We start from the raw sequence: 112,026 nt of genomic DNA, 5'->3' as shown, positions 1-112,026 counted from the left end.
AGAGGGGCAGAGGAAAGGAGAAGGAGCCTGTAAACATTACTAGTCACTGTTGTACTGTTATTCTGTATTTCAGTTCACTAATATCGTAGCAAGACATTCTGTCAACACAGTTGTAAATAACTGTTTTTCCCCCTTATTTTTTTGTCTTTATTTTTCAGGCTCACTGAGTTGCTCAGGCAGATGAAAACCACATACCCCTTCCAAGCAAAATAGTATTTTTTTCTTGTGTGTTGTTAACTTTTTATCATTGTTTTTAACATTGAGAAAGAATGTTCCTTATTTTTTATTTTAATTCACCTTTATTTAACCAGGTAGGCTAGTTGATAACAAGTTCTCATTCACAACTGCGACCTGGCCAAGATAAAGCAAAGCAGTGCAACACAAACAACAACACAGAGTTACACATGGAATAAACAAACATACAGTCAATAATACAATAGAAAAAGTCTGTATACAGTGTGTGCAAATGAGGTAGGATAACGGAGGTGAGGCAATAAATAGGCCATAGTGGCGAAATAATGACAATATAGCAATTAAACATGAGTGATAGATGTGCAGAAGATGAGTGTACAAGTAGAGATACTGGGGTGCAAAGGAGCAAAATAAATCAAATAGATAACAGTATGGGGATGAGGTAGTTGGATGGGCTATTTACAGATGAGCTATGCACAGGTGCAGTGATCTATGAGCTGCTCTGACAGCTGGTGCTTAAAGCTAGTGAGGGAGATAAGTGTTTCCAGTTTCAGTAATTTTTGCAATTCATTCCAGTCATTGGCAGCAGAGAACTGTTGGGAAAGGCGGCTAAACGAGGAATTGGCTTTGGGGGTGACCAGTGAAATATACCTGCTGGAGCGCATGCTACAGGTGGGTGCTGCTATGGTGACCAGTGAGCTGAGATAAGGCGGGGCTTTACCTAACAAAGACTTACAAATTACCTGGAGCCAGTGGGTTTGGCGACAAATATGAAGCGAGGGCCAGCCAACGAGAGCATACAGATCGCAATGGTGGGTGGTATATGGGACTTTGGTGACAAAATTGATGGCACTGTGATAGACTGCATCCAATTTGCTGAGTAGAGTGTTGGAGGCTATTTTGTAAATGACATCACAGAAGTCAAGGATCGGTAGGATAGTCAATTTTATGAGTGTATGTTTGGCAGCATGAGTGAAGGAGGCATTGTTGTGAAATAGGAAGCTAATTTTAATTCTATTTAAATTTGGATTGGAGATGCTTAATGTGAGTCTGTAAAGAGTGTTTACAGTCTAACCAGACACCTAGGTATTTGTAGTTGTATAATTACATTAAATGTGTAATTTCTTTGCAAATGTGTTCTCTTTTTCACTGAAACCACAAGTACTGACTAACTATTAAGTGTAAGCTCACTTACTACAATAAATACAATTGGCACGTAGAATAGCAATGCAGTTTTTCAGAAAGAAGTTACTCTCCCAAGGCATACATTTAACTAAAGAGACTCAGATCTATGAGAAGAAGCACCTGCCTGTCTGGTGCTGTAGACCAGGTCCATGATTAGGTTGTCCACACTAACCGCTTATTACTGAAGTTTTACACCTAATCAAATATTTGATTTTGTTAGTTTAACTTTTTTTCATTTAAAAAATAAATAAATCATAAATAAAACACATCTCCATATCTACCTAAAGAAAGGGAGTTAGAAGTGCCACGGAACTTATAATACCGGCAAAAAAAAATCACCCGGACCGTTTACATTGCAGTACTTTAGCGTTCTAAATGGGAGTGAGGAAATTTCACACGTTGTCAGCGTCACAGGGTATGTGTGGGATTTAAAGTGATTTACAAAATATAGACGAGGAAATATGTCGGAGTTGACGAAGAAAACAGACGAGGATGTAATTGAGAAACCACTTCCCCCTAACTGGATTTTACAGCATCCAACGGTAAGTGTCATCAACAAACATGTCCTAGCTGACGTTAGTCATGAACAACAACAATAACCGATGCACCAATGTTGCACCAACTGATGCAGTACTAGCTAACGTTTTAAACTTTTACCCTCATGCTCATAGTACCAACATCTGATGAACCTAGATGTTGGGGACAGTGCTCAAGTCCATGCAGCTTTCTTGGTGTACCTGGATCTATCTGAAGGTGAGTTAACCATGAATTGGATCGACAATCAACTCTGTTTTTGCATCATCACAAGCTAGCTACTTGACCTTTCAGGCGAGTGCTACCCAAGGGGGCTTTACATCCGGCCCACTTTTGGGTTTTCAGCTGAAGGTATGGAGGACAGCTCAATGTGAACTACAATCCCGACGCTCTGTTTTAACGTTTCAAAACGCATGCAATACGGGTTTGGAAACATTTGTAACTTTCATACTACCAAGATATTCACTTTCAAATACAAAAGATCCACTTAATGTATGGAGACTCACGTGCTGGAAATATGGAATGGTCCAATGGAAATGTGAGCGCAAGGAGAGAGGATGTGTCATACCTCGACTGGAGGCTGACTTTACAGCCGGCTGTAACTTTGCTAAAAAGGCTGACTTTACAGCCGGCTGTAAAGTCAACCTCCAGTCGAGGTATGACACATCCTCTCTCCTTGCGCTCACATTTCCATTGGACCATTCCATATTTCCAGCACGTGTTAAAGCCTCGATCACATCGACCGCGTTATTGCGCAAAATAGTATGCAGTATCATCTGAATGTTTGACTCATACCTTCGATAAATCCAACCTATGCACCACACAGAATGCCCTGCAACTGCCATGCAATTTTGTACGATTTGATTTCACAAGGCAAATCAGTTAAGAACAAATTCTTATTTACAATGACGGACTACCTAAAGACAAAAGGTCTCCTGTGGGGATGGGATAAAAAATAAATAAAGGTGTGTGTGTATATATTATAGTTGAAGTCGGAAGTTTACATACGCTTTAGCCAATTACATTTAAACCCAGTTTTTCACAATTTCTGACATTAATCCTAGTAAAAATTCCCTGTCTTAGGTCAGTTAGGATCACCACTTTATTTTAAGAATGTGAAATGTCAGAATAATAGTAGAGAATGATTGATTTATTTCAGCTTTTATTTCTTTCATCACATTCCCAGTGGGTCTGAAGTTTACATGCACTCAATTAGTATTTGGTAGCATTGCCTTTAAATTGTTTAACTTGGGTCAAATGTTTCAGGTAGCCTTCCACAAGCTTCCCACAATAAGTTGGGTGAATTATGGGCCGTTCCTCCTGACAGAGCTGGTGTAATTGAGTCCGGTTTGTTGGCCTCCTTGCTCATACACGCTTTTTCAGTTCTGCCCACAAATGTTCTATATAATTGAGGTCAGGGCTATGTGATGGTCACTCCAATACCTTGACTTTGTTGTCCTTAAGCCATTTTGCCACAACTTTGGAAGTAAGCTCAGGGTCATTGTCCAATTGGAAGACCCATTTGTGACCAAGCTTTAACTTCCTGACTGAAGTCTTGAGATGTTGCTTCAATATATCCACATAATTTTCCTTCCTCATGGTGCCGTCTATTTTGTGAAGTGCACCAGTCCCTCCTGCAGCAAAGCTCCCCACAACATGATGCTGCCACCCCTGTGCTTCACGGTTGGGATGGTGTTCTTCAGCTTGCAAGCCTCCCCGTTTCCTCCAAACATAACGATGGTCATTATTGCCAAAAGGTTTGTTTCTTCAGACTAGAGGACATTTCTCCAAAAAGTATGATCTGTGTCCCCATGTGCAGTTACAACCCGTAGTCTTTTTTTTATGGCAGTTTTGGAGCAGTGGCTTCTTAGTTGCTGAGCGGCCTTTGAAGTTATGCAGTTATAAGACTCGTGGATGTAGATACTTTTGTACCTGTTTCCTCCAGCATCTTCAAGATCCTTTGCTGTTCTTCTGGGATTGATTTGCAATTTTTGCACCAAAGTACGTTCATCTCCAGGAGACAGAACGCGTCTCCTTCCTGAGCGGTATGACGGCTGTGTGGTCCCGTGGTGTTTATACTCGCGTACTATTGTTTGTACAGATGAACGTGGTACCTTCAGGCATTTGGAAATTGCTCTTGATTTTTACTTTTGATTTTTCCATTTCAAGCAGAGGCACTGAGTTTGAAGGTAGGCCTTGAAATACATCCACAGGTACACCTCCAGTTGACTCAAATGATGTCTCAAATGATGTCAATTAGCCTATCAGAAGCTTCCATGACATTTTCTGGAATTTTCCAAGCTGTGTAAAGGCACAGTCAACCTAGTGTATGTAAATGTCTGACCCACTGGAATTGTGATACAGTGAGTTAAAAGTTAAATAATCTGTCTGTAAACAATTGTTGGAAAAATGACTTGTGTCATGCACAAAGTAGATGTCCTAACCGACTTGGCAAAACTATAGTTTAAAAAGAAATTTGTGGAGTAGTTGAAAAATGTTTACATTTTGCATTTAAAAAAAAAAAATCTTAGTTCCAAAACCATATTGCGGGTGAGGTATATTTGCGTTTTGACAGAGCATTTGGGCAACGTCGGGGCATTTCCCACAAGGCAAAAGGGGACATGCAAGGGCTAGTGCTACAGATGATATCAGTTGGATAAACCTACATAAAATGTAAACTAAGTACTTTGCAATGAAAACCTATTATTAGCCAGGTGTACCTAGTGTATAGCAAGTTACTTCTCATGCTCCTGACTGTGCCCACATTAGCTAGCTAGCCAGCGAGTCATCTCTGTCCTTTCCATTACAGTGCGTCAGTGGAAGGAGGTGAGTGGAGTGGGGTGCTCTGAGCTGCGACTGGTGTTGCTGGAGGGAAGGGAGAAGGAAGGAGAGCCCACTCAGACGGTGCTCCCACTACCTGTACACAGAGGCCTGAGCCACAGAAGGTGAGATAAGACTGGGCCTCTTTATCGAATACCCACTATAAGACCTCCAAATGCAGGGAACATAAAGGAATGAGTTAATGTACAGAAATAAGACTGATGCTATGCTACAGGGTTGCAGTCAATTCCATTTAAATTCTAGTCAGTTCAGGAAGTACCCAACTTTTCAATGAGGAACATTTGGAATAGGAATTTGTTGACTGTCATTGAAATGGAATTGACCCAATGTTAGATTACGCCACGAATCAACATTTTGCAACACTTGCGGAACACCAGCGGATAAAGAATGCAGCCGCCCCCAAAGAATGTAGGCGAACTGAAACTGGAGTGTGATTTGTGTATTTTCTTCAATGTAGGATTATTTCTTTATACATATCTATGATTTGGTCCATCTCTGACCTCTTCTCCCTTTCCTAGTGTGCGGTCAGTGCTGGCCAGAGGCTCGCCCATGCTCCTGTGTGTGGTGGCATCTGACTCCAGCCTTGTCTACCAGAGGATGTGTGATGGCCTGCTGACCCCTGACCCCCCCGTGGGCATCCAGGACCAGGGCCGCCGGCAACACCGCAAAAGACGCCAGCAACATTGACCCGCAGCAGAACCACAGTGACCGTTAGTAGACCGCTATGGTCTGGTAATGAACTCTGCAGTGACCAGGAGAGAACCACAGACTGAATGGCAGGCTGTTGTGGTCTCGTAATGATGAACCAAAGTGCAAGTGGTTTCCTTAAATTTGGCAGGGCGTGCCTAGCTTCATTGCTCCGTTTCTGAACTGTTTTTGGGAAGCTGGGCATAGCAACTTTCTTAAGGCTCAACAGCTAGCCTACATAAAGTATGACAGACCCTGAGAGACTGCGTCAAGAGAAATATGACAAATATTGCCATGGCCATAACTGCCTTTACAAGGTGCCACAGTCTCTGTGGGACAGTCTCTGTGGGCCAGAGGGTTTGTGTTATAGCTTCTCGGACAATTGACAGACAATCAATCAGACACTGGATTGCAGTTGGACATAAAATTGCCAGAGGATACATAAGTTGTATTGAATGAAATCTCCATACAGTACATCCATGAAGCAATACATGCTTATGTAGCAGACTGCCGTATCCACAGACACCACTTAGAACTCGTTCAGCTGGTTATAGTTACTGTAACACTGCTTTGTTTTGTGCTGACTCCATACCCATTTACTTTAAGTGCAGTTGTGATTTTTAAACTGTAGAGGGCATGACAACTACCATGGATGCCTCAATGATATTGCTAGACCGTCATTTGACATTGACAGATAGAGACAACAGTAAACACAATGATGGATGTGCCTGTGCATTACGAGGTATTAGTAACACCACAAGGACCAAATGAGAAACCATTTTGTTTGACAAATTATATTACAGTGACCTGAAAACACATTTTACTAGAAAAACTATTAATTGAACATGAAAAATGAGCATGACAACAAATGCAAAGAGCACTACATAATCTGACTATGCTCCTTATACAGTATACTGTCTTTAGACTGAACACTGATGTGGTCTTATTAACAGGTAAGAACTGATACTGACAGCAGAGTGCTGTGTGTGTGTGTACAATTGGTGCAACAAAGCCTAATGAAGAGGTAGGCTCGACTACAAAACAACAATGACTAGAACACTTCAACCCTGAGCATTGACATTAAACAAGAATACCCTACGTAGTAAAGTAAGAAGACATGGGCCGACTATGAATCACGGTGCATTCGGAAAGTATTCAGACCCCTTCACTTTTTCCACAATTTGTTATGTTCCAGCCTTATTCTAAAAGGGATTAAATCCCCCCCCATTATCAATCTACGCACAATACCCTACAATGACAAAGCAAAAACTGTGTGCTATGGGTTGTTGTCCTGTTGGAAAGTGAACCTTTCCCCATTCTGAGGTCTTGTGCGCTCTGGAACAGGTTTTCATCAAGGCTCTCTCTGTACTTTGCTCTGTTAATCCTTCCCTCAATCCTGCCTGGGAGGCTAGTCCCTGTGGCTGAAAAACCTCCCCACAGCATGATGCTTTCACCATAGGGATGGTATTGGCCAGGTGATGAGCGGTGCCTGGTTTCCTCCAGGCATGACACTTGGCATTCAGTCCAAAGAGTTCAATCTTGGTTTCATCAGACGAGAGAATCTTGTTTCATGGTCTGGGAGTCCTTTAGGGGCCTTTTGGTAAACTCCAAGCGGGCTGTCATGTGCCTTTTACTAAGGAGTAGCTTCTGTCTGGCCACGCTACCATAAAAGCCTGATTGGTGGAGTGCTGCAGAGATGATTGTCCTTCTGGAAGGTTCTCCCATCTCCACAGAGGAACTCTGGGGCTGTCAGAGTGACCATCAGGTTATTGGTCACCTCCCTGACCAAGGCCCTTCTCCCCCGATTGATCAGTTTTGCCGGGTGGCCAGCTCTAGGAAGAGTAGTGTTTCTAAACTTCTTCCATTTAAGAATGGAGGCCACTGTGTTCTTGGGGACCTTCAATGCTGCAGAAATGTTTTGGAATTTACCACAGGTGGACTCCAATCACGTTGCAGAAAAATCTCAAGGATGATAAATGGAAACAGAATGCACCTGAGCTCAATTTCGAGTCTCATAGCAAAGGGTCTGAATACTTATGTAAATAAGGTATTTCTGCATTTTATTTTGAATACATTTGCAAAAATGTCTAAATCAGTTTTTCGCTTTGTCATTATGGAGTATTGTGTATAGATTGATGAGGAAAGTATTCAGACCCCTTCACTTTGTCCACATTTTATGACGTTAGTCTTATTCTAAAATTGACATGTATCAATTTTAGAATAAGACTAACGTCATAAAATGTGGACAAAGTGAAGGGGTCAGAATACTTTCCGAATGCACTTTGAGCATACTGTAGAAAAGAAAATTCAAAAAGTATCCTGGAATGCAGGAAGTAAGTAACCCCGGTTTCCCCTCAAGGTGTGTGTTCATTGGGGTGACACGCTCAGAACATTGCGGATAGAAATACGCTACATAGAGAGACACTGATAAGAGAATCAATGATACAATACGATGATGGGAGAATCCCCAGCTCTATTACTTTAAGTTTCTATCTGCAATGCAGTGAAGGTTTCAGCCACCTGGATTGCATTCATTAAGGCACACCGTAGCCAAATGTTTTGCAACAGAAAATGTCAACTAGTGTTTCTTATTAGTAGTTCTTCCCTGTTTCAGTCTGTTTTCTTCCATTTAGTGCCTAATGAATACGACCCAGGAATAATTCCCAGATTCATTTTCCTCTGCCCTCCCAATTACCTCCATTGTTCATCATCCAATCAGATGAGGAATGACAAATGTTCCTTTAAGCCATTACAAATAACCATGATGGACTGGTCTCAGTCAATCCATGGGTTCAAAATGACTGGACCTCCGTTGTCTTTTAATGGACCACAGTCACAGAGCCGAGCGGCTGCTGTACTTATTGTCCATGGTTACCATGGCGACAGACTTTGAGAGCCGCTCAGTATAATAGGACTGGTGCTGAAAGTAGTCCTGGCCATGTCTTGTAACATTGCTCCTTTGGGGGTAAAACATTGTCGCATTGGACTCTGTAGATCTGTTACGGGGAGCCAGGGTTGTAGGTATAGACACAGGGCCGGGCAAAGGTGCTTGGTTTGGGTCAATGTGTCTCCCCCTCCATCCTCAAAATGGTCTAAAAGGAAGAGGGCTGTTGGGTAAGGGTTATGTGGTACAGGCCTGTCCGTGCCATTGGACAAATCCTTCCTCTCAGGGGAGCAGATGGTGGACCTCAGTGCTATGTCATATCCTCTTCCTCTGAGCAGTAGTCCTGCCCCTGAAAAAGCAAAGCAGAAGATAGAATAGAATGAAGTCCTCCCCAGACACTGATCTAACCACCCCCACACAGACACTGTTTGGTCGTCTTGCCGACCCCTATGAGGTCACTGCTAAAATCCCAGATCTGTTTGGTCGTCTTGCCGACCACTATGAGGTCACTGCTAAAATCCCAGATCTGTTTGGCCGTCTTGCCGACCCCTATGAGGTCATTGGTAAAAATCAATTTGGTCGTCTTGCCGACCCCTATGAGGTCATTGAACTCTCACCTTTTCTATCTTCTCATCCAGCATCCTGAAGAACTCCTGCTGGCTCTCTGAAGAATGAATCCTGTGGAGAAAGGAACAAGACAGTTCCAATTCAACACTGTTAGTTCAGGGATGGAGAGGGAAAACCCTGCATTGTGAGTGACCGAATGACAACAAAAATAGTTGGTTGAGCTTACTGTGTTTTCCCATTGCCATTTGATCCTGTGTCGTCTGTTTGTTGGACCGTGGTGAGCAGGGCAGTATTCTCCTGAAACACACACAGGGCTATCACTGATACTGCTGCTCAAATATTTGTTACTTTTATTTATTCATTTTTTCTTTAACTGCATTATTTGGTTTAGAGCTTGTAAGTAAGGACTTGACTGTAAGGTCAAATACCTGTTGTATTCGGACCATGTGAAAAATACAAATGTGATTTTAATAGATGTTCTGGCCAATATATTAAGTATCCACATTTTGTAATGGAACACATCTCCTTAGAACTTTATATTTTTATCAATGACCTCATAGGGGTCGGCAAAACAGATCTGGGATTTTATCAATGACCTCATAGGGGTCGGCAAAACAGATCTGGGATTTTATCAATGACCTCATAGGGGTCGGCAAAACAGATCTGGGATTTTATCAATGACCTCATAGGGGTTGGCAAAACAGATCTGGGATTTTATCAATGACCTCATAGGGGTCGGCAAAACAGATCTGGGATTTTATCAATGACCTCATAGGGGTTGGCAAAACAGATCTGGGATTTTATCAATGACCTCATAGGGGTTGGCAAAACAGATCTGGGATTTTATCAATGACCTCAGGGGTTGGCAAAACAGATCTGGGATTTTATCAATGACCTCATAGGGGTTGGCAAAACAGATCTGGGATTTTATCAATGACCTCATAGGGGTTGGCAAAACAGATCTGGGATTTTATCAATGACCTCATAGGGGTTGGCAAAACAGATCTGGGATTTTATCAATGACCTCATAGGGGTCGGCAAAACAGATCTGGGATTTTATCAATGACCTCATAGGGGTTGGCAAAACAGATCTGGGATTTTATCAATGACCTCATAGGGGTTGGCAAAACAGATCTGGGATTTTATCAATGACCTCAGGGGTTGGCAAAACAGATCTGGGATTTTATCAATGACCTCATAGGGGTTGGCAAAACAGATCTGGGATTTTATCAATGACCTCATAGGGGTTGGCAAAACAGATCTGGGATTTTATCAATGACCTCATAGGGGTCGGCAAAACAGATCTGGAATTTTATCAATGACCTCATAGGGGTTGGCAAAACAGATCTGGGATTTTATCAATGACCTCATAGGGGTCGGCAAGATGACCAGCATTTTTCTACAGCTGGCCATGCTTTCCACTTGGCTATCCCTACCCCGGCCAACAGCTCTGTACCCCCACTTCTCCTTCACCCAAATCCAGATAGCTAATGTTCTGAAAGAGCTGCAAAATCTGGACCCCTACAAATCAGCTGGGCTAGACAATCTTGACCCCCCCTTTCTTTCTAAAATGATCCACCGCAATTGTTGCAACCCTTATTACTAGTCTGTTAAACCTTTTTTCGTATCGTCTGAGATCCCTAAAGATTGGAAAGCTGCCGTGGTCATCCCCCTCTTCAAAGGGGGAGACACTCTAGACCTAAACTGTTACAGACCTATATCTATCCTACATTGCCTTTTTATAAAGTCTTCGAAAGCCAAGTTAACAAACAGATTACCGACCATTTCGAATCCCATCGTACCTTCTCTGCTATGCAATCTGGTTTCCGAGCTGGTCATGGGTGCACCTCAGCCACGTCCTAAACAATATAACCGCCATCGATAAAAGACAGTACTGTGCAGCCGTCTTCATTGACCTGGAGAAGTCTTTTCGACTCTGTCAATCACCACATTCTTATCCGCAGACTCAACAGCCTTGGTTTCTCAAAAGACTGCCTCACCTGGTTCACCAACTACTTCTCAGATAGAGTTCAGTGTGTCAAATCGGAGGGCCTGTTGTCCGGATCTCTGGCAGTCTCTATGGGGGTGCCACAGCGTTAAATTCTCGGGCCGACTCTTTTCTTTTGTATATATATATCAATGATGTCGCTCTTGCTGCTGGTGATTTTCTGATCCACCTCTACGTAGACGACACCATTCTGTATACTTCTGGCCCTTCTTTGGACACTGTGTTAACAACCCTCCAGATGAGCTTTAATGCCATACAACTCTCCTTCCGTGGCCTCCAACTGCTCTTAAATGCAAGAAACTAAATGCATGCTCTTCAACCTATCGCTGCCCGCACCTGCCCGCCCATCCAGCATCACTACTCTGGACGGTTCTGACTTAGAATATGTGGACAACTACAAATACCTAGGTGTCTGGTTAGACTGTAAACTCTCCTTCCAGACTCACATCAAACATCTCCAATCCAAAGTTAAATCTAGAGTCAGCTTCCTATTTCGCAACAAAGCATCCTTCACTTATGCTGCCAAACATACCCTCGTAAAACTGACTATCCTACCGATCCTCGACTTCGGCAATGTCATTTACAAAATAGCCTCCAACACTCTAGTCAGCAAATTGGATGTAGTCTATCACAGTGCCATCCATTTTGTCACCAAAGCCCCATATACTACCCAACACTGTGACATGTATGCTCTCGTTGGCTGGCCCTCGCTTCATATTTGTCGCCAAACCCACTGGCTCCAGGTCATCTATAAGTCTTTGCTAGGTAAAGCAGCAGCACCCACCCTTAGCACGCGCTCCAGCAGGTATATTTCACTGGTCACCCCCAAAGCCAATTCCTCCTTTCGGCCGCCTTTCCTTACAGTTCTCTGCTGCCAATGACTGGAACGAACTGCAAAAATCACTGAAGCTGGAGTCTTATATCTCCCTCTCTAACTTTAAGCATGAGCTGTCAGAGCAGCTCACAGATAACTGCACCTGTACACAGCCCATCTGTAAGTAGCTCATCCAACTAGCTCATCCCCATACTGTTATTTTATTTATTTTGCACCCCAGTATTTCTACTTGCACACTCATCTTCTGCACATCTATCACTCCAGTGTTTAATTGCAATATTGTAATTATTTCGCCACCGTGGCCTATTTATTGCCTTTCCTCCCTTGTCCTACCTCATGTGCACACACTGTATATAGACTTTTTCTATTATATTATTGACTGTTTGTTTATTCCGAGTAACTCCGTGTTGTTTGTGTCGCACTGCTTTGCTTAATCTTGGCCAGGTCGCAGGTGTAAATGAGAACTTGTTCTCAACTAGCCTACCTGTTTAAATAAAGGTGAAAAAAAATACACTAAGTTGCCTGTGCCTTTGAGCTACTTGGAAAATTCCAGAAAATTATGTCATGGCTTTAGAAGCTTCTGATAGGCTAATTGACATTGAGTCAATTGGAGGTGTACCTGTGGATGTATTTCAAGGCCTACCTTCAAACTCAATGCCTCTGCTTGATATCTTTGGAAAATCAAAAGAAATCAGCCAAGACATCAGAAAAAAATTGTAGACCTCCACAAGTCTGGTTCATCCTTGGGAGGAATATCCAAATGCCTGAAGGTACCACGTTCATCTGTACAAACAATAGTACACAAGTATAAACACCATGGGACCACGCAGCTGTCATACTGCTCAGGAAGGAGACGCGTTCTGTCTCCTAGAAATGAACGTACTTTGCTGCGAAAAGTGCAAATCAATCCCAGAACAACAGCAAAGAACCTTGTGAAGATGCTGGAGGAAACTGGTATCAAAAATATCACGGGGTGGCAGCATCATGTTGTGGGGGTGCTTTGCTGCAGGAGGGACTGGTGCACCTCACAAAATAGATAGCTTCATGAGGAAGGGAAATTCTGTGGATATATTGAAGCAACATTTCAAGACATCAGTCAGGAAGTTAAAGCTTGGTCGCAAATGGGTCTTCCAAATGGACATTGAGCCCAAGCATACTTCCAAAGTTGTGGCAAAATGGCTTAAGGACAAAGTCTAAGTGTTGTAGTGGCCATCACAAAGCCCTGACCTCAATCCTATAGAAAATTTGTGGGCAGAACTGAAAAAGTGCGTGTGAGCAAGGAGGCCTACAAACCTGACTCAGTTACACCAGCTCTGTCAGGAGGAATGGGACACAATTTACCAAACTTATTGTGGGAAGCTTGTGGAAGGCTACCCAAAATGTTTGACCCAAGTTTAACAATTCTGACCCACTGGGAATGTGATGAAATAAATCACTCTACTATTATTCTGACAATTCACATTCTTAAAATAAAGTGGTGATCCTAACTGACCTAAGACAGGGAATTTTTACTTTGATTAAATGTCAGGAATTGTGAAAAACTGAGGTTAAATGTATTTGGCTAAGATGTATGTAATCTTCTGACTCCAACTGTATATTTCACTGGTCATCCACAAATCAAACTCCTCCTTTGGCTGCCTTTCCTTCCAGTTCTTTGCTGCCAATGACTGAAATGACTTACAAAAAAATCCCTGAAGCTGGAGACTTATTTCCCTCACTAACTTTAAGCATAAGTTGTCAGAGCAGCTTACTGATCATTGCACCTGTACACAGCCCATCTGTAAATAGCCCACCCAACTACCTCGTCCCCATATTGTTTTTTTTTTTTTTTTGCTCCTTTGCACCCCAGTATCTCTACTGGCACATCATCTTCTGCAGATCTATCACTCCAGTGTTAATGCTAAATTGTAGTTATTTCACCACTATGGCCTATTTATTGCCTTAACGCCCTAATCTTACTACATTTGAACACACTGAATATATATTTTTCTATTGTGTTATTGACTGTACGTTTGTTTATCCCATGTGTAACTCTGTTGTTTGTGTCGCAGTGCTTTGCTTTATCTTGGCCAGAACTTGTTCTCAACTGGCCTACCTGGTTAAATAAATATAAAATAGGATATTCTTTGTTAAACGATTTGAAAAAGTGTGTGTCAAACTGTATGATGAATGAGTAACTAAACATCAGTCTTTCTCACCGTGCTGTCCTGGTCGCAGTTGTTTAGTCTGTCCTCTTCTCTATTTATAGACTTCACACTTGCCACACCTTTCTTGTACTCATCTGTAAGAAAGAGCGGGCGTATGAGGGGTTTGGGTTAAAAAAACATGCAAGAGTGCATTTATATTTTTTGCCATTAACACTACCAGCAACATCAACTTATTTTTGCTTGTGACAATACATTTTTATTTGATATCTGCATGCTTCAGATTAGAGGATGACTGATTAGAGCATATATCCATGACAGTCCCCATCAATTATATTGATCAGGAATCGAATGTTCATCCTGATAAGAGGAGAGGAGGAGGAGCTGCGGTAATCAGCAGAACAATCAGTGGCATCCAGGTCAATACTTGACAAAAATAATGACATGCTCAAAGTAACTGTTCAAAGAAGGTCCTCTTTTCACAATGGTTGGAAGGCAGGACAGCTCCTGCCCCCCCCCCCCTCTCTTCACACACACACACACACACACACACACACACTAAGCATAGAGATTAGAGGAAAGGGAAACAGATGCATGATGCACAGCCAATGACCTAATAAAGAGAGAATGACCTGACAACAGACATGCAGCCATAAACAAGCCTCATCAGAACATAATGTCATAACAGTAGTACAAGGTCTTCTTGTTCCTCATTTTACAGGTCAATAGGAACAAGATAAAATGATTGGTATTAATGGAAAATATGGGACCCATATTAGGAACCAAGGATTGGAACCAAAATTATTTTTCTGAACAGAACCACAAACAAATGTGGGCCTTTCCACTGTTCCAAACTGCAAAATAAAGTTCTGAACCGGTTCGAACCCCCAAAAAGTGCAGGTTTATATGGTTCCTTTCTGTTCCTTTTTTAACCTGTGAAATCAAGTTTAAAAAAAACATTTAGCTCATTAAACTGCTGCTACTCAGTTTATCTTATATCCTGAAGCCTAGTCACCTTACCCCTATACATATCTACCTCTCCAGTATCCCTGCACATTCTATATGTGCTATTGGAACCGACCCTGTATATAATATGCTTATTTACTTATTGTGTTCTTCATATTTCTTCTTATTTTTCGCCCCCCTAGCATTACATTCTTATTGATTATTGCAGTGTTGGGTTTTGAGTTTGAAATAAAGGCATTTCACTGTACTTGTGAATGTGACATTACAACTTTTAACTAAATTACTTCACTAATCAGTGCGAATTGAGCAGGCAAGCTAGTTGTTTACATGCGTGATGGACAGTGTAGCCTTATGGCGCAAGATGCGACTGAAATTTTGCGGGTGAGGAGAGAGCGAGAGAGGGTTGAGCATCTTGTTATGGCATGCATTATCTGAATTAGGTTCGTAGAATTATACCTAGGAGGACCGGCTTATATGGAGGAACTTTGAATGTCCTTTTGAGCTCGCTAGCTAAACACGTTTTACCTTTTTGTAGTTAATAAATCCAGCGTGAAACGTGATAACGAGGCCTATAGTATCCTTAAATAGCATTGAAAAGATTAATCCATTCTTCTCCAACTAATAAATAATCTCTTTACCGGTCTTCTGAATCACGTTTGTAACGTCAGTGCAGTAGCCTATGGTAACATCAGTACAGTAGCCTATGGTAACATCAGTATGGTAACGTCAGTGCAGTAGCCTATGGTAACATCAGTACAGTAGCCTATGGTAACGTCAGTATGGTAACGTCAGTACAGTAGCCTATGGTAACGTCAGTACAGTAGCCTATGGTAACATCAGTATGGTAACGTCAGTACAGTAGCCTATGGTAACATCAGTACAGTAGCCTATGGTAACGTCAGTACAGTAGCCTATGGTAACGTCAGTATGGTAACGTCAGTACAGTAGCCTATGGTAACATCAGTACGGTAACGCCAGTATGGTAACGTCAGTATGGTAACGCCAGTATGGTAACGTCAGTACAGTAGCCTATGGTAACGTCAGTATGGTAACGCCAGTATGGTAACGTCAGTGCAGTAGCCTATGGTAACATCAGTACAGTAGCCTATGGTAACATCAGTACAGTAGCCTATGGTAACGTCAGTATGGTAACGTCAGTACAGTAGCCTATGGTAACGTCAGTACAGTAGCCTATGGTAACATCAGTATGGTAACGTCAGTACAGTAGCCTATGGTAACTAAACATGCACACACACTGGCAAAGATTTGCCTCTGGCAGGCAGGGACGCAGGCACTGGAATACGTTTCCAAGTGACAGAGTAAGGGCTTTGTAACCGGTTCCCATGCTTTTAAAATAACCAGAACAGTAAGGATCACGTTCGTTCCCGGTTCCGTTCCTTGAAAATGTTACTTATTTTGCGGGTTTCTGTTCTGTTCCCAGAACCGGTTCCAACCCCTGTAAGGAACTCCTGGTTTGAATAATTTACTGAAACTGCTGTTTCATTGTAACGACCCAAGTTAACCCTATTGGCACTGTGTGGATGGCGTTTTTTCATTTGACCCACTAATGGTTAGGTTAGGTTATGATTGGGGGAGAGGAATCTGATCCTAGATCTGTACCAAGGGGAAACCACCTCGGAGTGGTAAAGCACGATGGCACAGTGTGCTGTCTGTAAATCAGGGTTGTATTCAGTGAGGTGAAATGTTCCTAACATTGCAGAGAGAATTGTAACATATGAAACTAACATACAATTCCATATTCTACTGAGACACACATTTTTATTTTACAGCATGTTCCGATATGAATGGATGGTCTGAGTCTCCTAAACACAACCCAGGTGAATGTGTTTCCAGCACTGACCAGAAAGAACATCCCCATTGCTGTAGGCTTTACTGCGGCCCTCCTCACCACTGGGCACGGCCAACACCTGCTTGGCCGAGGTGCAGCCCATCTCCTCACCCACACACATCACAGGCTGACCTAGAGGAAGGGAGGGAGGTAAAAGGAGACAAAGATATGAATAATTCATAAATAATTTATTGGACTTACATAGTGCTTTTCTAGACACCCAAAGTGCTTTACCTACTGTAGCAAGGAGGAAGCTCACCTCATCCACCACTAATGTATAGCACCAACTTGCGCCAGGACGCTCATCAAACATCAGCTATCAGTTGGAGAGGTGAGGAGTGATATATGCCCTTTAGAAACGAGGTGGATGATTATGTGGCCATGATCGAAATATGGACAGGTTGCGAATTTAGCCAGGACACCGGGTTTAACATCCCTACTCTTACAATAAGTACCATAGGATTCTTTGTGACCACAGAGAGACAGGACACCTGTTTAACGTCTCATCCGAAATGGAAGTCAATGAACTAAGTTGACCAGACCCAGCTGCTATCGCATTGGTGTCTATGGGAGAGCCACCCCCTTAAGTAGACAGGAACTTAATAAAAAATCTAAGTTCAACTCAGGTGTTTATCAATCTTAATTTATCCACCATCTTTGACAGCACCCTATGCAGGGCTATGTCCCCATCACTGCCCTGGGGCATTGGGATTTGATCTTAAGACCAGAGGGAAGACTTTCCCCCTACTGGCCCTCTAACACCACTTCAGCAACATCTGGTCTCCCATCCAGGGACTGACCAGGACCGACCCTGCTTAGCTTCAGAGGCAAACAATGAGGTGTAATGGGTTCGCACTAAAACAAATGTCTTCTTCAGTGTGTAGGACAGAGGCAAGCCAGAAGTGGGATGCAGACCAGGGTGGTATGCTGCTGGAAGAGGAGGAGTGGGGGTGAAGGATATACATTCCAGATAGAAGTGGCCCATAACCACAGATCTGAACTTAACCATCAGGAGGATGGGAAATATCTGACCTTGTGTCAGTGACTAGTCAATTAACTTGCCAATTAGGAGGCCACCCAAATGAACATTTCACCATGATTAAGTAATCAGAAATATCCAATAATATCCCACTGGCCAAGGCCTTCACTAAGTCTACATGAATATATGAAGAGGCCTTGTTTTATGAAGAGACCTTGATTTTTAATTGTCCAATCACAACACACGGTTTAGCGATGCGCAGTCGTGAGCTCCAATCACAACACATGGTGTGCCAGCTGCACCTCACACCATGGGCCATTCAAAGGCGTTCGCGATGCCAATGGTGCCAATGCGCGGGGTAATCTCCTGCGAGACGGATTGGGCCACCAGCAAATGGAGGGACGTGACAATTAGGAATATGCGTTCGTGACCCAATCAAGTTACCAGCGATGTCTTGTACGAATGGTAGACGAGAGTATATACATAATGGCTGGTTGTGTGTGCTATTGAGGCATGTTTGTTGATGGTCAAGAGCACGGATAAAAAAAATTATAACATGAGCCCTCAAATGGAGACGTATTGTTTGTAGTGCAAACATGCAATAGGCTATATTAGGAAAGCTATATGGTCATGTATGCCATCATCAGGCTATTTCAATGCATCGAGGATGCTATCAATTGAGCTTTATTACAGGCAGGATATAGCAACTATTATTATTTATTTCGTAAGCAAGAGCTGGAAAAACGGGACCAAAATTGAATTGAATTGAATTTAAATTAAAAACTGAATATCAGCTTTTGAGTATAATAACAAAAGAAAATCCAATAAGAACACGGTTCCATTGCACAACGATTCCCTATACAAAGAGCCAGCAAACCTTAACACAAACAAAACGACTGGACAAGACAAAATACAAATATCCAATGTTATCGCAAGGACAAACATTACAAAATTTACCATTTTTTACAGGATCTGTTCATGGTTCTGCCTGTATTGGTTCTTAGGCGTTCGACCAGCTTCAAAGGACAGGCGCCGGCATCAGGGACATCTGCATCTCTCAATACACCATCAGACATAAGCAATCGAGGTGCTATCCGTCTGGCTCACTGTCTGGTCCGGTCTGGATAATCGAACTTTATGAGACAAAAAATATAAACAAAATTACATTACAAAATATTATCGGTTTTTTTTTTTTGCAACAAATTCCGTTGCGTTTGTTTTTGTATAACTGACAAACGATACAGTTATGGCTATTTGTAAGAAAGTTGCAAAATAACGGATTTGCAGTCGGACCCAATTCCAGGGCGCAACAACATGGACTTCCGGCCAGCTCACACATCGAGCTCCCCTCCAGCGCGTCAGAATTGACAGCAGAAGCTACGTAGCCAAGTTTATAGGAAGTTTTGGCACAGCCAGTAAACACCTACAACTCAATCTGTAGTGTGAATTTCAGAGATTTCGGTCAATATGGTTTTGCTGACAATGATCGCTCGGGTAGCAGATGGACTGCCGCTTGCTGCATCGATGCAAGAAGACGAGCAGGTTTGAATGAATAAAATGTGTTTCCTAGCTAAGGTTAGTCCTCGATCACGACTCGGTGTCATTGCATTGCACATAAGTCATTTGACGAAGGCGTCTTCTGTATGTGGTTGCTCTGTCAATCTGAACATTTACACACATCGCTTGCGGTACAGTTTTTGGAAGCATAAGGACCTTGTCTTTCAAATCAGCTAGAAATAATATAACAAAAATGGTTAAATTGATACACACCTTGAAAGGGTTAGTGTTCCCACATGGCCATATCTCTATGGTACAGTGCACGTTTACAGAAAACATACTGAAGACAAGAGGCAACCACATGTGTTAAAGATAGCTATCTATCTAGAAAATCAAATCAAGTTTTATTCGTCACATGCGCCGAATACAATTAAATGCTTACTTACAAGCCCTTAACAAACAATGCAGTTTAAAGAAAAACGAGTCGTAAGTAAAAAATAGTTAAGATAAAAATAACAAATAATTAAAGAGCAGTAGTAAAATAACAGTAGCGAGGCTATATACACGGGGTACCGGTACAGAGTCGATGTGCAGGGGCACAGGCTAGTCGAGGTAATTGAGGTGATATGTACATGTAGGTAGAGTTAAAGTGACTATGCATAGATAATAGAGTAGCAGCAGCGTAAAAGAGGGGGACGAAAACAATACAAATAGTCTGGATAGACATTTGATTAGCTATTTAGGAGTCTTATGACCTGGGGGTAGAAGCTGTTAAGAAGCCTTTTGGACCTAGACTTGGTGCTTCGGTACCACTTGCCGTGAAGTAGCAGAGAGAACAGTCTATGATTAGGGTGGCTGGGGTCTTTTTAGGGCCTTCCTCTGACACTGCCTAGTAAAGAGCTCCTGGATGACAGGAAGCTTGGCCCAGTGATGTGCTGGGCCGTAAGCACTACCCTCTGTAGTGCCTTGCGGTCGGAGGCCAAGCAGTTGCCAGCCATACCAGGCAGTGATGCAACCAGTCAGAATGCTCTCGATAATGCAGCTGTAGAACTATTTGAGGATCTGAGGACATATACCAAATATTTTCGGTCTCCTGAGGGGCAATAGGCTTTGCGTGCCCTCTTCATGACTGTCTTGGTGTGTTTGGACCATGACAGTTTGTTGGTGATGTGACACCAAGGAACTTGAAGTTCTCAACCTGCTCCACTACAGCCCCGTTGATGAGAATGGGTGCGTGCTCAGTCCTCCTTTTGCTGTAGTACACAATCATCTCCTTTGTCTTGTTCACGTTGAGGGAGAGGTTGTTGTCCTGTCTCATCTTTGTCGGTGATCAGGCCTACCACTGTTGTGTCGTTGGCAAACTTAATGATGGTGTTGGAGTCATGCCTGGCCATGCAGTCATGCGTGTGCAGGAAGTGAGCACGCACCAATGAGGGGCCCCCGTGTTGAGGCTCAGCGTGGTGGATGTGTTGTTACCTATCCTTACCACCTGGGGGCGGCTCGTCGGGAAGTCCAGGATCCAGTTGCAGAGGGAGTCCCAGGGTCCTTAGCTTAGTGATGAGCTTTGAGGGCACTATGGTTTTGAACGCTGAGCTGTAGTCAATGAACAGCATTCTCACAAAGGTGTTATTTTTGTCCAGGTGGGAAAGGGCAGTGTGGCGTGCAATAGAGATTGCATCATCTGTGGATCTGTTGGGGCGGTATGCAAATTGGAGTGGGTCTAGGGTTTCTGGAATAATGGTGTTGATGTGAGCCATGTCCAGCCTTTCAAAACACTTCATGGCTACAGATGTTAGTGCTATGGGTCGGTAGTCATTTAGGCAGGTTACCTTAGTCCCTGTGCCCAGGAACACTATGGTGGTGTGTTTGAAACATGTTGGTATTACAGACTCGGTCACGGACAGGTTGAAAATATAAGTGAAGACACTTGCCAGTTGGTCAGTGCATGCTCGGAGTACAAGTCATGATAATCCTTCTGGCCCTGCGGCCTTGTGAATGTTGACCTGTTTAAAGGTCTTAAGCACGTTGGCTACTGAGAGCGCGATCACACTGTCGTCTGGAACAGCTGATGGTCTCATGCATGCTTCAGTGTTGCTTGCCTCGAAGCGAGCATTGAACTAATTTAGCTCGTCTGGTAGGCTCGTGTCACTGAGCAGCTCGCAGCTGTGCTTCCCTTAGTAGTCTGTAATAGTTTGCCAGCCCTGCCAAATCCGACGAGTGCTAGAGCCGGTGTAGTATGATTCAATCTTAGTCCTGTATTGATGCTTTGCCTTTTTTATCGTTGTTCGGAGGGCAGCTCCTTGAAAGCGACAGCTCTACCCTTTAGCTCAGTGCAGATGTTGTCTGTAATCCATGGCTTCTGGTTGGGGTACGTACAGTCACTGTGGGGACGACGTCATTGATGCACTTATTTATGAAGTCAGTGACTGATGTGGTGTACTCCTCAATGCCATCGGAAGAATCCAGGAAGATATTCCAGTCTGTGCTAGCAAAACAGTCCTGTAGCTTAGCATCTGCGTCATCTGACCACTTCTTTATTGACCGAGTCGCTGGTGCTTCCTGCTTTAGCTTTTGCTTGTAAGCAGGAATCCGTAGGATAGGATTATGGTCAGATTTTCTACATGGAGGGCGATGGAGTGCTTTGTACGTGTCTCTGTGTGTGGAGTAAAGGCGGTCTAGAGTTTTTTTTTTTTTCCTCTTGGAATAAAACGGATCCAAGTTTCCTGCAATAAAGTCCCCGGCCACTAGGAGCGCTGCCTCTGGATGAGCCTTTTCCTGTTTGCTTATGGCCATATGCAGCTCATTGGTTGCGGTCTTAGTGCCAGCATTGGTTTGTGGTGGTAAATAGACAAACTCTCTTGGTAAATAGTGTGGTCTACAGCTTGTCATGAGATACTCTACCTCAGCCAAGCAACACCTTGATACTTCCTTACTATTAGATTTTGTGCACCAGCTGTTGATTACAAATATACACAGACCGCCACACCTTGTATTACTGACGACGGCTGTTCTATCTTGCCGATGCAGCGTAAACCCCGCCAGCTGTATGTTATTAATGTCGTCGTTCAGACACGACTCGTAAAACGTAAGATATTACAGTTTTTAATGTCCCATTGGTAAGGTATTCGTGATTGTAGTTCATCTATTTTGTTATCCAATGATTATACGTTGGCTAATACGACTGATGGTAGAGGCAGATTACCCACTCGCTGTCGGATCCTTATAAGGCACCCTGACCTATGTCCCGATATCTCCGTCTCTTTCTAATGTCAATCACAGGGATTTGGTTCTTGTCGGGTGTCTGAAGTAAATCCTTTGCGTCTGATATCCTGATATCTTGAAGCTCTTTTCAGTCATAAGAGACATTGTCAGAAACGTTATGTACAAAATAAGTTACAAATAACGCAACAAAATACACACAATCGCACAATTGGTTAGGAGACCGTAAAACGGCTGCCATCTACGGCGCCATTATTTATTATGCTCAGAACACCTGTGTGTAAGTGTGACTCAGGAAGTGGAAGCTGTATGGATTAGAGGTTGACCGATTATGATTTTTCAACACCGATTTATTCGAGGAACCAAAAAAAGCAGATTAATCGGCCAATTTGTATATTTATTTGTAATAATTGCAATTACAACAATACTGAATGAACAATGAACCCTTTTATTTGAACTTAATATAATAAATAAATAAAATCTATTTAGTCTCAAATAAATAATGAAACATGTTCAATTTGGTTTAAATAATGCGAAAAGAAAGTAAAATTGCAATATATGCCTTGTAAAAAAGCTAATGTTTAAGTTCCTTGCCCAGAGCATGAGAACATGTGAAAGCTGGTGGTTCAATATTCCCAGTTAAGAAGTTTTAGGTTGTAGTTATAGGAATTATGACGCGTCAACTATTTCTCTCTGTACCATTTCTATTTCATAAACCTTTGACTATTGGATGTTCTTATAGGCACTTTATTGCCAGCCTAATCTCGAGAGTTGATAGGCTTGAAGTCATAAACAGCGCTGTGCTTCAAGCATTGCTAAGAGCTGCTCGCAAATGCAGTAAAGTGCTGTTTGAATGAATGCTTACGAGCCTGCTGCTGCCTACCACCGCTCAGTCAGACTGCTCTATCAAATATCAAATTAATTATAATAAACACACAGAAATACGAGCCTTTGCTCATTAATATGGTCAAATCCGGAAACTATAATTTCGAAAACAAAATGTTTATTCTTTCAGTGAAATACGGAACCATTCCGTATTTTGTTGAGCGGGTGGCAACCCTAAGTCTAAATATTGCTGTTAAATTGCACAACCTTCAATATTATGTACAATTTTGGCAAATTAATTACGGTCTTTGTTAGGAAGAAACAGTTCGCAACGATCCAAGTGACCCAAACTGTTGCATATACCCTGACTCTGCTTGCACTGAACGCAAGATAAGTGACAGAATTTCCCTAGTTAATATTGCCTGCTAACATGCATTTATTTTAACTAAATATGCAGGTTTAAAAATATATTTTAAGAGAGGCATTGATGTTTATGGTTAGGTAAATTTGTGCAATGAATGTGCTTTTTTCGCGAATGCGCTTTTGTTAAATCATCAACCTTTTGGAAAAGTTGAAGTAGGCTGTGATTCGATGATAAATTAACAGCGCATTGATTATATGCAACGCAGGACAAGCTAGTTAACCTAGTAACATCATCAACCATGTGTAGTTAACTAGTGATTATGTAAAGATTGATGGTTGTTTTATAAGAAAAGTTTAATGCTAGCTAGCAACTTACCTTGGCTCATTGCAGCCACAAGGTCCTTTTGTCGCTGCACTCGCGTAATAGGTGGTCAGCCTGCCACGCAGTTTTCTCATGGATTGTAATGTAATCGGCCATAATCGGCGTCCAAAAAGGCATATTACAGATTGTTATGAAAACTTTAAATCGGCCCTAATTAATCGGCCATGCCGATTAATTGGTCGACCTCTAGTATGGATCTGTGCTGAGACAGTAAGTGTGTTTTTTATTTTTTATTTGAAGGATTCTTTCTCGCTGTTGAAAGATGAGGGCCATATGTTTTGAAAGCCATATTGCAAGCAATGATTATTGACGTTTCTAAGTGTTAAATCACAGCGTTGGGATTGTAGTTAACCTGAACCAGACATCGGTGAAGCTTATGACTGAGAACTCCAGGGAGAAGGCAGAATGATACCTGGAGTTTGAGAGCTATGCTATACAGTGCAATCGGAAAGTATTCAGACCCTTCACTTTTTCCACATTTTGTTACGTTACAGCCTTATTCTGAAATGGATCAAGTCATTTTTCCCCTCATCAATCTACACACAATACCTCATAAAGACAAAGTTAAAACAGGTTATTAGACTTTTAAAAAAAATTATTAAAAAGAAAAAGCAGAAATATCTTATTTACATAAGTATACCCTCAGAGCAAAAACCAAGCCATGAGGTCGAATGAATTGTCTGTAGAGCTCTGAGACAGGACTGTGACAAGACACCGATCTGGGCACCGATCTGGGTACCAAAAAATGCAGCATTGAAGGTCCCCAAGAACACAGTGGCCTCCATCGTTCTTAAATGGGAGAATGTTTGGAATCACCAAGATTCTTCGTAGACCTGGCCACCCGGCCAAACTGAGCAATCGGGGGAGAAGAGCCTTGGTGAGGGAAGTGAACCCAATCTTTGGAGAGACCTGAAAATAGCTGCGCAGCGACGCTCCCCATCCAACCTGACGGAGCTTGAGACGATCTGCAGAGAAGAATGGGAGAAATTAATCAATCAAATGTATTTATAAAGCTCTTTTTACATCAGCAGATGTCACAAAGTGCTATACAGAAACCCACTCTAAAACCCCAAACGGCAAGCAATGCAGATGTAGAAGCACGGCAGCTAGGAAAAACTCCCGCGAAAGGCAGGAACCTACGAAGAAACTCCCCAAATACATGTGCCTAGTTTGTAGCGTCATACCCAAGACGACTCAAGGATGTAATTGCTGCCAAAGATGCTTCAACAAAGTACTGAGTAAAGGGTCTGAATACTTATGTAAATGTGATATGAGTTTTTTTTTTTTTAATATAAATTAGCAAAAAGTTCTAAAAGCTGTTTTTGCTTTGTTATTATGGGGTATTGTGTGTAGATTGATGGGGGGGACAATTTAATCAATTTTAGAATAAGGCTGTAAACGTAACAAAAAGTGAAGGGGTCTGAACTTTCCTGAATGCACTGTATATACATACAAAAGTATGTGGATACCCTTTTAAATGAGTAGATTTGGTTATTTCAGCCACACCCATTACTGATAGTTGTTTGAGCGCACAGCCATGCAATCTCCATAGTCAAACATTGACAGTAATATAACCTTACTGAAGAGCTCCATGACTTTCAACGTGGCACCGTCATAGGATGCCACCTTTCCAACAAGTCAGTTAGTCAAATTTCTCCCCTGCTAGAGCTGCCCTGGTCAACTGTAAGGGCTGTTATTGTGAAGTGGAAATGTCTAGGAGCAACAACGGTTCAGCCGCGATGTGTTCCAACATCTAGTGGAAAGCCTTCTCAGGAGGATGGTTATAGCAGCAAAGGGGGACCAACTCCATATTAATGCCCATGATTTTGGAACGAGGTGGTCAACAAGCAGGTGTCCACATTGGTCATGTTAGTGTGTTTTAGTAGGCTATAGGTAAAGACCAGATTAAATTGAGAATAGTCTGAGTATATTATCAAGTGGTTGTCAAATTGTGAATGAGAGACTGATGAAGTGTGTGCAGATGTTCGATGAGCAGGTGTACACATACTTTTGGTCATGTAGCATACTTCCTAACTAATTTAACTAGCTAGCTAGTTAGAAGGCTAAATCATGTTTGTAAAGTTAGCACGGCTAAGTTGTATCATATTCTGCTGAATACTACTAGCTAACATTTTATTTTCCCATTTGCTTTCTATCAGATATAGTGTAGAAGTTTGTTATAACTGCAAACATGTTATTTTATACCCCTTTATCTCGCCTATGTTTAGTCAGGAAGAGACTTGCAACACTACCAGAGCCAGGCTAAGCAGCTCTGCCGCAAACTCAATGCCCAGAGCCCCAACAGATGTACCCTGGAGGCTGGGGTCATGTCTTTCCAGTAAGTATTGTTAGAAGTGGATTTTCTTAATATTATATATTTTTATCTTTTACATTTGTCTTAAATAATATCATAGTCACTACTGCATCCAGAGTGATATTGTTGGGGAGGGTTACTACACTGAACAAAAATATCAACGCAACATGTAAAGTGTTGGTTTCGTGAGCTGAAATTTAAAAAAATCCCAGAATAGTTCCATATGCACAAAAAGCTTATTTCTGTCAAATTGTGTGCACAAATTTGTTTGCATCCCAGTTAGTGAGCATTTCTCCTTCGCCAAGATAATCCATCCACCTGACAGGTGGCATATCAAGAAGCTGATTAAACAGCATGATCATTACACAGGTGCACCTTTTGCTGGGGACAATAAAAGGCCACTTGAAATGTACAGTTTTGTCACACAACACAAGGCCACAGATGTTTTGAGGGCGTGTGCAATTAGCATGCTGACTGCATGAATATCTACCAGAGCTGTTACTACATAATTTAATGTTAATTTCTCTACCATAAACTGCTTCCAATGTCATTTTGAAGAATTTGGCAGTATATTAACCCAGCCTTAGAACCGCAAAAACACGTAACCACGCCAACCCAGGACCTCCACATCAGGCGTCTTCACGTGTGGGATCGTCTGAGGGGGGGTTGCTGAGGAGTATTTCTGTCTGTAATAAAGCCCTTTTGTGGGGAAAAACTCATTTTGATTGGCTGAGTCTGGCTCCCCAATGGGTGGGCCTGACTGCCAAGTTGGTGGGCCTATGCCCTCCAAGGCCCACCCATGGCTGCACCCCTGCCCAGTCATGTGAAATCCATAGATTAGGGCCTAAAGAATTTGTCAATTTAGTGAGTTCCTTTATATGAACTGTAACTCAGTAACATCTTTGAAATTGTTGTTTATATTTTTGTTGAATATAATAAGCTAATGAAGATGAATTTCTCTTTCACACACACAGCCAATAGGATTGGAGTTGGATGGACTCGACACACACACTCTACAGGTTCTCCTAGGCTGAACATGTAAAATTGTACCAAAAAGTTACTTATTAATTGAGTAACTATTGACTAACTGATAATAACCAAGCTGATGAGGCCTTAAGAACACATCCTTGTGTAAATTTGAATTACCAGCATACTGAAAACACTAACACTAAGTAACATGATTAATCTTCTATGCACAATTGTCATTTTATATTTTGCATACAGCCTATCCACCATTCTATATTTACCAGTCAAGTAGCAGTCTTGTGTGATAATCAAAGGTGGAACTCTCTAGGACCTCCTCCTAAATCTGTGTTTATAATACTGTCATTATTATCTTTGTGTATTTCGTGGTATTGAGGAAGTCAAAGCGATGTTCCGATTTGTGTCCTTGCCGTTCATTTAGTATGCACTGCGGTGTGTCTGCTGTGTCATTCAGGGCCCAGAGTTGTTTTGTGAGTAAACTAGGCAAGACTGGTAATGTGGTCAGGAGTAACTCTGGAGACAATTAACCTTTTTACGATAACTCTCTAGCCTGTCACTGGACGGATGCTGTGGGTCTATGTGGAAATCTCAATGAAGCTTCACTATAACTCTGTAACTTTCCATTAACATACTACTGTCTGTCTCCCCAGCTATGTATTAGAACATGGTGTGTGCTACTTGGCCTTGTGCGAAGCCGTGTTTCCCAAGAGGCTGGTCTTTGGGTACCTGGAAGACCTCCAGACAGAATTCCATGAGCAGCATGGAAAGAAAGTCTCCACAGTCTCCAGGCCGTACTCTTTCATTGAGTTTGGTGAGAGGTTGTCTTTTTTTCACTCATTATCGTCCCATTTTTAAGACATCCCAGGCAAACAAAAAGCATTTGGGAAATGTCCTTTCCTTCATAATGCCTTTCCTTAATCCACACTGACGTAAAAAAACAACAACTAAATAAGTCTGGCGAAAGCAAATTCCCTGCTATGTTGCTGTCCCCCATTCCATGTTTTTTGATTCAGTGCAGCAGAGACGAGTAGACAACTAGAGGATGCCACATTAGAGTAGGGTGTCAGGTAGCCTAGAGGTAAGAGCGTTGGGCCAGCAGCCTGAAGGTCTCTGGTTCAAATCCCCAAGCCAACAAGGTGAAAAATCTGTTGTGCCGTTGAGCAAGGCACTTAACCCTAATTGCTCCTGTAAGTCGTTCTGGAAAAGAGGGTCTGCTAAATGACTCAATGTAATGGAGATGCACCATAAACCAACACTTAGTGTGTAATTGCGTCTCATCCTTCCTCTGTCCTCAGACACATACATCCAGAAAACCAAAAAAACCTACATTGACAGCAGGGCACGGAGGAACCTGGGCAGCATCAACACAGAACTGCAGGATGTCCAGCGGATCATGGTGGCAAACATTGAAGAGGTCCTGCAACGAGGAGAGGCCCTATCAGGTCATTTATAATAATCATACCTCGTACAGTACACAGCCCTGGCATCAAACCCACCATACAGACATAAAATACACATCATTCATTTAAAAGGGATAGTTTAGCAGATGTTTTCATACATACAGTTGAAGTCAGAAGTTTACATACACAAAACTCGTTTTTCAACCACTCCACAAATGTCTTGTTAACAAACTATAGTTTTGGCAAACTTTGCATGACACAAATAATTTTTCCAACAATTGTTTACAGACAGATTATTTCACTCATAATTCACTCTATCACAATTCCAGTGGGTCAGAAGTTTACATACACTAAGTTGACTGAGCCTTTAAACAGCTTGGAAAATCCCAGAAAATTATGTCATGGCTTTAGAAGCTTCTGATAGGCTAATTGACATAATTTGAGTCAATTGGAGGTGTACCTATGGATGTATTTCAAGGCCTACCTTCAAATTCAGTGCCTCTTTGCTTGACATCATGGGAAAATCTAAAGAAATCAGCTAAGACTTCAGAAAGAAAGTGAGACCTCCACAAGTCTGGTTCATCCTTGGGAGCAATTTCCAAATGCCTGAAGGTACCATGTTCATCTGTACAAACAATAGTACACAAGTATAAACACCATGGGACCACGCAGCCGTCATACCGCTCAGGAAGGAGTCGCGTTGTGTTTCCTAGAGATGAACGTGCTTTGGTGCGAAAAGTGCAAATCAATCCCAGAACAACAGCAAAGGACCTTGTGAAGATGCTGGAGGAAACCGGTACAAAAGTATCTATAGCCACAGTAAAACGAGTCCTATATCGACATAACCTGAAAGGCCGCTCAGCAAGGAAGAATCCACGGCTCCAAAACCTCTCTAAAAAAGCCAGACTATGGTTTGCAACTGCACATGGGGACAAAGATCGTACTTTTTGGAGAAATGTCCTCTGGTCTGATGAAACAAAAATAGAACTGTTTGGCCATAATGACTATTGTTATGTTTGGAGGAAAAAGGGGGAGGCTTGCAAGTCCAAGAACACCATCCCAACCAGGAAGCACGGGGGTGGCAGCATCATGTTGTGGGGGTGCATTGCTGCAGGAGGGACTGATGTACTTCACAAAACAGATAACATCATGAGGAAGGGAAATTCTGTGGATATATTGAAGCAACATCTCAAGACATCAGTTAAAGCTTGGTCGCCAACTGGTCTTCCAAATGGACAATGACCCCAAGCATACTTCCAAAGTTGTGGCAAAATGGCTTAAGGACAACAAAGTCAAGGTATTGGAGTGACCATCACAAAGCCCTGACCTCAATCCCATAGAAAACTTGTGGGCAGAGCTGAAAAAGTGTGTGTGAGCAAGGAGGCCTACAAACCTGACTCAGTTACACCAGCTCTGTCAGGAGGAATGGGCCAAAATTCCCCCAACTTATTGTGGAAAGCGTGGGGAAGGCTACAGAAACGTTTGACCCAAGTTAAACAATTTAAAGGCAATGGTACCAAATACTAATTGAGTGTATGTAAACTTCTGACCCACTGGGAATTTGATGAAAGAAATAAAAGCTGAAATAAATCATTCTCTCTACTATTATTCTGACATTTCACGTTCTTCAAATAGTGGTGATCCTAACTGACCAAAGACAGGGAATTTTTACTAGGATTAAATGTCAGGAATTGTGGAAAAACTGAGTTTAAATGTATTTGGCTAAGGTGTATGTAAACTTCCGACTTCAACTGTATAATGGAGCTGGATCCATATTCAATGACATCAGTTGTTGAATCGCAATATCTGTTAAACGGCAACCATCACTTTCATACATCAGTTATCACCAGCACAATACCCGTTTCAACATGTGAAAAAGGCACATTTCTAAGTTTTGTAGAGTACTTTTTTATTTTTTTAATGTTCTATCTGTTGACATCAAAGTTAAAACAGTGATGTTCCAAACACTGAGATTCACAGTTACATATACTCTCCCTTGTATTAGAAACTTGTTGCACATTTTGAAAATCCTAGTTCTTTAAAAACTTTTAGTCATACTTTCATGTCAGGAATTGCCCACCTTTCTTATTCATTTATGATTTGAAGCCTGCATATACATTCACAGTAAGATATAATGCAGCTTTTGGTTACATTACGGTCCTAAATATTCATCAGAAATGTTTTTCCCTACAGCTCTCGACACCAAAGCCAGCAATCTGTCCAGCCTTTCAAAGAAGTACCGCAGCGATGCCAAGTACCTCAACACCCGATCCACCTATGCCAAGATAGCAGCCGGGGCAGTCTTCTTCATTACACTCATCGTCTATGTGCGTTTCTGGTGGATCTGATGCGTAAGGACTGTGAAAGAGGAGATAGTCTGGGTTCCCTTTGTAACCAAATATTAAAACTGTCAATTGTAATATATTAATGGTTTCTGTTAACAGCAAAGCTTAAGTTCCTACATGGGTGCCTTAGGGGGAGGGTGGGACCTTGTACACGGGTGCCTTAGGGGGAGGGTGGGACCTTGTACACCTTAGGGGAGGGTGGGACCTTGTACACGGGTGCCTTAGGGGGGGAGGGTGGGACCTTGTACACGGGTGCCTTAGGGGCCTTAGGGGGAGGGTGGGACCTTGTACACCTTAGGGGAGGGTGGGACCTGCCTTAGGGGAGGGTGGGACCTTGTACACGGGTGCCTTAGGGGGGGAGGGTGGGACCTTGTACACGGGTGCCTTAGGGGGGACCTTGTAGGGGGGGAGGGTGGGACCTTGTACACGGGTGCCTTAGGGGGAGGGTGGGACCTTGTACACGGGTGCCTTAGGGGGGGGAGGGTGGGTGGGACCTTGTACACGGGTGCCTTAGGGGAGGGTGGGACCTTGTACACCTTGGGTGCCTTAGGGGGAGGGTGGGACCTTGTACACGGGTGCCTTAGGGGAGGGGGGACCTTGGGGTGGGACCTTGTACACGGGTGCCTTAGGGGGAGGGTGGGACCTTGTACACGGGTGCCTTAGGGGGGTGGGTGGGACCTTGTACACGGGTGCCTTAGGGGGAGGGTGGGACCTGGTGGGACCTTGGGGAGGGTGGGACCTGGTACGGGTGCCTTAGGGGGGGGTGGGACCTGCCTTAGTACACCTGGTACACGGTGCCTTAGGGGGAGGGTGGGACCTTGTACACGGGTGCCTTAGGGGAGGGTGGGACCTGCCTTAGGGGAGGGTGGGACCTTGTACACGGGTGCCTTAGGGGGAGGGTGGGACCTTGTACACGGGTTAGGGTGCCTTAGGGGCCTTAGGGGAGGGTGGGACCTTGTACACGGGTGCCTTAGGGGGGGGGTGGGAGGGTGGGACCTTGTACACGGGTGCCTTAGGGGGAGGGTGGGACCTTGTACACGGGTGCCTTAGGGGGAGGGTGGGACCTGGTCTGTGTACTGGATGAGTGGATGGACTCATGTCTGTTTCAGCTGTGTGTCATGTTGAATATCTGAATGGACACATACTGACCTGTGGTTGCTAATGTGAGCGAGGTGTAGCTTTCTGTGCATTCATAGTGTTTGTATAATCCCATTCGCTGGAGTATAAAAGGGATTGAAAATGTGTTAGCAATGTTTACATTACGAGGTGGGGGTTCTTTACCATTTCTCTGAAGGAAAATTCTATATGCAAATGGTCTTAAGTGTGAAACAACTTGTTACCGTGAGTTTATTGTTTACAAAACATACATAATTGTAAGTAATTATTTGTTCAAAGGTATATTTACTATCTTCTCAATGTTTATCAGAATAAAAAAATTGGAACACTACATGTTGAAATTAGAATTAACACTCCCAAAAACATAGTCGCACGGTTAAACGCACACACATGCTCATACTTGACATGCACACATAAGCATATGCATGCCTCTTCAATGACCCAGTCGGTCACTAGGTCTGCGCCACAAGATTCTCCTTCTGGAAAACAAAAGGCACCAATGAGACGATCAGAATCCCCATTTGTACAACACTATTTACCATCATAGACTACTTCATCCAAACTTATGCCTGGAACTTTTGAGCTTTCAAACATATTGTCAAGATAAGTGTGACAAAGTGCAGTTTATGTTTGATAGTGGTCTCACATCATTGTAGGTCAAATATGCAGTTAATCTTTGAAGAGTCAATCCAGGTTACAAAGTCTATCATATTTCTGATTAAATAATGTAGGATTTAGGGACAGTGCAGCTGGTTTGAGCAATGACAAGATGCTAGAAAATAAAAAAGTAGACTAAATCAAAACCCAACACTCACCTATTGATGAGGAGATGGGTCTGTGACAATCCCTGGTCCCACATGCACATCTAAGGAACAGTCAATGCCACAAAGCACTGAATACTGTAGATAATCACAGATGCACAATCTTATTGACATTTCAGAGGGTTCAAAAACATTGCCACAGCACACACACACACACACACACACACAAAGCTCGACATCGTTCAGGTACATTAATCGTTCAGGATCTGAGACATTTGTAAGCTAACCATTATGGTGGGCAGCCACCTCCTGTAAATCAGAGATGGAGATATAGATAATTTTGGGTGTCAGGGAAAATGTATGGAGTAAAAATAACATTTTCTTTAGGAATGTAGTGAAGTAAAAGTAGTCAAAAATATGAATATTAAAGTAAAGTACAGAAAACGACTTAAGTAGTACTTTAAAGTATTTTTACTTAAGTACTTTACACCACTGCTTAACCCCCCCCCCCCACAACAACTGTCTCACGGGTGCCCAGTGTGGCAGCCACCTGCTCCAACCTGTGTAAGTACAGTATGTGTGTCTTCCAGAAGGATTGGAATAAAGCAGAAACATTTCAAATTTCCTTTGGATCTTGTGTACAATTGATGAATAAATTGATCTAAATCTACTATTGGTATTGAGAGATGGAATGGGTTCATTCACCAGCAGAATGAAGAGGCTTGTGACTTTCTCTGTGAGAGCCAAGTTCTATTTGGTAGGGATCAGTCCAGTGCCGTACCTTTAAGAAGAGATGCTAATGTTAGACATCATCATCACTCTGTAGTAAACCTGTGTTACCACATGTTCATTTTAGATGACAGAGAAGTTTCCTATGGGTGCAGGGGACCTGAGTTCGAATTCAGAAGGTCACAGTGATACAGTTTCTCAAGTAGTTGACCTGTGCTGTGGGCTCTGAAGCCATCCTTCTCATCCAGATCACAGATCTTTTGATCAAGCTCTCTGATGTTACGGCTCAGCTTATTGTACCTGTGGAGACTGCACGTAAACAACTAGTCCCGAATGTGATTATGCTTTCCATTGCCTGTATAGCATAGTCACACATTTTATATGGATAAATAACTAAACATCCCTTGTCTGCCATGAATGTTGAATACAATTGTATTTGAATTTACTGTCGATTATCCATGGGCTTGGTTCTTATTCAGGTCGAAATTGAAGTCAAAATATCCACAGGAAGTAGTATTAAAAACAAACGGATTTTAAAACGCAGGTCTCTGTCTCTGGAAATCAAGATTTGTTTGCTCATCACTTAAGGCAGTGTTTCCCAAATCCTTGAGTACCATCAACAGCACACGTTTGTTGTCGCAAAACGTACCTAATTCAACTCATTGAGGGCTTGATGATTAGTTTACAAGTTCCGTCTGTGTGCTTGTCCTGGGTGACAACAATATTGTGTGCTGTTGGTGCTACTCAAGGACTGGAGTTTGGAAAAACTGACCTAAGGCACATGCACAAGACAGAAATACATGCACACGATGCATGCATACTAATCTATGTCGTGCATGTGTTTACTAATCTATGTCGTGCATGTGTTTACTAATCTATGTCGTGCATGTGTTTACTAATCTATGTCGTGCATGTGTTTACTAATCTATGTCGTGCATGTGTTTACTAATCTATGTCGTGCATGTGTTTACTAATCTAAGTCCTGCATGTGTTTACTAATCTAAGTCGTGCATGTGTTTACTAATCTAAGTCCTGCATGTGTTTACTAATCTAAGTCGTGCATGTGTTTACTAATCTAAGTCCTGCATGTGTTTACTAATCTAAGTCCTGCATGTGTTTACTAATCTAAGTCGTGCATGTGTTTACTAATCTAAGTCGTGCATGTGTTTACTAATCTAAATCCTGCATGTGTTTACTAATCTATGTCGTAATCTATGTTTACTAATCTATGTCCTGCATGTGTTTACTAATCTAAGTCCTGCATGTGTTTACTAATCTAAGTCCTGCATGTGTTTACTAATCTATGTCGTGCGTTTACTAATCTAAGTCCTGCATGTGTTTACTAATCTAAGTCCTGCATGTGTTTACTAATCTAAGTCGTGCATGTGTTTACTAATCTATGTCGTGCGTTTACTAATCTAAGTCCTGCATGTGTTTACTAATCTAAGTCGTGCATGTGTTTACATGGTTTTGCGCATGTGCCAGCTGATAGAAATCTCAATGGTAGTACCGGCGCTCTAAAAAGTCAGGTAAAAAATACTTTCCTGTAGATATTATATCTCAAATTTCGACCAGCAGAAGGACCAACTGCACAGACAACGGGTAGAGTAAGTTCAAATGTAATTTTATTCAACATTCTGGCTTGTAAGGAAAGTTTTTGCAGTGCTTAGTTTCAGGCCTTGTAAACAGAAAGCTGGAATCACAGTCTGATTTATCAGCCTAGTAAACAAGCACCTAGGTTGCTTAAAAATCATACTGTGTTACCACGGTTACCCCATGGATATTCAGTCTGAAAGAAGTCGTGTTAAAAAACACGCACGAATCACTACAGGGAAGAATGTTAAATAAATATATATTTCCACTTTACCGGTTGGTCCTTTTGAAGACAGGAAGTGGAGAGAAAATATCTACAGGAATGTCTTGTTTACCCGACTTTTGCGGTGTAGTTAGGTTCTGGAATGAGAAATGCACTGTACTCCTAATTGTCTCATTATCCCAACTGTTACTCCGAGAAGATTGAACGCCCACTAAAAAGTAGCAGTATTTCAATCTTCTCGATGGAGCAATGTGGATAAAGGTCAAATTTAGTACAGTAACATATCCCATACCTACATTGAGGTTTGTTTTCTGACCCATATCTCGCTCTGGCTCCACAGTGTCTTAATGTAACTATGATTGCGTTCAGACCCCAGTGCAGCTCAGTGTAAACAAGCGTAATGGTACTTGGGTCGGTATCTTCTGGAAACTACAATGTGCAAAAATTAATACAACATGTAACAATTTTAAAGACTTTACTGAGTTACAGTTCATATATGGAAATCAGGCAATTGAAATAAATGAATCAGGCCCTAATCTATGGATTTCACATGACTGGGTATACAGATATGCATCCAATGGCTAGCTAGTTAGCGAGGTGCGCGCTAATAGCGTTGCAATTCGTGACTTCACTTGCTCTGAGACTTTGAAGTAGTTGTTTCCTTGCTCTACAAGGGCTGTGGCTTTTGTGGAGTGGTAGGTAACTATTCTTCATGAGAGGCAGTTGTTGATGTGTGCAGAGAGTTCCTGGTTCGAGCCCAGGGAGGTGCGTGGAGAGGGACGGAAGCAAAATTGGAACATTTCTGGGATATTTTATTTCAGCTCATGAAACACGGGACCAACACTTTACATGTTGTGTTTATATTTTTGTTCAGTATATATGTAAAATCCACTGGTGAATACATTTGTAGAGAGCAGAGATTAGACTTCATGATGACATAGACCTAATGTGAGAGACTGCTACACTGCAGACAGACAGTCAATGTTAACATGCCGATCCAGCAGGTGTAAATCAATTTAAAGTTTTAAGGCCCAAGTTCCAAAACAATATGAAGAAAAAGTTGACTGAAACCATAGACATCACATCATTGTATCTGTCCCATTACGGTGTCTGTGAGAGTATGGGCAGTGCCATTGGCAGAGGCCATCTCCATTTTGAAGTAGTCAATTTTCTTCTGACTACTTGAGGGGCAGGTAGTTTGAGCCAAGTGTACATAAAGAACCTCAGAAAGTGCGCCCAGGAATACATCTCTCTACATTTGCATCTCTGTTGACAGAGGAGACTGGTCTCAGACTAGACATAACATAGTAAATGTAAATCTGGGACACTTAAATTAGTATGATATGTTACGTTTGGTATGTTTACATAAGACAGAAGGTTACTTAAGGCAAAAACGCAAACGTCTAGCAACCCAAAGGTTGCATATTCGAATCTCATTGTCATTGACCTTTATTTCCTTTGTTTTGTATTTATTTAGTATGGTCAGGGCGTGAATTGGGGTGAGCAGTCTATGTTTGTTTTTCTATGATTTGGGGATTTGTATGTTTCGGCCTAGTATGGTTCTCAATCAGAGGCAGGTGTCATTAGTTGTCTCTGATTGAGAATCATACTTAGGTAGCCTGGGTTGCACTGTTTGTTTGTGGGTGATTGTCTATGTTGATTGCTTGTGTCAGCACAGTTCTCATTAGCGTCACGGTTGTTATTTCGTTTATTGTTTTTGTATAGTGTGTTTCAGTGTTCAGTGTTTTCTTTATTAAATGTCATCATGAACACATACCACACCGCATTTTGGTCCTCCGATCTTTCTCACCTCTCCTCTTCAGATGAAGAGGAGGACGCCCGTGACACTCATCACAGACAACTTTAGCATTTTATCTATTTAGCAACTATGCAACTACTTACTACTTTTTAGTTACTTCGCAACTACTTAGCATGGTAGAAAACTCTTGTCCTAACCCTAATCCTGTCTTCTAACCTTAACCCTAACCTAGCTAACATTAGCCAGCTAGATAACGTTAGCCAGCTAGATAACGTTAGCCAGCTAGATAACGTTAGCCAGCTAGATAACATTAGCCAGCTAGATAACATTAGCCAGCTAGATAACATTAGCGAGCTAGATAACGTTAGCCAGCTAGATAACGTTAGCCAGCTAGATAACATTAGCCAGCTAGATATCATTAGCCAGCTAGATAACGTTAGCCAGCTAGATAACGTTAGCCAGCTAGATAACGTTAGCCAGCTAGATAACGTTAGCCAGCTAGATAACATTAGCCAGCTAGATAACATTAGCCAGCTAGATAACATTAGCCCGGACAAATTGGAATCCAGAACATATCATACACTTGGCAAATTCGTAACATAGTGTACGAATTTCAATTTACAACATATATACGAATTGTAAGTCGTAACATATCATATAAAATGGATGATGTACATCTACAAATTAATACATACCATACAAAGGGTAATTTATCATACTAAATGGGAACGTCTCGAAATGTACATACAGAATAATACGAAATGCTCTGAGACCACATTGGAGCGAGAAATGGGGCAACTATCAAGTCTTTATGCCAGAAGTCTGCTAGAGTGAGACAAGGAGAGTGAGAGACACTTATTCGAATGAGTTGTCCTCATCATGTTCCCCTGCTCACCTCTCCAAATGAATCCTACCACAGGTAAAGTTGCGACTGCTTACCTTCATTCTGAACACTTTTGGGTCAAGATTGCGCGACAGCAAGTCAAATCAAATTTTATTTGTCACATACACATGGTTAGCAGATGTTAATGCGAGTGTAGCGAAATGCTTTTAACGTTACACTTCTAAAGAAGTGAATAAGGTAATGAAGCTTATCTGCAAGTCTTATAGCTTATAATGTTGTTACATTGTATTTACAATATTGTTACATGGTTGTTTGCTACATTATTATGTTGTGACATTGTGTTGTTTCGTGGTGTTTCCAGCTACATTGTAGGTTATTCAGAATGTTACACTGTAGACTACAGTCACAGATTGAGAAGAGCCGTTGCTACAGTAACATAACATGTAGCCTAGCCAGGACGTTTTGCAGATAAAAGTTTCAGCCTACAGCTACAATTCTACAGATTGTGGAATTAATATTTTGTTTTGGCCTTAATTCACGTGAAGAAAAAAATAACTTTAAATCAAACAAAGTGATAATTTGACAGCACCCCAGTTACTGCAACATATCTTTTAAAAAATAGAGAGAAGTAACGTTAGAGAGCTGTCAATTGGGGTCTAGTGGAAGTAGCTGCTATGCAACCAAGCAAGTTTGTTGGAACATTTGGTGTTAGTTATATAACAGTCGAATGTCCCAACAAGCTGGTTTGGTTGCATCACGGCTAAAGTGGAAGGAGCCCCCTGAGACCCTTTCAGCCATCCAAAAAGAGTAAAGATGAAGCTGCACTGAATGTCTCCCCTATTCTTTTTATGTTGGGCCTTCACCTCTTGGTTAACGTTACACCTATCAGACTCATTTCTAGGTCTATCCTCTTACTCAATCGGATTTGTTCTCTGATAACATTTTGTGGCAAGATAAATATTTATTTTTCAAACAAACTCCCATCAAAGTCAATAGGTGCGCTGTTGATATGTATAACCCCATTGCTCTTAGAAAAGTATCCACATCAGCATTTGGATTTAGGTTTCTCTTCTGCCCTGAATATACAGGTATGTGACAGGCCCATAATGTAGTCAGCAGTAGCTCTGTACTCGTGACATAGTTAAACAATCTTGTTTGACCGGTTTTTGTTCAGTCATAGTATAGATCCTGGCAAACACATACAAATGACTTCAAATCCAGAAAAATGTCTTCCACTTCCTCTGCTTGTAGAACCTGTGTGTCGGGTGTTCTTCCTTTCACGTGTGTGAGTGAGTGAGTGAGAGAGAGAGAGAGAGAGAGAGAGAGAGAGAGAGAGAGAGAGAGAGAGAGAGAGAGAGAGAGAGAGAGAGAGAGAGAGAGAGAGAGAGAGAGAGAGAGAGAGAGAGAGAGAGAGAGAGAGAGAGAGAGAGAGAGAGAGAGAGAGAGAGAGAGAGAGAGAGAGAGAGAGAGAGAGAGAGAGAGAGAGAGAGAGAGAGAGAGAGAGAGAGAGAGAGAGAGCTTGTTTGTATCAGGACACAAGGCGAGACCCAGATGCAGACACATTTATTATAATCCAAGGGATAGACAAAAGGCAGGTCGGGGACAGGCAAGAGGTCATAGTCAGGGCAGAGTCCAAAACGGTACAGGGCGGCAGGCAGGCTCGAGGTCAGGGGCAGGCAGGCGGGCTGAGTCAGGACAGGCAAGGGTCAAAACCAGGAGGACGAGGAAAAAGAGAGACTAGGAAAAACCAGGAGCTGAGAGAAAACCGCTGGTTGACTTGGCAAACAAGACGAACTGGCACATACAGACAGAAGACACAGGTATAAATACCCAGGGGATAAGTGGGGAAGATGGGCTACACCTAGAGGGGGGTGGAGACAAGCACAAGGACAGGTAAAACAGATCAGGGTGTGACAGTTCGAGCATCTTGAAGACTAAATTCAATGTGGAATCAGTTTAACTGGTGACAAACAGATCATTTTACTATGGTAACATGCAGTGGGGAGAATTCCAGTTGTCCCCGTCAGGAGCCAAGCTTTTGCCATAAAGTTCTCGTCTCTCGACCACACAAGCTTTAGATTGCATTTGGCTAAGGCACTCGTCTCTCTTGACATCAGTCATTTACATTGGTGACCAGGGTGGAATCCTTTTGATACACCTATGAGGCCTGGGCACACAAATGCTCCTAGAGAGGAGGAGGAATACTGAAGCATGCGTTGATGACAGTTCTACAGTCTCCATCAGAGGCCCAGGCTTTTGGTGAAGCTCTCATTTCTGGACCGCAACATTGTAAGATTGTGGTCTCCATGCCACTTGATATACATTGATTGGAATGTTACACTATATTTCGATTCTTCAAATATTGCCTGAGACACCTTTGTTATTTGTCTCCATACTCAATAAATGGTCAAATTTTATTTGTGATGGTGTTCTTTATTCAAATGTATCTGCATGAAACGTACATTATGGAAAACATATCTCACACTCCGTCATAGTAAAATAATTCATTCATTGGCAAGATTTTAGCACCATCAACTTTTACAAGGTTAGTAGGAAAGTTACTAATTCAAACCACCTAAATACTCACATTGACCTAAAATGTTGTATTTTTGAACTCAAACATTCATTTCCCAAATGCTTTTTCTATAATCCCACAGGATCTTCATCATTCTCCATACCTTATATTCCAATGCATCCAACAGTATGCATGCTGACCACTGATTATCTTATTTCAGAGCACATTGTACAACTGTTTTTAGAGAGCATTGTATCGCAAGGTATGCTATATGTGTAGGCTATGCCATATTGGCTAATTTGCAGATGCAGCTGTCATTTTTAAACCTCCATTCTAGGATACATGACACACATCATTCTATCTACATGCTTTTATTTGGGTTTCTATGCAAAGAATATGATTGAAAATGTCTTTAAGACTGTAGCAAGTTACTTGAAATGAGACCGGGTGCACAGACGCTAGGGGAAAAATTAATTTGAATCCAATTTGTAACAATGTGATGAAATCCGAGGGGGTGTGTAGACTTTCTATAGTGACCGTTAGTATTGGGATAATATTGTGAGGTCCCTGACAATTCCCAGCTTTACTTTTGATCTTTCTTGTTTTTAAGTTTGTTAAGTATTTTGTAAAGCTTCAAATGTCACAGCTAACAGGAGACGAAACATGATAGTGATATAAATGGTTTGTCTAGGTACAAACAGAGGCACACAGGAAATTAAAAGGAAAACAAACCCAAACTGAAATGCTCCAAACGTGACAGTGCTACACAATTAGCAAACGAGGGAAGTTCACTTACTGTATATGCACATCAATCTATCAGACCATATACATCTACAGTGCCTATAGAAAGTCTACATCCCCTTGAACTTATTTCACATTTTAGGTGGAGTTGAAATACATTTAATGGTACTTTTTAGCATTAATCCACACAAAATACTGCATAATGTCAAAGTGAAAAGAAAATTATACATATGTTTACAAATTAATAACAATTAAATAACTAAAATAGTAATTGTTTAAGTATTTGCCTTTGTTTAGGCAAGCCTAAATTAGTTCAGAAGTAAAATTTGGCATATCAAACCACACATCAGTGGTACGTGCATCAAGGAAAACGCTATGTCTGGCGCAAACCCAACATCTCTCATCATCCCGAGAACACATCCCCACAGTGAAGCATGGTGGTGGCAGCATCATGCTGTAGGGATGTTTGCAACAAAGTACTAATGTAATACTGTAAAAAAATCCTAGCGAGAAACCTGCTTCAGTCTGCTTTACAACAGATACTGGGGGCATAAAAGGGATAGTCCCACCTCTTTCATGTGATATGGTTGATTACATTGACTGAGGTGTGTAGCGGCCAATAAGGAGCAGGCTTCTGTCCAAGTAGCAGGGGAGTGGGAGGAGTTTTGTACACTAAGTCTGCGTTCAGTAAGTTTTTACGTTCTGGAACGTTCAATCGAACGGAAACGGTGACTGAACGACTAATTGAAAAATGGGAAGGAGTTGGGTTGTGGATTGGGGAATACTACAGCCCCACAGTGGAGGTGTTATAATACCCATAAAACCTAGTGGTCAAACAGAGAAATGGTTCATTTTTCCACCATTCATTTTTCCCATAGGGGATTTTAGAAACACTTCAAATAAGGGCTGTGTTTTGTGTAGGCTTACCCTGGCGTGACGTTTTGATAATCACGTAAATCTTTCTAGGACAAGGTGACTTTTATCAACTAACTCATTGTTGGAAAAGGACACGTATAGTTGAAGACACAAGTTTACATACACAGCCAAATACATTTAAACTCAGTTTTTCACAATTCCTGAAATTTAATCCAAGTACAAATTCCCTGTCTTAGGTCAGTTAGGGTCACCACTTTATGATAAGAATGTGAAATGTCAGAATAATAGTAGAGAGAATTGTTTATTGCAGCTTTTGTTTCTTTCATCACATTCCCAGTGGGTCAGAAGTTTAGATACACTCAATTAGTATTTGGTAGCATTGCCTTTAAACTGTTTAACTTGGGTCAAACGTTTCAGGTAGCCTTCCACAAGCTTCCCACAATAAATTGGGTGAATTTTTGCCCATTCCTCCTGACAGAGCTGGTGTAACTGAGTCAGGTTTGTAGGCCTCCTTGCTCACACACACTTTTTCAGTTCTGCCCACAAATCTTCTATAGGATTGAGGTTGAGGGCTTTGTGATGGCCACTCCAATACCTTTGTTGTCCTTAAGCCATTTTGCCACAACTTTGGAAGTATGCTTGGGGTCATTGTCCATTTGGAAGACCCATTTGCAACCAAGCTTTAACTTCCTGACTGATGTCTTGACACCATGCTCCCCCATGGTGCTATCTGTTTTGTGAAGTGCACCAGAACAGAACAGATAGCAGCAAAGCACCCCCACAACATTTTTTATGTTTTACCTTTATTTAACTAGGCAAGTCAGTTAAGAACAAATTCTTATTTTCAATGACGGCCTAGGAACAGTGGGTTAACTGCCTGTTCAGGGGCAGAACGACAGATTTGTACCTTGTCAGCTCGGGGATTCAAACTTGCAACCTTTCGGTTACTAGTCCAACGCTCTAACCACTAGGCTACCCTGCCACCCCACATGATGCTGCCACCCCCGTGATTCACTGTTGGCAGGGTGTTCTTCGGCTTGCAAGCCTCAAGGCTACCCACTAGGCTACCCTGCCGCCCCATACATCACCCACTGGGCACACACTGGTTAAATCAACTTTGTTTTCACATCATTTCAATTAAAACCAACGTGGAATAGACATTTGTCTGTGCCCAGAGGGCATTGTCATTCATTTAGACTCATGCTTAATAATTCACAAAAAGGATTCTGTGTTCACTTCCAAAGTATCTTAGTGAACACAGTGTGCAGTGTAATGCCTTTTGGGAATAGGTGTGTGAGTGTGTAACCGTTCAACTGTGTGTTCATTGGGTCCTCAGTGCTAAGCCACTGGAGTGAGGGAATGTGTGTTTACGTCCAGGGTTCCTATGAAGACAGAGTGGTTGTGTGTGTGTTTTTGCGTGTGCACATGCATGTGTGTGTGTGTGTGCGAGTGAGTGAACCCATGTGTGTGTGTGTAGGTGTGTATGTATGTATGAAGGGCGGCTTTCTGGCTACTCGGTGCTCTGACATCCCCACACCCTCCTCCCCTTCCCGGTATACACACACACACACACACACACACAGAGAGGGATTGTGTGGCCACTCCCCACTAGAAGCAGCTTGAGTGTGTCTACACAAGAAGGCTAGTGTGTTGTTGCGTTGTCACGTCTCTGCTCTTTCAGCTTTAGCCCTTCTCCCTGCACCCACGTTACCTACTCATTTACCTAAAGTAGCAGCCGTAAAATACATGCCTGAAAGTAGATCCCCTTCATATTGGTCTTCACGAATATATCAATGGTAAAAAAAAATACTTTAAAGGTGTAATAGAGAAGCAATAGAGCAATAGAGCAATAGAGTGTAGAACATCAATGTACTAAATCTAAACTAATATCTTAGTTTAGATTTATTGTATTTTCAGTTGTTTGAAGCTGGTGTACAAAGCCGAAACCAAAAGACACAAAAACTTAACTTAAGAACAGGAAGCATAGAAATAGCCCACATAGAACATATCTACAGCATCTTAGACTTGCTTTCAGTGCGAATGACAGATCTATAACACACATTTCTATGGTAATTTGGTTGAGTTGCCCAAAAAGTTACACATTGCAGTTAAGGTAATAAGTACAGTCAATCAATCCCAAAACAGGTTAGTGAAGGTGCCGATGGGAAAATGCTAAACTGGATGAACAGGAAAAAGTCGTTCCAATCAGATACACGTTTATTTGAAGCACTCAGCAGAAACCCGAAGACTACCCGAAGAATTATAAATTCCTTTGCATTGTGTTGATGTGGCAAGTCACAATTAGCTTTTTGAAAGTCCTATATCTTGAAAGCTTTATTTCTGAAATGCAAAACATTTTGGGACTGTATCAACAGTGGACTAATAGTTTTTGAGTGGATTTTTCCTTTCAGAGCTGTGCCTGCCTTTGAGTGAGCCTATGGCTGGCCCAGTCAGGATGCATAAACATCAACAACTTTTCAGCAATTTGACCTAGCTCTTGCAACATTACTGAATTTGCTTCTCCCATCTGGCTCTCCAGTCACTAAGCGCTAACACATAGGAAGGAGTGGCATCCTGCCTCTCCAAAGGGACCTGGCTGATTTTACCTCCAGGAGCCACGTTGCCTTCTCAGCCGTCCTGCTATGGTTTGTCTTGTTTTATTGGTTGGGGAGTGTTATGAGTTGCTCAGAAAAGGTAGGTTGGATAAATTGGACATGTTAGTGAAAGCACATTGTGGTCTTTTCTTGGTCTTGAGACTAAGTGGGCTTTGGCTCTTATGTGTGCATGAGGTTCAGTAAAGGCATGGCCAGTAATATTAAGCTTTATATTTCAGACAGGCTAGTCCATTCATCTTGGTTGTCTTATCTGTATTTGGGCATTGTCAGTGTATTTGTATTAGTAGCAGTAGCAGTAAAATCAGTGGTGAAGTCAAGCCAGAAAAAAAAGCCATATTACATAAGTATTAAGCCCCCTTGACTTTTTCCAGATTTTGTTACATTACAGCCTTACTCTAAAATGGATTAAATAAAAATAAATCCTCAGCAATCTACACTCAATACCCTATAATGACAAAGTGAAAACAAGTTGTTAGGAATGTTTGCATATTTATAAAAACATTTAAAAAACGATACCTTATTTACATAAGTATTCAGACCTTTTGCTATAAGACTCGAAATTGAGCTCAGGTGCATCCTGTTTCCATTGATCATCTTTGAGATGTTTCTACAACTTGGTTGGAGTCGACCTGTGGTAAATTCAATTGATTGGACATGTTTTGGAAAGGCAGACGCCTGTCTATATAAGATCCAACAGTTGACAGAGCATGTCAGAGCAAAAACCAAGCCATGAGCTCAAAGGAATTGTCCGTAGAGCTCCAAGACAGGATTGTGTTGAGGCACAGATCTGGGGAAGGGTACCAACACATTTCTGCAGCATTGAAGGTCCCCAAGAACAAAGTGGCCTCAATCATTCTTAAATGGAAGAAGTTTGGAACCATTGAGACTCTTCCTAGAGCTGGCCACCCGGCAAAACTGAGCAGTCGGGGGAGAAGAGCCTTGATCAGGGAGGTGACCAAGAACCCGGTGGTCACTCTGACTGAGCTCTAAAGTTCCTCTGTGGAGATGGGAGAACCTTCCAGAAGGACAACCATCTCTGCAGCACTCCACCAATCAGGCCTTTATGGTAGAGTGGCCAGACGGAAGCCACTCCTCAGTAAAAGGCACAGGACAGCCTGCATGGAGTTTACCAAAAGGCACCTAAAGATTCTCAGACAATGAGGAAACAAGATTCTCTGGTCTGATAAATCCACAATTTAACTCTTTGGCCTGAATGCCAAGCGTCACGTCTGGAGGAAACCTGGCATGTGTTTCAGTGGCAGGGATGTTTTTCAGTGGCAGGGACTTGGAGACTAGTCAGGGTCGAGGCAAAGATGAACGGGAGCAAAGTACAGAGAGATCCTTGATAAAAACCTGCTCCAGAGTGCTCAGGACCTCAGACTTGGGCGAAGGTTCACCTTCCAACAGAACAACAACCCTAAGCACACATCTAAGACAACGCAGGAGTGGCTTTGGGACATCTTTCTAAATGTCCTTGAGTGGCCCAGCCAGAGCCTGGACTTGAACCCGATCGAACATTTCTGGAGTGAAGCAACGCTCCCCATCTAACCTGACAGAGCTTGACAGGATCTGCAGAGAAGAATGGGAGAAACTCCCCAAATACAGGTTGTAGCTTGTAGCGTCATGCCCAAGAAGACTCAATGCTGTAATCGCTGCCAAAGGTGCTTCAACAAAGTACTGAGTTCAGGGCCTGAATACTTAAGTAAATGTGATATTCCATTTGTTTATATTTTTGTTTGCAAAAAAATACAAAAATAAAACTGTTTTTGCTTTGTCATTACGAGGTATTGTGTGTAGATTGAGGATGTTTTTTTGGAATCAATTTTAGAATAAGGCTGTAACGTAACAAAATGTGGAAAAGGGGAAGAGGTCTGTATACTTTCTGAAGGCACTGTATATACAGAAGTATGTGAACACCTTTTCCAATGAGTAGATTTGGCTACACCCATTGCTGACAGATGTATAAAAATCGAGCACACAGCCATGCAATCCCCATAGACAAACATTGGTAGTAGACTGGCCATACTGAAGAGCTCTGTGACTTCCAATGTGGCACCGTCATACGATGCCACCTTTCCAACAAGTCAGTTTGTCAACTGTAAGTGCAGTTATTGTGAAATGGAAACGTCTAGCAGCAACAACGGCTCAGTCGCGAAATGGTAGGCCACACAAGCTCACAGAACGGGACTGAAGCATGAAGCAAGTAAATGTCATCTGTCCTCGGTTGCAACACTCACTACTGCATTCCAAACTGCCAATGAAAGCAACCTCAGCACAATAACTGTTCTTCGGGAGCTTCACGAAATGGGTTTCCATGACCGTGCAGCCGCACACAAGCCTAAGATCAGCATATGGAATGCCAAACATTGGCTGGAGTGGTGTAACATTGGACTCTGGAGCAGTGGAAACGTGTTCTCTGGAGTGATGAATCACGCTTCACCATCTGGCAACCTGTCGGACGAATCTGGGTTTGGCGGATGCCAGGAGAACACAACCTGTCCTAAAGCATAGTGCTAACTGTAAAGTTTGGTGGCGGTGGAATAGTGGTCTATGCCTGTTTTTCATGGTTCAGGCGAAGCCCCCTAGTTCGAGTGAAGGAAGGGAAATCTTAACGCTACAGCATACAATGGCATTCTAGATGATTCTGTGCTTCCAAGTTTGTGGCAACAATTTGGGGAAGGCCCTTTCCTGTTTCTGCATGACAATGCCCCAAGCGAGGTCCATACAGAAATGGTTTGTTGAGATTGGTGTGGAAGAAACTTGACTGGCCTGCACAGAGCCCTGACCTCAACCCCATCGAACACCTTTTGGATGTATTGGAACACCGACTGCAAGCCAGGCCTAATCGCCCAACATCAGTGCCCAACCTCTCTGATGCTCTTGTGGCTGAATGGAAGCAAGTCCCCGCAGCAATGTTCCAACATAGTGGAAAGCCTTCCCAGAAGAATGGAGGCTGTTATAGCAGCAAAAGGGGGACCAACTCCATATTAATGCCCATGATTTTGGAATGAGATGTTCGACAAGCAGGTGTCCACATACTTTTGGTCAGGTATTGTATTTGATCTTATTAAAATGTGTGTGTATATGTGTTGTGATAATTGTGATGTTTGCTCTGTAAATCCTGTTATATCACGGTCGCAAGGCATATGAACTATATGCCTAATGCAGAGACAATAAGAAGACACAGGGGCAGGTGTGACAACCTTTGTCCAGTGCAGTTCACAAAGCATATTGCATGTACAGTAACAGACAGTTACATGACCTACAGCGTGGTCAAGAAAGTTTGTTTCTGACATTTTCAGACCACTGAACAACTATTGATTTAGAACCATGGAGAGTTACTGCAAGTCGCAAAGAAAACAGGAGATGCCTCCACTAATTCCAGCACCATTTCACCTTAAACATTTCAACATCATCAAATCACCTATGCTTAGTCTAATACAGTGGCAACTAAAAGATACCAAAACATGTTGAGTCCAATCATCGTACGCTGAATAGGATGTGGCTGTCCAATGTGTCTGATGTGTGTGTGAGCGTTCTTGCAAGTAGAAAAAAAACATGGAACCCTACTTGTAGAGAAACGCCAATACCATCCTCCTCTCTTTTATGTTGACAAATTGGTCTATGACTCTGTCAATCAATTCAAGTTGTTTCTGTCAATGACATATTTCTCTGTGGTAGGCGTGAAGCCAAATCCAAACTGTTTTCCCTTGACACTTTTTTTGGTGCGCCAGGACCATTCACAGTTGAGCTCACTCAGTTTAGCTCAACACTGATTGGCTATTATTTTAAAGAAAAAATTATCAAGGGAGTCCAAATGCTTGTTGGCTTCCCTTGCATTCAATGCTACAGGCGGCAACAATGTCATACTCTTCACGACCAGACAGCATCAGATAGATGCCCTACACATACAGAGACAGAGGGGGGCTGTTTCGCTCGCTCGGATGCTTTCTCCGGTGAGATACATTCAGCCTCATGCGAAGTTATGACAACACAGAGACACAAAATATAAATTATTATTATAATTGTTTTTTTCTTGGTCAATGTTTTGGCATCTATGAATACACTCCACTGATTAGTAGGGTGGTATACACACTTAGAAAGGATAATGTAGGATAATATAGAAGTCTATGATTAAGTTCTGCCTCTCACTAGTTACTAGTTGTGTGATGTCTATTGTTCTGAATTACTGTTCGTTCAGAAGAGATTGATTGTTATGATATGTACATTGCCATTTGTGCCGGTATTTCAAGTTAACATGTTGTCTGTCCTGGTCCGACATCTGATTGTACTTTTGCCAAATGTTTTGCATGACAATTCCATAAGGAGTTGGCAAGAGAGCAGAAACACCAGATTGCAACCAGGCTAGTCTTCGTTATATTTCTGATAACAAACTTTTTGGGCATTCATCATGTGGCGGCTCCCGAGTGGTGCAGCAGTCTAAGGTACTGCATCTCAGTGCTAGAGGTGTCACTACAGACCCTGGTTCGATTCCAGGCTGTATCACAACCGGTTGTGATTGGGAGTCCCATGGGGACAATTGTCCCAGCGTCGTCTGGGTTAGGGTTTGGTCGGGGTAGGCCGTCATTGTAAATAAGAATTTGTTCTTAACTGACTTGCCTGGTTAAATAAATACATGTGTATTGCTTTCTTGTGTTCCAGGGCTATGGGTTAGATCTCTGCATGCTGAAGGTATGTGTTAATAACTGTGTAAGGCCTGAATACAATTGATTGTTAGTCATTGCAGTGGGGCCATAATTGCGAACATTAGAAAAACGTGGAATTTATTTGGATAGTCCCAAGTAGAGGCTCTATAGAATGTCACGATATCAACAAACTATCTGTTAGAATACGGGTTAGGGTAAGAGTTACGGTTAGGGTAAGAGTCAGGGTAAGGGTTACGGTTAGGGTAAGAGTTACGGTTAGGGTAAGAGTTACGGTTAGGGTAAGAGTAAGGGTTACGGTTAGGGTAAGAGTTACGGTTAGGGTAAGAGTTACGGTTAGGGTAAGAGTTACGGTTAGGGTAAGAGTTACGGTTAGGGTAAGAGTTACGGTTAGGGTAAGAGTCAGGGTAAGGGTTACGGTTAGGGTAAGAGTTACGGTTAGGGTAAGAGTTACGGTTAGGGTAAGAGTCAGGGTAAGAGTTACGGTTAGGGTAAGAGTTACGGTTAGGGTAAGAGTTACGGTTAGAGTAAGGGTTACGGTTAGGGTAAGGGTTACGGTTAGGGTAAGAGTTACGGTTAGGGTAAGAGTTACGGTTAGGGTAGAGTTACGGTTAGGGTAAGAGTTACGGTTAGGGTAAGAGTTACGGTTAGGGTAAGTAAGAGTTACGGTTAGGGTAAGAGTTACGGTTAGGGTAAGAGTTACGGTTAGGGTAAGTAAGGTAAGAGTACGGTTAGGGTAAGAGTTACGGTTAGGGTAAGAGTTACGGTTAGGGTAAGAGTTACGGTTAGGGTAAGAGTCAGGGTAAGGGTTACGGTTAGGGTAAGAGTTACGGTTAGGGTAAGAGTTACGGTTAGGGTAAGAGTTACGGTTAGGGTAAGAGTTACGGTTAGGGTAAGAGTTACGGTTAGGGTAAGAGTCAGGGTAAGGGTTACGGTTAGGGTAAGAGTTACGGTTAGGGTAAGAGTTACGGTTAGGGTAAGAGTTACGATTAGGGTAAGAGTTACGGTTAGGGTAAGAGTTACGGTTAGGGTAAGAGTTACGGTTAGGGTAAGAGTCAGGGTAAGGGTTACGGTTAGGGTAAGAGTTACGGTTAGGGTAAGAGTTACGGTTAGGGTAAGAGTTACGGTTAGGGTAAGAGTTACGGTTAGGGTAAGAGTCAGGGTAAGGGTAAGAGTCAGGGTAAGGGTTACGGTTAGGGTAAGAGTTACGGTTAGGGTAAGAGTTACGGTTAGGGTAAGAGTTACGGTTAGGGTAAGAGTTACGGTTAGGGTAAGAGTTACGGTTAGAGTAAGGGTTACGGTTAGGGTAAGAGTTACGGTTAGGGTAAGAGTTACGGTTAGGGTAAGAGTTACGGTTAGGGTAAGAGTTACGGTTAGGGTAAGAGTTACGGTTAGGGTAAGAGTTACGGTTAGGGTAAGAGTTACGGTTAGGGTAAGAGTTACGGTTAGGGTAAGAGTTACGGTTAGGGTAAGAGTTACGGTTAGGGTAAGAGTTACGGTTAGGGTAAGGGTTACGGTTAGGGTAAGAGTTACGGTTAAAGTAAGAGTTAAGAGTTACGGTTAGGGTAAGGGTTACGGTTAGGGTAAGAGTTACGGTTAGGGTAAGAGTCAGGGTAAGAGTTACGGTTAGGGTAAGGGTTACGGTTAGGGTAAGAGTTACGGTTAGGATAAGAGTTACGGTTAGGGTAAGAGTCAGGGTAAGAGTTACGGTTAGGGTAAGAGTTACGGTTAGGGTAAGAGTCAGGGTAAGAGTTACGGTTAGGGTAAGGGTTACGGTTAGGGTAAGAGTTACGGTTAGGGTAAGAGTCAGGGTAAAGGGTTACGGTTAGGGTAAGAGTTACGGTTAGGGTAAGAGTTACGGTTAGGGTAAGAGTTACGGTTAGGGTAAGGGCACTCCAGTCTCATTTAACACCTGATTTACTTAAGGTAAATCTCAATAGGTGGTCCAGGTAAGTCATGTAATAACATGTGTGCTTTACTTCTTTCCTCTTTTGTTCTCTATTGTTCCTCAAGTAAGGGCGAGGCTGATGACATCACCAATTCCCATCAGACCAACTCCTTGAACGCCCTACTCCTTTAAGTTTGTAATTGTGTCTAAATGCTTGTGCTGAAAATATACAGTACCGGTCAAAAGTTTGGACACACCTACTCACTCCAGGGTTTTTCTTTTCTTTTGACTATTTTCTACATTGTAGAATAATAGTGAAGACATCAAAACTATGAAATAACACATGTGGAATCATGTAATAAAATATATTTTAGATTCTTCAAAGTAGCCACCCTTTGCCTTGATGACAGCTTTGCACACTCTTGGCATTCTCTCAACCAGCTTCATGAGGTATTCACCTACCTCAATTAACAGGGAGTCACCTCAATTAACAGGGAGTCGAGGGAGACTCTGCCGACAACACAGGTGTCACGAGTGTTTACTTGTGTCACATGATACTCTTTTATGCAGAGGTCTTGCCTGACAAGCTGTGAAAATAGCAAGTGAACAGTGAATTCAATTATTTTTGGAAATCACTAAACCATTGCAATCACATTGCTTGACATATTATGATACCACCATTCCTCCTTCTGGTAGGTTCTGGCATTTGTTCATGATCAGGGAATCAGCCTGGCACCCAACTGTGCACTTTGTCTAACCGAAAAACAGGGTCATCATCCCTTAATTACTAACATAATGTAGCTCAAGAAATATCAATCTTGTTTGGGAGATAATTCTATGCTTCAGAGATGTAGACTGACTGGGTGCAGATTGGAGTCAGGCCTGTGACGCCATTACACTATGTAACCAACTGTGACATGTTCGCTATGGCCCTGAGTTGGTTTGGGTTTGTTGCTGCCATGTAGTACACTGTTATAGTCAGACATAAGTTAGCTAGTACCACAATAGCTGTATCCAATATGTATTTGTGCCCTGGACATGGGTTGCACCTCAGGGGCTAATGTGACTGTTTCATCCCAAATAAATAAATAAATAATACTGTTTTATTGTCACATACACAAGATAGCTGCAGTGAAGTGTGTTGTTTTACAGGGTCGGCCATAGTAGTAGAGCGTCCCTGAAGTAAATGATGGTTAAGTGCCATGCTGAAGGGCACATTGACCTTTTTCACCTTGTCGGCTTGGGTATTCGAACCGGCGACCTTTGGCCCCACACTCTAACCCAGGGATGTCAAACATATGGGCAGGGCGTCCAATCCTGTAAAAAATAAACATTAAATCATAATAGTAATACAAAACATTGTGGAGGGAAATTAACTCAATATACTTTAAAATGACTAAAACCAAATCGTAACTGTGTAGAAATAATAATGGACATATAGTCATACAGTTTCTTGACTGTCCAGCTCGCAAACAATCCGTAGACAGTCAGAGAGCGTAGAAAATTTAAAAAAAAATAATGGACCATTTTTTGCACATTTTTATAGCAAGGGAAATATTACAAAAATTCAGTCCGGGCCCTCTGGACCTCGTTGAAGACCGAATGCGGCCCCTGGGGCAAATGGAGTCAACACCCCTGCTCTAATCACTATAACTTATAGTGTCATGGAAATACCATGGCATCGCTAAAGTAGGCAAATAATTAGTAGGGAACAACTTTGCCATATTCTGATGTTGTCAAATTGACTTTAGAGAGATGGCAATGTTGCCATTACTGTTACTAGTAAAGTTTGTCAAAAATAGCTAGCAATGGTAATGTTAGCTAGCTAAAATACGGTGGTCTCCTTAATCTTAGTTAGCTGGCTAAAGTTATACTGCCTCTACAGTCAATCTGGCAACATCACAATCATGACTAAATGTTGTCCTACTAATTATTTGCCTTCTTTTGAAAGGTCATTGTGTCATCCAAGACTAATCCGAGTTGTATTGTGGTAGGCTAATGTTAGCCAGCTATGCTAGCGATGATAATGATTATCAAAATATACATAGCCAGATACATAAACAGCAGTCTATGGTCTAGCTACCGATATACTCACCACCATTGGGAACAAGTAGACAATGGACCTGATCGGACAGCTCAGAGCCTCTGCTCTTTTCTGTCCATAAGAAACAATTGGATTAGTGGAAGAGGCAGGGCAGGCCAGGAACAAGGAAGAAGGGTGTGGTCAGCAGGGCATCCCCGAGGCTGAGTGCCCTAAGGTTTTTATCAGAACGGTTAGTTTCGCCTTTTTGCTTTTCCCAGCATGAGTTTGTTATTTTCAATGACAGCCTAGGAACAGTGGGTTAACTGCCTGTTCAGGGGCAGAACGACAGATTTGTACCTTGTCAGCTCGGGGATTTGAACTTGCAACCTTCCGGTTACTAGTCCAACGCTCTGACTCACATGACTCAACCTTCCCCTCCTGAGCCAATCGGGAAGTTGCAGCAGTGAGACAAGATCGAAATTAGGGAGAAAATAAACTTCCTCAGGAAGTGGTGGCACCATACGGAGACAAAATGATCATGACTATGTTGCTTGAGATTAATGTAACAGAAGAATAGAAACAAAGTAGATTCATCGTTGTAATGTGCCTTTGTGCGCGCCAGTCTATTGGTAGCTCTGCCAGCCTATGAAACCAGTAGGTTGATCAGTTCTAATTATTAGTTTTGGTCAAACAGGGTGAAAATGATCTTCTCCATGCTGCAAACCGTTCTGCAGCTTTGCGAAGCACATGTGCATCAAGTAGAGAAGATGCAAGTTAGACATCCGGCAAAAACAACATATAGCAAAACGCATGTGCATCTGCTGGACTTATGGCGTAACCCAGCCTATCTCACTGTCTATCTATCTCTCCCACAGCCTAAACCAGGCCTTTCACGCCTGGCCACATCCCCTGACTCTATGGAGGCATCCCACCTCGTTTCCATGTCATCGCCCCTTGTCTCCCCATCCCAGTCACGGCTCAAGTACATGTCCCTGGGTGTGCTGGTGCTGCAGACCACCTCACTGGTGCTTACCATGAGGTACTCGCGCACACTGCAAGGCGAGGGGCCCCGCTACCTAGCCTCCTCAGCCGTGGTGTTGGCCGAACTGCTTAAGATCCTCATCTGCCTGCTGCTCATCTTCTATGACCACGGTAAGTCTAGTGATCCATCTGGCTAGCTGGCTGGTTGGCTGTCTGTCTGTCCGTCTGGCTAGCTGTCCATCTGGCTGTCCGTCTGGCTGGTTGGCTGTCTGTAACACAGTCATTGGATAAACAATGACAGCAGAGATAATGCTCCTACAGTATCTTTGTCTTTCTATCTCTGTCTTAGGCTTCATTGTGTGGCCGTTCAATTTCTGTCTGTCTTTCTGTCAGACTTCAGTTTTCTTGTGTTGAATCGGGTACTGAAGGAAGAGATTCTCAACAAGCCCATGGAGACGTTGAAGCTGGCCATCCCATCAGGCATCTACACACTCCAGAATAACCTTCTCTATGTCGCCCTGTCCAATCTGGACGCTGCTACCTACCAGGTGAGAGATGTGACACCCGTGTGTGTGTGTGTTTGCATGTGCGTGTGTACTGCAACATGTATAAGGGGAACAAATGGAGGGACTCAGTATAAGGTGAACACTCAGGGCCTTCATACTCCATTTCATGTCCAATTTCGACTGGCATGAATTTAAATTGATATTGTCCCCAACCAGGTGACGTACCAGCTGAAGATCCTGACCACAGCCCTGTTCTCAGTATCCATGCTGGGGAAGAGACTGGGGCTCTACCAGTGGCTGTCCCTGCTCATCCTCATGACTGGTATCGCTCTCGTTCAGGTAACAAAGCTAAACACACCCGACAAGTCAATAACTCATCATTCCTGTTTGCATGGGGTTTTGTCCAATTAGTCATTGCTCTTCGATTATCCACATTAGGGAGGCAGAAGTCTAAATTGTTCTAAAGTTCACAGGTTTTTCAGGATAATTTGAATAAATCAGTGTTATCATGATGTCCAGGAAAAGTTTATTGAATTTTTGCACTGGTTCCTCTCTAGGTTTCTTCCTAGGTTTTGGCCTTTCTAGGGAGTTTTTCCTAGCCACCGTGCTTCTACACCTGCATTGCTTGCTGTTTGGGGTTTTAGGCTGGGTTTCTGTACAGCACTTTGAGATATCAGCTGATGTACGAAGGGCTATATAAATACATTTGATGTGATTTGGTTTCCCATACTGATGTAGTGTTTGTCTCCACAGTGGCCTTCAGAGTCTCTGGATGGGCCAGCTCCGACGCCTCTGTCTGCAGGCTCCCAGTTAGTTGGTGTGATAGCCGTACTGATAGCCTGCTTCTCCAGTGGCTTCGCTGGAGTCTACTTTGAGAAGATCCTCAAAGGGACCAAACAGAGTGTGTGGGTCCGCAACATCCAGCTAGGTCAGCATCACTGGAACCTGTTGGTTTGTTTCTGTATGCTTGTTTGGTTCATTGATTCATTTAATTCTACATAAACGATACTCTTGGTATGTGTGAATATCTTTCCACTTTCTCTATAGCGATTACACCATTTATGGTCTCTCCGTGTAACGTGTAAGCTCTCCCAGAGCTTCAAAAAAAAAAAAAGTTAAATCATCGACTTCAATAAATCGAATGTATTCTCACAACAGTATAGCAACTTTAGGTTGCTAGCCCTTGTAATTCCAATCCTTAGGCAATGTCCCGATGCCAAAATCGTGGTCTTAAAAACATAAACGATTGCCATGATCGTTGTATAAATAAGTGAACCAAGGCGCAGCGTGAGTAGAGTTCCACATTTTATAGTGAAACTTCACACATAGGCACTAATACGAAACAAAACAATATCCCACATCGCAGGTAGGAAAAAGGACAAACTAAGTATGATCCCCAATTAGAGGCAACGAATATCAGCTGCCTCCAATTGGGAACCCACACACCAACATAGAAACACAATACCTAGAATCCCCCTAGTCACGCCCTGACCTAAAACACTATAGAGAACCCCGAGGGCTCTCTATGGTCAGGGCTAGACAGTACCCCCGCCCAAAGGTGCGGACTCCGACCGCAAAAACCTGAAACTAGATGGGGAGCGTTAGGGTGGGCAACTAGCGTCGGTGGCAGCTCCGGTGCGGGACGTAGCACCCACTCAGACAGCGGATCCAGCCATGGAGCCGGGCTGGACGCCGTGCCTGGACTGAGCACCGGCGCAGAGGAAAGCTCTGGCCATGGCACCGGCTCAAGAAGCTCCGGGCTGTAGACCGTCACTGGAAGCTCTGGGCTGTGGACCGTCACTGGAAGCTCCGGGCTGTGAACCGTCACTGGAAGCTCCGGGCTGTGAACCGTCACTGGAAGCTCCGGGCTGTAGACCGTCGCTGGAGACTCCGGACTGTACACACGCACTGGTGGACAAGTGCGGGGAGCTGGCACAGGACGTACCCGGGCTGGGGAGGCGCACTGGAGGCCTGGTGCGTAGAGCCAGCACAGGTGGCACCGGACTGATGACACGCGCTTAAGGACGAGTGCAGGGAGCCAGCACAGGACGCTCCTCAAAACACCTGCGCTGCAGCATACTGTTAGCCAACATCTCTCTCCGATATCCTTCTCTCTCAAATTGCTCCGTCGTTTCCTAGACATTCTCTGGCTCTCTCCTCGGCTTGGCCAACAGCCCCTTGTGCCCCCACCAAAAAATCTTGGGGTTTCCCTTGGGCTGTTTGTGGCCGCGGACCCCGGTGTCGTCGCTGTCCTCCATTACTCCTCAGCGACTCCCGCCAAGGAAGGGTCTCGCATCCACCTAGTATTTCCTCCCATGTCCAACTCTCCTTTACCACCTGGGCACGCTGCTTGGTCCTGCTTTGGTGGGATATTCTGTCACGATCGTTGTATAAATAATTAGACCAAGGCGCAGCGTGAGTAGAGTTCCACATTTTATTAATAGTGAACTTCAAATAACAACAAAGATATAACGAACGTGCAATACATAGCCACTAACAAAAAACAAAACAATATCCCACATCGCAGGTGGGAAAAAGGACCAACTAAGTATGATCCCCAATTAGAGGCAACGAATATCAGCTGCCTCCAATTGGGAGCCCACACACCAACATAGAAACACAATACCTATAACCCCCCTAGTCACGCCCTGACCTAAAACACCATAGAGAACCCCGAGGGCTCTCTATGGTCAGGGCGTGACAACTATACAAGCATGTAATTATAAACCATGACAAGCAATGGAATGCTTGACAATTATTTTAGAGTCCTCCCTTAATTAAAACCCATTTCTCTCTTTCTCTCTTTCTTTCTCTCTCAATCTCTCTCTCTCTCTCACACACATATTGATGCACACACACATGCTCACAAACTCAAAATCACCATACAGTCACCATACTTTGCTTCTACCATTTTTAATGTGTATCCTGCTGCTCAGTCACTTTTACCCCTGATTACATAACTATCACCAATATCCCTGCACATTGATATTGGTACTGGTATTGACCTTGTAAATAAATAAAATGGTATTTGTCACATGTACCAAATACAACATGGTGTAGACTTTACTGTGCAAAGCTTACTTATGAGCCCTTTCCCAACAGTGCAAAAGTAAAAAAAAAACATTTTCTAAATATGAAAAGGATAAAGTAAGAAAAGAAGAAGAAGGAAATAGTAAGAGAATAATATACCAACAACGAGGCTGTATACAAGGAGTACCAGTACCGAGTCAATTTGGCAGGGTTACGAGGTAGTTGAGGTAATATGTTCATGTAGGTAGGGGTAAACGTGACTACGAAATCAGGATAGATAACAAACAGAGTAGCAGCAGCGTATGTGAATAATGTGAAAGTGTGTGTGTGCTGTGTCAATATGCATGTAGTGTGTGTGTGTGTTGGAGTGTGTGGGTAAAGTCTAGTGAGTGTGTGGGTAGAGTCTAGTGAGTGTGTGGGTAGAGTTTAGTGAGTGTGTGGGTAGAGTTTAGTGAGTGTGTGGGTAGAGTTTAGTGAGTGTGTGGGTAGAGTTTAGTGAGTGTGTGGGTAGAGTCTAGTGAGTGTGTGGGTAGAGTTTAGTGAGTGTGTGGGTAGAGTTTAGTGAGTGTGTGGGTAGAGTTTAGTGAGTGTGTGGGTAGAGTTTAGTGAGTGTGTGGGTAGAGTTTAGTGAGTGTGTGGGTAGAGTTTAGTGAGTGTGTGGGTAGAGTTTAGTGAGTGTGTGGGTAGAGTTTAGTGAGTGTGTGGGTAGAGTGTGTGTGGGTAGAGTTTAGTGGGTAGAGTTTAGTGAGTGTGTGGGTAGAGTTTAGTGAGTGTGTGGGTAGTGTGGGGGGTAGAGTTTAGTGAGTGTGTGGGTAGAGTTTAGTGAGTGTGTGGGTAGTTTAGTGAGTGTGTGGGTAGAGTTTAGTGAGTGTGTGGGTAGAGTCTAGTGAGTGTGTGGGTAGAGTTTAGTGAGTGTGTGGGTAGAGTTGAGTGAGTGCAAGAGACTCCAGGTAGCCATTTAATTAATTGATCAGCAGCCTTATGGCTTGGGGACACAAGCTGTTCATGAGCCTTTTGGTCCCAGACTTGGTCCTCCGGTAGAAGAGAGAACAGTCTATGACTTGGGTGGCTGGAATATATAGTGTGTTTTGTATTTTTCCTGTGTATTTTATCTAACTCAGCATTGATTCCGTCCTTTTTTTAGTACACTTTTCTATATATTTCCATTTTTGTTATATTGAATACTGCATTGTTGAGGAAGAGCTTGCAAGTAATCATTTCACTGTACTGTTTACAGCTGCTGTATCCTGTGCATGTGACAAATAAATGTTGATTTGACCTCTCTCTCTCCCTCTCCTAGGTTTGTTTGGCCTGGTGTTTGGTCTAATGGGAGTGTTTGTGTACGACGGAGAGCGAGTGAGGGAGTCCGGAGTGTTCCAAGGCTACAACCCACTCACCTGGACTGTTGTGGCCCTGCAGGTAATGTACATATGCTTAAGTTATAGTTATTACTCAGGCCATATGTAACAGTACTCTTCTTGCGTTGTGTAAAATCAGTCATCGACACGGAACTCCAATATGTAGCACCAGTCATGTAGCTTTATTCTGTTAGGAACGGCACAAAATTGCACGTCATGCAATGCACGTCTCACCATCCAACTCTGCACTCACGCACGCTGGTTTGGTGCTTGTTCACTGGGCTAGTTACCAAAATAATACAATTACAATATAATATCTTTAACAATGTACCTGTTAGGAACGGCACAAAATTGCACGTCATGCAATGCACGTCTCACCATCCAACTCTGTACTCACGCACTGTACAAAATATATGAACCCCCCCAGACACAGTATGTCGCTAGCTAGTACTGGCGGGAATTCTTTACAACAAAATGCACAACAAATATTCTCCAAAAACCGCTGCATCTTATGTGTGATGTTCGAATAACATTTACAAACAATTTGATATAAATTGTACATTTAAATCATCACTTGAGAGTATAAAAATCACTTTTGATGTACAGTGCTTGGCAACCAACAATTTACCGCTGGTTTGGTGCTTGTTCACTGGGACGATTCTAACTGGAACATCCCACCTCGTAAGCATGCTACGCAAACCAGCCAATAAGATGCCATGTTGAGTAGGTGAAGGCAAGACAAACTCAAACCAAAAACCCATTGGCTTAACAATAAAGTGGCAAGGGGAATCACCAATATAACCCTGTTACACATACAAATGGATGTGTTTAATGGATGTATCATTACGTTTTTGGAAAGTGAGGTTATATATAATTGAGGTTATATATAATGAGGTTATATATAATCCAAAGTTCTATATAGAGAGTTGGCCTAATGTGGTTTCTGTCTGCACGTTCCGAGAGCACCACATTCTCCTCCATTTATTTATTTATTTATTTATTTTATTTTTATTTCACCTTTATTTAACCAGGTAAGCTAGTTGAGAACAAGTTCTCCTTTACAACTGCGACCTGGCCAAGATAAAGCAAAGCAGTGCGACACAAACAACAACACAGAGTTATACATGGAATAAACAAGCATACAGTCAATAACACAAAAGAGAAAAAAGAAGTATATTATACAATGTGTGCAAATGGCGTGAGGAGGTAAGGCAATAAATAGCCCACAGTAGGGAAGTAATTACAATTTAGCAGATTAACACTTAAGTGATAGATGAGCAGATGATGATGTGCAAGTAGTGATACTGGTGTGCAAAAGAGCAGAAAAGTAAATACAAACAATATGGGGATGAGGTAGGTAGATTGGGTGGGCTATTTACAGATGGACTATGTACAGCTGCAGCGATCGGTTAGCTGCTCAGATAGCTGATGTTTAAAGTTAGTGATGGAAATGTAAGTCTCCAGCTTCAGCAATTTTTTTTTTTTTTTTTTTTTTTTTTTTCAATTCGTTCCAGTCACTGGCAGCAGAGAACTGGAAGGAAAGGCTGCCAAAGGAGCTGCTGGCTTTGGGGATGAACAGTGAGATATACAGTACCTGCTGGAGGGCGTGCTATTATTGTGTGTTGTTATCGTGACCAGTGAGCTGAGGCAAGGCGGAGCTTTACCTAGCATAGACTTATTGAAGACCTGGAGCCAGTGGGTCTGGCGACGAATATGTAGCGAGGGCCAGCCGACTAGCGCATACAGGTCGCAGTGGTGGGTGTTATAAGGGGCTTTGGTAACCAAACGGATGGCACTGTGATAGACTGCATCCAGTTTGCTGAGTAGAGTATTGGAAGCTATTTTGAAGATGGCATCGCCGAAGTCGAGGATTGGTTGGATAGTCAGTTTTACAAGGGTAAGTTTGGCGGCGTGAGTGAAGGAGGCTTTGTTGCGAAATAGAAAGCCGATTCTAGATTTGATTTTGGATTGAGATGTTTGATATGAGTCTAGATGTCACGGCCGTCAAAAGAAGTGGACCAAAGTGCAGCGTGGTGAGCGTACATTTCTCTTTTTATTTAAAGTGTTGCCAATAAAACAAGAAACGAAAAACAACCGTGAAGCTTACAGGGCTATAGTGCCATTAACAAAGATAACTACCCACACTGAAAGGAGGGGAAAAGGACTACCTAAGTATGATTCCCAATCAGAGACAACGATAGACAGCGGTCCCTGATTGAGAACCATACCCGGCCAAAACATAGAAATAAAGAAACATAGAAAACAACACATAGAATGCCCACCCCACATCACACCGTGACCTAACCAAATAGAGAAATAAAACGGCTCTCTAAGGTCAGTGGAAGGAAAGTTTACAGTCTAGCCAGACATCTTAGGTATTTGTAGTTGTCCACGTATTCTAGGTCAGAACCGTCCAGAGTAGTGATGCTGGTCGGGCGGGTGGGTGTGGGCAGCGAACGGTTGAAAAGCATGCATTTGGTTTTACTAGCGTTTAAGAGCAGTTGGAGGCCACGGAAGGAGTGTTGTATGGCATTGAAGCTCGTTTGGAGGTTAGTTAACACAGTGTCCAAAGAAGGGCCAGATGTAAACAGAATGGTGTCGTCTGCATAGGGGTGGATCAGGGAATCACCTGCAGCAAGAGCGACATAATTGATATATACAGAGAAAAGAGTCGGCCCGAGAATTGAACCCTGTGGTACCCCCATAGAGACTGCCAGAGGTCTGGACAACAGGCCCTCCGATTTGACACACTGTCTGCAAAGTAGTTGGTGAACCAGGTGAGGCAGTCATTTGAGAAACCAAGGCTATTGAGTCTGCCGATAAGAATACAGTGATTGAGTCGAAAGCCTTGGCCAGGTCTATGAAGATGGCTACACAGTACTGTCTTTTATCGAAGGCGGTTATGATATCGTTTAGGACCTTAAGCGTGGCTGAGGTGCAGCCATGACCAGCTTGGAAAACGGATTGCACAGCGGAGAAGGTACGGTGGGATTCGAAATTGTCAGTGATCTGTTTGTTAACTTGGCTTTCGAGGACTTTAAAAAGTTAAGGCAGGATGGATATAGGTCTATAACGGTTTGGGTCTAGAGTGTTACCCCCTTTGAAGAGGGGGATGACCGTGGCAGCTTTCCAATCTTTGGGGATCTCGGACAATACAAAAGAGAGGTTGAACAGACTGGTAATAGGGTTGCAGCAAATGCTGTCCAGGTGAGAAAGGGTGGTGTGGAGTGCGATTGAGTTTGCATCATCTGTGGATCTGTTGGAACGGTATGCGAATTGGAGTGGGTCTAGGGTGTCCGGGAGGATGCTGTTGATGTGAGCCATGACCAGCCTTTCAAAGCACTTCATGGCTACCAACGTGAGTGCCACGGGGTGGTAAACATTTAGTCAGGTTACCTTATTCTACCTGCTTCTTGGGTATAGGGACTATGGTAGTCTTCTTGAAACATGTAGAAATTACAGACTCGGTCAGAGAGAGGTTAAAAATATCAGTGAAGACACTTGACTGTTGGTCTGCGCATGCTTTGAGTACACGTCCTGGTAATCTGTCTGGCCCAGCAGCTTTGTGAATGTTGACCTGTTTAAAGGTTTTGTTCACATCGGCTACCGAGAGCGTTATCACACAGTCATCCAGAACAGCTGGTGCTCTCGTGCATGCTTCAGTGTTGCTTGTCTCGAAGCGAGCATTAAAGGCATTTAGCTCGTCTGGTAGGCTCGTGTCACTGGGCAGCTCGCGTCTGGGTTTCCCTTTGTAGTTCGTAATAGTTTTCAAGCCTAGCCACATCCGACGATCGTCAGAGCCGGTGTCGTAGAATTCAATCTTAATGCGGTATTTACGCTTTGCTTGTTTGATGGTTCATCGGAGGGCATAACGGGATTTCTTATAAGCGCCCGGATTAGTCTCCCACTTGAAAGCGGCAGCTCTAGCCTTTAGCTTAATGCGGTTGTTGCCTGTAATCCATGGCTTCTGGTTGGGATATGTACGTACAGTCACTGTGGGGACAACGTCATCGATGCACTTATTGATGAAGTCGAAGACTGAGGTGGTGTATACCTCAACGCCATTGGATGAATCCTGGAACATATTACATTCTGTGCTAGCAAACAGTCCTGTAGTGTAGCATCCGCGTCATCTGTAGTGTAGGCTACCTTTGATTTCTTTATATTATAAACTTTTTTCCTTTGACTGGATGTATTCAGTGCAGTATTTACCCTAACATTGAGCTTATGAATAATGGTATAATATACACTTTTAATTTAGGCTATAGGCTACATGTTGTCTTTATTGTTCTGTTGAGCAATTGTGCACCTGGCCTCTCCATTGCCATGGCTATTCCTCTTAAATCTGGTGGAGTCCCAGGAAAAGACAGACTACAAACTATTGTTGGACAATTATTTTGACTTATTTTCTTTAGTTTACTAATATCCTATTGGAGGGGAGATGCACGCTTGCTCTTGCTTGCTGAATCTAAAATAGGCTACAGCATTTACAGGCGGGAAGTTGGAAAGGAGAAGCCTATATTTTCCTATAGTAGGCCTAGGCCTAGATTAACACCGGGCTACATCATGACAAAATAGGCCTACACCAAATGAGTGGCCTGCTAAATGTACCTTTCTGAACGTTCTAAACTGTCGAGTATAGACCCACACTGATCCAAATGGCTGTATAAGCAGCCTTAAACTGTAGGCCTATGCAGTTATTTTGGCCTGAAACAAAACAGGTGAACTGTTATTCAAATTAGCCTACATCACTGCAGTGTACAGACTATGGACAATACTTGCATATTCACTTAATAACAATAATTGATTCCTCATTGCACTGTGTTGTTGTAGCCCAGGTATAATACTTTTATTGTCTAAAAACGTAGGCTAAGGACTAATCATTAGTGGAGCTTTGCATGCCCAGGGACCACAGAGCGCAGCCTGTGGAAACTGACTACAGATCTGCCGTTTCATAATCTGCTCATTTATTTTTCTAGCACGTTGATAGGTAAATATTTAGCCGATAGTCTTAATATTTACCCAGTGAATGCCTAATATCTAGCTAATATTTAGCTTCTTACTTTGGCTACAAGTCACTAGCCTCTCTTATCCAAGCGTTCACATGCGCAACTGGCTATATAGGCTGCAAGCCTCTCCGAAATAGGCAATTCCTTGTGAAATTCCCAGGAAACACTTTAGGCTACAAAAGCTATTTTTCTACTAGGCCTAATAGTTTATTTGGGGAAAGAAGCAGGTTTGCTCTTGCTAATTGCTGAATGTAAAACAGGCCTACAGCATGTCAGGGGAAGTTGAGGAGGGAAAGTGGGATCACTTTTGGCAGGTTATGATAACATTGTTGCACTGATGCATTGCAAATAGTTGCACAGGGCATGTAGAGATGAGCACAGAGAAAAAGAAGACCCAAAATAATTAAATCACTTGCAAACCACTCCTAACGTTATTATCACAACATAACTAGCCTATTAGTAGGTCTTACTAATCTCATTATCACAACAGAACTAGTCTACTGGTAGGTCTAACTAACGTTTTTTCACAGACGGAACTAACCTACTGGTTGGTCTAACTGACGTTATTATCACAACAGAACTACTAGTAGGTCTAGTTAACGTTAGCGAAATTGAATTAAATAAATATAAAATGACTTACACTTGTATACTTGACTTGTATACTCTATAAATTGACTCCTTCAAGTAATTGACTCTGGTAAGTTTGCCACCCTCACTCTGCAAAAATGAGGTGTACCCCCCTGTGTGTGAGGTGTATACTTTTGTTTCAGAGTAGATTTGTTTAAGGCTACCAAGAAACACTGATTTAGCCCACAGCAGTACAGGGTTAAATCCATGTCATCTCTGTGTTGCTTGTGTTTCCAGGCTCTGGGTGGGTTGGTCATAGCAACAGTCATTAAGTATGCAGACAACATCCTGAAGGGATTTGCCACCTCACTCTCCATCATCCTGTCAACACTCATATCCTACTTCTGGTTGGTGGACTTCGACCCCACCAGGTACACATACGCACACACACCCACACTTTGATAAATCATCTGGCCAGGTCCACCGTGGATAAAAGGTTCATAATCTCAACAGATTTCCTGATAAAATACAGATGAGAATACAAAAAGAGAGCTGAATTAATATGAGAACGAGTTATAGACAGAACATATAAATGTTCTGTCTATAACTCTAACAACCTCTGATCAATCTCTCTCTCTCTGTCTCTCTCTCTCTCTCTCTCTCTCTCTCTGTCTCTCTCTGTCTCTCTCTGTCTCTCTCTCTGTCTCTCTCTGTCTCTCTCTGTCTCTCTCTCTCTCTCTCTGTCTCTCTCTGTCTCTCTCTCTGTCTCTCTCTCTCTCTCTGTCTCTCTCTCTCTGTCTGTCTCTCTCGTGTTCTCTCTCTCTCTCTCTCTGTCTCTCTCTCTCTCTCTCTCCCCCCAGTGTGTTCTTCCTAGGAGCAGTGCTGGTCATTGCTGCCACCTTCCTGTATGGCTATGAGGCTCAGGCCTGCCACCTGCCACCAGCCACAGCAGAGTCTAGATTGGAGACCCACCACCTGCCATAGCAGAGTTTAGATTGGAGACCTGCCACCAGCCATAGCAGAGTTTAGATTGGAGACCCACCACCTGCCATAGCAGAGTTTAGATTGGAGACCCACCACCAGCCGTAGCAGAGTCTAGATTGGAGACTCACCACCAGCCAAAGCAGAGTCTAGATTGGAGACCCACCACCAGAGTCTAGATTGGAGACCCACCACCAGCCACAGCAGAGTCTAGATTGGAGACCCACCACCAGCCAAAGCAGAGTCTAGACTGGAGACCCACCACTTGCCATAGCAGAGTCTAGATTGGAGACCCACCACCAGCCAAAGCAGAGTCTAGACTGGAGACCCACCACTTGCCATAGCAGAGTCTAGATTGGAGACCCACCACCTGCCATAGCAGAGTTTGCCAGAGAGTTAGACTGAGACCCACCACCTGCCATAGCAGAGTTTAGATTGGAGACCCACCACCTGCCATAGCAGAGTTTAGAGAGACCCACCACCTGCCATAGCAGAGTTTAGATTGGAGACCCACCACCTGCCATAGCAGAGTTTAGATTGGAGACCCACCACCAGCCATAGCAGAGTTTAGATTGGAGACCCACCACCTGCCATTTTAGATTGGAGACCCACCACCAGCCAAAGCAGAGTTTAGATTGGAGACCCACCACCAGCCACAGCAGAGTTTAGATTGGAGACCCACCACCTGCCACAGCAGAGTTTAGATTGGAGACCCACCACCTGCCACAGCAGAGTTTAGATTGGAGACCCACCACCTGCCACAGCAGAGTTTAGATTGGAGACCCACCACCTGCCACAGCAGAGTTTAGATTGGAGACCCACCACCTGCCACAGCAGAGTTTAGATTGGAGACCCACCACCTGCCACAGCAGAGTTTAGATTGGAGACCCACCACCTGCCATAGCAGAGTTTAGATTGGAGACCCACCACCAGCCAAGCAGAGTTTAGACTGGAGACCCACCACCTGCCATAGCAGAGTTTAGATTGGAGACCCACCACCAGCCATAGCAGAGTTTAGACTGGAGACCCACCACCTGCCATAGCAGAGTTTAGATTGGAGACCCACCACCAGCCAAAGCAGAGTTTAGATTGGAGACCCACCACCAGCCATAGCAGAGTTTAGATTGGAGACCCACCACCTGCCACAGCAGAGTTTAGATTGGAGACCCACCACCTGCCATAGCAGAGTTTAGATTGGAGACCCACCACCACAGCCCTTGAACCACAAAGAAGAGACACACAGGGAAATAGGGCAAGATGGAGGGAGGAATAGGTTGCTGAGGAGGACGAGCACAACTTCTGAATAAAGAGTGTAGACAGAAGTAGTCCTGCGATGTTTAGCTCTCAAAATAGATTGGAGTCGCCTGAAACAGAATGTCTGAGACCGCCAACACAGACTGGGTTTTGTTTGTCCAATCAAGATGGAGGGCAACATCCGACAATGACTATTTAGCATTTACTAAGCTTTTTATTGAAATTCAAAGTGATTTATGATGCATGGGGGTAAAAATGATACAACGCTCTCCCCATAGTGACTCCATCAAGTTTGACTCGAACAGGCTTATGAATGTGACTTCTTCACAGTTAACACTGCATGCATTTCACACACACACACACACACACACACACACACACACACACACACACACACACACACACACACACACACACACACACACACACAGGCCCATTCATCGAGCTGAAGCTGTTATGATGCCTATGAAGGGTTATGCTCATCTTTGATCTCTCACCTCCTTTCATCTCAGGGGTGATCATGGAATCACCAAAGCATGGAATCATGGGAAAACAGGGACGATACAGGTATCAACAAAAATGTTTGGATAAATCCAAGAATTCACTGACAACGTTAGTTTGAGATAAATATTATTTTTTTATATATTTGATCATGTTTTTATGTATTTGGGGAATAAGGGAATAGGGGAAAGGCAGTTTGTAGTATGAATGTATTTTATGGGTACTGATGGTCAATAAGACCAAGGGCATTCAAATGAATAGAATGCCTCACACGTTACAAAGCCCCTCATTTGTCTTTGAGTGACAGCTCCACCTAGTGGGAGTGTTGGGCCATAGCACATTTACTGCAGAGGGGAGGGGTTGAGACGAATGACTAGAGATGCTGGATGTCTTTTTATTGGGGACAAGGAGGAAAAGGATTAAAGGAAGGAATGCTTTGAACTTTCTGCTCATTTCTGGACATTCAGATCCAGTTGCTGATGTTTGTATGCAAAAATTGCCTTTCATGCAACAACAGAAATTAATAATTAAAGTGATCAAATGTGAAACATGGGTCTAAACAGATGTTTTGTATTGACAAATCCAGTAGTATGTGTGTGTGTATGTATGTATGTGTGTATGTATGTATGTATGTATGTATGTGTGTTGTTTCATCTAGGCATGAAATCACAAAGCAGGATTTATTGACGAGCAAAGAGGTAATAAATTGTGTGACGTTTCACAACAACTGGGTCATTGGGCACCAAATGGAACAAAACAGGCTAAAGACAGGGTGAGACTGCCCAAATGTTTGTGTTGCAAAGCATCCTGCTACGTTGTGCCCTAATGAAGGCGACCCTGCTTCCTATGGTGTCAAGTTTAGACAAACCAAAACAGTCTCTATAACAACAGATCACTGAATATGTTTGGTGCCTAGTCAGAGCTGCATAAACTGTGTTCATATATAATCTATTTTCATTTCTTTGTGTATCTAACATGGAAATAGCTTCCATCTTACCCAAGAATGACAATTGTGAATGTGGCTAGAAAAAGATTCAGTTTAATCAATGAACAGCAGCCATTTTGGGGAAATGACGAAAGCCATCATTGTGAAAAATACCTCCACCCTGTGTTTCCTAATCATTTGTCCACCTACAGTACCAGTCAAAATGTTGGACACACCTACTCATTCAAGGGTTTTTCTTTATTTGACTATTTTCTACATTGTAGAATAATAGTGAAACATCAAACTATGAAATAACACATATGGAAACATGTAGTAACCAAAAAAGTGTTAAACAAATCAAAATATATTTTATATTCTTCAAAGTAGCCACCATTTGCCTTGATTACAGCTTTGCACACTCTTGGCATTCTCTCAACCAGCTTCATGAGGTAGTCACCTGGAATGCATTTCAATTAACAGGTGTGCCTTGTTAAAAGTTAATTTGTGGAATTTCTTTCCTTCTTAATGCGTTTGAGCCAATTGGTTGTGTTGTGACAAGGTAGGGGTGGTATACAGAAGATAGCCCTATTTGGCAAAATACCAAGTCCATATTATGGCAGGAACAACTCAAATAAGCAAAGAGAAATGACAGTCCATCATTACTTTAAGACATGAAGGTCAGTCAATACGGAAAATATCAAGAACTTTGAATGTTTATTCAAATGCAGTCCCAAAAACCATCAGGCGCTATGATGAAACTGGCTCTCATGAGGACCGCCACACGAAAGGAAGGCCCAGGAGAATGTGTAAACCAAGCCTTCGTGGTCGAATTGCTGCAAAGAAGCCACTACTAAAGGACACCAATAAGAAGAAGAGACTTGCTTGGGCCAAAAAACACAAGCAGTGGACATTAGACCGGTGAAAATCTGTCTTTTGGTATGAATTGTCCAAATTTTAGATTTTTGGTTCCAACCTCCGTGTCTTTGTGAGACGCAGAGTAGGTGAACGGATGATCTCCGCATGTGTGGTTCCCACCATGAAGCATGGAGGAGGAGGTGTGATGGTGTGGGGGGGTGCTTTGCTGGTGATACTCTCTGTGATTTATTTAGAAGGCATACTTAACCAGCATGGCTACCACAGAATTCTGCAGTGATACGCCATCCCATCTGGGTTGTGCTTAGTGGGACTATCATTTGTTTTTCAACAGGACAAGGACACAACACACCTCCAGGCTGTGTAAGGGCTATTTGGCCAATATGGAGAGTAAGTGCTATATCAGATGACCTAGCTTCCACAATCACCCGAACTCAACCCAATTGAGATGGTTTGGGATGAGTTGGACCGCAGAGTAAAGGAAAAGCAGCCAACCAACAAGTGCTCAGCATATGTGGTAAACTCCTTCAAGAGTGTTGGAAAAGCCTTCCAGGTGAAGTTGGTTGAGAGAATGCCAAGAGTGTGCAAAGCTGTCATCAAGGCAAAGGGTGGCTACTTCAAAGAATCTCAAATATATTTTGATTTGTTTAACACTTTCTTGGTTACTACATGATTCCATGTGTTATTTCATAGTTTTGATGTCTTCACTATTATTCTGCAATGTAGAAAATAGTAAAAAATAAAGAAAAACCCTTGCATGATTAGTTGTGTCCAAACTTTTGACTGGTACTTTTTTATCTCACTCAACAGTCCCTCTGTGTTTGCATAGTCTTGGAGTGGAGAGAAATTCAGGGATTGTGACATGTGGAGAGGAGAGAGAATGATGGAGTGATGGGAGGGAGAGAAATAGATGGACAGACAGATGGGAAGGTGTGGACTGAACCTGGTGAGGAGCATAGATGGAGAATGAATCATGTGACATTGTGTAATATGATAGGGACACCTCTGAATAAACCCAATACCAGCCCAGACCACTGCCTTAATAGTGTACTGTGGGACTATGGCCCAATCCCAAATAAACCCCTATCCCCTCACCCAAGACACTTTGAGTATATTGGAATGGATTGTAAAGATAAGCAATATGGGTAGTGGCAAAGGTTGGACTTAGACTTGGACATTCATGTTTGTACGTGTAGATACTCAACTGACACGAGAAAACCCACACCTTTAACCCGTCCGTCCATGTTCTATGTTTCTATTTGAATGGATAAACATGGCGTATTTCAATGAGACTACAATCAACCCATTTCTTTGTAGAACTTTATGCCAAGTCGGTGTTCTTAATACAATCTGATTGATGTGAGTTAATCTTAAACTAACAGAAGATTTATATAATATGATTTGACTCATAATTAAATCTAACGATGTGTTCTTAAAATGTTGTATGAGCGTAAAAGGCTGTTATATCCATAATTGGCACTGAGGAGATTTTCCAGCTTGCAGGATTTCATGGCCAATGTAAGAAGTTCCATTCAATATCCTTAATGTGATGAGCTTATATAAAATGGTATTCTTATTCCAGTCATAGACCGTTTTCTTTCTCATGCAATAAGATCTACAGTAGGATGCAGTTCTGTGTTCAGTCCACCTCAATGAAACTTCGATAGCTCTGTCCCTTTCTGTCCAATGGATACAACTCTAATTCAGGACTGTGGCCATCCAAAAACAGTCCAACTTAATCAAACGCTGATGCAGTTTTGAGCCTGCACCTAAAACCAGTCTAGCTCTGTAAATTTCCGCTGTGCCAATTCCAATGCAGTCCAGTCCAGAGAAAATACTGTTTCACAATTTCTTATCATCCATTGAACCCTGACAGTAGTAGGTATGAGTGAAGAGCTGACATCTTGGCAAGATAACTCATAATTTCCCTGCTTTGCGATGGTCCACACTTCCTCATTACCGTGAACCAATCACATCTCTTTTTTCTCAGTCTTTTCGACCTTATTTGGGCGGTATGACCACTAGGGGCGCCCCTCTGCGGGGCCTCCACATCAGCACTTGGGCGTCGTTGGCATTGGGTCGTCCCAGGGCGTTGGAGAGGATTGGCTCCTGATAGTTGAGGATGTGGGGCTGCTCCTGGTGAGGACGGCCGACTAGGGAGGCCCGGGAGCCAAGGGGCATGTCAGGGTCCACGGCGATGTCCACCCACATCCGCCACCGCACCGTCTGCAGCACAATGCGCTCCTGGGAAGTGAAAAAATTATATTCGTAAAAGTTAACTTGCATCACAGGAGGTTGGTGGCGCCTTAATTGGGGAGGACGGGCTTGTGGTAATGACTGGAGCGGAATCAGTGGAATGGTATCAAATACATCAAACACATGATTTCCAAGTGTTTGATGCCATTCCATTTGCTCTGTTCAGGCCATTATTATGAGCGGTTCTCCCATCAGCAGGATCCACTGAGTCTTGTATAGCAACTGTCATGTAATACGCTGCAGCCCAAAGAGCTTTACAGTTAGCACATAGAGAAGTGTTTTGCAATATGTAGCCTACATTGATTACCCCCGGACCAAGGCTGCACTGGGCTAGGACAGAAATGAACAGCCCTGGGGGTACTCCAGGAACACCATAAAAAACACTAATTTAAAGGCTGAGTTCAGTCCAAAATGTGTTTGTCAGATGGTTTCAGACCTCAAAGGTGGTCATATGTTGGGATGAGTCCACATTGCACACCATTTTTTGGGTTGATCAAACTAATTAGATGGTGCTAATCATTCCCATGCATTTGGGATTGAGGAATGTATTGTTGGATACATAGAACTGATTGTGTGGGATGTGGATTTATCTCGAGATTAGACCACTTTAGAGGTTGGAAAAAGTGAACTATACCTTTTAAGATAATGAAACAAAAACTAAACAGAGCAGTTCATAAAGTCCAAGGAAGTCCATGTTCTGAAGCCTACAGTACCTTGGTGACAGAGTTGATGGCAACCAGCCAGGTGATGAAGCTCTGGTCTCGGGTGATGTGTGACAGCATGGCTGTGTTGCTGTTGCTGATGGGCACGGCCCAGGTCACACTGGGGTAGAAGTTGTCGTTCATGCTGACCGTGAGGCGCGACGGCTTGGACGTGGGGCCCGTGAGGGTGACAGTCTCGGTGGTATTGCCGTACCAGGGGTAGCTGACCCCGTCCGAGTCGCTGATGGCCTTGACCCGGCCCTCGCGGAGCTCCGGTAACTCCCAGCTGGACCTTTGGTAGTGGACGAAGAGTTTATATTATTATATCATATCTGGCTTACAAAACAGTATAACAGTTTATGATAATGATACATTACAATAGCCTCGCTTAATGGACTATGTTAATAGTAGCCTAGGAAATGTACAGCTGCTAGAATTTCACTCACACCAACGGATGCATATAGACAGAACAGCTCACATTATGTGACCGACTGGGTACCAAACCTGGATCGCCTGGCCAAGTGACTCAAGACATTAGCCCACTGAACTAAAGCCTATTGTGTGTGTGAGAGAGAGAAAGTGAGAAAGAGTCAGAGTCAGTCAGATTGAATGATTACTGATTGGTGACAGCTCAGAACTTACATGCCAATGTCACCATAAGTATTGTAGAACTCCATTTGAGTACAAGCCTGGATCCAACCCACCACCCAGGTTTCATTGCGGGGCACCGGAGGCATTACGATCCCGGCTGAGGCCCTGAAATATGGTGTCTTATACCGCAGCACTATAGGCGAGTTCTCCTCTATCACCGTTGGGCACTGGTCAATGGAGGCCGATACCTCGTAGACTACAATGTTCTCCCTTCTAATGCGCGGCTTGCAGGCGATGCTCTGGATACAGCCCATGGTGCTGGCAAGTAGCAGAGTAAGCAGAACAAGAGACGGAGGGAGGAGATGATACCTGACCAGTATGTACATCAGTCCCTCTCGGATTCCAGCGAGCTTGTAAATCAAGATTAATATTTCAATTGCCCATCACTGATGCAGTCAAACGGCTTAAGAAAACGAAATAGGTTAATCATTTTGAATATAAACACAGAACCAACATTCGAAATCAAATCAATACTGCAGTTGTTTTCAAGCATTTTTTCGCGCCGGGAAAATGGAACGTAAAGGACAAGGTAGGAGCAGAATGAAGAGTGGGGGGAAGGTACACTGAACAGCTCCCCCACCACCTTCCCCCGATATGACTGTTGAGTGCCGCACTGCCCTTGGTGCTTATCCCTAGAAACTGCAATTCGGCATTCTTCGGGCTGCTGCTTCCTCGCTTCGAGTCCGTCGCCCCCTTCCTTTTCGAGTCCACGCGTCCGGCTGCAGGTCGGTGCCCTTTGATCCTGCTCTTTCGGCTCGGCGTTGTCATGTCAGTGGCGACGGGACAGCTGGTGAGTCAATGGGGGTGTTGGGGTGCCTTTGTTTGGATGGCTTGCATAGCCCTGCTTTTGGTACGGCGCCCTCAAAGAAGATTGTCTTGTTCGGCACAACAAGAAGACTTTGGCTCATATCCTTCCTAAACCCGATGATTAGTAGGCTAGTTATAGCCTAACAGTCTATATGAAACAACGAAACAGCGCGTGGCATGCTATGGTGCCCTGTCGAGCCAACAACGCTAGGCTATTTCAATGTTTTCTTCTTGCCATTCTTGAGATCAAGGATGAGGGAAGCTCGCATCATGAATGGTGCATTATGAATGGTGAGAGAAAGCAGCCAGAACTGCACAAACGTGCCCGGGACTTCCTGTGATACCCAGCCGCTCATTTATCCCTTAAATGTTTTGGTGACACGAGTCATCCATGTCTTTCTCCGTCGACCGATTAACCATTATCCGTCCAACTCCCTCGCTTGGTAGAGCATCATTTCTTCGAGGACGGTCGCTGTTCAGTTAGGCTAGGTGCTGATGCTGGGAGGATAGACAGCGACAACCAGTGAGGAAGAGGCGTACACCAGACCCCTGCGTTGAAAAAACAAGTATACATAGACGTGGTTAACACCCCATGGACACTCCTGTGCTGCCATTGGTTGGCAACGTCAACAGTTGGAAGTGGTGTTGGCTTCTGCAGACTTCCCACTGACGTTCATAAACAGGTAATTCAACCTATTCTGCCGACTATTGATCGGCTATTGTTTTTGGTTTATGAGTTTCCGTTTATTGAGTAGCTTATCTGCGAAGGTGCCGAGCGTTGTGTACAGGGCTGCGGCCGTCGCTTTGATCGGCATGAGGAAGGCGCAGGTTGTGTTTGTGTTAGGCGGACCTGGCTCGGGGCAAAGGAACCCAGTGCGGCAGAATCGTTGAGGTATGAGACGGACCATGATCATTTGACAGGGCATTGAGTTGTATTAGGAAATAAACCATTAATACATTTGAGGGGGTTGTGGAAATTTCTGTCCAGTGGAGACCAGCTGAATGTATCCACTTCCGGTTCTTGTCCTCTAAATGTACCCTCATTATGTTAGCTAGTTAGCATAGCCACGTATAGAATAAGGAGTAGTTACCAGTATAACTATGCCAGGACCACACTAGCTAACTAGCTATGTGAGCAATGAATAATCATTATATATATTTTTTCAATCATTACACTTTCGACTAGCTAACTAGCTATGGATAAAAGTTATTCCTGAATACATGAAAGAGGGGTATAATAGCTGCTTTTAATCAGTTTCCCAGGTACTATAACTTCGATAAACAACCAGAAATAAACACAATCTATTGTTTGGGGTTTTTGTGTCAATTAGAACATGTTAATTTCTAGCTTATCTTTCTTAAAAATAATACGTTATTTAGCTGGCTAACTCATTGATTCTGTTTTGTAGTTTTACCCCTCAAGAATTCAAAGTGGGCTATAGTTAGTTCACCAACGAGAGACACGAGGCTAGCTAGCTTGTTATGTAAAACAGCAATGACTTCTATTCTAATCAGTAGCTAGTGTTTTCATGTCTTACATTGAACACTCGGTGCCTCTGTTGAGAAAAGGATGGAATGTGTTTATGGTGGTCGGCTTCTAACTACATACAGAGTAGCCTATGCACCGCTATTGGCGTCATGCGGATGTGTAGTGTACATCTTATCATGTTCAGCTGCCGTGCAATTCATTTTATGTTACGGTCTTTTTTTAATCACCTGCTCTACCTCTCCAACCAACGGGGCCCTTGAACAGGGAGGCATGAGAAATCAAGGCAGATGTCTGTCTGTCTGTCTGGGTGGTGTTTTGCATCAATAGATAAACTCAAGTAAATATTTAGTGTCTACTACTGATATTCAGCAGGCCTCTTTTGGCTTTCTTCTGTGACAAGTTGTTTCATACATTTGCCAACTACTTTGATGTGTGTTTTGACATATCAGGGATTGGCATTAAGGGTTGTCCTATTGCCCCGGGCAAGTGACCTGGGCAGTTGTGCAAGTTGAGCCTTCTCTGTGGTTGTACCATTGAGCTGGCAATTCATTTCTCTCTCCTGATAACAGCCAAAAATGCAAATAAATCCATTAGTCTGATCTTTCTGGTTCCACCCCTGTGTAGGTGAAAATAGCTTCTTAAATTTTTTGGGCATGTGATCATAATCTTTGGGCAACCTAAAAATATTCCTAACGTGTCTTTAAGCTCTTAATGTCAATCCCTGCCCTATATTCATAATTTAGGGCTGTGGCCAAATGAGTTTGAGCAAGCATCCTGTCCCAGCATGAAATAACACCTGTGTGTAGTGTCCATTCATTCAGCACAATAATAGTTAAAGGGCGTTAGTGATGCTGTCTCCTCTCTCCCTAAAGCCCTCCCCTGCTTTCAGAGTCAATGGAGCACAGCGACTCACTGGTGAACAATAACCATCTAGGCATATACCATGTGACTCCTTTATATGTATTCTCTGCTTAGGACATTGTTACTATTGCACTCCTTTTAAAGGATCTACATTACTCCCGGACAATTTCATTCTCATAACCCAATTGATTCCTTAACAAATTAGGCTAGCTAAATTGTTCGGAATGACTCTATGGGGAGATTTAAGGTTACTAAAGTTCCTATTTAGATTAGCATGATCAACAGAATTTGAATATATTTGTTATTTCTGTAATACACATGATTTCTAGTGTTTGTGACACTGAAGGTGTGTGTTGATGGTCACCAGACTTGATGCTGAATGTTATGGATTATTCTCATATCTGTTGATAGTGGTTGACGCCAAACGGAATGTATAAGGACAGAGAACACACTGATTATTCACTGTTGTATTGTGTTGATGACATTCTACGAACACTGTGATTATATAGCAGCTGACAGCACTGCCTTTAGTTTTGACTTCCTACAAGCCACTCACTGGGGCTGGTGTTTACAGAACATTTGGTTAACATTTGATGCTGTCTGATTAGCATATACACTACCAATCAAAAGTTTTACAACACCTAACATTACTCATTCAAGGGTTTCTCTCATTAAAGGATGACTATTTGAAGAATCTCAAATATAAAATATATTTTTATATATTTAACACTTTTTTGGTTACTACATGATTCCATGTGTTATTTCATAGTTTAGATGTCTTCACTATTTTTCTACAATGTAGAAATTTGTAAAAAATAAAGAAAAACCCTTGAATGAGTAGTTGTTCTAAAACTTTTGACTGGTAGTGTAAATGCCCGTCTCCAGGAGGCAGGTGTTTACATAACGTTTGGTGCTGTCTGATTAGGATGTAAGGGCCTGCTCAGAAGAGGCCTTTTAGACATTTTCTCTGCTTCTGTGTTGGTTGAACAGTGTCCCCCTGTTGCAACTTGTACTAAACCGGATAGATTTTTGATTGACTTTACCAACAAGTGCTCTCCTTTGTGTTCACCTGGACATTCCTATTACAATACAAGTACACACATGTTTTTGTACAAGCGGTTGAATCAGTAAATATTATTATTAGAGGAGTGCACTGTGTTGTTTTGGTTAAGGCTGGCATTAACCCTTTGTGTTTTTCCCAGAGCTACGGTTACACTCATCTGTCTGCCGGAGACCTGCTGAGGGCTGAACGGCTCCGAGTTCGGACAGCTCATCGATAACCATGTTAAGGATGGCAAGATAGTCCCCTTTGAGATCACCATTAAATTACTCAAGAAGGTATGCACCAACTCCAGGTTCCTATGACTACAGGGTTTGTGTTAACTGTTGACGTTCAGTAAGCTGGCAGTTAGCATTACTATTAGCTTAGATAATATGAAGTAGCACTATACAATCATTTTGGTCTGAGTACTGAAATAGTCTCTGTCATTTCTCCATAGGCTGAATTAATCCTTGCTTCACCCTTAAAGGGATAGTTTACCCAGTGAGGTCTACAGGTGGTGTGTAATAAATACTTTTTAGACATAAAAATGTCTGACTTCGATTTGGAGAAGAATATCCCTTTAACTTTCCATTTCCTTTGTCCTCAGGCCATGGAGGAGACCAGGAAGTTAGACGAGAAGAAGATCCACTTCCTCATCGACGGCTTCCCCCGAAACAAAGAAAACCTCCATGGGTGGACCACCATCATGGATGGGGAGGCTGACGTCAAATTTGTGCTTTACTTCGACTGTCGCAATGAGGTAATAATACAGCATTGTGGGCAAGGATCTCCAAGAGGAAAGGGAGGGGGCGAACAAGGAGGGGCAACATATCAGATATGACACATTTGGAGTACGACTTTTATTTCTGAAAGTTGCCTCCGAGTGTGAATGTCTTTATTGCTTGACTGACAGTGTAATCTTTATCCTGAGAGCTCTGTTTTTGTTTGTCTACAGGTCTGTATCGACAGATGTGTAGAAAGAGGGAAAGAGCAGCGGGCGCACCGATGACAACAGAGCGAGCCTGGAGAGAAGGTAGCGTCCAAACGCTAAAGCTTTCCATGATCACTGACCTTTGACCTTTTTAATATGAACTGGCCCTCTCAAAAGGAGACTCGGCTCTTGCTCTTTAAAAAAAAAAGGGTACTTATAAAGCGCCATATGTTGAAATAGCTCTGCCATTTCCCGGTTTCTAAAATTCGAATTTCAGTTAATGCAACACAACAAGCAATGTATAGTGTAGAGAATCATCATGCTATCTAAACCTCTGTGAAATATAGTTTGTCACCAAAAATATCATATTTTCAGCAGTTTTAAGGTGATGTACAAAACCGAAAGTAATATCAAGCAAAAACTAAACGAGGCGAAAGCATAGAAATATTTCATATAGAACAGATCTATTGTGAATCAGACTTGCTTGTAATGAGTGACAGATCTATAACTCACATTTCTATCTGCAATCAGTCAGGTTGTACACAACTACATAATGCACCTTTAATAGTGAAAGAACGTTGACGGGCATTGCTTTTGAGATTGCGATTTTCAGTTCCACCTTGACTCCTCACCCTTAAAAATAATACACCCTGGAGCATGTTTTAGCTTGGCTGTATGTACTTGGGTCTCCTCTAAGTCCTGGGCGCTTGTCAGCCCTGTTTCTGAGCCTTCGTTTCCTCCCCTGAAGGATCCAGGCCTACCTGCAGTCAACATGGCCCGTCATCTCACTGTATGAGAAACAGGGCAAGGTGCGCACTGTGGATGCCTCGTACAGTGTGGACAAGGTAAGCAACAGGAGTATTGTCACGATCGTTTAGAGATGGATTGGACCAAGGTGCAGCGTGGTAGGCGTACATTTGACTTTTATTTAAAATGACACCGAAAAAAACAACAAAACGTAAAGCTGCATGCAGTGCAGAAAGCAACTACACACAAACAAGATCCCACAACTAAAGGTGGAAAAAAGTACAAAAAAAGTACGATCCCCAATGAGAGACCACGATAAAGGGCTGCCTCTGATTGGGAACCATACTAGGCCAACAAAGAAATAGAAACATATATTTGCCCACCCAAGTCACACCCTGACCTAACCAAATAGAGAATAAACAAGGCTCTCTAAGGTCAGGGCGTGACAAGTATACAGCACTGCGCCATTGCAGTCCCACATGTTGTGCATTTGGAACACACTCCGTAGGACACACTAAGTAGTATACACTCATTCACTATGATCTTATAATTCAGTAAGAATTCCCTCAATCTGAGATGTTTCTTTCCCTATTGGATGTCTCTCTGTTCCCTTGCACCCTCCGGAGGGCAACCACACACTTGTCCCCAGGCGATTGCACATGTACAAAAACACAAACATGAATTCGGTTTTCTCTAATGCATCTCTTTCCCTCCTTCTCTGTTTCAGGTGTTTGCCAATGTCAAAACCATCCTGGACAAGGAGATTTGAAATTCCGCACACTGCCAACAACTACCATTCACAGCTACTTTTAGCTACAGCAACAATATACTTCGTTTATTTCCATTCATTAAATTTTTTTGGGGGGGGACTATTTTGTGTGTGTGTGTGTGTGTGTGTGTGTGTGTGTTAGAGTGAATGAGATGCTCTGCTGAAACCCTTACATGAACCCTCTGAGGGGGTTCACTATGATAGTAGTACACCGACTGACAGGTCTGTCATTTTAGTCGGGGGCCTTTGTATAGGGACAAGACTATTAGAATTTCTCTGCTCTGCGAGGTGCTTGTTTTTGTTGTCAATCAAAGGCATATACAGTACAGTATGTTTACAAAATTACATTTTCTGTGATAAAATCTCTGTACATCATTGTCAGCGGAAACCTAGACAAGCACATGTTTTTTTCACAGACCAACCACTTCTCTGGACTAGATGGAGAAGGATCATGAAGAAAAGGATGGACGGAGGGGGAAAGAGAGAGCATCTCTGCTAATCAATATAGATAAACACTGTTGTCTTATGGGCTTCCCCTGTATACTAATAAAACATAGAAAACACCTGTCTCATGTTGAAAGAAATATAAACTAAGGTCATAGAGAAACAAGCAACCTTGATTGCAGTAGTATAAATTTGTGGATTAAATTGGCATGACAATGATATTGGTTACAGCACATACGGTGTTGGACCAGTTTGAAATTTAAACCGGGCTTAGTCCTAAATTTAAACCCTGTTTATCTGTGAGTGTGCATCACTGCACATTAAAGATTATTTGGTGTTCTGCACATTAAACATTATTTGGTGTTCAGCACATTAAAGATTATTTGGTGTTCAGCACATTAAACATTATTTGGTGTTCAGCACATTAAAGATTATTTGGTGTTCTGCACATTAAAGATTATTTGGTGTTCTGCACATTAAACATTATTTGGTGTTCAGCACATTAAAGATTATTTGGTGTTCTGCACATTAAATATTATTTGGTGTTCTGCACATTAAATATTATTTGGTGTTCTGCACATTAAAGATTATTTGGTGTTCTGCACATTAAATATTATTTGGTGTTCAGCACATTAAAGATTATTTGGTGTTCTGCACATTAAATATTATTTGGTGTTCTCCAGAATGCTGAAATACTGAGTGTTTTTGTGATCCTATGTAGGGTGACTGAAAATGTCTAGTCCAATAGATACCTAGTTCTCCATGATCACTTGGCTCTGGCTTTATTCGTCACTACAAAAGTGCACAAAGATCAGCTCTCGACTGAAGTTTTTGTTGCGTGTTATTTGTTTAATCATTGATTACACAACAAAGGAAAAAAGTACCAGTTTTGTTGAATCTGAGTATGTTACCATGTAAAGTGGGAGAAAAAGTTAATGACAGACAAACCAAATATACCTCCCTCTCGTGTCTGTCTGTTTGTACTTCATTTTTCTTTGACAGGTGAGTACTTACTGACGGACCCACTCAAACTGATAATTCCACACTCACAGACGGAAGATCCCACTATCTCAAGGCTATATCAGTGTCTCTCAACTGTTTGCTGGCGGTCCCTGAGACTCTAATTTGGTCAGTTCTACAGTTCTCTTTAATGTAAGCGGTTCCTGAGACTCTAATTTGGTCAGTTCTACAGTTCTCTTTAATGTAAGCGGTCCCTGAGACTCTAATTTGGTCAGTTCTACAGTTCTCTTTAATGTAAGCGGTTCCTGAGGAGAAAAGACAATAGCTTGCTGATCCCTGACACAAAAGAGACCATAGCTTTTAAGTGCCTGGTACAAAAAAAGGTTTGACAAAGTCATCCTGGAACAATATAATTCTTCCTCACTGATATTTTGATATCTGTAACTATATTTACGACCTATTTATTTTGTTTCTGCCACAAGCCTTAATTAAAGGGTTATTGTGCTGTAAGTGAAAAACTTTGTCATGCAGACCAAACTCATGTCACAGAAATGATTCAACATTGTTTACATTCCTTATTATTTCAGCCAAGCTTGCTTGTGTGTTATAGTTTAATTTGATGAGAATTTCATTATGCAATTAAATATATAAACAGCCAGCAGAGTTAGTATTATGTGGCAGTGGGCAGTTACACTGTACCTACCCATGGAACTCTACATTGTAGATACTGGTCTGTACAGATAGGAATCACTCCCATGTCAGTCAACCAATAAGCCAGCAGAGGGCAGACTGACTACTGTTGATTGGCTAGTGTTGAGAAATGCCACGTCGTCGCCATTCTTACTTTATTAGTTATTTTAGTTTTTCATGTAAATTTCCACTTTTAAAGTGTCACATTCACATACTATTCAGTGAATTAGTTAATTGAATTACATATTGTGATTCCTTGACTCTCTAGCATACCACCACTTCTGTTATTTGTGTTCAAGGAAAATGTCCATTGACTCTGAGTGTTCTTCATAAACGTGTCATTATTTTTTGCTTTTTCAACTGTGTGGCCAAATATTAACAGAATATATCCAAATGAACTTTATTTAGTCAAAACAAAATGAAAGCTGTGTAGTCTATCTGTAAATGATCAAGAACCCCCCCCCCCAACACAGGGATGCTGGCCCATGTTGGCTCCAATGATTCTCACAGCTGTGTCAAGTTGGCGGAACGTTCTTTAGGTGGTGGACCATTCTTGATACACACAGGAAACTGTTGAGCATGAAAAACCCAGGAGCGTTGCAGTTCTTGACACAATCCAAAGTCACTTCAATTTTTGTCTTGCCTATTCCCTCTCTGAATGGCACATGTACACAACTTTCTCAAGGGTTAAACATCCTTCTTTAACCCGTCTCCTCCCCTTCATCTACACTGATTGAAGTGGATTTATCAAGTGACATCAATAAGGGATCATAGCTGTCACCTGGATTCTCCTGGTCAGTTGTGTTATGGAAAGAGCAGGTGTCCTGAATGTTGTGTACACTCAGTGTGTGTCATTCTGTCTCATACTGTGGTTAATCCTCTGGGGACGTTGATGGTATTGTATTGTCATCTGATGCCTTTGAGTGTGTCATTCTATGGTAGATGCAAACCTACACTGAGTATAATACCATGATATGATTACGGGATCGTAATAAGTGATAGTAATTTATAATTAGTGTTGTTATGTGCATTTTCACATAGACAAATGTATGTTTTCATAATACATTCCTTTAATTATATTTCACATAAAGCTCTGCAGTTTACAAAGACAAATGTTGATAACATTCCTGAGGACTTGTAGCTTGAGACCTGGTGTACTTACAGCTTGTGGGCTTGAGACAAAAAGCAGACAAAACAAATACAGTACAAAGTGCTGACGTGGGACATTGTGCTAATGAACAGAAAATCTGACAACTCAGTGTAAAGCACCTTGAATACATTGCGTATTGCATGTCTATGTATCCGTGTCGGATAATATATTATTTTGACCAAACGACAGATTCAATGACAATCTTTCACTAGGTAGAAAGACATAAAAAACGTCTGTACCTTAGTAATGCAGACATATACTCTGCCAGCAGAGGGAAATCTGGGTAGGTAGTACATTATATATTCACAATATTAAGATAAGAAACTACAAAGAACTGGGTAATATATTATCTATTGTCCAGCTGAACATGCCCCCATATACTATCTATAACAGAACTGTACCACTATAACAATGTTTCTCAATATGAATGAAAGTTTGTCGTACAGTTTTCTAGAAGACGACTGTTGTTCAACCGAAAACATTCAGGAAAAAAGTTGTACTTAACCGAAAACATTAAGAAAACATTATTACCCGATAAGAATTCATATTACAAAATTCTAATTCAAAATGTATATTCCAATACAGGACATTTCACAAGATCTTAAAACACATTTATACACCGTACATATTAGATTTATATACAAACAGAGTAAAAGGGCTATAAACGATATGAAAATATTCACATTTGGAGGAAACCTGTCTGCCAGTGCCAACAAACACAACAATCACTGACAGCGTGGTACTATGACAACGTGTTCCTAAAACAACGTAAAAATTGCCAGCAAATCACACTCCATCGTCCCAGTGTCCATTTAGCAGGCCTTGGCCAAGCCAATGAGCATGTCCTTGTTCGCCTGGCGGTACTGAGCCTTAGTGTTGGTGACCGCGCCGTGCTTCTGACGGAGATGCAGCCTCAACTGGCTCTTGTGGCGAAAGTGAAGGTCACATTTCTCGCACTGAGGAAGAAAAAGAATGAACGCAATGAGTCACTAATTGAATCAAACTGCCTCTCAATGGGTTCATTCATACATTAAACGCAGGATTAGCAGGAGGACAAAGGCTATAGCCACTATGCATTTAAGCGGAGGCCCTGGGTTCTCAGTTTAGGCTATTGATAGGCAGTCACAGGAAGCCAGGAATGGGATTAGAGGAAGCAGTCCAAATTAACCAGATACACACTGGGCCATGTGAAGGGAAAGACAAGGCGCTTACGTGGTATGGCTTTTCTCCTGTGTGGATCCGTAAGTGGCTCTTGAGGGTCTGAAGGTGGCGGAAGTGCGTGCCACAGATCTCACAGGGATAAGGCTTCTCCCCTGTGTGGATCAGCACATGGGCCCGGAGGTGAGCTACCTAGGAACGAAATACATAATTATACATGAATGATATTTGTCCTTCATGAGTGAATGACAGCTCATAGCGGTTTCCTCACCTGTACGAAGCAAGAGCCACACGTTTCACACTTGTACGGCTTCTCTCCCGAGTGGATGCGGGTGTGGGTCTTGAGGTTGGCCGGCCGGTTGAACTGAGCGCCGCAGATGTTACAGCGGTATGGTTTCTCTCCTGGGAATACAAGAGGCATAAAGAAACCATGACACTGATGACACCCAGAACCCTGTAAATACACTGTTCTTAGTCATACGGATCCCACTTCTGAAGACAACATAATGACCTTATTAGTTTGACAGGACAGATATGAGTTAAGATGTAACAGAAGTCTTACCAGTGTGGACAGTCTTGTGGCTGGCAAGGTTCCCTTTGTAACGGAAGGCAGCCTGGCATCGGTCACACTTGTATGGCTTATCAGCATGGACCTGGAGCATGTGTCCTTTCAGGGAGTCCGCTTCCGCAAACTTTGCGTCGCACTCGTTGCAGAAGTAGGAACCATTCTCTGCAACGGAAATATTGAGATTTAGTCAATGAAAAGTGTAACAGCATGAATGGAACTATACTGCATCAACATTTATTGAATCGGCCCCACTCATTGAAACACACTACTCACCACCGCTTGAGTCGGAGTACTCAGAGTGCAGCTCATTGGTGTCCTCCCCCGTGTAGGACCCAGGGGAGTGGGAACACACCTCCAGGTGCTGAGGGGCATCCGTACCACAGGAGGAGCATCTCTGCTGCCTAACGCTGCGATGGCTGGCCTGTGACACAAGGACCTCTTCCCAATGCTCGTTGACCATCTCTCCAGTCTGGAGTTCTTCAACGGATCCCTCTGATCCACTGGTCCTGTAGCGGCCCTGCGGTGGAGAGCAGTCCCCAGCCTCAACACTTCCTACATGGGACTCATCCTCCTTCTCCCCAGAGGTCTGGTTCATAACGATAAACTTGTACTTCTTCCAGTTGCGGGCCTTGGGCTCCTGGGAGCAGCCGGATGGCTGGGTCAGGGCCGGGACTGCGTTCCTGCTGCATCCACTGGACTCAGTGGGGGAGTTGGGTTGGCAGTCAGAACGAAGAGGGCTCTGAGGACTGCAGATCACCCCTTTGGTGCAGCCTGGGGACAGGCTGAGGGAGCTGGGCTGTGGGTGCTTGTTCCTGTCCTCCTCCATGGGGGAGGCCCCTCTGTGTTCAGGCCCCTGGAGGCTCCCAAGTGGCTCCGTCTGACGGCTGGAGCAGGGGAGAGGGCAGATGGTCGTAACTGAGGAGGATGAGGAGTCGGATGACAAAGGGTGGTGTATGATGGTGGTCTCTGTGCGATTCAAGGTAGAGCAGAGTTTCTGAAAGATGGCGCCCCCTTTGGGAATGTCACTGACATTGCAGGCATCTGACATTTTTCTGATGGGGATGTGTTTTCCGTGGACGTGGTGGGAGCTACCTGAAGCATTGATACCACTGAATACACTGGGGCAGTAGCTCCTCCAGTCTCTGAGGGGAGATATGGATGTGTGACTGGGGCTGGTCGCCACCCTATCCAGAACCCTGAAAGCAGGGAGGTCCTGAGAGAGATGCATCGGGCTGGCCAGTACCTCCTCTCTCTGCAGACTCACAGACTGCTCTCTAAAAGGGAAGGAAGTAAGGAACAGCAACCATTTAGTTCCAAACTGATACTATTCAGATGGGAATAAGAAAAATAGGGCCTGGAAATATTCCCAGAACTAACCAGGAAAGGTTCCATGTACTAGTAGGCTACAGACCAAGAATAAATAGATGAGCAATTATGCATTTTTTCCGTACCTGGACTTGATGAACCTGCGACAGGTGTCCACCACATGTTCCATCTGGAGGTAAGAGGCTGTGTTCATGGTAACCAGAACGAAGCTGTCCTTCAGGGTCAGGGTGGAGGTGTACATGAAGTCCAGCAGGATGGCAAAACCATCAGGGTCAACTTCAGGGTCCAAGCTGATGGCACTCAGGTTACTCTTCAGGGGGTCCGTGAATATGGAGTAAAAAAGTCCACTATCAAAAAAAAAAAATGTTTTTATGATTATGCCCCTTCTCTCACAATGACAATCCTATAGCACAAGAAGGATGATTGGCCTAAAAAAAAAAATGGTAGTTGGTCTGGAACGTACCTGCAAGCCACGAGGACCGTCTTGTGAGCGCAGAAGTGCTGACCGTCAATCTGGATAGTGACGTCCGTCAGGATATTTCTGCTGCGGAGGCGGTTGAAGTTGAGCAGAACATCACCGGCATGGCGGGTGAATTGAATGCAGCCATCTGCCAATGAGGCCATGGTGTCAGAATCTGAGGAAACATGGGAAATACCTTGTAAATTATAGACATTCTGCCAAACACAGATTGTGAGAGTTGCAGGATGATTTTAACATAAAGTAAGCAAAGTTGTTCCTTCTGATTTTATTTAAATATGTAATATTCTATATATGAGGACATGGCACAATCATCCTATTCCCATTGAAGTTGGCAAGTGAGAAATATTTCCTCATTAGGTGGCGCCATTTCAAAGTCCAACAAAGTAAAACATAATTTGGGGAAAGTGGACCACGTTTCTGCAAGTGAGGCTACAGACTGATATTACTAACCATGTCAACTATAGGGTATAGACTGCATCTTAGAGGCATTGAACTGGTGTTCATAACATAGTGACAAGCCATGATTGTTGTGGCCAGTGGGAAAGTAGACTTGTACAGGCTACAGTGAACAAGTTAGGCTATTTGTTTGTGCACATTGCAGGTTACATATTGCTGTTAGACCTACCAAAAACAATAAGCTTAAAAATAAAACATTTGTACTTTAAGAAATTGTAAGTTTTACTCTACTACAAATGTTTTACTATAGGCTACATTACTTAGAAACAGTTTGAGAAAAGCACACGTTTAAAACCAATTTCATCCGTTAATAGCCCGTAATAACATCTGCTAAACACGTGTATGTAACCAATCATATTCAGTTATGACCGATTTGCTTTTGGCATATATCCAAGCCCACGAATACAGACGGCACCTCAAGAGGAGCCCGAGTTTCGCGCTTGGAACGTGTCTCGCATTGAGTACATTCCGTCTTGGGTGCGCACGGATTAGGTTGCTTCTAAATAGGCTTCCTGCTTTTCGATAGGTCTAGAAGTGGAAAGCCACCTTGTTTAACCCATGACATTTCACACTGGTTAGACCCAATTTATTTTTACCTTGAAAAGAGTACTCCAAAAAAATGTGAATATGGCAAAGTAGACCTATGCGTACAATAGGGTGTAGGATTTTAGGAGTTTCAAATGCATGTGCACATAGGCCTACACATTGCACTGAAGCTCCCTATAAGTTTAGTACAAAATTAATAGGCAGTTATCGATAATAACATTCCATGAAAACAGATCAAGAATGTACATCTGCGTCAACATTTTGTTAGACTTGTTTTTGACTCACTACCGATAGTTAACGTTTTCGACAGTTTAGCAGTCGAAATCTACCAGCGAAATGAAAGCACCACAAGAGAGGAAAACAGTGCGCAAAGCTGGAAAGTAGTACGCAGTGATCTAACCAGACTGGCTCGCCCTGTTGCGCTACACTTCTTGCTATTCGTTTACTGATATTTAACGACTATTACAGATAAATACTTTTTGAGAATATTAAATTCATACTACCCGGAAAGATTACTTTGATTAACTATATAACCCAAATGTAATCTTTCTGTACAGTAGGATAGGCTACAAACCAACTGCACATTAAGACTAATATATTATCTCGCGATAATATCTATATATTCGATAAACCAACATGATCAAAAAGTGAGAGCATAGGCAATGAAAATATATATAGTTTCGCAATGAAAGACGAACTTCCGAGTACATTTCTCACATGCATGCTGCTTAAGCAGAGGAGATACTAAACTACCTGACCATGTATCAAGCATAAACATCAGCAAAAAGTCTAGTAACTGCAGTCTAAGAAACCCCACTGTTCACAAAACGAAAGAAAACACAAGTATTTTTAAGTATTTAAATTTGATCAATAAAGCCAATGAGCCACAACGCATGTCTACCACTACAAGTAACTTCTGGTATAATACTGTCAAATAATGGGGGAAAAAATCACCTTGTAAAACTTTCCTGGAAACTTCGTGCATCACCAGTTCTGAGAATGCCGTTCTAAGAAACTCAAGGGCTTAATTCTCGGAATTCTACCAGAGGGCCATACCATTATCAAAACAGTGAGGATCGTACATGATGTTGTGGGTTTCGTTTTATCGTCATTACAGGAAATATATTTGGATATTCAATTTAGACAGTAAATTACACACAATATACAATTGATTCAGATTCGAAAATAAACGGTGATATGGATTTGAACTATGACAACTATTTTATTCTTGCTCTATTCTCCCTCTAAATTGGAACTGTCAAAATACAAGGTCACCTGACCATTATGTAGACCTCGAAGAATTTGAGCTCGTTCACGAGGCTAGACACGAGCACGGTCTGCGCATGAGCATTTGATCTAAAAATCAGGCGATTGGTGGCTTGTTGTTAGATACTTGTTTTTACTTTTACGCGTAAATCTACCACTACTAATTGTGGACGAACATCGTCAGACCTGACTTTGTTGACTTCGTCACGTTCAGCTATCGACCTGGGATTTTAAAACATTTTCCGTGCGCTTTTGTGTGAAAGTGCGAGTGATTACATTCATTTTGTATTTTGGGGGGCTCAATAATGAACGTTATAATCGTTGATGGTTGCGCACGCTAGACTTTGGAAATAGAAAAGCACCACAATGGCAAGCAATGTCAAACGTTGTAAGTTAATTGGACTCTGTGTTTATAGTAATAGTTAATAGTAAGCGCAGCCAAAAATCTGTTGTGAAGAATTGCCTTTACAGAAATATCCACCTAAAGGCGTGCGTAAAACTCTTGCGCAAGAGCTCCAACGGCAGCAATGGTTTATGCGCTATAGTAATGCGCACGGCTCTGTGTGATTTCTGTATGTATGATTTCATTAATCATTATTTACTTTATTTACTTAATCCTGGTTATTTACTGGTACTTTTACATGAGTTGTTAACATTATCCCCTTGCACCCTCAGTCAATCAAGAGATAGGGACACAAATATATAAATCATCCTTTTAAAGGACAATAGCCTGTCCAGTAGGCAGCTTGAACCACTAAATGAGGTGTGAACTTTCACCTGTGTTTATGCTATTTCATCTATTCAACTCAGTGGACGCTGCTGAGGGGAGGAAGGCTCATAGTAATTCCTGGAATGGAGTCAATTGAATGGTATCATTCACCGGACGTGCTACCTGTACCAGACCTGCTGTTTTCAACTCTCTAGAGACAGCAGGAGCGGTAGAGATACTCTCAATGATCGGCTATGAAAAGCCAACTGACATTTACTCCTGATGTGCTGACCTGTTGCACCCTCGACAACTACTGTGATTATTATTATTTGACCCTGCTGGTCATTTATGAACATTTGAACATCTTGGCCATGTTCTATAATCTCCACCCGGCACAGCCAGAAGAGGACTGGCCACCCCTCATAGCCTGGTTCCTCTCTACGTTTCGGCCTTTCTAGGGAGTTTTTCCTGGCCACCATGCTTCTACCCCTACATTGCTAGCTGTTTGGGGTTTTAGGCTGGGTTTCTGTACAGCACCTTGAGATATCAGCTGATGTAAGAAGGGCTCTATAAATACATTTGAATGGATTTGATCAACCACGTGGAATCCACGTTTGATACCATTCCATTGACTCTATTCCAGCCATTATTATTAGCCGTCCTCTCCTCAGCAGCCTCTACTGATTGAACTTGAGTAGCCTAACCTATTAAGGTGCCAGGCAAAATGTTAACAAAGGTGATATTCTCATTGTGTAGCCCCCATCTGTAGTGAACCTTACTTGCTTGAAATCACTGTTTCGTAAGCTACAATATATACTTGAAATGAAGTAACATTGTGTGTGTGTGAGTGAGTGAGTGAGTGAGTGAGTGAGTGAGTGAGTGAGTGAGTGAGTGAGTGAGTGAGTGAGTGAGTGTGTGAGTGAGTGAGTGAGTGAGTCTGACTTTCAGATAGCACCTAATGCTGATTCAGAAGTTTTGCTCTTCGCAATATTATTTTTCTTCTCTGATGTTTGTTGTTGATGTGGAACAGGCATGAAAACAGCAATGGTTTCGCTCTAAATCAGCTCTTGGACACCACATCCTCTAGATAAATCTCCAAATCTTCACATGTGTGACAACAGCAGCAACAACTGTGGCTTTTAGATCACGTTTGTCTAACTCAGTTGTCATTTTGAAATGTGTTAACTTTATTAGTAATGAAAGCCTTATTACATGTTTAGTTGAACAACATGCATTATGACACATTGTGACATAATGATAATAGACAAAAAAGAGTGCAATATTGCTTATTGTAAAGTAAATGCTTGTTGTAAAGTAGTGCTTATTGGTATTTGTAAAGTAAAATACTAAAATCAATCTATTCGGATAAGCAAATAGCATAATAACAGGAAAATATTGACATATTTGTATACATTAAATACAATATAATTAATACATGAAATAACACATGGCCAACCCAGACATCCCATTATAAGATACTTACATACAATACAATAGTGCTTTTTTAAATCAGATATTTATGCTGTCTGTTTAAGCCACTATTGCCTCACTCCAGAATCTCAGAGATTTCATTTTTGGTCAAATGGAGAGAAACGAAGACCAAAGGGATGCCGAACATGCTTCCTCATTCTATAAAACAGAGCTAATTCAAGAAGCCATATGCAACATATGATACTGATGCAATTCTAGCTATGAGTTCTAAAACATTTGGGAAAAGCACTCTCTGGGTTGGCAATTTTATCTGCATTCTAATCTATATTATGATTCTTGAGTAGGCTAATCTAGGAGGGAGTGTGGTAACTAACCTTGGCAAGTTTGGCAAAACATCACAATGATGTGGCTGAGATGGTAGAGGAAATGTTATAGCCATGTAAAAGGTTCATTTCATAATAGTTACATAATGATTATTCTTGTTTCTTATTAAAATAAACATTATTACTTACCATATCCTACCTGTAATTAAAGGGATAGTTCACTCAAATTACAAAATTACATATTGGTTTCCTTACCCTGTAAGCAGTCTATGGACAAGGTATGACAGCAATCCATGCTTTGGTTTCGTGTCCCTGGCACTGTTTCCAGATGCTAATGTTCTAGCATTTGTGGCACAAAACCCATTCATGTCTTGGGACTGATATTAGCATTTTTCGCGCATCACGTTCAAATCCTCTTTAAGTGACTAAGTGACCTTGTTGAGCTTCACAATCAATTTGAGATACTTTTGGATGATTTTTTAAAGCAAGTAACAGCAAAATATTAATTGTTACTACATACTTGCTTAGTTAATAACAAACACCAGCTGAAATGTTAAATGAAATGCTACTCTGTACGTAATAAGTCAAGGGATTAAAACAATAATATTTGAATTAAAGCATTTGAAGTGGGAACATCTCCTCCAGCTGTTCTCAAACTTACATACATAAACAAAAGGTAAAGAGGTTTAGGCGACTATGGTAACTGATAGTTCTATTTCTAGGACGTGATGTCTCCTCCAAAGGCCTATGTTGTCCTCGCTTATCTTTAGTGGTTGAAACATCATGTGGTTTAATCATCTTAGCAGCATTCTTTCGAGACTTTGGTATAATTGAACATGGACAAGAAGAAACCCATACATACACAGCTTGTGGTAAATACTTACACAAGCAAAAGACCAATAGTCAGGGTTTGTGAGGTTTCAAAGTCCCACTGGTGTGCAGTTGTTTTGTCTTCCTCCCACTCACCACAGTGACAGCGAGGCAGCCATCTTTCCTGAGAGCTGCAAGATGAACATGCACCAGAACTGTTCATCTTCTGGCCTCTTCCATTCCTATATCAGAGTATGAGCTAAACCTTAATGTACAGAGAGTCAGGCCAATGAAACATACACTTGAAGTTAAACGTATGCAAGAGACAAATTGATTTTGTCTCAGACAACATAAGAGGAATCAGTCAATGTTGAGTGTGAGAAACGTATTTTTCTTAATGCTCATCAAAGTAGGGCTACTACAGGGCTGAAAATATGCAGTTTCCTGTATCTTGAAATCAATTATTGTTGGTGTTGTTTAGTGTCTATTTGAGGCATGATGTAAGAGGGTTGTAACACTGTTGGTATGTTAAAAAAAACATTAGCAGTTCAAAAGAGAAGCATGTTAAAGGATGAGGCTAGTTTTGTCTGCCACTAACCACATATCTTCTATCACAATGCAGGAAACATCTCATCATGACATTACATCATGTACATTATGTTCATACAAATAGAATATACAATGTGTTTATAATGGTCTTTTATGGTCATGGACTTAGTGTAGTTTAGACAAGACAAAGTCTTTTTAAATTGGTTGTGACGTCAAGTAGAATGTTCAAGCACTTCAAGGTCAAAGGTTCAGATTGACAAAAACACAAGGCAGCAAAATAAGATGTTAACCAAAAATGAGCATACTGTATATTTTACAACAAAATTCCATAGGCCCATCTCTGTTTTGATTATATGAAAATGTATAATTCTCTGTAGACTTTGTTGAGGGAGGCAAACACATTATTGCCTCAGGATATTCGGGATTAGGAACAACAGTACTAAAGTGACATAAAGCTACTAGTTACATGATGGTAAGAGAGTGGTGTATTTACCAGATTGACATGTCAAGACTTACAGCTCCTTCGGAAAGTATTCAGACCGATTTACTTTTTCCACAGTTCTTTACGTTAAAATCCTTATTCTAAAATGGATTTAAAAAGAAATCCTCATCAATCTACACACAATTTTTGGAAATGTTTGCAAATGTATAAAAAATAAAATACCTTATTTACATAAGTATTGTGACCATTTGCTATGAGACTCGAAATCGAGCATGGTGCATCCTGTTTCCATTGATCATCCTTGAGATGTTTCTAAAACTTAATTGTGCCACCTGTGGTAAATTCAATTGATTGGACATGATTTAGAAAGGCACACAGCTGTCTATATAAGTCCCCACAGTTGACAGTGCATGTCAGAGCAAAAACCAAGCCATGAGGTCGAAGGAATTGTCCCTAGATCTCCGAGACAGGATTGTGTCGAGGCACAGATCTGGGGAAGGGTAGCAAAACATTTCTGCAGCATTGAAGGTCCACAAGAACACAGTGGCCTCCATCATTCTTAAATGGAAGAAGTTTGGAACCACCAAGACTCTTCCTAGAGCTGACCACCTAGCCAAACTGAGCGATCCGGGGAGAAGGGCCTTGGTTAGGGAGGTGACCAAGAACCCAGATGGTCACTCTGACAGAGCTCCAGAGTTCCTTTATGGAGATGGGAGAACCTTCTAGAAGGACAACCATCTCTGCAGCACTCCACCAATCAGGCCTTTATGGTAGAGTGGCCAGACGGAAGCCACTCCTCAGTAAACGGCACATGACAGCCCGCTTGTAGTTTGCCAAAGTCACCTAAAGACTCTCAGACCATGAGAAACAAGATTCTCTGAAACAAGATTGAACTCTTTGGCTTGAATGCCAAGCGTCACATCTGGAGGAAACCTGACACCACCCCTAAGGTGAAGCATGGTGGTGGCATCATCATGCTGTGGGGATGTTTTTCAGCGGCAGGGGCTGGGAGACTAGTCAGGATTGAGAGAATGAAGAACGAAGTAGAGTACAGAGAGATCCTTGATGAAAACCTGCTCCAGAGTGCTCAGGACCTCAGACTGAGGTGAAGGTTCAGCTTCCAACAAGACAACAACCCTAAGCACACAGCCAAGACAACGCAGGAGTGGCTTTGTGACAAGTCTCTGAATGTCCTTGAGTGGCCCAGCCAGAGCCCGGACTTGAACATCTCTGGAGAGACTTGAACATAGCCGTGCATCAACACTCCCCATCCAACCTGACAGACCTTGAGAGGATCTGCATAAAAGAATGGGAGAAACTCCCCAAATACAGGTGTGCCAAGCTTGTAGCATCATACCCAAGAAGACTTGAGGCTGTAATTGCTGCCAAAGGTACTTCAACAAAGTACTGAGTAAATGGTCTGAACACTTATGTAAATGTGATATTTCAGTTTATTTTTATGTTTGCTAAAATATATTTTTAAAACTGCTTTTGATTTGTCATTATGGGGTATTGTGTGTAGATTGTTGAGGGGTAAAAAAAACAGTTTAATCCACCTTAGAATGTAACGTAACAAAATGTGGAAAAAGTCAAGGGGTCTGAATACTTTTTGAATGCACTGTATAGTCTGTTGTGTTGGTCTGAAAGTATATTTGTTTGAAACCAGTTTGAGCTCTGTGAGAGAGCTTCCCTGCTCCACCCTTGAACTGTAGATATTTGAAAGTATCTACATGCCCCATCTCACAAACTTTACCTAGGTGCATAGTTACCTGACAGAGGTCAAAGGTCATGTTTGCAAAACACCCGCTCATTCATTACGGATAGTATGAAGGTAAAAAAGTCCAAAGCTTCAGAGCAATGATTCTGCAGAGAATATTTAAACCTTACAAAATTGGCCAGGATGACAGAATTATTGCATCCATTTGAAAGTGATATGTTGTTAAATTCTCTCAATGAAAAAGAACCTCATGAATCCTCAATGTAGGTCTGATTTTTTTCATTTTTTTTGGTAAATGCTTCTTCTTTTTCTTCTTTTTCTTTGACAGAACTTTGTGTACCAGGTAGTTACTAAGTAATTACATGACCTAATATTGCATTGTAATTACATTTTGGTTTCTTTGAGATAAGCAAATATATTTGAGTTTGAGGTAAGTACCAGAATGTATCCATTGTTACCATGGTAATAACAATTAAGTACCAGCTTAAAACCACCTAGAGTCTATGGTGTCAATCTAGTAAAAAAATAATAAAGTGGTTAAATATGTGTACAAAATATATTTCCATATTTCCTGAGCTTTCTTATATCTCCTAGCTATAGGGCAGATACTTCAAAACCTTATTATTTATGATTTAAGAATTAAACTGAGCTGTAAAGTAATGCTTTACCTCTAAAAGACAGAATGCTGGGCATTTACAATAACAATAATAATAATACAGAGCAACAGGCACACCAAAAATGTACATGATAGTGTATCATTACGTAATGCAGAATGCCAGGAGGCCTTTTTAAATATTGCATAAGGTTTCATGTTCAACTGTCTTTAACAGTTACTATAGCCATTAAAAAGATATGGTAAAGATAAATTATATTTATTCATGATATGCCATATGCAATCTATATGGATTTAACTTTAACCTGCATCGATCGTGTCCTCAGGAGATCTACAGACAGGCATTCATTTGATATATAGGAGGGTAAAACCACACTGTATATCTCCATGTGTGCACATGTCATGTGAAATGCCACGCCTATAGGCTCTGCATACCTGTGGAGCGTTCACATATTGCCTCAAGGTGATCAACTGTTCTCCTGTGGTTGAGAAACTGTTTGAGCAGCTGTAATAGTTAATCTATTTCAACTTGTTGTTTTGAAGAATATGACCTAGAAATGTCTCAAATAATAGCTGAGTACAACTTTCTTGGCTTATCATAACCCCCCTCCCCCTCAAATAACAACAACAGATGTAATTGCAGGCATGTGAAGTATTGTTAAATAATTAACATATGAAACTCTGAGAAATACTTTTAAACACTCTTTATTTGACCTTTCATTCAGCAAAAAGCAGAGCATATACACTAGGTACAACAAAGTCGAAACATTAAACTTCACATCCTCTTCCTTTTCATACATCTTTTTATTTACCTTCTATGTAGATTTCCCTTGGGAGAAAACAGGAGGCACACTTTAATAACCTCTCTGAGATAGGGGGCAGTATTTTCACGTCCGGATGAAAAGCGTGCCCAAAGTAAACTGCCTGCTACTCAGGCCTAAAGCTAGGATATGCATATTATTAGTAGATTTGGATAGAAAACACTCTGAAGTTTCTAAAACTGAGTATAACAAAATTGTTTTGGCAGGCGAAACCCCGAGCACAATCCAACCAGGGGAATTCTTTTTTGAGGTCAATCTGTTTTCCATTAGGTTTTTATGGCAAGCCCGTTTTAATAGAAATATGATTGCAGTTCCTATGGCTTCCACTAGATGTCAACAATCTTTAGAAATTGGTTGATGTTTTTCCTTTGCGTAATGAAGAAGTAGCCTTTCTGGGAGTTGAGCCTAGTGGAATCTTTTGTTTGGGGCGCACGACCTGAGACGCACAACCTGAAGCTCGCTCCACTTTGATTTTATCTGCTATTTAACACAGTTTATCCCATCTTAAATGTTATTGATTATTTACGTTTTAAAATACCTAAAGTTGGATTAGGAAAGTTGTTTGAAATGTTTGGACCAAGATTACAGGTAATTCATTAGATAATTTGTTGTCATGTTGGGCGAGTTGGAACCGGTGTTTTTCTGAATCAAATGCGCCAAATAAATTGACATTTTGGGGATATAACGATGGAATGAATCAAACAAAAGGACCATTTGTGATGTTTATGGGACATATTGGAGTGCCAACAGAAGAAGATCTTCAAAGGTAAGGCATGAATTATATTGTTATTTCTGAGTTTTGTGTTGCGCCTGGTGGGTTGAATTATGATTGTCATGTGTTTGTATGATGGGGTGCTGTCCTCAGATAATAGCATGGTTTGCTTACGCCGTAAAGCCTTTTTGAAATCTGACACGGTGGCTGGATTAACAAGAAGTTAAGCTTTATTTTGGTGTATTGCATTTGTGATTGTATGAAAGGGAAATATTTCTAATAATTTAATTTGAATTTGGCGCTCTGCCATTTCACCGTATGCTGTCAAATCGATCCCGCCATCGGGATTTGATCCATAAGAAGTTTCAAAGGGGAACTGCCTACTAGAACCAACTTCTCTGGTTATAAACAGCCCGTGGGGCATCAATATGAGTCAGAAACATGAATTACAATTTCCAAATTGAATACAAAGTGTAAATAGGATAATTTTGTTCATAAAATCAGTATTGTCCAAAACGAGATTTGTAACTGAATGTGTCACAACGTGTATGTATGGGTGGGGTATGGATTACTGACATGCCAGCTTTTGACAATGATGTCCAATTGCCCAGAGACAACAAGATGTGGTCCGGCCCCAGCTGCCATGTGTTGTGGACATGTTTTCAAGTCTGCAACGCACACACACTTGCTTGGCATAGGAGTGAAAATGGACTTCCGTAAAGTTGGTGCAAAGTTCTAATGCATTCACCAATATGGCAAAGAATGGATTACATATAACAAACGTACGACATGATGACTGTGACTGGTCTGTGGTGAGTAGCTAACTATGATTCTGTGATTTAACTAGATAAGTACATAGCCTCTGGCTAATGTGTAAAATCATATAGAGGAAATTTGCATAGCCAACGTTGCAACTGATGATTAGATGTAACGTTAGCTGGCTTGCTATCAATACATTTTCCACTGGAACTGGTTAGCTAAGAAGATCCCTCCGACAAAGATATTGATAACTTAACCAGATTTGGAAGTTAGGTAGCAATCTACTTTTATGAGAATACGCATGTTGTTTGGGTTAGTACTTGCTCTCAATAACTCAGTCCCTGGCGGTTTTCTGCCTTTACTGTAATGGAATTGGGAGTCATGATCAAGGTTGGTTAGCACTAGCTATCTAGCATTTGGGGGCTTCATCTGCTACTAGTGCTAAAACAACATCCCTGTTCTCTTAAACAATCTATTGTGTATTTTCTATGGTAAAAATAAATGAAGGATGGTACTTGTCTAGCCTGAGTACCAGTCTTTTTAGCTAACATGCTACAAATATGTGGCAGCAAGCATTCAGCAACACTACTTACAAAACATGCATGTCAAAAATTAAGTGCTTTGTAAAACTAAAACAAGTGGCAACTGAGTTAAACGAGACAAAACCTTAAAAGGAAAACTCCATCCAAAAACTCTTTCAAAAATATATATATTTCTGTATTTTGAAAGTTATATATCTTGAAAACTTGATTGCTGACAAGCAAAATATTTTGGGACTATATCAACAATGGACTAATGAATCAAATGGGTGAGGTTTTCCTTTAACTTTACTTTAGTATTGAAACACATGGTTGGGATGGTATTGGGCCAGATTTAAGAAACATTCATCCTGAGGTGTTATGAAACATGACATGGTGTGTTGTAACACCAAATAGTCAAGAGTTGTGCAACATCTTGCCAAAGACTGGGAGCACTGACCCGGAAAAGCTTGAAAACATTATTACAGTGTTTCGAGTCCTGTGTAGTGCAGAATTAAATTCCTTCTCTTTTGGCGTTGTTTCCTCTCTCTAAAGCTCCTAAACACTATGATGCTGTTTTGAATCCTGTCTAGTGCAGAATTAGATCCCTTCTTCTGGAGTTTCCAAATACTGTAAATGGGAATTCCTCCTCTTTTTGTATATTCCCTGCTCTTATATGGTGTGTTGATAAACTCCTCATCGGTAATTCTAAAAGGTCAAATGTATAGTATTATGTTCAAAGAAAAGGACATGAGAAAAAAGTGTTTTGTGAAATTACAAATTAATACGTTTGTCCAGGATAATAATTAATAAGTATAACATTACTTTTTCAAGATATGATTGAAGCTTCAAATGCTTTATATTCTATTTGCAAATTATAACGACATTAAACGACAAAACATTAAAAGGTCTTAAACATTTTTACATTGATAGACATTTTTATATTTAGAAAGATCTGTATGTAAGGTATCAAAACTATGAAATAACACATGGAATCATGTAGTAACCAAAAAAGTGTTAAACAAATCAAAATATATTTGATATTTGAGATTCTTAAAAGTAGTCACCCTTTGCCTTGATGACAGCTTTGCACAGCTTTTGGCATTCTCTCAACCAGCTTCATGAGGTAGTCACCTGGAAGTAATTTCAATTCACAGGTGTGCCTTGTTAAAAGTTCATTTGTGGAATTTCTTTCCTTCTTAATGCATTTGAGCCAATCAGTTGTGTTGTGACAAGGTAGGGGTGGTATACAGAAGATAGCCCTATAGAAATGGACATTAGACCGGTGGAAATCTGTCCTTTGGTCTGATGAGTCCAAATTTGCGATTTTTGGTTCCAACCGCTGTGTCTCTATGAGATGTAGAGTAGGTGAACAGATGATCTCCTCATGTGTGGTTCCGACAATGAAGCATGGAGGAGGAGGTGTGATGGTGCTTTGCAGCACTCCATCAGATGACCTGGCCTCCATAATCCCCTGACCTCATCCCAAACCATCTCAATTTGGTTGAGTCGGACCGCAGAGTGAAGGAAAAGCAGCCAACAATGTGCTTAGCATATGTGGGAACTCCTTCAATACTGTTGGAAAAGCATTCCAGGTGAAGCTGGTTGAGATTGAAAGAATGCCAAGAGTGTGCAAAGCTGTCATCAAGGAAAAGGGTGGTTATTTGAAGTATAAATATAAATTATATTAAATATAAATTAGATTTTGATTTGTTTAACACTTTTTTGATAACTACATGATGCCATGTAATATTTCATAGTTTTAATGTCTTCATTATTATTCTGCGGAAAATAGTAAAAATAAAGAAGTAGGTGTTCTAAAACCTTTGACCGGTAGTGTGGCCCTGAACATTTTGATTGTAACATTATTTATAATCTCACAAAGTTGCCTGGCAACTGTAGCCTATAATTAGTGCCAAAGTCTACCCTAGAAAAAAAAAAATTAACATTATTTAAAATGTTAATTCAAATATTGACAGAAAATCAAATCAATATTTATAATCAATCAATATTTATAATCAATCAATATTTATGCTTTAAACCATTTGCAATTATATGAGAGACAGTCTGCCAAAACATGTTGTGTTTGGCTGCAGCCTTTTACATGCACTGAACCACCAACCAGTGTTTTCACACCACTCTCTTAAAAACTCAATTACTCACATTGAAGAACCACTTTGGGTGTTTCAGAGTACATCCATTCTGTTTTGAAATTAATTCAGTGTATCATAACACTTACATTGGGTTTACATGAGAAAAAAACTCCGAACACCAGGTCTCAGCTTAGGTGCACTACTTTTCATGGTTTTACTACACAATGATGATTTTATGAGTCTCTCTATTTTAACAGTTTGGTGGATTTGCTGATCGGCAGTGTCGTGGGAACACCCCTACCATATCAGGAACAGAAGGCTGAGGAAGTACGTGGCCAGACACCAGTCCCACTTCAGGTTGGTCACTTTTGATCTGGTCATAGGTCAAAATACTATCACTTGTCTGTCCTGGAATATAGCTAACAACCACTGATAATGTAATCAGTGCTGTGTGTACCAACTCTACCTTGTTTTTCTACAGATGGAGGACAGGAGAGATGGTTTGTTATGGAGTCCCCTGACTAAAAGACAGGTTTATACAGATGTCTGGGAGAGAGTGGAGTGTTTCTGAGAGCATTGTGTCTGTCTTTAAAAAATGTATTATGATTGACTAGGCCTGGTTCCCCAATGGGTGGGCCTGGCTCCCCAGTGGGTGGGCCCCTACCCAGTCATGAGAAATCCATAGATTCGGGCCTATTGAATTTATTTAAATTGACTGATTTCCTTATATGAACTGTAACTGTGTAAAATCGTTGAAATTGTTGCATGTTGCGTTTATATTTTTGTTCAGTATATATTGAACACATGGTTTCCATGTGTTTGGTGAAATTCCATTCACTACATTTTGGCCATTATTATGAGCTGTTCTCCCCTCAGCAGCCTCCTGTGTTGTGCAATGTCCACATGTAGCCTACACCTGTAGGTATATTAGGGAAAGATCTAACAGTGGACATAAGGAGAGACAAGACAAAACAAGCCAGTTATAGAAAACTTTTGTTGACAGCTGAGCTGACTGAAGACCAGGTAATCAACTGGCAGTTGTTGGTATCGATTCACGGTAACATGTGATCAGGGGGTTACATGACGTGACAAAACTTCAAGTTGGAAGCTATTTTTGTAGCAAGGTTTTGTAGAAGGTGTGTCTCATGACACACATTCCAGACACTGGTACTTCTTGCTATCTTGGTATAGCTGTGATTTGTCAGAGAAATTTCAGCTAGCTAGATGGATAGCCAGCTGTAGCTATCCCCAAGCAATGCTAGCTTGCTAGCTTCTGTCAGATTGGCTAAACACAAGGTCAGCGCAGGCTTTAGCCTACACATAGAACTGAATCAGCAGATCATCTTGAGATGGCAGGTCACTCAGGAGGGGACAAGTCTTCAACTTCAGAACTTCTCTCCATAGCAAAGCTAGCTCAGCTTTCCTCACTGTCACTAAGTTACTCACTACTACCCTTGTTTGTTTGTTGTAAATGAATGGCAAAGACACACCCAAGAAACACCCACATTAAACCACACCCAGAAAGACAACTCTTGTTTGGGATTCAATAATGGCCGCTGCATTTCTTAATGAGCACCGGAAGAAACAAATGCAGTTCACCTTTAATGCCTCATGATGCAAGAGGCAGACTGTGACTCAATTAAAATTCCTAGTAAATCTGGCAATCAGTTAAACCATAAAAATTAACGATTTTCCCTATGATATATCACATGCTATCGGTATCGAGTGAACTTTCAGCTGTTTTATGTAGCAATCTGCAGTTGCTACATCAATTTTTAGACTTGTAAAATAATTATATGTACCGATTGATTCTTGAAGAATATAACATATTGAACTCATGAACTTAAGTTAAACTGTAAGATCCCATCAGAACCCAAAATATAAGACAGTTTACTTACTTTTCGCAAATAAACACTGGAGTGATAGATGTGCAGAAGATGAATGTGCAAGTAGAGATATTGGGGTACAAAGGAGCAAAAAAATATATAAATAAAATAAATAACAACATGGGGATGAGGTAGTTGGATGGGCTATTTACAGATGGGCTATGTACAGGTGCAATGATCTGTAAGCTGCTATGATAGCTGATGCTTAAAGTTAGTGATTTTTGCAATTCGTTCCAGTCATTGGTAGCAGAGAACTATATTGTTTGTTGAAATGTAAACAAACAATATAGCGTAGCACCCCGTATTATCGGTCAACAGTGTTGAATAAATACACGTGAAAGAAGTGATTGTGTGGGGAGCTGTGATCCAATGGTAACACTCCCGGCTCTATGCACATATAAGACTCCCTGCCGGAGACCGGGGTCCCAATCCCTGTGTGCTCCCTTCTCTTTGTGTCTTCCCTTCACATACGGTGCATTCAAAGTATTCAGACCCCTTGACTTTTTCCAAATGTTAGTCACATTATGGACCTTATTCTAAAATGGATTAAATTGCTTTTTTCCCCTTCATCAATCTACACACAATACCCCATTATGACAAAAACAGGTTTTTAGAAATGTTTGCAGTAGCTCCCGAGTGGCGCAACGGTCTAAGGCACTGCAGTGCTAGAGACGTCACTACAGACCCTGGTGCGATCCCAGGCTGTATCACAACTGGCCATGATCATGAGTCCCATAAGGCATCGCACATTCAGAGACTTACCCGCTGTCTCGCCTGTGTGTTTAGGGTCATTGTCCTGTTGGAAGGTGAACCGTTGACCCAACGTGACATCCTGAGCAGCATCTCTCTCTACTTTGCTCTGTTCATCCTTCCCTCGATCCTGACTAGTCCTCCAATCCCTGCCGCTGAAAAACATCCCCACAGCATGATGCTTCCACCACGATTCTTCACCGTAGGGATGGTGCCAGGTTTCCTCCAGATGTGACGCTTGGTATTCAGGCCAGAGAGTTCAATCTTGGTTTCATCAGACCAGTGTCTAATGGTCTGAGAGTCTTTAGGTGCATTTTGGCAAACTCCAAGCGTGCTGTCATGTGCCTTTTACTGAGGAGTGGCTTCGGTCTGGCCACTCTACCATAAAGGCCTGATTGGTGGAGTGCTACAGAGATGGTTGTCCTTCTGGAAGGAACTCTGGAGCTCTGTCAGAGTGATCATTGAGTTCTTGGTCACCTCCCTGACCAAGGCCCTTCTCCCCCAATTGCTCAGTTTGGTCAGGCAGCCAGCTCTAGGAAGAGTACTGGTGGTTCCACACTTCTTCCATTTAAGAATGAGGGAGGCCACTGCGGTCTTGGGGACCTTCAATGCTGCAGACATTTTTTGGTACCCTTCCCCAGATTTGTGCATTGACACAATCCTTTCTTGGAGCTCTACAGACAATTCCTTCAACCTCATTGCTTCATTTTTGCTCTGACATGCACTGTCAACTGTGGGACCTTTTATAGACAGGTGTGTGCCTTTCCAAATGATGTGCACTCAATTAAATTTACGACTGGTGGATCAAGTTGTAGAAACATCTCAAGGATGATCAATGGAAACAGGATGTACCTGAGCTCAATTTCAAGTCTCATAGCAAAGGGACTGAATACTTATGTAAATAAGGTATTTCTGGTTTTAAAATGTCTAAAAACGTTTTTTCGCTTTGTCATTTTGGGGTTTTGTTTGTAGATTGATGAGGATTTTTATTTTATTTAGTCCACTTTACAATAAGGCTTTAACGTAAAAAAATGTGGAAAAAGTCAAGGGGTCTGAATACTTTGTCTATCAATAAAGCATTAAAAAATATACAGAAGGAGAGTGACTCTCCACTACCACTCCTTAAAAAAAAGTGATTGTGCAAAATTATTGATTGATAATAAAGACTGGTTCGAAACCCTTGAACTGATTGTTATGGCACTTAGATTAAATACCACACAGTCCAGTAGTGCAGAATACAAACTAGGAACTTCCTCAAGTAGAGTGAATTCCACAGTCTAGTAGTGTGTCAGGTTACTCCAGAGAGAAACCAGATACAATCACATGACATGTAATAAGCCAGAGGTTTCTGAAATATGAACTCAGCTCATCTGTGGGGTATGAGAATGGTTTTGTAACCAGTCATTACTATGAGTGTGAGCATATTATTTCTCCTAGACTTAAATCGGCATGACATTTCCTGTTGTTCAAAACCCACAATTCTGTTGCTGCTGTTGTTGTTGCTGAAACAGGCATGTCGACAATGTGAACTTGTGGAGAATACAAAAAAACTATGACATCTGGTGGAAGTGGTAGGATGTGTGACGCTGCTAGTTATTGTCTTGTGATAAACAGAGAGAAATTAAGTCAATCCCCACGATCTCTTAAGGCCAGGTGGATGAATTATTTGACCCAAATAAAGTATAATAAGAACAACTTTGTATTTTTCAGTTCAAAATCAACCGTTTGTCTTAAATACTTATTTCACCTTTAGTTTACCTGGTTAAATACAATGACATTTTTATCATCCAATCGAATGACTGTTCACAAACTTTTTTGTTCAACAAAGCTCCTGTGGGAGAAAAGTTATCGAACAGGTGGAAGAGCCCATTGAACTGTGATAGCTCCATTCACGAGATGAGTACAAAGTGAATTTGGGTTCAAATGGCAAAATTAGTGCGTGAATAACAGAGCGTCAAACTGCTCAAGATTAAATCAGGTCACCGTGTCACGAGCAGAATTGATGAGTGGATGTTCGCAAGATCTAGTAGTGATGCAGTACCATAACAGTGCTGTAGATTTGGATAAGCCCTGGTCCTGTAGCGATTACATTTCAAGCCAGTCTGAGGTCAAGTTCAAATGACCTGACTGTTAACTGTATTAGGGGGCTTTGTGGGCATCCCCAGATTGTGCGTCAGGCCTGTACTTGGAACAGTTCTATAAATAAGGGGTACATGTGTTTATGGAAATGAATGGCAGCTTTGTTGGCTGTTACAAGGCTTGTAGGGGTCATGTGTTGGAGTGTCATGCTCTCTTGGAAGGAACTGTGTGTGTGTGTGTGTGTGTGTGTGTGTGTGTGTGTGTGTGTGTGTGTGTGTGTGTGTGTGTGTGTGTGTGTGTGTGTGTGTGTGTGTGTGTGTGCCTGCCTACATGGGAGAGTCTAGAGCAGGGCTCCAACCCTGTTCCTGGAGAGCCTCCCTCCTGTAGGATCACTCCAACCCTGTTCCTGGAGAGCCACCCTCCTGTAGGATCACTCCAACCCTGTTCCTGGAGAGCCACCCTCCTGTAGGATCACTCCAACCCTGTTCCTGGAGAGCCACCCTCCTGTAGGATCACTCCAACCCTGTTCCTGGAAAGCCTCCCTCCTGTAGGATCCCTCCAACCCTGTTCCTGGAGAGCCTCCCTCCTGTATGATCACTCCAACCCTGTTCCTGGAGAGCCACCCTCCTGTAGGATCACTCAAACCCTGTTCCTGGAGAGCCACCCTCCTGTAGGATAACTCCAACCCTGTTCCTGGAGAGCCACCCTCCTGTAGGATCCCTCCAACCCTGTTCCTGGAGAGCCACTCTCCTGTAGGATCACTCCAACCCTGTTCCTGGAGAGCCTCCCTCCTGTAAGTATCACTCCAACCCTGTTCCTGGAGAGCCACCCTCCTGTAGGATCCCTCCAACCCTGTTCCTGGAGAGCCACTCTCCTGTAGGATCCCTCCAACCCTGTTCCTGGAGAGCCTCCCTCCTGTAGGATCACTCCAACCCTGTTCCTGGAGAGCCTCCCTCCTGTAGGATCACTCCAACCACAGTTGTAATTTACATGATTCAGCTTTATCAACCAGTGCATTATTAGAACCAGGTGCATCAGATTAGGGTAGGAGTGAAAACCTACAAAACGGTAGCTCTCCAGGAACAGGGCTGGAAAGACCTGGTCTAGAGAAGAGTCTTGGAATCAAGCCATCAAAAATCAGGACTTGGTTCCAACATGTGGAAGAAAGAGTAGAAGTCAGAAATGTTGGAATCATAGGTTGGAAAGATTAAGAAAAGCTGTTTCCACAATTGGGACAGAGGCTGGGTTCAACTACAAAATGTGCTCCCTTTGAAAAGTAATTCACACAGATGTAAAATCACTTAATTTGAAATGGAACACAGTCTCTTGTTCAGTCACCATGGTGCCACCTGGTGGGTTATAAACTTAGGCAGAGCATCGCAAGATATTAGATGTTTTCAAAACATCAACAGTAGTCTAATGTCAAGATAAATCCACGTCCCACACACACTTTATACACTATTATCAATACCAAATTATTTCTGAGTAACAATTAAGTACCTTACTGTGATTACTTTTGACAATTTTAATTGAAAACAAACAAAAATAGCTTCTTAGCAAATGGCAATTTCTCAAGCAAGAATTTTGCTAGGACTGTCTGGGAGTGGTCTGAGTCAGGAGGGGAAAACAGAAAACTTGCTGTTATTTGCAGAGAGGTTTGGAACACTCTTTCCTATTGGTCTATTAACTAATTTACCACATGTTGAGGTCACCATGGAAGGCCAAAACTCCATCCCACTAAAACAGGCAGAAATTTCAGGTAGTCTTTTCAAACAGGTATTACACTAAAAGGGCATTATCATAATTGTCACAGTATTATTCCCACAACATGTGTAAATATTTCTAAAAACAAGGGCAAATCCCATTTTTTACTGCATTGGGCCTTTAACATTCCAGTTGTTTTGTTCCCTTTGTACCGACTGTAGTTTTACAGCAGGCCTAATTGTCAGTGGAAAACTACCATGGGAGTCTCCAATGAGTTGATCGGGGTGGAATGTGACTGGAGCAATCTAGCATGGCTGTCCACTAATTCAAGTCACTTAAAGCAACCCTATTAGGTCGTAGGTCGCCCTTCTAGGCCAGAGACCAACAAAACTCAAGTATTTATCACTTTTATGTCATAAGTGCGGTAATATATGTTGGCAATATATATAAAGTGAAGGGACATTGAAGGTTCATTTAGACTGGAGAAATCAACGACAAAACAGGTGTGTGTCTCTGAGGTGTGAGATATGGTGTCTCTCTTAGTTGTGTGATATTGTGTCTCTCTGAGGTGTGAATACTGTGTCTCTCTGGGGTGTGGATACTGTGTCTCTCTTAGTTGTGTGATATTGTGTCTCTCTGAGGTGTGAATACTGTGTCTCTCTGGGGTGTGGATACTGTGTCTCTCTGAGGTGTGGATACTGTGTCTCTCTGAGGTGTGGATACTGTGTCTCTCTGAGGTGTGCAATATTGTGTCTCTCTGAGGTTTGCGATTGTGTCTCTGAGTTTTGCGCACATAAACAAGACATGGAGGAATGGATCAATTCTTGGCCATAAATTGCTCAAGATATTCAACTAAGGCCAGGATTCAATCAGATCAGCATTAACCCGCAATAAGCGTCAAACGCATAACATATCATTGCAGTGTTATACTTACTGTGGACATTGCCATTGGATGCACTGAGTTGCATTAATAGAAATCCCATGCAGCCGCATTACAAGTTTAAACACTGGAATGTGTGATGTAATCTACTCCTCGATTAGGCTGATATAAATCCCTATTTCGTTTAATGATTTTCAATTAGAGTGTCATTATTTATATTTATATAACAGCATTGATGAATACTCATGTCTGATTGGCTAAAAGGGCATTCTAGAATGGACATTAATACCAGATAATGGGACAGTTGAAAAAGATATCGGAACACCTTGCAATCATCACCTTGCAATTGTTCTGAACTGCGAACATGGGTGGCATATAAGAACGGGGTGGGATATAAGAACTTACCCTCGTTTTCTCACTTGCTGTTTTTCAGCAACAGTTTTCGACAACCGTCCACCTCCAACACCTCCCTGCATTGGGCTACCTGCCATCACATCATCTGACTGAGGATCTTCCCTCCGAGATGAGGCAAATTTCCCAAACTATTTAATAAAATGTCATATTGCGTTCTGTCTTTGTTGTTCATTCATTTGAGTCTGTACACGACTTGGTTATTGGGTGAATGTCACTGAAAACCAGGGGTTGAAACCACTTCCAATCATTTAGTTCTGAACAGAACCATAGTTGTTTCGTTCCGTTTCACTGCTCCGGCCAGTAAAATACAGTTCTGAACCGGTTCGAACCCTAAAAAAGTAACAGTTCATTAGCTTGACGTTAAATGAATTCACCAATCAGTGCGGCTAGAGCAGCTTGCTATGGAGCAGGCAAGCTATATTGTACAGTGGGGCAAAAAAGTATTTAGTCAGCCACCAATTGTGCAAGTTCTCCCACTTAAAAAGATGAGAGAGGCATGTACTTTTTATCATAGGTACACTTCAACTATGACAGACAAAATTAGATTTTTTTTTTTTAAATCACATTGTAGGATTTTTAATGAATTTATTTGCAAATTATGGTGGAAAATAAGTATTTGGTCAATAACAAAAGTTTATCTCAATACTTTGTTATATACCCTTTGTTGGCAATGACAGAGGTCAAACGTTTTCAACACATTTTTCAGGTGGGGAGAAAGTGAGACAGGGTAGAGGAGAAGACTTGTCTTGAATCTAAATGTGTCCCATAGAATTATGTTATTTCAATTTGTCCCACAGAATTATACCTATGGAGGAGCGGCTTCTATGGAGGAACTGTGAATGTCTTTGAACTTCCAAGAGTTGGCTTAACATTTAGGGCTCCAGAGTGGTGCAGCAGTCTAAGGCACTGCATCTCAGTGCTAGAGATGTCACTACAGACCTAGGTTCGATTCCAGGCGGTATCACAAACGGTTGTGATTGAGAGTCCCATAGGGTGGCGCACAATTGGCCCACTGGGTTAGTGTTTGGCCGGTGTAGGCCATCATTGTAAATAAGACTTTGTTCTTAACTGACTTGGTTAGTTAAAAGAGGTTTAATAAATCAAATAAATGACGTTACTATCCTGCATGAATCTGCAGGTAGCTAACCAACCAGGTTCAATGTTAGCTAGCTAACATTAGTTAGTTAGCTAGCTAGCAAAGCAAATGGCTCTGAGATACGAATAATAAGATCAGACATGTAATTTTAGCTAGCGAGCCAGCCAGCTGATGTTAGCTAGCTAGCTAACAGTACACTAACATGAAATGAAAACGACTTTGTCAAAATTAGAAACGTGTAATATCTGAAAATGTAGTTAGCTAGACTATCTTACCCGTATACTTCATGGATGGATGCTTCTCTCTGTCACGGATGCCATGGTTGCCCTTAGTTTGAAGATGTAATCCGGAGACAGGTGTTTTCTCCATCTCCTTAGCTATCATATTCTAATTCCACTGATTTCAAAACTCAGTCCTCCAGAAAGTAGAGAGCAATACTTATGCAGTTCTACTATGTGATACATTTAAAAAGAAGCTGCGTTAGACAGGATAACCTACACATACTAACCAGCTCGAATAGACAGAAGCATGCTATATGGCAGACCAATCCAAAGTCTCAGCATGTCCAGCCCACTCATTATCTCAGCCAATCATGGCTAGTGGGAAGGTTGCTGGCTTTTTCTGTGGCTAAACCAACTAGTCTCGTAATTTAACAATGTGTTTGTTATTCAGGCACATGAAAGTTCACATGTTCCAGAAGGCATTTCTGCCAAAAAAAACGCTTTTTGATTTAAAAAAAAGTTATGTTCAAATGTCTCTCCTGTGAAGTAGTGACCCGGCGACATACGCCTAGTTTCCTGAAACGAGTCACAAATAAAAGTACTATAGTAAGTGCAGATAAGTGCCAAATAAAGTAACAGAGTTGAATATTTCATCTTAAATCAGCCATCAATCCCCTTGTGGACAGGAGGAATGGAAGCTTGTTGTGTGCAACACAGAGGGGCAATTGAATGCAACCTTCACTTTTTATTTATTTAATATATATATATATATATATATATATATATATAAATATATATATAAATACATACACACATACTTACATACAGTGGCTTGCGAAAGTATTCATCCCCCTTGGCATTCTTCCAATTTTGTTGCCTTACAACATGGAATTAAAATAGATTTTTGGGGGGGTTTGTGTCATTTGATTTACACAACATTCCTACACTTTGAAGGTGCAAAATCTATTTTTTGTGAAACAAACAAGACAAAAAAAATGAAAACTTGAGCGTGCATAACTATTCATCACCCCAAAGTCAATACTTTGTTGAGCCACCTTTAGCAGCAATTACAGCTACAAGTCTCTTGGGGTATGTCTCTATAAGCTTGGCGCTGGGATTTTTGCCCATTCTTCAAGGCAAAACTGCTCCAGCTCCTTCAAGTTGGATGGGTTCTTCTGGTGTACAGCAATCTTTAAGTCATACCACAGATTCTCAATTAGATTGAGGTCTGGGCTTTGACTAGGCCATTCCAAGACATTTAAATGTTTCCCTTTAAACCAATCGTGTGTTGCTTTAGCAGTAAGCTTAGGGTCATTGTTCTGTTGGAAGGGGAACCTCCGTCCCAGTTTTAAATCTCTGGAAGACTGAAACAGGTTTCCCTCAAGATTTCCCTGTATTTAGCGTCATCCATCCTTCCTTCAATTCTGACCGGTTTCCCAGTCCCTGCCGATGATGGTGTTCTCGGGGTGATGGGAGGTGTTGGGTTTGTGCCAGACATAGCGTTTTCCTTGATGGCCCCAAAAAATCTATTTTACTCTCATCTGACCAGAGTACCTTCTTTCATATGTTTGGGGAGTCTCCCACATGCCTTTTGGCGAACACCAAACGTGTTTGCTTATTTGTTCATTTAAGCAATTACTTTTTTCTGGCCATTCCTCCGTAAAGCCTAGCTCTGTGGAGTGTCCGGCTTAAAGTGGTCCTATGGACAGATACTCCAATCTCCGCTGTGGAGCTTTGCACTTCCTTCGGGGTTATCTTTCGTCTCTTTGTTGCCTCTCTGATTAATGCCCTCCTGGCCTGGTCCTTGAGTTTTGGTGGGCGGCCCTCTCTTGGCAGGTTTGTTGTGCCATATTCTTTCCATTTTTTTAATAATGGATTTAATGGTGCTCCGTGGGATGTTCAAAGTTTCAGTTTTTTTTTTAGAACCCAACCCTGATCTGTACTTCTCCACAACTTTGTCCCTGGCCTGTTTGGTGAGCTCCTTGGTCTTCATGGTGCTGCTTGCTTGGTGGTGCCCCTTGCTTAGTGGTGTTGCAGACTCTGGGGCCTTTCAAAACAAGTCTATATATATTGAGATCATGTGACAGATCATGTGACACTTATATTGCACACAGGTGGACTTTATTTAACTAATTATGTGACTTCTGAAGGTACCACACACCACCTTTTGTTTCACTTCACCAATTTGGACTATTTGGTGTATTACATGAAATCCAAATAAAAATCCATTTAAATTACCGGTTGTAATGCAACAAAATAGGAAGGGGGGTGAGACCGAATCAAGACCGGGAGGGCGGAGAGAGACCGAATCAAGACCGGGCGGGGGAGAGAGACCGAATCAAGACCGGGAGGGTGGTGAGAGACCGAATCAAGACCGGGAGGGCGGAGAGAGAACGAATCAAGACCGGGAGTGCGGAGAGAGACCGAATCAAGACCGGGAGGGCGGAGAGAGACCGAATCAAGACCTAGACCATAAAACTGTAACTCCAATTCAAGGCCCTTATACTGGACTTGCTAAATGTACAGTAGCACTTATCCAGCTATTCAGTTAGCTAAACACTCATTCAAACAAGCCAGTGGGAAGTGGGTAGTATATGGGGTTTTGGTGACAAAACGGATGGCACTGTGATAGACTAAATCCAGTTTGCTGAGTAGAGTGTTGGAGGCTATTTTGTAAATGACATCGCCGAAGTCAAGGATCGGTAGGATAGTCAGTTTTATTAGGTTATGTATGGCAACATCAGTTAAGGATGCTTTGTTGCGAAATACGAAGCCGATTGTGAGCCTGGAAGGAGAGTTTATTGTCGAACCAGACACCTAGGTATTTGTAGTTGTCCACATATTCTAAGTCAGAATTTAATCTGTATA

The 112,026-nt window shown here is 42.1% G+C and overlaps 6 protein-coding genes, 2 long non-coding RNA genes and 1 pseudogene across 17 annotated transcripts; 5 read left to right on the top strand and 4 right to left on the bottom strand.

Moving 5' to 3' along the window:
- Positions 1–1,733: 1,733 nt before the first annotated feature.
- On the top strand, positions 1,734–6,537 carry tsen15 (TSEN15 tRNA splicing endonuclease subunit). Its single transcript, XM_024390854.2, has 4 exons — positions 1,734–1,919; positions 2,049–2,130; positions 4,721–4,856; positions 5,271–6,537. The coding sequence occupies exons 1-4, from the start codon at positions 1,839–1,841 to the stop codon at positions 5,437–5,439; spliced, it is 468 nt and encodes a 155-aa protein (XP_024246622.1). The 5' UTR covers positions 1,734–1,838; the 3' UTR covers positions 5,440–6,537.
- A 1,109-nt stretch (positions 6,538–7,646) lies between these two features.
- LOC112227133 (uncharacterized protein C1orf21 homolog) lies at positions 7,647–18,858 on the bottom strand. Of its 2 annotated transcripts, none has more exons than XM_024391984.2 (6): positions 18,629–18,858; positions 16,705–16,824; positions 13,932–14,014; positions 9,117–9,184; positions 8,941–9,001; positions 7,647–8,672 (listed from the first exon to the last, which is right to left on the bottom strand). In XM_024391984.2, the coding sequence occupies exons 2-6, from the start codon at positions 16,811–16,813 to the stop codon at positions 8,634–8,636; spliced, it is 360 nt and encodes a 119-aa protein (XP_024247752.1). In that variant the 5' UTR covers positions 16,814–16,824; positions 18,629–18,858; the 3' UTR covers positions 7,647–8,633. The 2 variants fall into 2 exon arrangements, with proteins under 2 accessions (XP_024247752.1, XP_024247751.1); XM_024391983.2 differs by having other exon boundaries at positions 9,117–9,187; positions 18,629–18,826.
- A 107-nt stretch (positions 18,859–18,965) lies between these two features.
- LOC112227132 (vesicle-trafficking protein SEC22b-B) lies at positions 18,966–31,149 on the top strand. 2 transcript variants are annotated; one of them, XM_024391981.2, is made up of 5 exons: positions 18,966–19,213; positions 26,186–26,295; positions 27,906–28,066; positions 28,551–28,697; positions 30,849–31,149. In XM_024391981.2, the coding sequence occupies exons 1-5, from the start codon at positions 19,139–19,141 to the stop codon at positions 31,001–31,003; spliced, it is 648 nt and encodes a 215-aa protein (XP_024247749.1). In that variant the 5' UTR covers positions 18,966–19,138; the 3' UTR covers positions 31,004–31,149. The 2 variants fall into 2 exon arrangements, with proteins under 2 accessions (XP_024247749.1, XP_024247750.1); XM_024391982.2 differs by having other exon boundaries at positions 19,122–19,246.
- A 13,223-nt stretch (positions 31,150–44,372) lies between these two features.
- On the top strand, positions 44,373–65,955 carry LOC112227131 (UDP-N-acetylglucosamine transporter). Of its 4 annotated transcripts, none has more exons than XM_042308071.1 (9): positions 44,378–44,802; positions 49,435–49,464; positions 54,223–54,499; positions 54,722–54,876; positions 55,051–55,173; positions 55,588–55,762; positions 59,165–59,283; positions 65,096–65,229; positions 65,659–65,955. In XM_042308071.1, exons 1-9 carry the CDS (start codon positions 44,800–44,802, stop codon positions 65,780–65,782), a joined length of 1,140 nt encoding a protein of 379 aa, XP_042164005.1. In that variant the 5' UTR covers positions 44,378–44,799; the 3' UTR covers positions 65,783–65,955. The 4 variants fall into 4 exon arrangements, with proteins under 4 accessions (XP_042164007.1, XP_042164005.1, XP_042164004.1 ...); XM_042308070.1 differs by having other exon boundaries at positions 44,378–44,851; XM_042308073.1 differs by lacking the exon at positions 65,096–65,229 and having other exon boundaries at positions 44,373–44,851.
- Positions 65,956–66,030: 75 nt separating this feature from the next.
- LOC121841187 lies at positions 66,031–68,708 on the bottom strand. 2 transcript variants are annotated; one of them, XR_006080199.1, is made up of 4 exons: positions 66,744–68,708; positions 66,262–66,366; positions 66,195–66,229; positions 66,031–66,149 (listed from the first exon to the last, which is right to left on the bottom strand). It is a non-coding gene; the product is annotated as an uncharacterized LOC121841187 (long non-coding RNA). The 2 variants fall into 2 exon arrangements; XR_006080200.1 differs by lacking the exon at positions 66,195–66,229 and having other exon boundaries at positions 66,037–66,149; positions 66,744–68,707.
- A 1,363-nt stretch (positions 68,709–70,071) lies between these two features.
- LOC112227129 (protein FAM78B-like) lies at positions 70,072–74,544 on the bottom strand. Its single transcript, XM_024391978.2, has 3 exons — positions 72,932–74,544; positions 72,302–72,581; positions 70,072–71,576 (listed from the first exon to the last, which is right to left on the bottom strand). Exons 1-3 carry the CDS (start codon positions 73,264–73,266, stop codon positions 71,334–71,336), a joined length of 858 nt encoding a protein of 285 aa, XP_024247746.1. The 5' UTR covers positions 73,267–74,544; the 3' UTR covers positions 70,072–71,333.
- Positions 74,437–80,149, top strand: LOC112227130 (annotated as a pseudogene).
- A 2,581-nt stretch (positions 80,150–82,730) lies between these two features.
- LOC112227128 (B-cell lymphoma 6 protein) lies at positions 82,731–88,371 on the bottom strand. Of its 3 annotated transcripts, none has more exons than XM_024391975.1 (8): positions 88,320–88,371; positions 86,346–86,517; positions 86,008–86,229; positions 84,830–85,830; positions 84,551–84,718; positions 84,260–84,390; positions 84,043–84,180; positions 82,731–83,786 (listed from the first exon to the last, which is right to left on the bottom strand). In XM_024391975.1, exons 1-8 carry the CDS (start codon positions 88,348–88,350, stop codon positions 83,643–83,645), a joined length of 2,007 nt encoding a protein of 668 aa, XP_024247743.1. In that variant the 5' UTR covers positions 88,351–88,371; the 3' UTR covers positions 82,731–83,642. The 3 variants fall into 3 exon arrangements, 2 of the variants coding, with proteins under 2 accessions (XP_024247743.1, XP_024247744.1); XM_024391976.1 differs by lacking the exon at positions 88,320–88,371 and adding an exon at positions 86,814–88,267; XR_006080207.1 differs by having other exon boundaries at positions 83,646–83,786; positions 84,043–84,176.
- Positions 88,372–88,706: 335 nt separating this feature from the next.
- LOC112227127 lies at positions 88,707–101,657 on the top strand. 2 transcript variants are annotated; one of them, XR_002949823.2, is made up of 3 exons: positions 88,707–89,019; positions 100,386–100,485; positions 100,610–101,657. It is a non-coding gene; the product is annotated as an uncharacterized LOC112227127 (long non-coding RNA). The 2 variants fall into 2 exon arrangements; XR_002949824.2 differs by having other exon boundaries at positions 88,707–89,203.
- The last annotated feature ends 10,369 nt before the right edge of the window (positions 101,658–112,026 follow it).

The sequence above is a fragment of the Oncorhynchus tshawytscha genome, linkage group LG28, assembly GCF_018296145.1.
Source record: "Oncorhynchus tshawytscha isolate Ot180627B linkage group LG28, Otsh_v2.0, whole genome shotgun sequence".
Classification (NCBI taxonomy): Eukaryota; Metazoa; Chordata; class Actinopteri; order Salmoniformes; family Salmonidae; genus Oncorhynchus; species Oncorhynchus tshawytscha.
Note: the sequence above shows the minus strand (reverse complement) of the source record. Positions and strands in the feature narration are given on the sequence as shown.

Bases quoted from the DNA above. Each gene is read 5' to 3' on its own strand.
- tsen15 (XM_024390854.2), top strand. From the start codon at position 1,839: ATGTCGGAGTTGACGAAGAAAACAGACGAGGATGTAATTGAGAAACCA. The intron at 1,920-2,048 runs GTAAGTGTCATC...TCATGCTCATAG, and splicing joins GGATTTTACAGCATCCAACG to TACCAACATCTGATGAACCT. The intron at 4,857-5,270 runs GTGAGATAAGAC...TCCCTTTCCTAG, and splicing joins AGAGGCCTGAGCCACAGAAG to TGTGCGGTCAGTGCTGGCCA.
- LOC112227133 (XM_024391983.2), bottom strand. From the start codon at position 16,813: ATGTGTGTGGGTGAGGAGATGGGCTGCACCTCGGCCAAGCAGGTGTTG. The intron at 14,015-16,704 runs GTCAGTGCTGGA...TCTTTCTTACAG, and splicing joins CAATGGGGATGTTCTTTCTG to ATGAGTACAAGAAAGGTGTG. The intron at 8,673-8,940 runs GTGAGAGTTCAA...TTGCTTTTTCAG, and splicing joins TGGATGAGAAGATAGAAAAG to GGGCAGGACTACTGCTCAGA.
- LOC112227132 (XM_024391981.2), top strand. From the start codon at position 19,139: ATGGTTTTGCTGACAATGATCGCTCGGGTAGCAGATGGACTGCCGCTT. The intron at 26,296-27,905 runs GTAAGTATTGTT...CTGTCTCCCCAG, and splicing joins GCTGGGGTCATGTCTTTCCA to CTATGTATTAGAACATGGTG. The intron at 28,698-30,848 runs GTCATTTATAAT...TTTTCCCTACAG, and splicing joins ACGAGGAGAGGCCCTATCAG to CTCTCGACACCAAAGCCAGC.
- LOC112227131 (XM_042308070.1), top strand. The intron at 54,877-55,050 runs GTGAGAGATGTG...GTCCCCAACCAG, and splicing joins TGGACGCTGCTACCTACCAG to GTGACGTACCAGCTGAAGAT. The intron at 55,174-55,587 runs GTAACAAAGCTA...TTGTCTCCACAG, and splicing joins CTGGTATCGCTCTCGTTCAG to TGGCCTTCAGAGTCTCTGGA.
- LOC112227129 (XM_024391978.2), bottom strand. From the start codon at position 73,266: ATGTACATACTGGTCAGGTATCATCTCCTCCCTCCGTCTCTTGTTCTG. The intron at 72,582-72,931 runs GTAAGTTCTGAG...CCACTACCAAAG, and splicing joins ACTTATGGTGACATTGGCAT to GTCCAGCTGGGAGTTACCGG. The intron at 71,577-72,301 runs GTACTGTAGGCT...TTCACTTCCCAG, and splicing joins CCATCAACTCTGTCACCAAG to GAGCGCATTGTGCTGCAGAC.
- LOC112227128 (XM_024391975.1), bottom strand. From the start codon at position 88,350: ATGCACGAAGTTTCCAGGAAAGTTTTACAAG. The intron at 85,831-86,007 runs GTACGGAAAAAA...CTTCCCTTTTAG, and splicing joins CGCAGGTTCATCAAGTCCAG to AGAGCAGTCTGTGAGTCTGC. The intron at 83,787-84,042 runs GTAAGCGCCTTG...TTTCTTCCTCAG, and splicing joins CAGGAGAAAAGCCATACCAC to TGCGAGAAATGTGACCTTCA.